The sequence below is a fragment of the Seriola aureovittata genome, chromosome 3 (assembly GCF_021018895.1).
Source record: "Seriola aureovittata isolate HTS-2021-v1 ecotype China chromosome 3, ASM2101889v1, whole genome shotgun sequence".
Taxonomy (NCBI): Eukaryota; Metazoa; Chordata; class Actinopteri; order Carangiformes; family Carangidae; genus Seriola; species Seriola aureovittata.
In genome coordinates, this window is record NC_079366.1 from 5,706,185 (window position 1) to 5,835,705 (window position 129,521).

General features: G+C 42.9%; 1 protein-coding gene across 1 annotated transcript; it reads right to left on the minus strand.

Moving 5' to 3' along the window:
* Positions 1–6,371: 6,371 nt before the first annotated feature.
* Positions 6,372–117,455, minus strand: maml3 (mastermind-like transcriptional coactivator 3). Its single transcript, XM_056371273.1, has 6 exons — positions 116,263–117,455; positions 62,946–63,686; positions 61,006–61,950; positions 13,880–14,146; positions 12,176–12,254; positions 6,372–10,665 (listed from the first exon to the last, which is right to left on the minus strand). Exons 1-6 carry the CDS (start codon positions 116,632–116,634, stop codon positions 9,563–9,565), a joined length of 3,507 nt encoding a protein of 1,168 aa, XP_056227248.1. The 5' UTR covers positions 116,635–117,455; the 3' UTR covers positions 6,372–9,562.
* Between the last annotated feature and the right edge of the window lie 12,066 nt (positions 117,456–129,521).

Sequence of the window (129,521 nt, forward strand, 5' to 3'; positions counted from 1 at the left end):
CACATGTCTAGATTGTTGTTATGAAAATCAACTTGAAACTGGCTTAAATAAACACTGAGTTGACTTCATGTATAGGTTGCATATGTATGTATGTATGTATGTATGTATGTATGTATGCTCAGTTCAGACATTTTTTAGAAAAACTTGAAGATCGCAGTAAAAAGGACAGTAGGTCACGTTCAACCTCATCCAGATCGCACAGGAGACACTTTGCTTCAGGATTGTATGTACACGTGTAATTTTTCCTGTAAGTAAGGACTGACAGAGTAACAGAAGCTTTCTATATTAGTACTTTGTCAGAGACTGAGTCTGAATGTATTCCACCACGAGACCATCCAAACAACATAAAAAAGTGGTCTGCTTCACGGCTGAATGAAAGATGTTGTTGTTTGAGGCAGACACAACCACAAATATAGTCCAGTGACATCTATTAAAGGAAAGCACATAACATAAACAGTTTCTTTATTGTGGATCTAAGACACAGATAGCGTATGGACAGCACTGTGAACAGTCCCTGAAGTGAAGGGCCCTGGTAGTTTATCTCTTTACATCTTTGTGTTCCCCGACTCGTTGTATGTCTTTACAATGTGGACCTGACACAAGATACTGACAAAGGGTCAGATCAGGAAACACTGTGTCATGTCCACTCTGTCATTATACTTTCAAGAGAAAAAAAAAAACCGCTTCATTTCTTGTCACCAGTAAAAAATATGTTGGTGTTTTCTTGTGCTCGAATTGATTAAACAAAAATATAATGTTAATATTTTCCCATAGTGCTTTCACCATAACTTCATGAATGTTCAAACTTAATCAGATGGCATTTATAAAATGCCATTAAGAGCCTTGTTAGAAGGATGGTTTAAGGATCGCAGTTTTTTGGGCCAAAATGTGCCATCTTTTTTTTTCTCAAAATGCCAAAACAGGTGAGTTTTGCTATCAGTCAACGATCAGTGGATTAAAAATAGAAAAAATAAAAATTCACATTGTAAAATAACTAACCAAGCTAAACCCTGATTGAAAACATTCAAACAAACATCATCCTTAAATTTTGACAAAATAATCTACACTAAACCAAACCTAACCCCAAACAAACTGAAAATAGATGTGGCCCAACACTTTTAATCCTCTGTGGTTTAAAAAATGTTTGGTTTTCATTGGATATCTCTGTTGATGAGTGTTTCAAGGTGTCCTGTCCTTAGACTAAAGTAGATTCAACTGTATAAAGAAGTGTACAGGTTGTGTTAAGGTGAGACTGGAGTTTTGGCCATAAACTAAAAGAATGTTTGTACTTTGTACTCAAGCTTTTGTTTTGAGGCAGTTTAATGCTGCCCTTTGTGGTCCGAAGCACTTGAGGCTGGCTGCTCTGCAGCTGCAGCACACTGACCAGCACACAGTTGCACAGAGCCTCTACACTGCAGTCCTGGAGATAAAGTCTCTAAAAGAGGTGTGGTTGTCTCTTCATTTTTCATCCAGGTTTTCTGGTGTGTATTTATTATTACAGCCTCGTGGGGCTGCTGTTGTGCCTATAGACTTGTTGTCTTTTAGTCTTGTTGAAAGAAGAAGCAAACTGTGAAAACATGAGAGGCCCGTTTGTTAGAAAATACTAAGAAAAGTGTTGTTGTTTTTACCTTAATTAATTTGTTAGATTAGGAGTCACACTCAAACACAGACACACGATTGTATCTTGCATCATAACTGCTCACATCACATGAGAAATGTGACACAACACCATCTGCTCTGTGATGTTAGAATAATAATAAATAAGAATAAAACATGAAAATTAGCAAAAAAAATAAAGTTAGAGAGAAGGCAGTGACACACATCTGTAATGCAACATGTCACACACACTACAAACTGTTGTAAAGAGTCATTACAGATCAGTCTGGTGTGTGAAGTATTGTACGTGAGTTACGTTGTAGCAGCCTCGTGTCATTTGCACTTAATTTAATAAAGGTAAACACAGTGGATAGCTGTGCATAATGGCACTTCGCTCTGACGTGGCACTGCTCCAGTCAGAAGCTGCAGATTTATCACAACATATCTGTACTGCTGCCTTCAGGTGCTGCAGGGATTTCATGAACAGAAAGAGAAACTGTTCATACAGTAAATGTGATGGTATTCTTTCTTTTTTTTTTACATAGACCATCTTTTTATTGTGGGTCATAAAAGACTGTTCCAGTTTCTAGATACTCCACTTCCATATGAGGGAGACAGGTTAAAAATGAATGGATGAGGTTTGATTTGTGACAGGTTAACACCCACATATTTCACACTCCATTCCCCCAGTTTATACTGCTGCCTTTATCTGCTAAATTTACAGACCAAAGCTGTACCCGATGACATCATCAGGGTTATTTTCAGACACTAGAAAACCTCCTCCAGAGACATGAAGGTCCTCATAGAGAGTAGGCCTCCACCTGATGAGTAAAGTTACTGAATGCCCCTTTAGATATTTTGAAGATTTCCTTCTGGTAGTAGTTACTGATAAATAAGATAAAAACACAGTGATAGAAAATTCAATATACTTGTTGGCCAAATGACTTTCATCCTGTTATTGTCATGTTTAACCCATTTGTGCTGCTGCTATACAAAACAATGAAAAGTTACTCAGTGTCAAATCGATCATTAATGTTAACGTTTCACTCTTTTAATCATCTGTAAACCCTCTTTGGGTATATTGTAGGCCAAAATAATGTCAACAAAGTCAATTGTGAACTGTGGTGTAACATTTTGATTAACATTTGAAGGCTGCTGTTTTACAGTAATGTTATAAAATGATCTGTTCGGGAGCAAGACGAAGTTTGTGTTTCAGTCAGCAGCCACTAGAGAGCGCCATATTGATAGAGAAGAGGTGAAACCACATCACTGCTCACAACCAGTCGATTTGTTGGTAATCACTTGACTTCAAGCAAACTATGAACTACTTCTAAGTTGAGAGAGTGGACCGTTCTCTGAGTGTGTGGTGTGTATACAGTACAAATACATGAGCAGGTTATCTTAAACAAGCTGTGAAAGTAAAATAACATAAAGCATCAAAGTTGATCATTTATTAGTTGACCCTGTGAATGTCTCTGCGTATGTACGCCTCTGTAACGGTGTTGTTTTAGAAATACCACATGCTGGCTGTTCAGATAGGCTCAGTGCATTTTTGAAAAGCGGCTCCTAGAAATGTGATCCTGTCCTAGTAACCTGGTATTTTAAGGTTGCCCTGAAGGGCCATGTTGACTTTGACTTCAACACTTTCTAAGGTCCAGCAGTTTGCCATTGGATGACTTCTCTTATATAAGTAACAGAGAGCCAATCATGTGTGTTTTTCTCTTTGCTGGAATAACATAAATACTGAAATATGTTGGAGGAGGCATATCTTTTTGACTTCTGACTCCTGTACGGTAACTACCTCCTATACATACAGTATATATTGCAAAATATGTATTCTATTCTTCAAACCATCAATGTTTTTTTTCTGGGGTGTTGAGTCTTTAATGAAGCAATATCCACCACACAGCATAAAGAGCACTTATCCCACAGTCTGATACTTTCCGTTTAAATAACTCAATGAAACAGAAAGATAAAGTCATCCATAGGTAATTAGAAATCTGTGTATGTGTGTGTGTGTGTGTGTGTGTTTGTATGTGTGTGTGCGTGTGAGAGAGAGACAGTGAGAGATTTTCACTGTGTTTTATTCATGGTGTGAGACAGCTCAGGCCTTGCTCTGCTGTTATCTGGTGGCCTCCTACTCCTCCACCACCACAATGGCTCCTGCAACCACATTCATCAACTTGACACCACACGCATGCACGCACACACACACACACACACACACACACACACTTTTCTTGCTCTCACTCCACACCATCCCATCCCCTGCCCCCCCCACCCCCCCTCCATATGTCTTTCCAATCCACATTTCTCCGGCTACATTTCTTCAACTTATTACTCCCAGAGAAGGAGAGAGAGTGAATGATTCTTCTAACTCATCTCCCACTCTTTGTGACACATCATTTGTTGTTCTGATTAGAGCCCATAACAGCGCCTCCGGAGTGTGTGCAGAGCTGATGGTGTGTGTCTGTGAGTGTTTGGCTACAGGAGGAAAGTGGCTGTCATTAACTTGGACTTGTGGCTGGCTCGTTGTCTGTTCTGCTGATGACCTGCTGAGGTCCAAGAAGCAAGACAGACAGTTGTGTGTGTCTGTTCATAAAATCAACACCACTGTGCAATAATAAAATTGGTTGAATTAAACTTTACACTAAAGGGGTTAATCAATGTTTTTGCTGGTAATTTCTACCTTTTTAGCCACCACTTCGGTCGAGACCAAAATATCTAAACAACCATTAGATGGACTGCCATGAAATTTGTGGACAATGCCGTTTCTTTCAGGATGAAGACCCCTGACTCTGGAGATCCCCTGACTTTTGCTCTAGTACCACCATGCTTAATACACTTATTATATATATGGCTGGAATCGATCCAAGCTGACATTGGGCAAGGGCAGGGTGCACCCTGGACAGGTCGTCAGTCTATCACAGGGCATGAATTTGAGCAATTTATCAAGTAAAAATAAAAACTTGTTAGTTTTAGCCTCTCGTATGTGAAAAAGTGCTTGACTTCTATTTTAATATAAATATAATATTATATGTGTTTCTTGGAGGACATTCCTTGAAAGCTGGTAATGTGCGATAGGCATTTGCCATTATTGTTGACATTTCATACAATAAATGATTAATTGAAAGAAGCAGCAGATTTAGTGATAAAGAAAATAGTAGTTTCTTACAGCCCTGCAGCTCTTCTCACCTGATTGGATTTGTGTAGGAAAAACCGTGTGTTTCAATCTTCCAGGTTTCCGGTACTATCAACAATTGTTCTACTTTTTCACACCAGTAATGAACACCTCAAGATCGTGTTCTCTGGAGATGGTAAGGTATGTGATCGGGGGTGGATTGTAGCAAACACCTCCAACTGCAGCCTCCCTCCTCCACCTCTTCACTCCCCATCTTCCTCCTGTCCTGTCCTTCATCCTCCCTCTTCCTATCGTTTTTCTCTGTCCTAGGTGGTGTCGCTACTGAACATGAGTAATGATGTTGTCATCTCTGTAAGTCTCCATTTATCAATGTCAGATGGGGGAGCAGTGTGCTGGATGAGTGTGTGTGTGTATGTGGTGATAGTGGGTGGGTGGGTAGAGAGATGAGGAGAAACAAGGCACCTAAGGAGAAGGGAAAGGAAAGATGTGGCAGGAGTATGAGGAAAAGCAGAGGACGGTGGGCATGACGAAGACAAGAGATGAAGAAAAGGGGCGTGGCTGACAGAGGATGAGGAGGAGTGAGTTTGAAATGGGTGGATCGTGAAAAAGATGAATTACAGCCAAAAGGTCCCGGCCCTGCGTGTGTTCTTTCTGTCTGTCTGTCTGTCTGCTGACACCAACAGGGAGCCCATGATTCATCGTAGCTATTACTGCCAGACAGAATTAAGGCTCTGCTCTTTAGCATATGCAAGTCTAATTATGCAAATCAGGTCTGTTAGACAAAACATTACTGCAGTAGTTAGTCAGTCTGGTTTTAGGCGCTACATGAATGAGTGCGCATTTGTCTCCGTCAGTCTTATGACCCTGAAATGAAATGAAATGACTGCTTGTCAGCTAACTGGGTAAGTATTGATGTTGTTGTTGTGTATGCACACACATGGTGTCGTAATGTATGGCGCCCTTAAATGGACAATAACCTACAAACTGATAAAATAAAGTGAAACTTTACTCTTTATTTTTCACTATAGCTGCAATTATTTAGCATTCACAAGTTTCATTCGTCCAGATTTTGTGTTAAACATCAGAAGAGAGTCTAGCTAGCTTAACGAAAGGCGCTGGTAGCTAAACACAGACCACCAGACTTTTCATCATTAAACATCATAAAACTACACCAGCCATGATGTTAATCTTCCATATATTGCATTCATTTTGTATAAACTCTTTTAACAGTAGCTAAAGCATTGTAGCATTTCAGTTTATAACATCATCCGTCTCTTCAAGTGCATGTTTCTAGTCTTCATCAAGAACAATTGAAATAAGTCTCTGACTTTATGTCCTCCTTCCTTGACATTTTGTAAATGTGTATAATTTAATGATTTTACTTACAATGGCAGACTAAACTAAAAGCGTTAATATAGTGATAGTTAACTAACTTTGTTGGCATTTACTTGCCAAACATATTCAGATTTTCTTTTATTAAGGGAACTGTATTTTACTATTTTGATGAATTCAGTTTTAGTCAGTTGTACGTTGTCGATGTAGGCAGTTATATTTTTGACTTCCTTGAAAACCTTTTACTACATTTTGTCGTTCTGGGCCTCCACAGTTGCGGTGTACTGACTGTAAATGAACACAATGAACAACAGAAACTTTTATTTAATATGATCAGCGAGAACATTATCTCTTTATTGTATCTTTTTGAAAAACAAACAAACAAAATGTCTTTTGTAACTCTCTTTTGTTAACATTTCAGAATTCTGTACAGGATAAAAAGAAATAAGCACTGCTTAAGAACAGAGTCAAATCTCAAACTAGAAAAAACAAATGAAAAAAATTCCAAAAAAGAGAAGAGGTTTACAATACAAATTAGTAGTAAGACATTGTCTGAAGTGCAATGGCATAGCTCAGATGGGTTAAAAGTAAAACCAAAAAACTTAAAAATAAAAATACTTCTCTATTTTTCCAACAAACAGTAAATTCTTTACAGAGTAGAGACTGTATTATCTGATGTATTTAAACCTGTAAAAACATATTTACAAATAGCCATTATCTTTTATATACTTTTTCTCATAATCACATATATGTCAGCACCAGTAAAAAAAAAGAACAAAAAACGAATAAAATAAAACAAAGAACATCAACAACAACAATTTTTGTTAAAATGTTGTCTACAGACTTGGTCCCGGTACATAATGATATATGGAGGAAGCTTCCTCTCTTCCTGAAGGGATTTCAAACCATATCATGAACCCTCACTCTGAAGAAGACAAAAGGGTCACAAAGGCTGTGACCTTAACACTGACCCAGAAGTGTTTCTCTACCGTCCTGCCTCCAGTTTGGAGTGGTTACTCTCAGGTGTCTTCCTACACACTGCCTCCATTTCACTGGTCTGACTCTCCTAATTTTCATGTGAGCCTGCCTGGAGTACTGGAGCGCTATCAAAGTTTTGGAAGTATGAGCAGGGAGGCTCAAACAGTCCATAGTTTATCTAGACACCGACACAGGGTTTCATTTTTTTTTTTAACCATTCTCTCCCCTGATAAAACTGGGGAATGCTACAACCCTTTACATTTGTCTGCCCTTGACCTTCAAACTCCACACTGTGAGACGGAGAACTTCTGCTCCACAAACATGACAGAAACCAAAGTACAGAACCTCATTCGTGGGTGCTACCAAACGCAGCAACACTTACAGGACAATGGGCGCGGTGGTTAAAGATTTGTATTTAAAGGGTTGGATTATACAACACCAACGACCATGAGAACAAATGTGTTGATGGCAAGGAGTTAGTTTACAGAGAAGAAGGCTTTTTGGTTTGTTGATTACAGCATCATCCTCTAAACTTTCACTCTGATGAGCTAAATACAAAGTAATGCACGCACAGACTCGCTTTCATTCATCTTTTAACCAAGATTACAAAACAGTTAGAGAAGTAAGGTGTTATCTTACCAACGACTACTGTATTAAAACCTATTTGACACATATTTATTACTCAACCATTAGGGCAAAAGAGTGGACAGCCTGTTGACGATGAATGAAGCCATAAGGCGTGGTGTAAAGCCTACAGTTTCCTCAGAGAAGGGGAGACACTGACTTCAGTGGAAGCACTGGTTGTTTTAATGCTAACTGGCGCTAACCGTTGCCACCCTTTAAGCCCAATCAGCGGTCTGAAGTTTCTCTGCTGTCTCTAAAACAAACTCAAGGCTTAGCAGTGGTTCATTTTCCTAGTAAAGCGCTGGAAGGGGACAACTTGTATTTCTTCACAGTAGTGTTACAGTATAGCACAGTTACGTTCTAGTTCGGAGCAAGGGCGTTTTATAGCTGCGGTACAAGAGAAGCCACGATGTAAAGCAGGGCTACGGTGATTGACAACCAGCTGTGTCACAATGGAGGAGAAGGCTGTGGTGTGACGGGAGGACAAACAGATATTCAGAAGACAACACAAACTAAAAGAAGGCTAATTTAAACTTTTTTTTTCTTTTTAATCGACAAAGACTCAACCAGCATCATTGTTAGAAATAACACAGCAACAAACAAAACAATGTAGGTGGGCTTTCAATAAGCATTTTTTTTTTCCCATAACAAGAAGAAGTCACTTGTGGTGCTTGAATACATTCAGTGCCCAGCGAATCGTTTTGCTTTGTGTCAGCCTGATGCATGTGATGTGGTTTGTGTCACACAGGCAGAGGGTTTAATGTAATATAAGCTCTTTTAGCTGCCTCTAACACATCCGCTCATCCTCCCGGGCTGATGCTTGTTTATCTGTTTGTTGGTTCGTGTATACACACACACACACACACACACACACACACACACATATATATATGTGTGTGTGTGTGTGTGTGTGTGTAAGCTTTTCCAAATGCTTGCTTTAGCTGCCTATTCTCTTTGTCTTCCTCCACATGCATACCCGTCATACACAGCCACGCACAGGAAATGAAACCCCCCCCAAAAATGCCACCCAGGTCGGTTGCCTAGCAAAAGCACTAGAGGGCAGAGTGTGCTTGTGTGGCACAATAGACGAACATCATTTGTTCTGTTGTGATGCTCACAATTTAAACAGAGAAAGGAGTGTTGAGAGTGAGGAACGAGTCTCCGGAGAGAGGGTGGGAAAGACGGAAGGAGAGATGGAAGGAGGATGAGAGAGAGAGAGAAAGAGATCAAGTGAAGAGCCCAGAGTGAGAGAGTGTGAGGGAGACAGATTTGCGTACGTGTGTGTGAGTGTGAGTGTGTGTGTATGTGTGTGTGTGTGTGTGTATATGGAGGGGCACGAATCTAAGAGAGGAAATGGGAGCGTTGAGAGTGCTTTCTACTCCCTTCAGCTCTTCGCATAGTTGAGAGATCTGAAGCACTGAGCTGGGTGGCACAAACACACAAACACAAATAAATGGCTGTCTTGAGAACAAGTCTTCCTTCCCCTTCATCAGTCTGCGGTGTTCAATCAGCCCCTGCTGAAGCTCGGGCTCAAAGCGCTGCTGTGTAAACGAGGCTCGCTTTCAAACACTGGAACATGAGAAAAATTCATTCGGTGGAGAAAAAAGGGAAACTAATGAAACACACCTCTTAATCTCTATATTGGTTTTTCATTAATATGCACGAGACATAATGATCGCTCGCTCCATCACACACTTGCACACACACACACACTCACAAACAAAACATAACACACAAACTCATTTATAACCTTGCTCATGTTTTACAAAACAAAAACATGCCAGTCCACGTCGTGTCGTCCTTTTTGTTTGTTTCTTTCTCAGGTTTTAATTTGTCCTACTTTAATGTTTAATTCATCCAGTAAAAACTCATCTCCAGTTTCCCTGTTGGCTATTGGCTCGGGAAAAACTCCTCCATCCAACCATCGCTTGAGTCCAGCTCCGCCCCTGAGCCATCGCCCAATCCGAAGGCTCCGCCACCTGAGGGCCCGCCCCCATATCCATAGGATGACATGTCCTGATTGGCTGTCCTCTGGTAGCCCTGCGGCTGACCTGCAACCCCAACTCCTCCAGGTCCGTAAGGTCCACCTCCTCCTCCCCCTGCCCCCATTCCTGGCCCCCCAGGGCCCGGCCCGAAACCCCCCATCCCAGTCATCCCCTGGCCCATCACCCCCTGGTTCATTCCCTGGTTCATGACCATGGGTCGGGGCTGGTTGGTCCTGGGCTGACCGCCCATGTGAGGGCCCATCATTGGGCCACCCATACCCGCAGCTGGGTTGCCCACCCTGGGGTCCATCCCCTGGCTCATCCCCTGTCCCGGGCCCTGAAAGTGTTGCTTGGCCATGCGAGGGGGTTGACCCGGCTGCATCCCATAACCCTGGGCCGAGCTGAACCCCACCATGTCTCCCCCCCCCCCTCCTGTAGTCCTTCCGACTGCTCCTCCCATGGCCTGCAGACTCTGTCCTTGGTGCTGCGGCCAGCCGCCCGCCCCCATTCCCCCGCCTCCTCCTCCTGCTCCCAGCATGCTTTGCAGTCTCTGTGCCTGGGCTTTGGCATTGGGAGGGCCTTTGAGGGGTTGCTGGGTCATGGAGTTCATTAACATCCCCTGTCCCCCGTACCCTCCAGCTCCACCACCTCCAGGACCTCCGGGCATACCGCCGACCACAGGACCCGCACCTGCCTGCCGGGGCGGTCCTCCAGCGGAGTTGTGCTGCGGTGGAAGACCCATGGAGGCTTGGACGCTTTGGCTCTGGTGCTGCTGCTGGTGGATCATTTGGCTCATGGAGGGGTTGAGCGCATACAGGGAACCCTGGTTAGACCCCTGGTTGCCATAGGGTAGGCCCATGTCAGTTTGGGGTCCCACAGAGCCCCCTTGGCTCTGAACAGAACTCATCTGGACCATCTGCTGCTGGTTCTGCTGTTGCTGTTGTAGGAGTCGGGCGGCCCGAATGTTCTGCAGAGCCTGGCTCCTGGATGCCAGATCCTGAGGAGGACCTGGGAAAGAAGAACGAGAGAAGTTAAAACAAGGGAGCGGAGATAAAGGAGTTGGAAAAAAATTAGAGAGACATATGGTGACGGAAATCACCAAGGAACTGGACTTTTGTAAAAGAGCTTTGGAGCCTGTGTACTAGATCCACTTAAATCACCAAATGGCACATAAGACTGATCTAATAAGTCAGTGCTGAGACAAAGATTTATGTTCTGTGACTAGCTGTTTACTCTGGAAACGAATGCTTCTCTCTCAATTTAGTTCAAATCCCACCACAGTAAAATAAAACTAAACACACTAAAGCCCCAACACCTCACTTCCCTGCTTTTTCCTATTAGAGGCTCGGTAGTAGTAGAGCTGAGGAGGTCTGCTTGTGTGGAAATGGCTCTAAATCCTCTAATAAACCCACTTCTGACATCATTCTGCTAATCCCTCACCTCACAGCTCGGAGAGAACTGTAACAGAGGAGCGAGAACGAAGAGGATCACACACTCCAGACTCGAAGTAAGTCGGGAATGAGAAGAGTTGGAGGTAACGTAACACCGCAAGACATCCATGTATGTTCAACGCATTGCTTCATTTAATATAAATGAATATTCTGAGATTGCAGGTGCTAGTGCCACACTCATTGCTTTTGAATCACTGATACACTGCAGGATCGCTGAACTAAGAGGTATATATGTAGGCCAGGGATTCATGCTGAAGCCCCCTCTTCCTCTCCACATTATCTCCCAGACACGCAGACAGTCTCTCTGATGGCTATAAATGGCTTTCGACTTGACTCCTCTCCTCCCTCTCTGCATTTTCTTCATCTCTCCATCATACTCACCCACTCGTCTCTCTCTCTCTTTCTTCCCAACCTCTCCTTCTACCTACCAGACTATCTACCTACCCCCCCCACTTCCCTCCTCTCATCCATCTCTCTGACTTCACCGGAACTCTGGGGGATCCAGGACAGACAAGTTGCCGTGGTAACAGGCAGAGCAGGAATATTCTATATTTTTTTTTCGGAGAGAGCGAGATAGAGAGAGAGAGAGAGAGAGAGAGGAGAGACAGAGAGAGAAAGGCTGAAGAGCATCTGAGCGCCAACTGATGTATCTGACAGAGAGGATGAGGTTTGGTTTCAGGGTGATGTTCAGTCAGCGCTGCTGTTTGCATACATGTTCTTATGTGTTTGTGTGTCTATCTGTCTGTGAATATGGCCGACAGTGAACTGTAAAATCTGTTAAATGTCTAAATGCCTTGGCACTCTACCATGTATACCATACTTGTTGCAGACCAAGTACGCATGTGTGATTTATTTTTTTTTAACCATCTGGATGCTCTGCAGAGAACTGGAAACTGGTTTACCAAAAATCAATTTACTAATGTGGTCGTCAATAAGACGCTGAAGAATTTAGGTCGGGTCTTGCCTTCTTTATTAGAAAATCTATTGGGGTGCTGCCATTCTTGTGTTTTTTGTATACATTTCATCGTTGCACAGATGAGATGAAGGCACGTGTTTGTGTCTCTCACCTTGGTATTGACTGACTTGGGGGTATGGATTCCTCTGGCCCTGGCCCATCTGTCTGGGGAGGTGCTGCTGCTGTTGGAGCTACAGACACAGACACAGACAAGTTGTGAAGAGTGAATAATGTAGCTCCCTCATACGTGTGTCATGTACTCAGGATTTGGTATCATCATAGGGTACACACAAGAACAGGGTCACACTTCACTGTAAAAACTGTTTGACAAACTTGATTTCATTAACAGAATTAAAAAGTGTTACAATATGCACACTGGGAAAAAGAAGTATTTAATGATAAGTTAATTAATTAATCAAAGTCATTTAGCATGAAAAACCATGCATGGGATGGTCTGCACGCTGGGACTCACACCACTGATACCTCCAACATAACAGCATCATGTGGATCGTGTTTTCTTCCACAATATTTTGTGAGCGATGAAATTATCGGTGTAATTAATGATTTCAGAGACAGAGAAATTAATGAATTCTCAGTCTGATAATTTGAGTCATTTTATTTAATACAAATGCAAACACTTCACAAAAGCTAATCAGACATATGTTGAAACTAATTTTAGATCATATTAAATAAACTATTTCAGGACATCAGATTGAAGTGGGATAATTCGTGATGGGCGGCTGTCAATGCTTTTGATATAGAAACAAAACTATTAATTACAGAGTGAAACAGTTACAATCAACAGTAGTTGTTACCATGTATTGATTAAAGTTGGTAAGGTGGAGCAGACATACTGATGTTTGTATGTTAGAGTTGATACAGATGTTGAATACAGTCACGGTGAGACAGATGTAAAGCAGAAGTGAAGCAGATGTTTTGGTATGGCAGAGGTGAGACAGATGTGCGCCAGCAGGATTAGATTAGTGTACAGTATCTGCGTGACACAAATTGCACTGTAAGTGATCAGTGTTCAAATAGGAATCTAAAAGCAGCCCTGACACTCTGTTGTAGTCAAAATTATGCTGCAGGTAGAGAAAATTAAAGGGAATTTTTAAAAAGGTTTTATAATTAATAAGGAGTCTGAGTCCGTGCAGCATGAAAAGCAGCGACTGATCATGTACCTGGACACCAGAAGGTGTTGCTCATTTAAATAGAGGTATGACATCCAGTTAACAGCATACACTAAACCCCAGCAGGATGTGTTTCCTTTCAGTCACCTATAGTTTGCGTGTCTGTGTATGTTTTTGCAGATCCAATTAAAACCAACATAGTGGGTGGTGACTTCAGAGTTCAGAACTCTTTAATACTTGATTCCCTCACAGAGAGAGAAATAAAAAGAAAACACCACATTATCACAGCAGGCAGCATGTGGCAAAAACACACACATACACACATGCACATGCACACACACACACACACACACACACACACACACACACACACACACACACACACACACACACACACACACACACACACACACACACACACACACTGCAGAGATGAAAAGGAAGTAGTGAAGAGGGGGCTGGTTGAGGGTAATTATACATGCAACCAGACAACAGTAAAGAAGAGGAGAGGATGAGCTGCTCTTGTTAGAGCTGCAGACACATACAAACAATGCCCACACACACAAATTATAATTTCATGCATGACAGATGAATCACACAGGCCTTCCTGTTTTTTTTTTTTTTTTTAATTCCCCACACAGACACTAACCTCATGGTATGAGCACATTGACTTAGAAAAACCTCACCTGTTCAGCCAGTAGTTGCTGCTGCTGCTGTTGTCTCTGTTCTCTGAAGAGCTGCTGTTTCTGCTGCTCCATCATGTGCATTTGCACCCTCTTCTCCTGCTCCATCGCCATCATCTGCTTCATCATGGCCGCCTGCTGCTGATTGCCCACATAGCCTGGAGGTGGTCCCGACCCCTGGTTGGGGCCTACTCCTGAGGCCACACCCCCACCAGGGTGAGGAGGAGGGATAGCGCCCGGCGGTCGTGACATGCCCACCACACCTTGCTCCTGCACAGAGAGAGGCGGTGGCAGTTGGTCAGTCAGTCAATCACTTATCAATCAGGCAAGTTAAGGGAATAGGTTGACAAATTTGGCATAGGCTGATTTGAGAAGATTGATACCACACATTAAATGCAAGGCTACAGCCAGCGCCTGGTTAGCTAAAAACTGGAAACAGCTATGTTGGATCTGCTCAAAGGAAACAAAAGCTTCTTTTTAGAACCTCTGAAGCATCAATGATCATGCTATATATTTTAAAAATGTCAAATCCTTTTTTGTACTCTTCAGTTTTTGTATATAACATTCTATTTAGTGAGCTTTAAGGTGTGCTGGTTTGTTATACAGAGCCAGACTTCCCGTGTTTGTGTTAAGCTAAGCTAACCGAACTAGCTGCTAGCGGTAGCCTTATTACGACTGTACAGGTATGAGAGTGGTGTTGATTTTATGGGCTGAATGTATTTACCAGTAGTGTCCAACTGTTGCTGTAAAGTCTATTTTAATCATGTTTGTGTATCTAAAATGGTAAAACTGAGCAAAAATGAGCCAAATGATCTTTTACACATCTCACAAAACCTTTTCAAATTACACAACCCTCCTTTTCACTGTCATTGTTACAGCTCTGTATCACAAGTGAAGGTAACACAACTACATCAGGTACAGGAGGAATGCATATTCAATTCGCTCCTGTAGCGTCGGGGGCATCTACAGCGACAACTTCAACACAGTCTGTTTTGCGCACGACACTGTAGTCGAGCATTGTGTTGTATAAACGTTCACAAAGACTCAGTCCAGGTGTCTGTGAATGAGAGTGAACAGCAAGATCGACGCAGGACTGCCTCAAGATTCAGCACGTCGGGCCACCCTGAGTCCTCCCAACAGGGCAGTGGTGGGTTGTCGCTGCATACATTATCTCATCATTAGCATATAAAGAGCACTTCCTCCTCCACTCAGCCATATGCTAATCTCTAATAGGATGAAATGGCCTGATCTGGCCAATGGGAGAGGAGCATTTATGAATCTATTAAAGGTTAGACAGCTGAACGAGATTGGACGTTGTTTAGCGCTGCCGGCAGTAAGAGAGAGGAAAGGCCTGAGAGGAGAAGAATGAACGATTCAGGGCAGTAAAGAGTGTTTGCACATATAAAAATACTACCACACGCAGCCACCCACAGCCAGACAGAGGAACAGACAGTGTACAACAAATCACATTTAACTGCAGGGAAAGAATGAAACAGCAAAAGCAGGATTACAGTGGTGAATTGTAGCGTTGGCCAGAATCTGTAACACACCACTATACTCAATATGTTTTGAAAGAGCCAAAGCCTCATAATCCGTATTGAGGCTCCGCTCTTCTTAGAAAGGAGTTAGGTGGAGATAAACCTCATATATTAGAGCACAAGAAGACCCTGTGGAGCAAACAGAATCGGCTGCTTAAGACTGGTTCAGCAGACAGCCAGACCAGACTGATCGATGCTCAGAGCTACGTGTCTCATCTCCGGTTGGCATGTTCCTGCTGGATGGCAGCAGAGCATTCAGACAATGCCGTGGAGGAGCTGAGAGGGGAAGGAGAGGTGTAGTGTCGCAAAATGCCCAACGGGTGGCAGTGGTGATCTTTAAGCACGCTTGTGTGTGTGTGTTTGTGTGTGTGTGTGTCTCACTGGCCTCTCTCAGCAGATGGCTCAATCATGACGGTTCTGATCTACGATCTCTCCCTCTCCCCCACTCACTCTACCTCTTTTCTTCCTTTCTCTCTAAACACCCCACCATCAAACTCCTTTCTGCACTCTTCCTCTGGTTCTCTCTCTCCCTGTGTAGACAGGGGGCCCTGAGTCATGTCCACACAATTGCCAGGGAATGAAGGAATGGAAGGAAGATGGATTACATAGGAAAGAGGAGAGGAAAAGTCTCAGAGAATTAAAGATTTTGGTGAAGGTAGTGTGTGTGTGCGTGTGTCTGTGCGTGTGTGTGTGAGTGTGTGTTGCAGGGGAGAAGCGGCAGTAATAGCACAGTATCAGCTAGCTGGAGAAATGACAGAAAAGTACAGTGTGTATACTAGTTGTTAAATAAAGATGCAAAAATGAAAAGCACATGAGGAAAAATGTGAAAAAAAGCAAGTGCATTAGCAGCAGTATCAGTATTATTTCAGTGTTATTAGTACTTCGCTGAAGCGTTGCTAATATACAATGAATTGAATGTCACGCCAATAAAGCTTATTGAATAGAAAGCAGGTATCCTCTTTAGAATGAAAAAGCAAATTAAATTAATGAAAGGGATGAGAAAAGAGCATGTGTGAGGAAATTAGGAAGCCATGAGCGCAGAGAGAGAGAACAGGAGGAAAGCAGAGCAGGTCTTCTTTTGGGAGGGAAAACAAGAGGAAGCAAGGAGGTGACAAGCCAAAAGAGGAGGAATAAAAGGTGGGACAGAGGAGAGGAGAGCAGGTACCCTGGCAACAGTTGCTGTGGCGAGGAGCAGATGGCGCTCAGAGGAGTGGTTATGGCCGCCGCGCCTGGTCACCCTTCTGCAACGCTGGGCAGACCCCAACAAGTCAGACTTACTGTACACACAAGCACACTCACAGTCATCCCACAATTTTGCTACTTTCTTCGACCTCTTCTTTCCCTATTTATCAGTCCATCTTCCATTCTCTCTGTCCTCTCTGTCCCAATTCATGAATGTTGTTGAATAATGTAACAAAGAGGATCCACAGTCAGTCCGTCTGCTTTCTCTTTCAGCCCTGTCAATCCAACTCTCTCTGTCTCTGTTTCCCTGTCCCTCCCCCGATGCTTAATTCTGGCACTTTGGACTGACTCGAGTCAGTCCCCAAACTCTGTGCTGTTCAAAAGAAATGGGTCAGCGGCTAATGAGACTCAATGGTTAGCTGCTAACTACCGGCAACTCCAGAAGCTGGAGTTTGAAACTGCAACAGCTGTTGTCGACTGCCACAAAGTCAGTTTGTAGCGGGAAAAACACGGCAGAGGAAAGGGAACAGAGGATGAAATGAAACGAGAGGTAAATGTATCACAGGTTGTTCCGGAGGATGTGTGTGTTTGTTTGTGTGTTTGTGCATGCATGTGTGTGTGTGTGTGTGTGTGCGCGTGTAGTGGAGGCTGTCAGCTTTATTGGGTTAGGAGGCATGGAGAGCCCAGGTGATTACATTACACATGAAGTGAGCGGATATGTGTGTGCGCATGTGTGTAAGTGAGGGGGGGGGGGGGGGGGGGGATTGTCCATTTCATTCCTGTCTCATGGAGCAAAATGTGTCTGTACATACATACACACACACACACACACATATATATATATATATATGTATATATTAGACACACACACTGCCATGCACCCTCACTCATAGCTACATACATGCACCCACATTCGAAATCCAAACACAGACTACTACAGCACTTTGTGATGCCTTACAGCTCCTGCATGAAGGCAATAAGTGAAACACAACTGCACATGATGCGTAAAAACATACATTCATGCACTTTCACTCACACACACACACACACACACACACACACACACACACACACACACACACACACACACACACACACAGACACACACAGACACACACACACACACACACACACACCCTATAAGAGCAGCGGCGCCTGGCAGCAAAGCGCTAGGTGTCTATGTGCTCTCCATAGTGGCTCACATCTGTCACCCACTTGTGTAAGAGGAGGGAGGGAGCGTGAAGAGGAGGAGAGCAGGAACGGTAGAAAGAGAGGGATGGATGGATGGATGGATGGATGGATGGATGACGGGATGCTTTGCAGACTATGGCTGCAATCAAACTGAGAAAGTGAACAGGAAGTGCATCTGCCTGCATTAGATTTGGATTCTGCATCCAGACAGAGGTGGATGTTGCAGCAGATGATAGTCTCTGCTGCAGATGCATGGAGCGTGTCTCTGGTTGGTGTGGCCAGCTTGAAGGTCACAGGTTTGATCCCTCTCACAGCCAGAGCTTATCAATGTCTGAATGTCCTTGAGCCTCACACTGGTCGACCTTGCACTCTGACCCCTGTGATGTCTGAGAAGTGGAGTAATATGCAAATGAAAAAGCTGAAAAAAAAAACAAAACATTGGTAGTAATAGAATTAGATGCCTCAAGAAGTGGAGGTTAGTTGCTGGAGTGGTGTGTCTACATTAGGACGAATAACTAGTGCGAAGCAAGGAAAACCCATGTACTCTTTATCTGGAGATTTTTTGCCACATTCATCCCTTTTTTCATTTTGTCCAGATGACAGTTTTCATCTGACAACACAAGTTTCCACTCCACAGTCTGAAACATGGATGTTCAACCTTCTTTACTGATTAAAGTAGTGTTCATTTTTTGACAAATCAACAAATCATTTTGTCTATAAAATGTCCAGAAATAGTGAAAGAAAACTCTGATTATATTCTGACAGAGCTTAAGGTGACATTTTCAAATGTCTTGTTTTGTCTGAAACCAACAGTCCAAAAAACAAAAACAAAAAATGTTCAATCTAGGGATTGTTTAAGAATTGAATCCTCATATTTGAAAAACAGAAGTTTGGAACTTTTACTTGAAAAATGACTGAAACGATGAATGGATTTTCTAAATAGTTGCAGATTGATCTTCCCTCAGTTGACTAATCGATTAACTGTTTAGGCCTCTAACATGTATGAGGTGATTCTGTGATGTCTCCACTAGTTTGGTAGCATATCATGTAATCAGCTTACATAAGCTTGTCAAGGCGCCAGTGGCTGGTTTCAGAACAGAAGGCACGTCATCTGTTTCAACAGCCAGTCAGCTTGTTGCATAGTCAGCTGGTCAAGTCCGTTACAAACGGTCAGCTGGTCGATATGGGAGCATTTTGGACGGGGGAAAGAGAGAATGAACTCGTCAATTTGTTTGAGGAAGAGCCGCATGACACAAGCCGTAAAATGTACTCAAACGAAATAAGAAAACAAACTGCCCTTTGTCACAATGCACGTCTGGGTGTTTGTGGTAAGTGCTTTTTTTAGGGATGACATAGCTTAGCGTTAGCAAAAGTAGTGCCCAAACCTGGCAGTAAAACGGTTCAGCTCCTTATTTTATTATTTACTTTATTACTATTATAAGATGCTACAAAGTATCAGCTACAAAAAAGTCTGAAAAGCTGTGGTTGGAACCGAAGTACAGAGAGTCGTTGCTATGGAAACCATACACGGTCTTGTCTAGTTGCAGCAGTGTAAACTGGCAGATTTCAGAACGTTGCAGACCAGCGGATTGCAAGTTTCAACTCATCTTGTTGTAAATTATTGTTCTAGACAGCAAACTTAAGTAAATCACAACACTCAATCCAGAGAAAGTGCATGATGTAAAGACAGACTATGACTCCAGCTGAGCAAAGACAACAGACAACAGGTTCCCACGGACAGTCAGCTGGATAGGTGACTGCAGTGGGCTCATCTACAGCTATAATCTGAAAGAAGCAGTCGTCCCATAGTTAGAAATCTTAGCTTGTTCCCATTATATAGCAAAGTCACCATATGGGAGAAATAGACAACCTGCTGTATGTTTAATCATATGTTTCCAATTTCTCACTGCTTAATATGGTTGACGTAAAAGTCAAGGAATAAAATATTTGTTGATAAAAAAAAAAAAACGAGTGAGCTGTGTATTAGAGCACATGGTAAAAACATAAGTATTATGCAGCACCTGCTGACTGATCCATAACGACACATGCACATACAAAAACACACATACTCACTAACCCTGAGCAGATGGTGGAGCCAGACCTCACAGTATTAAACTATCCCCACAGCACCCAAGGTAAAGAAGACATCACACACACACACACACACACGCACATGCACACACACGCACATGCACACACACACACACACACACACACACACACACACACACACACACACACACACACACACTAACAGTAAAAGGTATGAAGCTAGTGGTTTGATTCATAGCCACCAGGTTTTCATTTGTAGAACTCCCCTACCTTAACCTCACAACTCTCTCTCTCACACACACACCCTGGTACACCTATCTTTGTGGGGACCCTTACACTAACCCCCAACCCAAATCTAATTCTAATCCTCACCCTCAAAAAGCCATTCACACTTGTGGTTTTCAGCATTTTGGCCCACACAAATCTGTCGGACCCCACAAATATAGTGGGCTCTTGGACCCCATGATTTTAGTAAAACAAGCCCACACACACACTTACACAGTTTCTCCCTGAAGAGAGTTATATTTAAACTGCTGGAGAGGAGTCTTGCTCCCCACAGAGGTCTGTTTAATCTCTAACATCTCTCTGCTCTAAACCCTAACTGGCCTATTTCTGAATCTTCTCCATCTCACACACACACACACACACACACACACACACACACACAGAGACACACACATACTCGCGTATAATTTAAGGGGCAACGTCAAAATGAAATACACACAACCCTTTGCTGCAAAATTCCCCTCACAGACTCCAAAACAATAGACGGGGTTAAGAGGGTTTCTTGGGATCATCCTTTAACCATAACTGAACCAACATGATGCCATGCAGTGCTGCTGTGAAATGCATGTAGGCATACAGGAGTGGATCAATTGAAGTAAATGAATCCCTGCAGCATGAATGCTGTTTGGAGGCACTGTGCTTAACCAAGGGATTTCTCTGCATATACAGGATGCCACCCACAGACAGCACAGAGCCTGGGATGTCAGTTCATGCTTGTTAGCTGTCATGCAGCATGGAATTCTTTAAATTACAGTTTACCCAACAAACACTTTGATTTATTTATTTATTTCTATTCTTAGAGATAAGATTTATATCCTCATACTATAGACTAATGTTGTAGCATTTTAAGCTAAAGCTATATGACTTTTACTACTTTGTGCACGTCCACGTTACCATAGATAGCACAAAGAATATGCCTCTAACGTAAATTCACTGTTCCTTTCATAGGATATTATCGCTTGTTACTGCTTTCCTCTCAGCCTTTTTCTCCATCCTGACTTCACCACAGCTCCACCCAGGCCTCAACACCTACAAACAAATGTATCTTCTACAGCAGACATGGTGACAGGGTGTGGAAAACTGGCTCTCAGAAATCTACAGGTTATTTCAAAGAATCCACGCTCAGCTTTTCTGGCAGTGTGGGTCGGTCAGTCTGCTGCTAATACTTTAATGGCTGAAATATCTCAACAACTGTTGGATGGATTGCCATGAAATTTTGCACAGACATTTGTGACCTCCAAAGGATTGGGCCTACAGACTGTGGTGATCCCTAGACTTTTCCTGTAGTGACACCATGGGGTGTACCTTTGTGGTTTTGAGTAAAATGTCTGTCTGTTACAGGGTTACTTGACACACATCAATACATAATACATTAAAGCATAAAATACAAAAAAATGGCTGACACTATTCCCCAAAGCCCAAAGTGACATCTTCAAATTGCCTGATTTGTTAAAAACCAAAAAGAATTATATTTATAGTGATGAATATTATTGAAGTTATCGAAATTCATTTTATGTCAACCAACTAATTATTTTAAACGACTGTTTCAGCTCAACTATTCACTGATGTTTGATGGATCCTGCAGAGCAGTTTACAGAGTTGCTTCAGTCCTCCCCAAGTTCCCTCTTGTGAATACTATTAGTGAGGAGGATAAATGGTCGCAGACAGCAGAATATGACGAGCAGTGAGAGGACAGAAGACAGGAGTAAATCATGTTCATGACAACAAGCCAGGAGGAGGAAGAGGAGGAGGAGGGAGCGTGAGCTGAGCAAAGGGATGAGATCATTGGTGGCCGGGGAGTGATTGTGGCGAGCAGACGAGTGTACCACCCTGAGAGGGACCAGGTGCTACAGTAAATCACCCTGGAAACAGTAGCCATGGAGACCTTAAAGACACACGTGCAGACACTTGCACGCGGGAGAGAGGCTGTGTCTGGGTACGTTGTAAATGTGTGTGTTTTGAAAATGGGAGAATATATGTGTGTGTGTGTGTGTGTGTGTGTGTGTGTGAGGGAGAGGGAGAGAGATTGATGTGTTTTTTATATTATCTAATCATGGCTGCGGAGAATGGTGCGTCTGAGTGACAACTGGGAGCCACAGCAGGTGGACTGTTCCATCTCTTCTTCTTCTCTCTATTACTCTCTCTTGTGCGCTTTATATCACAACCTCCTTTATTACCACTGTGTGTATGTGCACACGTGTGTGTATTGAGGGTAATATACAAAGCTTGTAGCTAGAAGTAGCAATAAATAGAGGGAGAGAGGAAATCTAACACTATGCTGAGTGTGTCCTGTGTGTGTGTGTGTGTGTGTGTGTGTGTGTGTGTGTGTGTGTGTGTATGTCTGTGTGTGTGTGTGTGTGTCTGTGTGTGTGTGTGAGGTTATCACACTCGGGTTCTTCCCAGAGAGAATTCCCAACTAGAGGCTTTGAATTATTCACAGCTGCGATCAGTGTTATTACACGGCTGTTAACGGAGGTAAAGATATCTTCCACACATCCATCCATCCGTCCATCCTCCCATCTCTGTTTACCTCCCTCCCTCCCTCCCTCTCTCTCTCCCTCTCTCTCTCTCGTTATGGCAGTAAACTGCCTTTTTATCCATCCAGTCATCCTCCACCTCTCTGAATAACCTCTTCTTCAATTTCCCCCTTCACCGTCTCACCACTCGGTGCTCCAGTCTTTCTCTCTGTGCCCCCTTCTCCTCCTCATCTCATTCAATCTCTTTCCTTTCTCACTGTTCTCTCTCTCATCTCTATTTCTCCCCCTATCTTTTTTTTAAGACCCCCCCATCCAGCCACTCCTCCACCTCTTGCTGCCCTCCCTCCCTCCTTCTCTGTCCACCCTTCGTTCGACTCCATCCATCTTCCCCTCATTCCTTCCTTCTTTGTTCACCTCGAGGGCTCATCCTTTCTCTTCGCGCCTGCCTCATTTCGCCCAACAGCTCTTCTCTCTCCTCCTCCTCTTGACTTCACCCCTGCATTGATTTGTTTTTCTACCTGTTTCACATTTGTTTTTCTACATCCACGCTCATCCATCTTTATTCTCGCTGCTGCTCATTTAACGTCTGGATCCGTCTCTGCCTCAGCAGCCCCCACCTCAACATTTACCGTTTTCCACCCTCTCCCCGTTTTCTTTGACACCATCTTTACTGAATGGCCGTACAACCTCCACCTCTCTTTGTCTCTCCCTCCATCCACCTCTCTAAATCTATCTCTGCCTCTGTCATAGCCCCCTCATTATGCCTTCTCCTCCTCTGCACTCCCTCCCTCTCCTTCTCTCCAGAGAAGCCATTAGGTGCTGCTGTAAGGCTATCACTCTTTTGCTCTCTCCCTCTCTTTTTCTCTCTCTGCCGTAGTCTCAGGGCAATAGGCTCCCCCTTCCCTCCTTCCCTCTGCCATTCCTCCTCAGTCTCTCCATCTCTCTCTTCCTGTGTTTCTTCAGGCACTCTTCTCTCTCCTCCCCCCTCCTCGTATCTTCACATCATCTTGACTCCCTTCCTCTTCCATCCTCTTCGCCCTCCCATCTTGATTTCTCCACCCCTCTAACTACCCCCACCTTTTCCCTCTATCCTACCATATTCCAGCGAGATAGTCATGTGTATCTGTGGGCTTATAAACACTGTATACTGTAGAGTGGAGGGCTGCTACTTACAGACACAAACAGTCTAAATCTCACTGTCATTTTAACTAATATCTTAACATACAGTATGTTCCACTCAGCTACACAAACACAGAAGATGCAATATATCAGGGCTACAACCAATAATTATTGTTATGATCAATGAATTATTTTCCTACTTAACTTTTTGGTCACAATATCAGAAAAGAGTGAAATTTACCTTCAAACTGAAAGACAAAATATGACCTTGCTACAGTTAATGGAAATATACATCATCATGGTTTAGGTTAATTATGATGTGTGTTAAGACTGAGGAACGATCACAGTCATGACTCACTGTTGGTAGGAAAGCAAACATCGATTTTGTTGTTGTTCTGTGCAGACTTTACGTCTCTATAACAACGCTACACTACTTCCTCCTTTGATCCTGACGGACAAGAGTCATGATTACTACGACTGATTAAAGGCTTTTGTACTTTAATTTAAACATATGTTGTTGTTGCACATTTACCCAAGCAACTGATGCTGTCGTTTTTTCTTGGGAGGACAATCTCAAAAAATGGCATTTACTGTTTCCATGAGCTGAAGGTGACTCCTTCAAACTGTTTGTTTGATTCAATCAACAGTCCAAATATATTCAGGTTAATATCATAGAAGACAAAGGCGGAACTGCTGAATTTTTGGCATTTTTTAAGACTTATTAAAAATAGTCCAGCTTTGGTCAGTTGATTGTTTGATTTGTTGATAAACAAAAAAATGAATGAATGTGTTTTAATAATCGATCAAGTCATATTTTATTTTGCTGCTTTCTCTGTCTTACATTAAATTTAATATTCAATGTTTTTGTCTGTTGGTCAGATAAAACAATATATTTGAAGATGTCACCTGAGACTCTGGGAAACTGTAATGGACATTATTCATTATTTACTGAGTTTTATAGACTGAGTGGTTCATTCATTAATCAAAAACACAATTGGCTGATTAATTGATAATGAATATAATCATTAGTTTCAGCCCTAATCAACACTGTTACCACTTAATAATCAACTAATTGTTTTAGCCCTGTAATGGATTTCCAAGCCAATCTGTGGGTTTGAACTGGTGACTCTTTGCTCTGATCTTGATTGATTGTTTGATCTACAAAACATGATAAAGCCGAAGCAACAGGTGATGACACCACGTCTTGTTCTGTCCGGCTAATGGTCAAAAACTTAAAAATATTCAATTTACAATAAAGTAAGACAGAGACGCAGCAAAACCTTTTTTTGAAAAATTACTTAAATCAGTGATTCATTAACAAAATTATTTCTGCCAAACAATCGACTCATCCTTGCAGCTCAAAGTCACAGATGTTGTGTAGATAAGATCAACACAAGAAACAGAAATTTAACCAGAAACCTGAAGTTGTTTTTTAAACATACTGTACGCCTTCAGGAATACATCTGCTGTAGAATTCAGGCTGCTTTGTTCGCTCTGGAGAAGGGATATAATGATGAATAAATCCAATTTTCTTATCCACTTATTGTATTAGAAGCAAATATTCACAAATCAGTCTGATCGCACACACACACACACACACACACACACACACACACACAAAATCTACGGAGCACAACCTATCCTTATTTCCTTTCTCTTACAGATTTAGCTGCTTTTCTATGCGCTGCACCTTTAGCTATCTCCATCGCCCCCAACTCTGCCCATCTTTGTATGCCATTAATCTCTCTCCTCCTCCTTTACCTCCTCTGCCTTACCTCTCCCTCTCTAACGCAGGGGAGACAGAGTGAGGAATGGAGATATGGACAGACAGAGAGAGAGAGAGAGAGAGAGAGAGAGAGAGAGAGAGAGAGAGAGAGAGAGAGAGAGAGAGAGAGAGAGTGACCATTATCTAAGCCAGCATCTCCAATAATTCCACAGCAGCCTATTATCCACAATAGAGCCAAAATGGCCTTTGGTAATATGATGAAATCTGCCGTAAAAAGTAGAAATGGGACTAAAAGCGTCAGAGTGTAGAAAAACCTCCATTCCTCAGCTGCTTTATCACATTATTGCATTCTACTCATCTCTCTGTCTGCCTCCCTCCCTCCCACATTCGCTGCATTACTCTGCCTTTCTCCAAATTCTCTCTTTTTCTCTCTGTTTGTCTCTTTCTCTCTGCTTGTTTGGTGATACACCTCCCTCCATCAATCACACGCTCTGCTCCCATCCACTGCTTTCCTCATCTCTCACTCTCTCCCTCTGTCTCTTTATTGCGCTCTCTCTCCATCTCTGTGACTCTTGATGAGTGTGTGTCGATCCGTCGTCAGATAACACCATGTTCTCAAAAAGTAGAAAATGGAAATTCCATTAAACTAAGTGTTGGTCTCAGACTCTTCCTAATGCAGCTAAAACGCTAATCCAACTCACACACACACACACACACACACACACACACACACACACACACACACACACACACACACACACAGTCCTGCCTGGATGTGACTGTGCTTACACACGTGCACAAGAGAGAAACGACCTTCCAATCAGTAGTGTACCACAAATAAGCACAGGAAAACAATTTGCAGTCATTGCTAACAGCTGCTTGTTCTCGGTGTGTGTGCGCGCGTGTGAGAGAGAGAGAGAGAGAGAGAGAGAGAGAGAGAGAGAGAGAGAGAGATTGAGAGAGAGAGAGAGAGAGCACCAGGCCGACCCCCCCCCTTTCCTTTTCTCCCCTCCTCCACTGCATTGTCCCAAGGGAGGTGGAGAGGTGATGTATAGACCCTCTCGTGATCGCACGACTCAGCAGAACAGATGGACAGAGAGAAAGAGAGAAAGACAGAAAGAGAGAGAGATAAAGAGAGAGAGGTGTACAGTGGTGGACAGAACGAAAGAGCCATGTGATCATATGTGTGTGTGTGTGTGTGTGTGTGTGTAGGTGTGCCAATGCAGGTAGGTGTGTGCAGACAGAACATGCCAAGAGCTAATATATTGTTTCAATAATCTATAAAGCTGGTATCCATCGTGTTCAAACACTTCAAACACCATGCTCGCACCTTTACCGAAGCTGAGGAGGTTCTCCATAAACTGCTACTGGAAAATATTGATCGGCTTCTCAGGTCGCACCTGTCCTGGTTGACAAAACAGAGCGCTGGTTCTGTTTTTTCTTCTATGTTAGTATTTTCCTGCAGCACTGAAAGAAACAGCATAAGCCTGATGCTGTCACACTTAGATTTCTGGTATAATCTTTAACGTTCTGCAGAGGCTGGTCCAGATAAATAGCAGGCTTCCACTCAGTTGCATGAAACTATTTGCTGCAGTTTCAAAAATCATTTCAATTACTGTACCACCACTGGAAAGGGCAAATCACTATGGATTTAATATTCCTATATCTATGGCAGGATTTAAGTCAAGGCAGGGTGGATAGTAAAGGTCTTTACATGTAAAATTTTGGACCCAATCTGAGGAGAACCACATGGAAAATACTCAAACCTGATGTGAATGAATTAAGGGGGAAAAAACTAAGAGACCAGAGGAGAGCCAGAAACTGTTCCACATAGACTAGAGGATAATTAGGCCAGATCATGTAGAGGCCAACCGAAAAAATGTACAACATATCAGACACAAACATTTCTATACTGTCTTCTAACATCTATACTAATACTGCTATATCTGTGATAACCCGATATTGGCCTGGCAGATACCAAAGACATCAGCATTATCAATTACCGGTTAACTAATGGTCAAATCAGTGGCAGACATTGTGGTGGCCTGTCGTGAAAAGGCCTCTGAAACGGCTTTTAGATAATTCGACGCAAAACTCTCCTGCAATATACGATACCTATACTGATGCTAACAGAAATGCTAATCCTGATTTTAAATAACAAGTTCCTGGCTCATATCATCATCTATGTATTTTAAAGCTGCATTAATTGAGTTTTTGGCCACTTGAGGGCAGCAGAACAAACTGTAATCAACTGTCAACACTGAGATATTATCACCTTAAAAAGTTGCTATGGCAAATTTGTTAGCAACCAGCTGCCTATTTATACATCCAATATCATAATTCATTTGAATTATTGCAGTATCTGGCTCTTTAGCTACTAAATGCTTCACTAGCTAGTTGCTAACTTGGTTTGGTGCTGGAGAGGTAGCATATACTGCAGCTGGTATATCAGAGCTGTTTTTGCTGCAAACAGCTGGAGATGAAATTGATTTGAGAGTTGAGAGTGGTGAGTGTGAACCAAAACAGAAAAGTTATAATAAATAAATAATGAGCTAAAACGCTTTGTGGAGCTGAGGGGAACTGCAGTCAGGCAATGATTCTCTGCAGGTTCACCACTGTGAGCGTCACCCATCACCTCTTTACACCACACACAGACGTTTGATCCATTGTTGATGTAAAATATTGACTGACGCAGCTTCAAATAATAGTTTTACAAAATGTAAACTGTGGCATATAACACATACGGAGTGCAGTATTTATGTCTATGGAGAATTCAAAATTGTAGTAACTGTAGACGCAGAATTCATCATGAAAGTATGTCCATCTGTTGATCCCATTTTACTTCTTCTCCTTTGAAAGTCTACCTGTGTAGATAATGGCAGACCTTGACTGTGGTTCAGCTGACACGATGTCATGGGGCTCCGGTAGTGAGGCTGCTGAGCCAGACCAAACCGGAGCACTCTCCACACAAAACTGAGCTGTAAAGAGCCAATTACCTCGGTTGTGACCAGAGACCCTTCCTCCCGCCGCCTTATCATTTCTACAAAACAAGAGCAATCGAGGAGTGGTTAAGAGGGAGGGAGAGAGCCAAGTGATGGGTGGGTGGAGGAATGACACGGGGAGGGATGGAAGGAAAGCTGTACATAAAGGAAGGGAGTGAACAGTCACCCCGAGGAGATGAAGAGAAATGGCCAGAGGAGAGAGGGAGGGAGGGATATATAGAGGAAATCGTTTTTGAAGGAGTAGACTGTCGACCAACCTAAAGGGAGAGATAGGTGTGTAAACAAACACTGGCTATAGGGACAAACAACAGTGAGCCAGAGAAAGAGAGAGAGAGAGGAGAAAAGAGGGAGGGGAAGATGGAAGCAGAGTGGGAGGAAGGCACGCAGTCAGAAAACAAGCTCGACCATGTGTTTAAGTCAACAACGGCAAGAGAAACCTCAATAGAGAAAAAGGTGTGGGCGGGAAACACTCCACGGGGAGAGCGGAGACAGATGTAGAAGGGGAACAGACACTGTGAGATGTAGAAAGAGACCGAGAGGAGAGGAAGAAGAGATTCAGAGAGAGAGACGTGGAGAAGGAAATCAAGAGAGTGAGATATTTAGTGTGATAGAAGGTAAAACAATGCACAAACGGCGCCTGTAGCTCAGTGACAGTGTTGACTGTTGACAGCAGAAAAATAAGGCGAGGTGGGAGGAGAGGGATGGGGTGATGGGGGGTGGTGGGAATTAAACGACAAGAAGAAAAACTAATTATTCTGTGATTCCGCTAATTAGCTCTGGCTTTACTGACAAGCTCTGCAAGGCACCAGACGTTTACCAAAGGATTCACACTACACTGATGGCCCGAGTGGGAGGGACCGGAGGAGAGCGGGAAGGAGGGAGGGAAAAGATAGAAGGAAGGCGAGGTGGGAAGGAAAAGAGAGAGGAAGCAATGGAGGTGGATGGGGGGATGAAAGATGGATGAACGGAGACGGATGGAGGGGGAGGGGGAGGAGAGAGGGAGGGAGGGAGGGAGGGGTGAGGAGGTGGCAGTGATGTGGGTCTGAAGTTATCTGAGACCACTCCATCAAGTGAGAGAGGGAGAAGGAAAAAGAGAAGCACAAAAACCCCAGGGGACAAACTTGTGACGTGTTTACCCATGCACTGAGCAGCTTTTACATAAACTAACAATTAAAAAGCCTCATTTAGGCTCTTACCACTGCAGATAATGTACACACTGGCATGTCAATGAGGAGAAGTTATCTTTAAACACTGACTGTATTGTAATAATTAGTACTGTAGAAAAGCAGGGGGGTGGGGGGGTAAGGGTGCGTAGTAAGGATGCTACCATGATTTTTTAAATGATTACTTTTATATTTAACATTTAACGAATATTTAACACTTTTCCTGGGATTTCTTCTCACACTCTTTAGTAGCACAACAACTGACGCTTCTCTAAGCCCCATCCCCTAATCCTGCCAAGCTGTTCATGCTAGCATGGTGCATATACAGTCTACAGTGATGAACAGTGGCAGATTTACCATCAAACTTGTAGACAATTGTGGACTATGACATAAGAAGTGCTAACGCAATTTTTTTGTTGGTGTCCACAGATTTAACTAGCTAAAATGGCAGATGCTAATGTTATTAGCTGACTCTTTAATGTTTCCAGCTTACTTTTATCAAAGTCTGAACCCTTTGAAACATACCACCGTGCAGATGATTTAGAAATTTCGTTGGTTGAGTTATGGTTTAATGTTCATATTTTCAGAATGTTTACATTTTCATGAAAGGAAGATTGGAGGAAGAGGACAAGTGTTCAGACTGAAATAGTTTTCTCAGGTAAACTTAGCCAAATCTAGTATGGGGGTGGCCAGAAAAGCTAATGTTAGCCTAAACTTTGACATAATTCTCAACCTAACTCTGCTATTAGTGACATTTGGAAATGGTATGCCAACTTTTGGGTTTGCTGATAACATTAACCTAGGTTACCACTTCAGGTAACTAAATAGCCAGGCATGCTTTGCACATTTCTCTTCTTGCAACAAGCAGAGATGCAAAGCTTGACACGCCTACCTTACCTAGTTTCAGCTGCTAAGCTACGATTGGACAATCACTGTTCAGAAGAGAGTTTTATCAAACAGTCAGTTCCTCTTGGAAGTACAACATTATGGAGGTGAAATAAACCCACTGCAAACAGTATATTTTGATTCTGTTTTTCAATATCTGCCAGTTTTAAAACATTGCAACAGTCTGACCTGAGGTTATTCATTCGTGCTGTACCTTTGGATGTGTTGTTTGGTGGTGTCAGGCAAGTTAGCTTTATTATAGGACGTTTAGCTTGGGGCATTTTTCTGCACTCGGCTTCATCTTTTGAATGCTGCTCTGCACTCTAATTTGATGATGGTCGCCTACTCGTCTATTGAAAAGCCTACATTTTTGTTTACAGATAATGCGCTCGTTCATACTGTTTCTATAAACATTTGCGGCACAGTGGACTGTAAGCTGAAGACACCATTGCAGCAGAAAAGTTGGTCCTTTCACATTACTGTAATAACAGTATCAAGCTATGACAGTTGCGTAGTAATGTTAATGAGGTTTGAGGAAAGCGTCTTTGTTGCAGTACATATGCTAGTCTTCAGTATGTGAGCACGCCTAAATATCCAAGCTATGTACAGGCGCTGTTTCCAGGAAAAGGTAAGAAGATTTTGGGAAGAATTCCCAAAAAATACAGTGATTCCAATTCCTGGTATTCAGCCTCAGCATGTATGTACAGTATGGACTTGTATATATGTTGACAGATACGTATAATGTACGTACGGCTTGATGTTAATATGTGTGTGAGGGAAAGAAAAATGTTCATGAGGAAGTGTGTATGTGTGTGTGTTAGTGCTGATGCTGAAATCTCATTTGTAGTTCCCTGTGTTTTACCTTGGCAGCGAGGTACGCCACGCGCCAGGAACGTGGCACTCGACAAAGCATTAGTTTACTGATCACACACACACACACACACACACACACACACACACACACACACACACACACACACACACACACACACACACACACACACACACACACACCACACGCTGCAGCTAATGGTTACTGGTAGATCCAAGCACTAGTGAAGGGGGCGAAATGAAAGAGAGGGGTTAAGTCGCTGAGTATGGAGGGATTTAGACCTCAAACAGTTAGAGGAGAAGAGGGAAGAGAGAGAGAGGGAGAGAGAGAGAGAGAGAGAGAGAACGAGGGGGGCGGGGCTCGGGGAGGAAAAGAGTGCAGTGAATGACTCACTGAGCGTGTAAGTGTTTAACTGTGCCGTAGTGGTGTTAGTAAGTGATAGAGAAATCTACAGGGACCAACGGTGAAGGTAATGCTAGCAGTGCGCCCGTAACGTCTCTCTTTCTCTTGATTTCACTCTGTGTTTCTGCTCTTTCTGGTTCTCTCTGCGCCTCAGGAGACGGAGGAAGAAAAGAACACGTTGTGGAAGGAAGAGGGGATATCCCTGCATCTCATTCCTCCTCTCCCTTCCTCTCACTTTCTATCCTTCCTTCCATCCTGTGGAACGGATGCTTCTTTAAACAGATGAGATATCCCAGGTTATTGACCCGGTATATTGATATGTTCCACATTTCTTTGTGTGCATGCACGAGTATGTGTGTATGTGTGTGTATGTGTGTGTGTTTGTCCTGGGAGTCTAATGTTATGCCTCCAGTTTCTGCTGCAGAGAAATCAATGAAAACACAACCCTTCCACCTTAGAAAACCAATGATGGGGTGGTTAGCAACACAAGCGTGCATCAGTGTGCACAGTGTGTGTATGTAAGCTTATGAATGTTTATGGAGCTTGTTAGTGGATATTTGTGCATCTTCTCCCCGCTGCAACACACAGGGATAACAAGACGATTCATTGCTACAGCGATAAAATATGCTTACCTATCCTCTAAGCCTCACTAGCGACAATGTCTTTCAAACCTGGAGGTGTTCATTAGTGCTGGCTAATGGCGGCCGAGGTGGGCTAATGCGTCAGGTCCTCTCAGAGACCAGAGAGGGCCATTTGTGCTGTAGCTGCTGAGATTGATTGGGGGTGGGCGAGAGCGGCATATTGTAGTGTCGTTAGCCTTGCTCATTGACCATATGGAGATCAATACTTTGAGCGGCCCGAGGACAGTCAGAAACACACACGTACAGACACACACTGACATACACACAGGCATATATATCGTGTGCACGCAAACATTCCTCTATGGGCAAACACGGAGAGAGAGAGAGAAATGCACATCCTCACATCCACAAACAGCCTGTGGTCTAAATAATGTTAATGATTTGACCATTAGGAGTGAAGCATGAATCAGTGGTAATGGCTACAAGAGAGGGGCTGTATTGATAGATTGTAACACTCGTTTAAGCACACACACACACACACACACACACACACACACACACACACACACACACACACACACACACACACACACACACACACACACACACACACACACACACACACACGAGTGAGCAAAATACAATTAGAGCCAAACACCTACAAAACCCAGAACGCTAAAGCATTACGGAAGAACCAAAGAGATGTCACGTTCTGCCATCAAGCTCTTTATGATCAGGGACAGTCAGGGTACAGGGACAATAGATGGCTGATGACAGTCCAATCTTACCCCTTTCTCTTTATCTTAATAATTAGCCAAATGTTGACACCAAAATCAGCAGCTGGTTTGAAGAACAGATCAACAGGTTTGGTTTGGAAACATGTCGATTTCATGACTGTGGACAGTCATGGCGATCATTTTATCTTCTGTCATGATGGTCATAAGGTTTACCGTAAAAATACAAAGTTCACTTTTACAAAAGTAATCTACCTTGCCTATGTAGTGTGTGGCCAGAATAGGGTCACATTGTGTTGAAGGAAAATTTGAGCCAAGCTTTTGCTGAAGTGTCGGCATCTCCACTGTGCCAGTGCAATGGATGAGTAGGCTGCAATTTTTGACAGCAATCTGCAACTGAAGAGGCAATAAGTTTGATATTTACTGCACATAGCAGGACGGGACTGTGACATATTTGCAGGAGGTTGAAACTAAATTATTGCTTTCCTATAAATGGCCATAATTCAAACTCCACAAGTTCCGAAAAGTGGGGTAAAAAAGTTGAGTGATATTACAGTTCCAACATTTTCTATCATCGTATTTTAAAGGTCCAATATTGTATAAATTTGATTATCTTGATTTAATATCTTTTGATTATAAAGCAGGTCTAGATTCGATATTAATACTGTGAGAACAGAGAAAACAACAACAGAGAAATGCACACACCCTGTATTCAGAAACTGAGCCTTGAAAAGGGGCCGTCAGGACTTCTGTAACTTTGTGATGTCACAACAAAGCAGTCACTGCTCTCAGCCATACCCCAAGCCCAGCTCAGAGCCTCTCTTCTGATTGGCTAACTGACCTGTTGTAACTCTCTTTCCAGAGAGAAGCCTGAGAGACTCTTTGGTTCTTAAAACCACAAATATATCTTCTTGTGGATATCAAAACACCAAAAAAGTGTATAAACATGGGACCTTTAAATATTTGCAATGTTGTGAACTATGCTTATTTGCTTCCTCTCTAAGAAGGAGATGAAAAGATCAATATTAACCTCTTTGCGTTAAATTTGTTGAAAAGCTGTTGAAAACAATTTAGTGGTTGTTCTGGAGCTTTTGATCGTATCACACAATGCACAGAAAGTTCTCATGAAAATACAAATCTGCAATTCTATGACAATAAACAGAAAAACAAAATCGCAAACTCCGAAGTGAAGAAGACTTAGTTTTGGAAAAGAAGTCATCGTCACGTAAATATGACAGCACTGCAAAGTCAGTGTCTGCACCCAGTTCTCTGATGCAGACGTTGGCAGACTGAAGGGAGGTGGAGAACGACAGGAGCGTTTAGGGCCTGTATTCCCAGGTGAGTCTCAAGACACAACGCTGGCTATTTCGGTCTCATCTGCAAAGTGGGAGAAAAGGAGGAGCAGGAGAAGAGGAGCGGCAGGGGAGGAGAAGGAAGAACGGAAACTAAGGCTCTAAATTTAGCCCGATGCGACATTCCAGAGAAGAATAATACTGCTTCCTCCTGGTGCTACTGCTGGTGAGGGAAGACAGGGAGGGATCTGAGGTGTGGTATGTGCTGAGACGACGATGATCCCGTATGTTTTACAGGCCCTCAAACACATGCCAAACAGTACTAAACTGAAGACGATAGAGGAGCAGTGAGGGTGTAAGAAATTCTCTATGGTTGAAAGGAAACAATGTTGTGGTGTGAAAAGTTTCCACTCATTGGCTTGCTGGTGAATGTGGAAGTTTTTTAGAGCCAGAGTATTCAGGGACACTATCATGTGATTCTCTGCTTGTCCTCAAATCCCTGACCTTCTGCAGAGGGAGAGGGGGAGAGAGAGAGAGAGAGAGAGAGAGAGAGAGAGAGAGAGAGAGGAGAGAGAGAGAGTGAGAGAGAGAGAGAGGAGAGAGAGAGAGAGAGAGAGAGAAGAGAGAGAGAGAGAGAGAGAGAGAGAGAGAGAGGGAGAGAGAGAGAGGGGGTAGGGCTATTGGAAGTAAAGAGGAACAGAGAACAAGGAACAGGGAAGGAAAGATGAGAGGGAGGGAATGGAGGATAAGGATGAAAAAAATACAGGGTAACAGGAATGAAAACATACCCCCACCCCGCACTGCATGCTCACATAGGCACAAACACACAAGAAATGAGCTGATGGTGTGGCTCCCAAAGTTTTGTTGCTTTGTGTGTGTGTGTGTGTGTGTGTGTGTGTGTGTGTGTGTGCGAGTGTGTCAGAGCCTCACATGACCGCACACACAGCTTCGGGTGCGTGACCCACCAGGTAACTGTATACTCGTATCAAAACAGCTGCTGTAGGTGTGGTGAGGAGTGTTACACATGACCTTATCTGTCACTGTGAATACGTTTGCATGTTCCTGTACATATCTGTGTGTGTGCTGTCATCAAATAATCACTTATAGAGCTTCAAAACACTTAAACCACGTCCACTCTCCAAGAACTCAAACATATGCGCTGATATTAGCTGTCTACAGGCACAAATACACACATAAACACACTTCTGAGTTAAAGATAATTCCAGTTTACCACCTTTTGTATCGGTTGAAACAGTTCAGCCAGATTATCTAAACCACTTTCAACTGTGATGGGTTTTTGAAAATGATTCTTTGGCTGGTCATTTTCTGTTAATCTTTGTTTGTCTAACCTTGGGAGTTTGTGTAACGACATTGTTTGACATTTTGGGGAATAGATTGATTTGCTTTGTTCCAGAGAAAACATCATCGGCGGTTATCTTAGCTTAGCATAAAGAACTGCGAACCTAGCTATGTCCAAATTTCACAAATACATCTAAAGCTCACTTATTAACAAGTTATATCTCATTTGCTTAATCTGCACACGAACAGAAAGAAACAATTAGGAAATTCAATTATTTCTTCACAAACATTTCATCCATCCTCCCAGTATTATGTACAGCATCTCCACTTCTTAACCTGGTTCTTTCTTTTGCTGTTTTTTCGTGGATTTAACAAAAAAGATCAAATGTAGTGGGTTTTAGATTTGCCTATTTACCTGGGAGAGCTAGGCTAGCAGTTTCCAGTCTCTATGCTAAGCTAAGCTAACTATCTCCCGGCTTGAGCTACATGCTTAGCACACAGACATGAGAGTGGTATCAACCTTCTGATCTAACTGTTTGGAATAAAGCAAATATTTCAGAAAATACCAAACTATCCCTGTAAAATCTGTACGATCATTTGTGATGTTAACATGCTCCCACATCTCAGTTCACTTGTTGAGTACAGTGTTGTAATAACTGATAGAAAAGAAGGCCTAACCGATAAAAATTAGACCCAAGCTGGAATTAACTGGAACTATCCATTCTATTAAAACACCTTAACTGAGCTGGAGTGGTGGGGTGACAGAATGATAAATCAGCCTGCTTTAGTGGTAACTCAACTACTGGGCAGAGCACCAGTGTGTGAGAAGGTAAAAGGGAGGAGAGAGAGTGATAGTAAGAGGGGGGAGAGAAATGAGAGGGGGAGGGCAAGTTTGTGCAATTTCAGCAGGAACTGTTTGTGCCGTTCCAGACCGGGGTGACATGACAGTGGCAGACATTAACAAACGATCAGCAGCTCCAGAACATCACGATCAAACCGCAGCTCAATTAAAGTCGTTTCTCAGCACACTTGGAGAGTGTTGTGACTTTTATAGCCCTTTACCACTGCATGGTACCGGCTAAACTCCACTCAACTCTATCGGGCAAAAGTTGTGGAAAGCACCTGGTACTTTGTTTGGTATCACCTCCACCGAGGTTCCAAGCGAGCTGAGGCGATACCAAAAGCTGACGTGATTCTCTCTGATTGGTCAGAGAGAATTGTGTCATTATGTCATCATCTGAACGAACCCGCCATTAAAAAAAAGTTATTTAAGTAAGCCTTTATTTTGATGGGACAGTGTAGAGTGACAGGAAATGGGCCAGAGAGCAGGGGAATGACATGCAGCAAAGAGTCCAGCCGGCCCGGAGTCGAACCAGGGACTCGCTACTCACAGCGGTTGCGCCCATGTGCACCCTAACCACTCAGCTATCGGATCACCCCACACACCTGCCATTTTCAAACAGCTATACTGCTCACTGCAGTCTGTTGCATTTTCTGGCAACCTGCAAAACCACGCCTAAGTCAACTGAGGAGGTGCAGACGTTTCTGTTCGGTATCCTTATGACATCCTTCATTGTTCGTGTGTGTGTCATGTTGAAGATGACACCACAGTAGCTTAGTGCGTCGTCACTATAGTAACGACATCGCATTCGTGGGGTCTGCAGTGGAAAAAGAAGTAGAATCAATCTAAGTTGAATCAAGCTGAGTCGGTGCCTGACGCTACTAAATGTCACAGACAAGAGATGATTGACAGATGGGTGAAGGTGTAGTTGTGTGTGTGTGCATCAGTGACCTCTTGTTACATGTAGACAAACAACCCCACCCAAACTATCTCCCCTCTCTCTCCCTTGCTTTCTTTCAAACGCAGAGCGAAGGCAAGGCCCACCCACAACGAGGTCAAAGAGAGATTTACTTCCTTATCAATTGGACCAGACAGCTGCCTGTCAGAGGAAAGCGAGACAGAAAGACGGAGAGATGACAGATGGAAACATGGACGAGATGGAGGGCTGCCATGGGCAAGGTCACGTTACTATGGAGATTTTACAGCGGTATGACGTCGCAGGCGACTGTTGACTATCTGACACAGACGCACACATCAAGGTCTCCAGTCCAGAGTGCGAAAGACAGAAAGCAGGGAAAAAAGAGGGAGAGAGCGATAGATGGAAAATGAGACAGATTTGGTCTTTGCTACGACAGCGATGGAGAGAGTGGAGAGCTCAGTGTGTGTGTGTGTGTGTGTGCTGCTGCAGCCCTCCTCTGCCAGATTACAGAGTGACGTAGTGTTATCATTTCTCTGATACGAGCTCTGCCACAAGAGGAGGAAGAAGAGGAGGAGGGAGGGAGAGGACAGAAAGGGGGAGGGGTGATGAGTCTCATTGCTGGAAAAATGGTCTGATAGCCAAGAAAAAGGCAGGGAGGGAGGGAGGAAAAAAGGAAAAGTGAGGCAGAGAGAGCAGAGATAGAGACACAGTGCCACACAAAGGAACAGAGCAGACACAAAGAAAGAGAGACATGCAAAGGAAAAAGAGGGCAAGGGAAAGGGAGAGCAGTAGAAGGTGAAAGAAGAGGGGAAAAAAGGCAGGGGGCTTGAAAAGTGAGAGTTCTTTGTGTACAAGGAGGTGACGGAGAGTTGAAAAGACAACAGGAGAAAGACAGAAAGAAAGAAAGAAAGAAAGAAAGAAAGAAAGAAAGAAAGAAAGAAAGAGGGAAGACATGGTGAGGTGCCCTGAGCGACTGGTGGGTCACAGAAAGTGTGTGTGTGTGTTTGTGTGTGTGTGTGTGTGTGTGTGTGCTTGTGCATGTGCTCTGTTCATGCATCCACATGGCAGCAGCAAGCAACATTTACAAAGAGGCAGCTGTTCCATTAGCTACTGCCATTGTGTCTAATTACATCCTGGTCTCCTTAGACACACACTCATACACTCACACTCACACTCACACACTAACACACACACACACACACACACACACACACACACACACACACACACAGCATATGTGCACATAAATACACAATTGCCGTCTCTCCAGCCAACCAAGAAATCCCTACCATGCACACTAACAAGGAAAGGAACTTGGAGCAACAGAGCCACAGCGTGTGTGTGTGTGTGTTTGTGCGTGTGTTAATCACAGTGTCATGCTCACTCCCTTACAACCCCACCCCCCTCAACACACGAATATGAAACAGAGAAATGACACTTAAGATCCATGAGTGTCTGTGTGTGTGTATTAGCCAGCATCCTTCTCTTGCTCGCGCACGCACGCACGCACGCACGCACGCACGCACGCACGCACGCACGCACGCACGCACACACACACACACACACACACACACACACACACACACACACACACACACACCTCCCCCAGCCTTTGAGGAGAGGAGGATCTGAGGCTTTGTGAAATACCAAACATACCAGAGAAGCCACATGAGAGAAAAAGGCAGCTTTTGAGGAGCCTCAAAAGACACACACACACACTCACTGAGACACAGGGCGTGCAGTTGTTACAGGAACGAGGCTTTTCACACTAAAAACACACACACACACGCACACACACACCTCCCCCAGCCTTTGAGGAGAGGAGGATCTGAGGCTTTGTGAAATACCAAACATACCAGAGAAGCCACATGAGAGAAAAAGGCAGCTTTTGAGGAGCCTCAAAAGACACACACACACACTCACTGAGACACAGGGCGTGCAGTTGTTACAGGAACGAGGCTTTTCACACTAAAAACACACACACACGCTAAGCTAACATAATGTAAAAGCAGACAGACAATCACATATTCACACAAACAGCATACATACAAACATACAAATACAGACTCACTCTCTTTCTCTCTCTCTCTCTCACACACATACATACACACACACACACACACACACACACACACACACACACACAACACACACACACACATACTCACACACACACTAACATGCACATGCAGACTTCCTCCCTAATCAGCTCAGTGGTGTAGCATTTGGATAAGAAGCACTCCTAAGACTCCTTGACAATGGTGAGACAGGAGAGCTTACATTGTATTAAACCAGACAAACCGTACACAAGCATCCTTCAAGCTAAGTACTGCTGCTAACCTGCTGTCTGAAGAATACACCAGCACAGAAAGACAGAACCCAACGGACTATGGGCCAACCAAACACAAGCTTGGTTTTTCATCAAGTCAAGCCAGGTTAGGAACTGAAACATTTGTTTTCATGTGATATGCAGATGGTCCCTCTCTCTTTGCTCTTCTTGCCTACAGCTCATCAAGTTCATGTTTTGATTTTCACCAGCATTTTTGAATAGGTCTGTTGCACCCTGAACTTTGCTGTTTTTCTTTAGTTTTAGTGCTTTCTGACATTGCTGTTGTATTCCCTCGACTGTCTTATCCAGGAACATGCTCACTGCTAGCCCACAGCAACATGCTAACAGAAACCCAATTTGTGCAATAAATCACATGAACTATTTCACTTTTTGTAGTATAAACATTTAAAGGTTTTTTTTTAGTAAATAAGGGTTTAGACTGATATAAAGATGGACATAGCCTCATGACATCACCTGTAAGTTTCTGAAAAGCAGATCTGAAGCTCAGAGTGAGCTGCCCTGCTGTTGCCATCTTGGCAGGGACTGACTCCTCCCTACCTCCCGGTTAATCCAAAAACAGGCAAAGAGGTGGGGCATAAGTGGAGCTGAGACTTTGGCCAGGTAGGTTTAATAGCTGTGCTAAGCATTTGCTCCCATCAGCATGGTTAACACTGCTGGGCGTCTGGATGTCTTGCTCTAAGGCTAACCAAGGGCTAATTGATTTGCTGGCTAATTAGCTAGTTAATGAACTAAGCTAACAAGTCAGACACCAATACCTGCTCATAGTGCTAACATAAATAAAATAATACTAGAATTTCACTCACCTCAAAAAAGGGGAGCATGAACCAAATTATTTGTCTGATAATTGTGTGAAAAATCGTCCAAAAACACCACAAACATGGCTGAGAGGTCATGTTCAGTTACTTGAATTAGCAGAGGTGATGGACAGCTAGCAGCTAGCATCTGTGATGGCAGCCACCTGCCGCCACACCCTCAATTGAATTCAATTATGAATAACTAATGCATAATGAGTGAGTCATAGAAAAATTCACCCCCCGTACTATTCTCATGATGGGTTAGGGTTAAATAAGCTATAGAGATCAAAACAGTTTTTGGTACCAGTCTGCAAACATGTTTATTTCTGCTGTTAAATTGGATTATTTTAACATGGGAATGTATCTGGATTGATTCACCGTTGGAGCCAGACTGTAATGGTCATTTGAGGAACTGCAGTTTTTGGCACTTCTGTACTGGCTTAATTTTTCAGCCCTGGATGATGTTGCTTGGCGCAAGTGAACATCCTGGGCATCGTGCAAAACAGTGACGTGACATACACAAGACTGAACGTGACTGACTGACATCATGTGGATAAATGAGGTAACTAAAGTTACAGCATTACTATACTTCAACTACAAGCTATATTTGAGGCAATAGATTGCAGTTGACAGACAGGTCTGGCTATGTGACACAATAGTTTGACTATATATATATATATATATATATATACTGTATACATACACACTCACATATATATATATATATATATATATATATATATATATATATATATACACTGTATATATATGGGTTTTTATCATCACCCTGTTATCAATCTAGTCACATAGTGTCTGCTCACCCCAAATATCAAATGGCATGTTTTTATATGTGAAATACAAAGTCAACAGGACAATAGGGGGATTGAGAGAGACAGAAAGAGAGGAAAGATGAAGCAGGCAGGTCAGACTCATTGAGCGCGTTATCAAGAAAACCAGACATCGTTTGCTCTCCTTCTCACAAACACACACACTCACACACACACACATACACACACACATACACACACACACACAGACACCACAGGTTTCTTGCATCTCAGACTCAGTGGAGAAGAATGGGGAGGAGTTTGAGTGACTGCATTACCGTTACCTCTGAGGGCACAATGTCCATTACAGCTTATTAGTTTCCTAAATTGCTATTCATTTTGAATGGGGTGCCCTGTGGTCTAATCCTGCCATGAGGAGAAAATGGGAGGCCATACAGGAGGGAATGAGAGAGATCGGTCATGTCATGGACAAAGAGGTTGACACTATGTTTACGTCAAGCGATGCAAATGCAACATCTGAGGAGCTGCACACCCCCTCACTAACGACAGGTATGAGCTCGGTGAAAAGAGTCACATATTCAGACACACACACACTCACATAGTCTTCATCTCCATTTCCATCCCCCACCTTGATTTATGAGCTCAACCTGGGAGATTGCTTTCCACAAGAGAGGGAGAAACATATAGCAGCCTGCCTTTAGAAAGAGACACACACACACACACACACACACACACACACACACACACACACACACACACACACACACACACACACACACACACACACACACACACACACACACACACACACACACACACACACACACACACACACACACACACGTCATAAACCCATGCCTGCCGTCCATGTCAAGGTGAAATGGAGTAGGAAAACAAATAGATGTGCTAGTGGCAAACCACTGGTCCAGTGAGCAGTGACTGTGGAATAACTGTCTGAGAAACACACTCAGACACACAATGATTTATTTTTCCCATCTACATCCAGCAATCAACAGGACAATAGGGATATAGAGGTGTGCAGGTCTGCAGATTGTAACTGACCTAAACAAGTCATATGGTCCAAAAAGATGAACTCTTAACTGTTTCAGAATAAGACAACAAAAGTTCCCTAATTTTTGAAAAAAGTTTATTCACTCTGGGAAGGTATCCTGTGGTGGGAAAAAGCTCATTTAGATCACTGTTGCAGGCAGGTATGTCACCTAACCTGCTGCTGTTACACCCCCCACATGAAACAAGCTAATGCTCCTGGTGTGAAAATTAATAGCCCCAGTGGAATGGCTCATCCTCAGGGGTTGGCGTAGGAAACATGGATAAGGTTCCTGGGTTTTGCAATATTTTGTGGTTACTGGTCCATGCATGGTACAAGAGGCGTGAAGCTAAATGACGTGATATCAAATTTGGTGTCTACTTGTCTATTTAAGTTTTGTGTGTGTGTGTGTGTGTGTGTGTGTGTGTGTGTGTGTGTGTGTGTGTGTTGTGTGTGTGTGTGTGTGTGTGTTGACACCTGGTCAGCAGTTGCTAATGCAACATTTCTATTTCAGGTCTTTAAGGATGACATTGTGATACGTGCATGGTATTGTGTGTCTGTGTGTGTGTATGTGTGTGTGTGTCTGTGATACAAGCAGTGTCCAAAACAGGCCAAAAGAGACCCAAATGCCCTTGTGCGTGACGCAAAATAGCAGACAGCCAAGAGCCCAGGTGTCAAACGGTTACTGAAGACTGATGGTGGCTCATTCGTGTTTCTGTCTATGGGTGTGTGTGTGTGTGTGTGTGTGCACTGTCGCTCTCAGAACAGACACACGTAACCTCTAATGCCCAGAAATAGTCTTCTGTATGATGCTGTCAGCATGATCTGCAGTCTATTTCTGTCCAGCCAGCATTCTGGCAGAACCACCACTCTCTGTACAGTGGACTGTGGTGATGTGGATTAGCCTACATAAATGTACATGTATTAAAGGGTGTAATGCAGGTGTTTAGCATTTCTGGAATTAGAGCTAACGTTGCTTCTCTGCTGTCAACCAGAGGGGGAGCACATTTTCTGCTCTCAGACATCTTTTACTCTTCAAGTAGAAAAACTGAATATTGGCCTGGAGAGGAATTTCTAAACGATGGCCGGTTGGCAGCTGAAGTGAACTATATAATCTCAGAATGTCCTCCTACATTTCCCATCATGCAGCCATTAAAGTGAATCCACTTTTCCCCCTCATCCTACTTAGCACCCTTCATACCACATACACACACAGAATTTGTATTCAGGAGGACAGTGTTCGGTGTGATCATAATTGCTGTTGCGCTACCTGAGTAGGGATCCACTACATGATTATGTCGCAACACATGCCAGTAACTTTCACACCACCACCAAGCAGTCAAACAGCAAGGAATTAAGTTAATTATCATGATCAAAACAAAAGTAAACTTTGTTAAATGAAGCCGACTGAAACAAAAACACTGCTAATGAGTCGATTTCAAACTGTTTTCGAGAGCTAGGTGTATTTTTTTTTTTTAAAGATAACACAGACACATATTTTGCAGTGGCAGTTTTTTTTTCCACAGTGGTCATGGGCAGCGGCTCAGGTTAATGAGACTCTATAGCAAACTGAAAACTTTCAACAGTATCAACACATCAGCCTGTGGTCTCGATCGCCCTCCTGCTCTCCTGTTCAGCTCAGGTGGATCATTAATAACATCGTGTGTGCCACAGCTGCTGTCCGAGGTGCTGATCCCAGGACCACCGGGGATGTGGGAGCTGTCCCGGGTGCTCGCCGCCGTCGATATCCTGACAGGTAGGATTCCCAAAGCTAACAATGACAGAACACAGTCTCCACTGCTGAGGGGATTTGCTGTAGTTTGTTCTTTGTGACTTTTCTGGGCAGCGCTGTGGTGCTTACTTTTTCTATTGGTCATCTCTGAACTGATATGAGTCTTGCACTAGTTTGTTCCCTGGTGTATCAATTTGACCAAAAGACAGTGATGCATAGGAAGTGTAATGAACAACAAAATGCCAATATTGTCTCATAAAATACGCTTGCAGTGTGAGCCTTATCTACTTTTAATTTAATATTTATCATACTGGGTCTGAGGGTATTATTTTACATTACAGCTGAACATGATATCTGGACTTATTCTCTATTTATTCTTAACAATACAGACTATAAAAAGCATGTGAGCTGACTTGGCACCACTTTATGTCTAACGGCAGGTTCTTTGCTGTCTTCCAAAAGGAAATTAACTGTGCTGAACCGTCAATTAACAAATCTGATCTCGAGTAATAGGTGTTAATAGTCCATCGTCTTGTTCTGACATGAAGGTGTGTGCCCTCGAGGCAGAAGAAACCTGCCCTTGTAAACACAGAGGCAGCGCCACAAACATGTACAGGTATTGTTTACTGTACATACACGCACAGACACACACAGTCACGAGAGAATATGCACACACATTCAGTATACACACACACACTCATGCGTGCACATGCGCGTACACACACACACACACACACACACACACACACACACACACACACACACACACACACACACACACACACACACACACACACACACACACACACACACACACACACACCTATTGTAGATGGTGCAGGTAAAGCTGTGCTTTCCCAAGCAGTTTGAACTTTGTGTGAGACTGGCAAACATCCCTATGTGTAGGGTAAGCAGATTTTCTGCCTTCTTGCGCAAAAACTACAATAAGGGAGAGTGGGATGGAGGGGGGAGGGAGGGAAGGAGGAAAGGGAGGAGGACAGGGAGGAGGAAAGGCAGGGCAAAAGAGAGAAAGGGAAAGATAAGATGAATGACAAAGTGTTTTAGTGCTTACCTTCAACGAAATGATGGTAGATGAGGGAAGAAGGTCAGAAAATATATGAGGAAGGTGAGATCTCTTTCCTCAGCCTGCCTCACTGTTTTGAGGATGGCAGCAGTACAAAGCACACACAACTTTATACCAATCACAGGTAGAGCTAAATCATGTGACAGCACACCTGCCTCAAGTCAGAGCTATTCACACATCTCAACACATCAAGCCTCCACTCAGCTCCATGTTGAAGCACAAACTAAGGAAAGTAAGAAAACATAGTACTGCATAGCACTCCTTAACTGCGCAGTTTAGATTTGGAGAGGTATTGTATGTTGAGAATCTCTGAAATATTTATGGAAAGAAGAAGAGTTACAAGAATTCAGAAATAATTTGACATCTGGTATCGTTCAGCAGATTGACATTTCTGTATTTCTACAATATTAATTACAAACACATTGAAGCCTTTACCAAGTCACGGTGCTCTATCGATTTTTTAAAACTGAACACAAAAAGAGCCCAAGTCTCTAATACAAGCAGACAACTGCCTATATAATATGATCTTGTACAGGAATTGGGCCTAAATGAGCTGCTCAGTGAGCTGCAGAGGGACATCACTTCAGGACGGGACAAGTGTTTCAGCAGATAAGAAGTAATGATATTCAGGTCATCTAAAAACTGGCAAACACTGAAAATAAGATTAAACAATATCAACTTCACCCGTAGTTTCATCTGTAAAAGTGGACAGATGTGTAAATCTGTGTCTACAGAGGAGAACTGACTTCAGTGTGAAGTTTGAAGCTGCCAGTCGTGTTCAACACTATTTAGGACATGATGCTGTTACTACATGAGACATGTCAGCGTTTTCATTCAATCATATGTGTCCTCATGAGCCACTAAAGGCAACTGAAATTGTTAAGAAATGTCAGAGCTCTGGTGGAGGGTTGACCATGTGTGATTGCGCCCCGGTGCATATGAAACAAACCAGAGAAACTAAAGAGGAGCAGCTGATAAAGTTACAACCGTCCACCCGTTACCTCACCACTATCTATAGTAGACGCTTAAAAAAATTACATACAGCCAGACACTCCATACAGTCGCAAACCTGAAATGAGTACTTTAAAATATGCAGAGCTCGAGACAAAAATAGCAGCTGCAAACACATTTAACACACACACACACACACACACACACACAACACACACACACACACACACCACCAGGCAATTGGATTTTGCTGCTGCAAAGAGCAGCACAGAGTGACATGAAGCATGTGAGCCTGCCGCTCAGTACCGTCAAATTGAAACTCTGTGTCTAAAGTGAATTATCTTTGGCTCGCTGGGGCTGCTTCACTTCTTTGTGTGTGTGTGTGTGTGTGTGTGTGTGTGTGTGTGTGTGTGTGTGTGTGTGTGTGTGTGTGTGTGTGTGTGTGTGTGTGTGTGTGTGTGTGTGTGTGTGTGTGTGTGTGTGTGTGCGCGTGTCACCCCCCTAAAGTTATCATGTGTGGGTGTGTATGAATGTGTCCTGGAATTAGTGCGACAGCGCAGCTTTCCTGGTAAGGGTGTGTGTGTTTATTTGTGCAATTGTACGCAATGTTGGGAAGCTTGAGAAATAATGATATAAGAAGAAGAGGGGGTTGGGGCTAAAACAAACAGACACACTCAGTCACATAGCTCGCATGTGCACACACTACTGGTAACTCATCTGGATGTTTCTCTTACTGGGGTCTATGTTTGATGCAGTATCAACTAATTACATTATATTGTAAAGGCATTTTGTTGTCCTCATCCATATGTCCCCATTGGTCACTGCAGTTACCACTGTCACCACGGCGACAAAGCATGAAATATACTGCTGTTTTTGCATACAATGATAGGTATTCTTCTTCATCTCTTCCCTGTTCCTCTCTGGATTTGAAGTGTGTGTGTGTGTGTGTGTGTGTGTGTGTGTGTTCAGCTATGCCTTCATGTCAGACGGTCAAAAATAGTAGTCTTCACCACGGCAGCTCTCACCTTCTTCCATCTTTCAATCTTTCATCTTTCTCTCTCTCTCTCTGTGTCTTATCATGGTGTATGAGACAATAGGACCCCTGATAGGTGTCCTGTGCCATGCCTGATAACAATGCCTCCCTCTACTGCAGCTGTCACACCGGCTGATAGATTGACCTGGTACAGTCACACTAACACAAACCCACGGACAGGTACGGTAAACACAAAGACAGAAGATGTTTGCTGACCATGACATGAGTTAAAACAATGGTCCTCTTCTTTTTTGTGCCAGCACCCACTTATCCCTTAATGCCCCGATCAAATAAAATGTAGGTTAATTAAATAAAATATCCATTATCCATTATACTATATTTATTTATATTTGAATTGGCACACAGAAGGTTTTAATCTTAATAAAATATAGAAATACGGATTCAAAGAATTACATATGGCACCAATTCTATTTTTTTTTTTTTTTAAAGTGAGATTATTTTTCAGCATTTCTGCCTTTATTATTTGACAGTTGATGGTATAGATGCAGACAGGAAACATGCGGAGAGAAAGAAACAGGGGAGGGAAATGTAACAAAGGTTCCTGGAATCCAACAGAGATGTTGCAGTTATCTGATATGTGTCTTAACCACTAGACCACCAGAAAGTCCCAGAGGTCTGCCGCTTGACTGGAGCCCGTCAAAAATAGATGCTTTTTATGCTTTTTGGTATTAAAATGAAGGGTTCCATGTCAAAATGGTACAACCCTGTTTGATAAAAAATATTAGCTCAATTACCACAGTGAAAGTGTTAAACTATAAGTCAGATTTACTTTTATTCATCTGAATTGTGAATGAATATTAGTTGTTGCTATTACTGTAAATCGAAGTCCATCTCATCTCATGAACTACTCAGATAAGACAGGTGAGGTCATGCTGGGAACAGGTAAGTCTGATGTTAAAGCTGGCGATGGTGCATAAACAAGAGTCCTAGCAAACAGAAAACCAACTTTCTGTCTTCAGGTTACAGCCTAAGTAATAGATCCCAAACTTCAGCAGGCAGTCTCAGAAGAAAAAGGATCAGCCTACAGACGTGTGAACAGAGCCTAAATGTCTCATAAAGTGGCTCGCAGAGAAACACTCCAGTTGCAGAAAAAATTTTATCCATATTTAGCTGGAAGCTGCAGTGAGTCTCACATCTTTGGTATCAAGCTGCAGAAGAAAAACCTTTTCATTTTACCATTTTACCAGTTATTACTGAAAGCTTTGTTATTTAGTATTTTATTTTATGATATTTTTGTCTCCCTTGCTGATGTGTCCAGCTGGTGGTCTGATGGCTTTTGATTTTCTCATGATTATCTTTCTGTAGGTGGCGCTCTTGTTTGTTCAGTTCATCCATGCCACTCTCATGAACTGGATAAGGACTGAACGACTGCTGTGTTATGTCAGTGTTGGACAGAGAGCGGCAAAAAGATTTTATTTATGTATAAATGTTGCAGATCATTATTTTAAGCAACTAAGCCTGGTTTTTATTATCAGAAGCATCTGAAATCATTGTGCATGTTGTAGCAAAAACTCCAGTACATAAAATGACTTACATGAGCATAGCTGTATCCTGTAGACCCAAATAATTAATCAAACTGTACAAACTGTGTGTGTGTGTGCTTTTGTGTGTGTTGTGTGTGTGAATGAGAGGGAGCCACAGTGCCAGTGGGAGAGCGGAGAGGGAGGTAGGGAGTGTGGGAATAAAGACAGAGGAAAAAGGAAAGAGATGGAGAGAGGGAGCTTTGCGCAACCATCAATCACCTTCTTGGGGTTCAAGTTTATTTGGCTTCATTTTTCTTTGAAATACACAGAACACAGGAGAGGGAGAGGAGCCGGGGGATGGAGAGAAAGGGAGGAAGACAGAGGGAGAAAACAGTGTGGAGGGAGGGGGGTAGAGAGAGCGGTATATGGTGGGGGAAACTACCTAGGAGTGAGAGGATGAGGAGGGAGGCAGTGAGAGAGGGAGGTGCAAAGATATGTGCAGAGAGAGAACAAAAACTGGAGGGTTAAGGGTTAAAAATGCACACCAGAAACATCTCCTCATTCCTAACACCACAAAACAAATTTCTAGAAAGAGAGAGACACAAAAGACATAAGCCTGGTGCACATATCGAGGTGCGTTTTCTCCAAGTGTGTGTGCGTGTGTGTCCAATGTTCGTCTCACAGCTTTAATGAGAGACCTGAGCTTCCTCTTTCTCCATCTCCTCAATCACTCCTCCGTCTGTCTAGCTCTCCGTCTGTGCTTCATATCAATTTGGACAACTCGATGGTTACTCTCACTTTCTCTGTATCGCCGCCCCATCTTCCCTCTCTGTATGAGCACCGTGTGATCTTTCTCATGTTGTGATCAGTTTCCATCTCTCTGTACGCACCTTCTCTGCCCTTTAAAAGCATACAGTCCATGAGCCTGTCTTCCCCATGTCCTCATCATCCAGCGCTCTTTTTCCAGTGCAGCCCACTTCTCCATGCCATATTACCCCGCTAACATGTGACTCACTATTCCTCCTTGCCACTCAGCTCATTCATTCCTTCTGTTTTACCATTTCTCTTGAGCCCAATGTAACTGATTTACAGTCTGGTCACTGTGTGTTATAGTATGGTATAGTATGTGCACTATACTAGAGCTGCCCACTATACATTGATGATATCATTTTTCAGGCGTTTACTGCATCAGTGTAAACAGGGTTGTTGAATTCAGCTTTGGTGAAGGAACAGAGAACTGAGGAGTCTAAACTCTGGAGGTTATCGTAGCTTATTAGCTGTGCTGCACAAACCACTTTTATTTGACTTGTTCTATTGGGGTCTACTCTATTTGGGTGTCTGCTGCTCCACAACGGAGCCATGGTTCTTAGACAGTTAGGAGACTGGAGACAAATACTGTATAAACTCTTGAATAAATGCTGTGAACCTATTTCCCCATTAGCATTTGAGCTAAAAAGCTTTCTAACTGAGAGTTAGGAAGGCTCACTGGCATGCTAGCATGTTAGCCGTTAGCGTTCCAGCAGTAGTTCACCAGCTAGCCCTGCAACTGGGCTCTGCGTCACCAAGCCTCTCACATGAATCTCACTGTACCGTGTTCAGCTTTTTAATGGACATGGAGAAAGTTGATGGAGGAGTATGGGCAGTGCAACGCAGTGCTGTGCACACCCTGTTTCTCTTTCACGCTCACTGCTACAGTGCTTTCAGGTACATTATCAATAATAATGTGAGATAATGAGTAGTTCAAAAATGTTAGATGACAGTTTACAGAGCAAGGCAGTGCTACGCTTAACGGCCTTGAGACAGCGGTCTACTCGACTACTGTTGTCCGAAAGTGTTTCTAGTTGTTCTGAATGTCCTAATTCAAAAAAATGGTTTGCCTTCATACAGTGAACACTTTCAGACAGTTTTACCTGGAGGAAAGTCACAGTGTTACCTTTGTCTTAACATATAAAAAGTGACTAATAGTTGTGTGAAGATTGAAAAAACAATCTGAAATCAGTTTTCATGAGGCCACTTCACAGGATAGTGGTTATCAAGGTAGTACTAATACTTGTCCTAATGTTGCTCTTTATTGGATCAAAACCACCAATGCTCTAAACTTGCAAGACCTTCAGAAAAAAAAGGAGTAAGACACAGTGTCAGTGCACAGTACACTAGGACAGAACAGCATACTTAAAAACTAAAAGGATCATGAAGGTTGACAGTGTTCGTGCCTGCACTGCAGTGAGCAAATGCCAGTACACTCACTGTAACCTGAAGTCTGTTTAATGGTGTTCATGCCAGACAGTCACTTTCAGGGGCAGATGTGACTTGCAATCTCCTCAAACCAAGAAACCAACGAGTAAATCAGAATCCATCAAAAGCCATCTTGTCCACTGTGTGAATTTCAACAGGAACTGATTACTCATCACAAATTAACCGTTTTTTCCTGTTTGAACACGGATAATTTGATTTTGTCTTGAGTATACAGACAGTCTAACACACATCTCTCTCTCTCTCCCTGTACTTATGTCTCCTCCACACCCTCCCTCCTCCACACCCTCCCTCCTTCTCCTCTCAGTTTTCCCGTCTTCCTTCTGCCACTCTCCTTTCTCTCTTTTCTCAGTATCAGGTACAAGACTGTTGGATTAGGCTCTTTTAAGAGCGGATTAGCTGTGTCGGAGCCGTTTGAGGTAAATTGCACCAAGGAGTCGATCTACCCCCTCCACCACAACCAACACCACCTCCTTCCTCCTCTGTAAGACAGAGTCAAAATTCTCAACCTAATCCTCAAAGAGCCTTAACGCACCTCCCCCTGTCCTGCACCCCCTACGTCTGCCTTCTCCTTCCTGTTTCGGCATTCTCTCCCTCCTTCCTTCTCTCAGCCCACACAGAGGAGAGCTGAGGAGTGGAAGAGTGACAGACATGTGGGATGGGTGGGGTGGAGTGAGGTGGGGTGGGGGGGTCGAGAGGAAGGGATGGCATGCGAATGCAGATACTCCAACAGACACATGTGGGTGAAGCGTATGACTTTACAAGACTGGCTGCGTTTGTGTGTGTGTACCTGCTGGAGCGTGTCACTAAACAGTGGTGAGTGGTGTTAATGGTAAGTGGCGACGTGTGTGTGTGTGTTAGCATCTGACTGAGCAGATGGGGAGGATGGGGTGCATTTTGGGGACAAGGGCGGGGTCACATCTGTGTCTTCCCTTGCGTTTGTCTTTGTGTGTGTGTGTGTGTGTGTGTGTGTGTGACACTTGGCTTGGTGGCCACATTTAGAGCCAACAACACAAACAAGGTGATTAGCAAGTGGGTACAAACACATTATTACTCTAAATTAATGGACTGACCTCATACTCTTCCTAATAGCCAACTGTTTCCCTCCCCTCTCTCTCAACATGTGCAAAAAATGTTTTCAGTTAATTCTAGGCTTAAATCCAATTTGTACAACATTGATAGTGCGCTGTTAATACAATCTGCAGCTGAGCCGTCTGCCATATTTATCACCATACAATACACAAGTACAACCTGCTTATAGCCTGTAACGTTGGGACAGAGACAGGCTGTCGCGTGTATGTGCGCACACACACGCACACACGCGCACACACACAGGCACACACACACAGGCACACACACACAGGCACACACACACAGGCACACACACACACACAAGCTACCCCTGTCTACCCTAGTCTTGGAGCTGCCATTGATTTGGGCTGCAAGGTGCTGTGGGCAATGGTTGCCATGGCAACCGGCAGCCGAGCAAGGCAGCCAAAGTTTAAGCTAGCATGAGGACAGTATGTGTGTGTGTGTGTGTGTGTGTGTGTGTGCGTGCATGCATCACGTCTCTCTGTGTATGTGGACTGTTTGTGAGTGTGTTTATAAGAGGTAGAGCAACCAAGCATCCCTTTATATTTCTGTGTGTGTGTGTGTGTGTGTGTGTGTGTGTGTGTGTGTGTGTGTGTGTGTGTGTGTGTGTGTGAGGTGCTGGCGGGGTGACAGCAGTCTGTTTAGTATGCAGCCTTCTGACTACATCTCCCTTCCTCCCTCCCTTTGGCCAACAGACACAGCATAAGAATGATCTACCCCCCCCCCCCCCACGAACTCACACACACACGCGCACTTGGCTGTGGCTGCGGCTGCTCTTCTACATATGCACATACTTACAGTCACATACACATACACTCAGACACCATGTGCCTGCAGACACACTGTGTCAGGACTGGTTTCCGACACAGTGAGGCCTGCAGGTCAGTGTTCAGATGAGGTTAATATTATAGAGGGCTTGATTACAGCCATACAGCCATACGCACAAACACATACACATACACACTTACACTAAAAACTCCAAAAACACCATACAGTGACATTGCTCAGAAAAACAGCCTGTTGGTGGAGGTGAGTATTGATATTTCCTCTCCAACCCTGTATTCACACCCCCAGGGTGTGTCGAATGGGTGGAGATGGTCTGTCTCACTGTGTTTTCTCTGGCGCTGTCAGAGCGAACCCAACAGCTTTGGTAGGGTCTGTGTGTGTTATGTTGTAGGGTGGAGGCGGGGGGTCGGGGGGGTCGGGGGATCCTGGGAATCGTTTTTCCCTCCTGCTGCTGCCAGTGCTGCTCAGACACACACACACACACACACACACACACACACACACACATATTGATACATAAACACACACGTGCCCACTCTCATCCCTACGCATTAGCATAATAAACTCACTATTACGCATGTTTACTGTGTTTTATACACACACATATAATCTTACATGACTCACATTCACACACTGAATCTCATACACACACATAAAAACTGTTGTATCAGATACATGCACACAGTACTGCATTTAACTACACACACACACACACACACACTTATATATCGTCACCTTCCTAAAATAATGGCCTAAGTCATGTTTTGACAAAAATGTTTTTTTTGCCTAAATCACCCCCTCATGATGATGGCCACCTCTGGTAAAATCGCCTGAATCCTCAGTTGAGGGGAACATGCAATTCTACCCCCGGTTGTATAATGGCCTATGTCAAAAGTGTGACTCTTTTGTTGAGTTTTTTGTGTTTCCTGAAAAACCTGAAAAAATGACTTAGGCCATTATTTTAAGAGGGTGTCGATATATTAAGAATATACCCAAGCAATGACACACACAAACACACAGTCATGCCAGCACACACACACATTATTGATCGAGAGTAGTGAAGTGGAGCTCGGCACTAACAGCTCCCTCTAAGCACAGGAGAGGCAGAGTGGTTAAGGAGGCAGGGAGGGGGCAGAAGGAGGGAGAATGGATGAGAGAGGAGAGGGAAGAAGGGGAAAGGAAAGAACAGATATGAGGGGAAAAATGGACAGCGGGGGGACAGAGAGAGCTGTTTGTCTTGTGTTTGTCGTAACAGGAAGCATCTCAGAGTCAGAGAACAAATACACACCAGAACACAGCAGTCTCCCCACCTCTCCGCTCCACCCGAACACCTCTTCACAACCTGACTCCCCCCCACCCTCTCTCAATTTTTAGAGGCTCTCTACAGGATCTGAGAGCAGCTCAGCTCAAGCCCTGACACGTGTGCTGGAGAGAGAGAGAGAAAGAGAGAGAGAGAGAGAGAGAGAGAGAGAGAGAGAGAGCAGTGTTCACTTGTGTGTGTGTTTGTGTGTGTGTGTGTGTGTGGGGGGGTGACAGAGTGAGCAGGAGATAAAATGTGTGTATGTGAGAGAAGGAGGGAGGGAGGGAAGGTAATATCTTCTGCTCATGGGGACAAATGGAGGGAAGAGAGAGCGAGAAATAACTTGGTCTGGGGCTGTGCTGTCCCAAGTTCTTCTTCACTCTCTTTCTCTCTTCTCACTTGCCTTTTTGTCCTTTCCCTCCATCCTTCACTATGTGGTTTGTAACAGAGCCTGAGTGATACTGAATTTTTGTGGCCATTACTGGTATTGTTATTTAGGAGTAAAAAATATCTATGTATCGTCCGATATTCAAAATAACCCACAACATAACATCTGTTCATTTTCCATTAAAGACCCCCTTCAATGAAAATCAAGTTGTTAACCTTGTTAACATCCATATGATGTTTTCTATATAATATAAGACATATCATGAGCGAAATAAGCAGTCGACGCCATGACTGAGTGTTTCCACCTTGAAGCAGTGAGCCAATGACAGTCTCATAGAAACAGATTCACACAGTCAGGGTTTCATACGTCATACAAACCTAAGGAACCAATCCTGCCAACTTGTGGGGACAGGGAGCGGGCTAAATAAACCTGAAACATTTCAGTACAGAGAGTTTAACCTAGCACAACCACTAACGCTGTGTCAGCTACTGCCAGTTACAAGCTAACAGAACAACATAAACAAATAAAAGATGCTAACTACGCTAACCGCTCTGATACGTCTGATAGTCTTTGATTCTGGTCTCAACAGACTCCTCATCCTCATCTGAGTCTGACTGAGGCCCAAACATGTGGCTGAGTCTCTCTGATGTTTCCTCCTCGAACCATCTTGATGCTCTCTGCTCTTTCACCTGTCAACCTGGAGCAAGCAGGTCTGGGCCTGATCCAGAATTCTTCACCAGGAAGAGTAGACATGCTTCCAGCTCCAGTTTTCCATTATTTTTCACTTTTTATGTTGGAAAACAATGTTGAACAAAATGTTAATAATAGCAGAGTATGGCAAGTATAACAGCAATTTGCATAAATAACACTACTACTGTATAAACATTAGTTGTATTTTATTTGTATTTATCCTTTATTTATCCAGGAAGGTCCTAATGAGATACAAGATCTCTTCTTCAAGGAAGTTGTGATCAAGAGGCAGCACAGGGGTTGCAAAAAAAAAAAACAATTTCACTAAATAAAACACATCAAAGCTAAAACAAGAAAGAGGGTGAAGGAAAGTGAGGCACCAACAGTAAATGAATGAAAGATGAGAAATATAAAAGGCCAACCACTGATATCCGTATCCCAGTCCATTTCATATGTGGTTACTCATTTAAAACAGTTGTTTAGTTGTATAAGATATCTTAAATATTGTTGAATATATTTAACAAACTAATTGTATTTTGCAACTCTTCCAGGCCCAAGGTTCATAAAAGAAGAACGCCGTTTGGCCGAGCTCTGAGTGCACCTCGGGGACATTTAAAAGAATCCGATTAGCGCATCTAGTGCTAGTAACTGTTTGAAAGGACAACAGGCTGGAGATATAGGTTGGTAGTTTACCTAACAATATCTTGTAAATAAACATCAGCATATGTTTTTTTCTCCTCTGGTACAGGCAAAGTCATCCTAGTGATTCATATGAAATACAATGGTGAGTCCATTGCCCCAGTATTTGTTTTGAAACGTAAAGCAGCATGATGAGCAGAGTCTAGTTTTCTAAGTGGTTATGAAGTTGCATGCATGCAGATTATATCACCATAATCTAATACTGATGTGAATGAGCTTCGTACAGTTTTCTCTCTCGCTGTGATGAATGTCATCAAGCAATATGTTGTAGCTTGCTAATACTGCCCCCAGCAAATTTGCAATTGTTTGCATCCACTCTCGCCTTTGCAGACACTTTACATGCAGTCACCTCCCCTCGAAAATTTGCTTGACGTTCTGTTTAAACACAGTTTAAAATGATCCGCTATACACAATTTTTCCATTTAATCCAAAACACTTCCTCATATTCACATCTGAGAGGGTTTGATGTCCCAACACAAGACTCGGCCTGTTGCAATTATGCTGTGAATTTTGAAATCAAACCAATTATTACAGGTTGACTATTAAAGTTATATTCCCACATTTAAGTAGCCACCCAAATAAAAATTAAAAAACAGCAATTATTATTAATTTAAACAGACGCTTTTCAAAACAAATGTTGGGCGTTGCTGTAGTGCAATTTGCTATACTTATTGGCTGTTTTATATATGATGGGTATACAATGTATTTTTGTTACAAGTTAAATTGGCCGATAATATCAGCTCAGCTGTTGGATTTGGTGTCCTTAAGTTAGTGAAGACAGCGGTAGGTGTGCGTGCGTGTGTGTGTGTGTGTATGTGTGTGTCTTCCACCCCTGAGACCTTGTGGAGGTCAGGGTTCTCAGGACAGAGAGGATGATGAGAGAGACTCTGGAAAGAGAAGGGTGGGGAATGTAAAAAGCAGGAAAGGCTTTAGCAGAGAGCGTGCATGCCTGTGGGTGTTTTTCAAAGCCTTTTTATTTGTTTAGTGTTAGTGTGTTTGTGTATGTGTGTGAGTGTGTGTGTGAATTTGTGTGTTTGTGTGAGGGGGCTGGTGTCGTGACTCACAGGGCTATTAGCACCGGTGTCGGCTCCTTTGTGCACTGCAGTCGGTGTGCAACACCATAATCTCCTACAGTACATGCAAAAGCACACACACACGTACTAACCTCCAAACACGTATCCATTCACACATACACACAGCCAAACCTACAGCTCCAATTCATCGGGATAATACAAGACTAGACTCTCCTCTGAGGCCAACGCTTGTCAATCCATTCTCATCCAATCATCACTCAGATAAGCCCAAAGACCCGCCCCCACGCTGCTAGCTCCACACAGCTGCATGCGCGCTTGTGCAAAAAGCCACATCCGTCTCACAATCATTCTGTCTCTCTGCCTCACACACACACACACACACACATACACAGACAATCACACACACACAGAGACAGTCACACACACACACACACACACACACACACACACACACACACACACACACACACACACACACACACACAAACACACAAACACACAAACACACAGGCCACCGCATCATCCGTCACACACAGACAATCACACAAACATCTTCCACAGACTCATGCACACGCCTTTGCTCCCCCACTTGCTGCTTCCACTGAGACATCCACCACTGTGGCGACGGTAACCGCGACAACGGGCATAAATTAGCGTCATGGCGATATGCAAAGCAAGGCAACAATTAAAGCTTGACTAACGAGCTTTTGAGGAGTGAGGCTGAAGTTTCCCCGAGCAGCTGCTAACTGGATTAGCCTACACACACACACAAACACACACTGACAGAGAAACTGAGGGAGAGGACACAGCAGAGACAGTGATGTTAAAACACCACCTGTGACACTGCAACACACACACACACACACACACACACACACACACACACACACACACACACACAAAGGCTAATGTACGCATACACTAATGCCGACAAAGAAGACACAGCTAGTATCACTTCACCCAAGCACAAACACCATGACCAAGCTTGAACCTGAGAACTACAACTGCAGACCATCAATGGATCACACCAGCAGTCATTACTACATTATAACATGACTACTCAGTACTCATGGGTCAGACCACACCCATCTTTGAACTCAGTCTTCATTTTGATCTCAACTACACACCTGTAAAGTTTTGTGAGTGTATATTGCACAGTTGTGACACTATAGCCGTGAAAAGATCTGTCTGTGACATATAAACACCTACCAAAGTACTAAAAACTGCCTCTGTGGTAGTTCCCCCTACAGTGGGTGTCTCCAGATACATCTTGCCATTATGATACGCACACACAGAGTCACAAAGTGAAAGAAAATACCAGCTGCCATGGCTGGTTAACATTAAAACAAGTGGGTTTAAACCTTTACTTTCTGAGCCGATCCTCGGCAGTTGCAAAAAGATGAAGCAGAGATTGATGAAAAAGTCCAATCAAGTCTCTGGAAACTGAACATCTAAAATATAATTATTGTTTGAAATCATTAAGTGTGAAATGATAGAAGGTGTAAACACAGTGCACACTCTAATGATACAAGGAAACTAACAGGCTAACAGGTTTTGTAGGGCAGAAGGGAAATGTTATTGAACCATGATGTCTCCATGTGTGAGCTCCTGTGACAGGACACATAAACAGTAAGCAGTGATGAAGGTGTTACTGGTTACTCGGGCAATATACGAGTTTTGCAATGGGTTCACTGTTGTTGAATGTGTCAAAAGCCATAATTAATAAAAAAAAATGTTGTTAATTACATTTGGCATATGTTGTCACTATTTTCATGATTTCTCACCTTAACACACCGAAGAATTTAGCAGATTTGTGTCCAATGCGCGTACAATTAAGGCGCAGATGGTTTGAAAACTCTAATATTAGAAATCCGATTTGCCCAGACCTCTTTTACAGCTGACATGTATTGCCAATTGGCATTCAATTCATTATGACCCACCTAAGTAGCAGCGCTTGCAGTTAGGTTACTTCAGTGTTAAAATTCTTTTCCATTAATAGAGCACTCTAGGGATTTTGTATAGCACTTCAGAAAAGTTGGAGGATTTAGGGGAGATACATTTAAAAATATATTGCCAATATTAAAGCAGCAGAAGCTGAGAAATCCTGACTTCTAATCTGCAGTGTGACCAAGCTCCGAAAGCACTACACTTCCCACAATGCCATATGATGATGTGATTTTTTTAAGACTCTCCCTGTCTGGTAAATGTCTGTGTTTACCGCTGTATTTCTGATTGTAGTCTCCAAGCCAAGAGAACCATGATGACATCACAATGACATCATATTTTCTCCAGTGCCGCAGGAGACACTGAGGGGTACTGCACATGACCTGTAACCGATCTTGATGTGGAAAATCAGTGGAGTGCCCCTTTACTCCGAGTCGTCGTTATCCTGTAAATACTGATGTAAACATCATCTGAACCCACTTACACACTAATAAATGCTCACTATAACAGTGCACAGTGATTTCTGTTGTATGTTGCTAAAATGTCCTTCAGTTGATTTGCTAATGTTACTTGAGTTCTGTGTGGCTATACACTGAAAATAAACTTACTTACTAATTACAGTCATTATAATTGTGCTAAATGCATATAGAACGGTGAGTATTTTGCATTTCTGACACTCCATTCTCTATTGCTCACTTATTTCTCTCTCACCAGGCCCTTGACTTTCTTTTTAATATGCTCCATCCTCACTCTACAATAAATCTCTTTCTGCATTTGCCTTTCTCCTTTAAGTCGTTCCTTTTCTACTGTGCACATCCCTCTCCTCTCTCCTCCCGGTCTCCAATTCTCCTCTGCTCACTCAAATAAATCTCTCCACCCCCCCCCCCCCCCCCCACCCCAACCCCTCCCCTTACACCCACCGCCCCTTAAATCTATGAAACCCACACAAACATATATGTGCACGGACTCGCACTCCCTCTCTCGCACACACAAACACACAGCCCTCCAGGCAGGAGCCACAAAGGCCCCATATTAATAAATCTGCTCCTTTATTGGTGCTGAGTGTCTCTGGCAGAGGGAGAAAGAGAGAGAGACGGAGGGAGCAGAGGGGGGAGGAAGGAGGAGGAGCAGGACAGGAGATGCAGAGATCAACCAGAGGGGAGGAGGAGGAGGTGACTGACTCTAGCCATATCATAAACACAAGGGAGGAAGAGTGAGAGAGATAGAAAGATAAAGAGAGAAGGAGACAACACTGACAAGTGCATCGTCAACACATATGCACAAACCAGCAACACAGACTTTCTATTGACGATAATACAATGGCCCTGAGATAATGAGCAAGGAGAAGATGCACAAAAGTGTGAATTTCACTTGTGTGGGTTATTATTGGTTAAGGTATAGTCCATCCACACCTCCTTAACGTCCTCTGTCCACTGGATTATTAAAGACACCTGACACCTGGCTAAACCACTGGAGCGTTCACAGTGGGCTGCGCCGCTCGCTGGGCTCGGGAAACAAACTGCCCGGGGTGGGCTTTCGGTAATGACAGCAGCTAGCTTGGCTTAGCAGTCCAATCTCAGCCATCAGTCAGCTGTGACAGATTGGGGATATGAGCAAAGGAGCCGTTTAGCTTTGGTGTTAGTCGTGGTGTGTGAGTGCATGCGCTTGTGTGTCTGGGGGAGGAGGAGTGGGGGGTGTGGGGGCTATCAGTGCTGCTAGTGTTGCAGAGGCATCAATACACTCTCGACAGGCCATTTTCCTATGTCTATTCCCAGCCCTGGTTTGTTGCTGGGGCAACTACCGCCATTTTACCTTCCCTGGCTGCACCTCTGGAAGATTTTATAAAACGGCAATCTGCGTTCTGTAATCTCTCCCAGTCAGCTGTTAAAATAAACTTAGCTCCTGTTATTATTTCTGAACCATTATAGCGAACCTCCAGTGGACAGCCTGTGTTTCCCCAAGGACTGACAAGCAAAAACTACAGGGTGTCTCGTTCTCCTCCCAAGGTCATAGGCTGAGTGCTCTATAACACCACCACCCTTACACATGGCGCTCATCTCCACAGAACCTGTTCTCTGAAGAATGACCCTGCAATCATAGTTCAAGCTACACAGCTTGATTAAAAAATGGCAACAGAGGGCATCAAACAGTTCCCTTACCTGTCCATGAGGCTGCATGGTGCTGTAGGGCATGTTCTGGTTCAACACTTTCTGCTTCATCAGCAACATCCTCTTCTGCTCCTCACTCAGGTGGGCTGTCTGTCCTGGGATCGGCCCCTGGGTCTGCCCTGGCCCCGCTCCCTGGCCCCCGCCTCCTCCACCACCCATGTAGGGAGGCATCATGGGGTTCTTGACCTGACTGTTCCCTCCCATGGGTGGAGTCATCCTCTGGCCTATGTGATCCACCCCACTGCCACTGAAGTGACTCAGTGGTTTGGTGTTGTTGTAGGACAACATGGCTGCCGTTTGCTGCTGCTGCTGCTGCTGTTGTTTGGTCAGGGTGTTCTGGTTGATGCTGTTTGGCTGCTGCTGACCCATCATGCTCATATGGTTGTGAGGGAGGTAGTTACTCATGGGGGCTTTGGGCCCATTGTTGGGGGCCATCCCAGCCACTAGAGGGCCCTGTGGTGTGTTAAAGGCTTGCGGTGGGTACATCATGGGGCTGTTGGGTTTGTCCTGGTTAAAGGGACCGGAGTTATAGGGACTGGTTGGAGCGCCTGCAGGGGACCAGTTAGCTGCTTGTTGCTGCTGCTGCTTCTGCTGCAGCAGTTTAGCACGTTGCTGAGCCATTGCTTTCAGCTGCTCTGCTGGAGAAAGTTCAGGCGTCACTGGCCCCACAGACTGACCTCCAGGGGCAACCCCAGCTGCTCCAGTTCCTGTTCCTGCCTGACTGACCCCTGGGCCCGGGTTCATCATGTATCCATTCCCAGGCCTAGAGACTGCTTGTGTCTGAGCCTGGGTTGGGGTTTGAGGGGAACGGGCCACGCAGTTGTGCAATGGTGAACCTGATGCCATGGCAACGGCTGGAGACTGCTGCAGTGGTTGCTGCGGAGGTGTTCCATTGGCAGTGGTGGCAAACTGAGGGCCTGATGATGATGGTCGGACCTGAGGAGAAGAGTCCACACACAAATCCCATGAGAGTTATGTACCATCAATACTTATATGAACAGTTCAACACAATGCTGGGAGGTGATTAGCTTAGCTCTGCATAACGACTGGAAACATGAGGAACAGCTAGCCAGGATATCTTCGAAGGTCAAGAATACACCAATCAACACCTCAAAAGATTTCTAAATTAACCATCCTGTTACAGGATGGATACCATGTCTGTACAGAGACCTATAGCTCAGCTGGAGACACCACACAGAATCACTGAGGGGAGGGTTAAACTAATGTTTGTCAAGAAACAGTCATAAGACACAACTGCCCCTACTCTCATAACTAATAAAGTAACTAACTTACATATTAAAAATAGATACAACTTACTTATTCAGATTGCTTTGAAAATTATGGTATGTGTATTATTTAACTTTGGAGAGAGCCAGGCTGGCAGTTAGCCCCTGCTTTACATGTTTAAGCTAAAGTAAGATAATCACCTCTGGGCTTCAGCTGCATACTCACAGCACAGACATGAGAGCTGATCATCTCAACTCATCTCTCAAGAAAACAAAAACACAAAAAGGGTATTTCCATAGAATTCAGTCTTACTCATTGTCAGTCTTAAATTAAATTACAAATCCATATTCATTTCCTAAATGAAACCATTTATATTTTAATAATCCTTTAGATATTATTCCTGTTCAGTTGCCTGGCTGAACTATCTAGGAATTCTCTAGTGATATTTTGTCATTTGTACTGTGCAGTTAATACATGGTTTATGAATTGTTGCTGTTCTGATAGACTAACATGTTGACAGACAGATCTGTTGTCTGTTACAACTAAAAGCTGACAGTCACTTAAATTAGTGCTCGCAAGTGAGTTACAAGCTTTAGAGCAAATATCAGACAAACATCATTACATGACTGAATCACCTAAGGTGGTTACAATTTAGTGCAGGGATCGGGGTTAATAGGCATCATGTTGACCCTCTTAACACTGACCTGTGGTGAGCCTATAGGAACCTGCGGACCTCCCTGTGGAGGCTGTGGAGGCGGAGGCAGGGCTGCTGCTGGCGCCGCCCCCCCTCCAGGTGCAGTCGTGTTCCCAGCTGCTTCCTGCGGGCCTGGAGTCTGATTGTTTGCCGGCCTGCCAAACTCCGCCTCTTTCTTGTCCTCAAAGTCCTCATTGAAGAGGTCGTGCATATCGTCCTCTGGCACGGTGTTGGCCAGCTCATCGATCAGCTCCTGCCACTCCTGGTCATTGAGGTTGATGTCAGAGAACAGTTTGTTCTGATTGGACAGAGACTGGGGATCAGAGGACTCCATCCCACCTCCGTCATCCAGCGGCTCCTGTTTCAGGTCTTTGAGGAGGCCGAAACTGTCCTCGAGGTCCAGTGAGCCGTTCAGCTTCACGTCTGGGAGATGGCTGCCACCATTCTTCCCCAGCTCATCGGACGCCCGGCCTACATGGTTGCCATTGCTGTTTGTAGTGTTGTTTCCGGCGGAAGTGTTGGGCCCGCCGAGTAAAGGCTTAATGTCCATTTGGTGATGCAGAGGAGAGATGGGTGGTACACTGTTATTGTTGTTGTTAGGGAGACCTGTTAGTGCGTCCAAACCACCAGAGCCCTCCTTTCGTACCCGTTTGGTGGTCGGTGAGTAGCTGCCTCCATCACAGATGCCGTTCTGGTCTCCATTGAGGGGCGATCGTGCACTGTCCAGTTTCCTCTTTACAGTCTCCTGGAGCTGGACCAAAGAAGAAAAAGAAAATAAATAAGGGCTGAATATGAAAACTTTTCTGTGATCTTCAGGGCGCTAACAATGGAAACAACATGAGATACCAAATCAATAAGGCAACAGGCTGCTTCCTCTCTACACACATCAAGAACTGTCGTGAGAAGGCGAGAGGTGTGCTGAAAATCAAAATATCACCGAGACAAATCAATTGTTCTTTCAGCAGAGACTCAACCTGGCTGAAATAATGATCACACCATTGAGTTCTCACATGGAGCATATCCTGCACATTATACACACACATTTTCTTTAACATGGAGTAAAAGACGGGTCAAAGCAACGAGAAGACTGGCAGCCCTCTCAATGAGCAATCTCAGCAGGCTGGACTCCAGGTTTTGTGAGGAGGGAAGGAAAGATCAAAAGAACAGCTTGTATAGTATCCTCTCCATCATTAGCATCAGCCAATGGGCGACTGAGTTGCCCCATCTAAATCCACACCCCATTCTTAGCCTAAACCCAACTGCCTCTGCCATGGCACAGACGAGATAACAACAGGGTGCTAACGAACACCGGCTGGCAGTTAAGGTAATCACTATCATAGACCTGGGTGGGAGAGGAGAGGAGGTACGGAGGGACGGAGGGACAGCAAACAGGAAACCGAGGCATGGCAGGAGAGAAGGGAGGCAAAGTTAAGGGCAGAAACTGGGGAAAGGAACAAAGCAAGACCGTGCCCACATGAGAACTCTAAAATTCTCACCACTTTGTCCTCTTACCCTCACCAAGCAAGTATTTCCAATCACCAAAAAGTTTGCTTTATAAAAACGTCTAAGTGGCAGTAATGATAGTATAATGATAGTAATAATGCTTGGCCGAAAGTATGAAGTATGTCAGTTAGTTAGTTATTAAGTTAGTAAGGAAAATGGCAGCTGTGAAGACTCAGGTTAACAATGGGAATTGGCAATAACTAAACTGTGATGAAAAAAGCAGTAAAGTGCATAAAAATTGAGGCTTCTGTGCAATTTAATAATCTCAATTTCACTCCTAACTCCTGTTAATTTTAAACCCTAATGAAGTTGGCAGAGAAATAGTAGATGCTATTAAAATGAAGGATGGGAAGCAGGGACCTCATTTGTGAAAGGTTCCCAGGGTACAGATTTTGTGCTTCGACCCAAATCTGAGCCCGTATTTAAGATTCATACCAAAATTTTGGTGTCAAAATCAGAAATAAAGGCTCACATTAAATTCATTGTAAGAGGGACAGAAGTTATGGATACATTATTATTTCATTCTATTTATATTCTTATGAGGACCCTGAGAATGAATATGTGAAGGCAGATTAGAGATACTCAATCACAGATATATTTGTTAATTTAACAAAAACATTAATGGTCTTACGAATTCCAACTAATGAAGATGCACAATGTATATTTACAGAGAAAGAGGGAAAAAAAACGATAACAGACTGAAAAAATCAATTTTACTGGAACTATTTGACTGAACCTTTGAAATCTCCTTTCTATCTCATCCCCTCAGTTAATTTACACACACACACACACATTTGCACAAAGAATCCCAATGCATAGACACACAAATGCACTTTTGTAGGAGCAGTTTGCAAGTTACATATACAGATCTACATTTCAAATAGCCTTGTGCGTGAAAAAAAAAGAGCTGAGATGCAGAAGAATATTTAAATATTCTGTTAAATCCACACTCTCAGCTTTCACATGTGAAAGAGTCAAACACACACACACACAAAGGCGGCACCACTGATACATGTATGTGTGCAAACGCACACTTAGCTCTTTGTTATTCAGATGGAACAACAGACAAAATATATTCAGATTGTATTCTGACCCTGAGGTGGACCCACTCAAGCTGGTAGACGCACACACACATACAATGTCACAAAAACACACACACCACAACAAAGAGCACACAAATCATCCTTTTTTTACTTTCTTGGTTTACTGGTGTATGAGAGTATGTGCGTGTGTGTGAGTGTGTGTGTGTGTGTGTGTGTGTGTGTGTGTGTGTGTGTGGGGGGGGGGGGGGGGGGGCTGTCAGACTGGCTTTCCACTCTGTTCTCAACTATGACTGACAGTCAGCCTAATTATCTTTATGGCATGATAAACATTATTATTATTATTGACAGCCAAAACTACAGTGTGTGTGTGTGTGTGTGTGTGTGTGTGTGTGCGTGTGTGTGTGTGGCCTGAACTCTCAGGCTGGTGTAGCCATTACAGAAACAACAGAGAAAAACACAGGAAAACACACATCTCCACTGTCACGACATGGCTTCATCAACTCTGTGTGTTTGTGTGTGTGGTCCTGCAATCAATGGGTTTAAATAATTCAGGTCTCCTGGATGCAGGCTTGGGTTTGTGTGTGTGTGTGTGTGTGTGTGTGTGTGTGTGTGTGTGTGTGTGTGTGTGTGTGTGTGTGTGCGTGTGTGTGTTACAGGTTTTCCCTAAATGCCAGTGACTCATGTTGATAATAACAGACTCGCCTTTCAAGGCCCACCTATAAAAACTCCCATAATTATCCAGGTGGTGTGAACTATAGCACCATCCCACACTGATGCATGCATGTGCACATGCAAACAGAGGTTTTTCCACCTATTAAAAAAAAGCATTACCAGTTTAACCTTCTTGATACGTGCTGAATATAGAGGCAGAAACAAAAAAATAGAAAAATATGTTAAGGCAGAAAAAAAAAAAGAGATGGACTGTGGTTCTGTCGGCTCAGTACCGTATGAGTCAGCACGCCACAGCCTGAGGGAACGTGACAGAATGAATGACAAAACTGTGAGCCAGTACAAAATACTTTATATTAACTGTAGTTAATTAATCATTTTTTCTTTTAGCACAATTAGCAACTAATTACACCTCTGAATTACAGTAATATACCTGTCAGGCACTGCAAACAGAACCTGACAATATTTTTATTCATTTGACAATCACAGCAATAAAATACCTTTGAAGAGAACTGAAGTGAGAGGAATGGAGTGTTTGCATGTGTGAGAGAAAGAATCTGAGCCGGGAGAAGACATGGAGAGGCAGAGACAAAGAAATATGAAGTAGTTTAATCAAGCCAGAGTGCTCGAGAACAGAGGGAAAAAGAGCATCAGAGTAAAAAGGACGAGAGGATGCAAAAGAGCAAAGACAGGAGGGAGAGGAAAAGGAAGAGAGCGCTGCTTGTTTCCCCTCCTGCGTCTCTCTCTGTACTCTTTGACATAAACACCTGCTGACTGCTCCTCTGTCTGCTCCCACAACAGACAGAGAGAAAGAGAGAGAATGACAAAAGTACAGAGAGACAAAGGTAAGAGAGACGCACACACACAAGGAGGAAGAAGGGATTTATTTGTCAGGCAGATGGTCTTTTTCCTTTGAGTGGAAGAGCTACCAGAACATGAAGATGAAGAGGAGGAGAGAGGGTGAAGGAGAGAAGAGGTGGTGGTGGTGGTGGTGGGGAGGGAGGGAGGGAGGGAGGAAGGATGGGATAGGTGGCTTGATGGAAAGGCACAGCGCGCCAAATGACAGCGGGGAGCAAACGATGAGAGGGTGATCAGAGAGGGAGAGGGAGGGAGAGAAGAGAGACAGAGATGGAACCACTAAGGTGCTGTTGTTATAGCAACCTGCTGCTCTGGTGCTTTGTGCACTGCATCCTCCTTCTTCCTCCTCCTCCTCTCACTCACTTACTCACTCTCCACCACCCTGCCTGCTCTCCTTCCTTTTCCTCCCTCTCTTTAAAGGTTGAGCATCACATCGAATTCAAACCAAAGTCTCAACATTAAAAGAACATGTCCGTGTCCAGACGGCTGCACAACATGGGGATTTTCTTGTTTTTATGTTACGAACTAAACGTGGAGGCATCTAGAAGACATGCCTCTCAATGTGAGGACAATGGTCAACAATGGAAACCTTTTGTCTATAGGATTACACTTGACAGTGGAGAATCTAATCTAAAGCAACATAATAGTTGCATTTATTGTAAGAATAACTGCAACATATTTCATGCATGCCGTGCAGCCATTCCTCTCACCCTCCTTCCCTATTCTGGTTTACCTCTACCTCCTTTATATTGCTTCACTCCTGACTCTCTCACCGCCACATCATCACTCACTCTTCTCTGTTCTGACTGCAGAGGACAGTCCTGCCAATAATAGGCAGGATATAGCCACACACACACACACACACACACACACACACACACATACAAGTGATGACCATTGTCCAAGAGATAGCATAACCAGATACACGAACATAGCATGCATATACATCATTTTTTCAGTATTCTTAAAGAGAACATGGAACTGGTTTGGTTTGACACTGGTAGTACACAAATATATTAGAAAAAACACCAACAAATATGTAAAATTATTTTCAGAATTCCTAGCTACCTATCGAGCTAGCAAGCCACCATTTTGGAAGCTAACTCAGTGAGCCAGCTAGTGGCCACACCCACTGAGGAAGTGAACAAAAATGGCTATTGGAAGATTAGGAAATCATAGTTCAAATCAAATCAAAGTGTCATCACAATAGTGAACAGTGTTATCGCACACCGCAAACTTTCCTCATATCGTGCAGCCTACTATTTACCAGAAATCAATTCTTCTTCTTCTGCTCTATAGCAGTACTTACCAGTGTTTGAGTGCGGCAAAGAGGAACTGATTTCCAGGAAAACTGTCATTTTATCTGGGTGTGTAACTATAAAGTTTATCAATACATAACTTGGTATTGGTTCGTAGACTCGCAGTTTTTAGCCAAATAACATCACATTTACTTGGGGAAAGAGCCTAAATCCCATCAACCAAACACCAGAAAATGCATTTTTTTTGGGGATCCTGGTTAGACTTGTGAAGTGAAGTTAGATGTGGAGTGACTACAATGAGGTGGTCACATGGTCAGTCAAAAATCCTGCACCATTCCAATTCAGCACACACTCTCATCTACATATATCTGTCGTAATTGGCCAAATTTCATTTGGTTTACCTGGTGCAGGCCAGTATGGACCTTGGTTGTGTGTGTGTTTTTGTGTGTGTGTGTTGTGTGTGTGTGTGTGTGTGTCCATTCCTGGTCTGGCCCACTAGACTGTGAAATGAGTCAATTAAATTAAACAGGTCTTTAATAAGTAAATGTGTTAGCGTGTGTGTGTAGTGGTGATGGAGGTATAGCAAAAAGCCCTGGCATGTATCCACCTATTTTGAACCATAACCTGCCTGCAACTCTGCTGTTCAGCTGTAAGATGTCTTACACATGACAACAACAACAACAACAACAACAACAACAACAACTGTAGCTCTACAACAACAACGATTTAGATTCATGTGAAATGTATTTGAATGTATTTGTTTTGAAGGGTTATAATGTCAAGGAGAGAGGTAATAGGGACAGAATAAGAAGGAAGCACCAGTGTCATCCTTTAACATTACATCACCTGCTTGTTGGCTGTTGTAGCATCCAAACAAGCTGCAGCATGACTACATGTTCTATGAATCTCACTTCTCTATAAACAAGTCACAGTGTAGCGTCGATGACTGACTGGCTGATGTTAAAAGAAAGAGGAGCAGTCTCACAATTCCTTTATACATCTTCTATATGTGACCAGAGGTGAAGTGAAGAAGGGGTTTTGGTCTTGGTTTGCTGTGACACAGAGTTTGACATCAACTTTAAAATATCTATCTATGTGGAATGTCAATTAGCTTTGATGATACTCATTTGTTTAAACTTCATTACTATTTATGACAGTGAAAAGAAGCAGGATGTACAAGGGTAAATTGCAAAGGAAAACAGGCAAGGAGTCAGAATGTCTGTCCTTCATTTCAAGGACACACAAGGACACAGCTGAAGTGTCCTTGAGCAAGATACTGAAACAGGAGGGTTGTTCTGTAAATAATTCAGACACCAAAGGTCCGTAACTTGGCGCAACACTTAAAGCTAAACTGGTTGGTAGAGAAAGATTTGGGCCTGGTTCTGGGACACGTCGGTCAGCAGACTGAAGGTTTGGACCTTAAAGGAAGAGTGTGCATATTTGCTTTCTTGCAAAGGGTTTTATACCACTTTACATGTCTGTAAATATGTAGTTGAAGCCAGCTTAGCTTAGCATAGAGCCAGGAAACAGAGGGAAATTGCTAGCCTGTCTCTTTGTCTCACATCAAGGCAAAGAGGTCCGTTTTGAATATAACACACTGGATTTGGGCGTCTGACAAGGCCTATAGTTTCTACCCTGTGCAGCGATCTAATCTCACACCTTCACATTAGCGTAAGATATTTTAGTGTAAGTGCAACCTTTTCAGACACACGATGTTTAGGTTTACTGACCAGATCCCTGAACGTTGAGAAATAGATGGACGCAACACAAAAAGAGTCTGTGGGAGTGAAGGACAGAAAACTCCAAGTGACAAGAGGAAGGTACAAACAAAAGAACCATTTGGCCGCCATCCCAGAGAAGGGTGTGTGTGTGTGTGTGTGTGTGTGTGTGTGTGTGTGTGTGTGTGTGTGTGTGGTGTGAGAGCGAGCAAGAGAGCGCGAGAGAGAGAGAGAGAGAGAGAGAGAGAGAGAGAGAGAGAGAGAAAGCGCCTGCCAGTCTGCCTCCTGTACACAGGGGGCCTATACACCGGTGATTTGAATACACACACACTTCTAATCTTCTAAACAATAAATGCCTTAAATTTTTTTTTTTACCTTTTTCCAATTCTGAAAATGAATGGAGTTTCTGAGCACTGGCAGATGTAAGGAGGGCTTGTTAGACATACTGATATTCTTATGCCATTGTTCTGTGTTGGGATATTCAGTGTATGGCAAATACTTCTGACTTAATATAAATCAATGTACATTTACATGAAAAAACTAAGATGAGAAATGCATTTTAACAATTGGGAGTTGTCAGGGAGTGTAGCTGTGCCACCTTACAGAGACAGGTAGAAGACTAACACACACACACTATTGTGATGTGTTTTATTGCAGCTCTTTCTCATATATGTTATGTTATGTGTGAGTATGTGCAGTAACAAAGGGTGTGAGCATGAACATGTTCGTGTGTCATCAGCACTTTCAAACCTGCTGACCTGACATAAAAACCTAGTGGCCACAGAAAACCATCTCTTTTCCCCTCCCCATCTACTCTCTCCATCCCCAACCCCACAACTCAATAACAGAGACCTTAGTGTGTGTGTGTGTGTGTGTGTGTGTGTGTGTGTGTGTGTGTGTGTGTGTGAGAGAGAGAGAGAGAGACTGAAAGACCGAAAAAAGAAAAAAAGGAGGGGGATAAGGAGCAGTGTGTGTCAACAGACACATTTATAAACCATTAGCACTGAACTAATTATCATCCGAGTCAAGGACTATGTTTGAGTGTGTGCGTGTTTGTGTCCATCTCTGCATGTGTGTGTGCGTGACTGTGTCTAAGTGTTTACATTTTAGAGATAAAGTGTAAGTAAGAAAGAAGGCTAGCAGAGAGAGCCAAGAAGCAACAGAGAGAGAGAGAGAGAGAGAGAGAGAGAGAGAGAGAGAGAGAGAGAGAGAGAGAGAGAGAGAGAATGAGGGGACAAGAGAGGGGAAACTGTGTACTGTGTGTGTGTGTGTGTGTGTGGTTCCTGGCTGAGCAGCTCCTCTCTATTTATAGAGCTGCGGCTCCTTCCTGTTTCTGGAGCTGTACCATCACGCCAGGAGGGGGTGGGGGGATAGAGAGAGAGAGAGAGAGAGAGAGAGAGAGAGAGAGAGAGAGGAAAAGGGAGAGATGAGGAGAGGGAGGAAGTGTGAGTGGGTGTGTGGGAGGGGAGACTGGTCGTGTTTGAGTCTTTAGTAAATCAACAGATCCACCCTCCCTCTCTCTTGCGCTCTCTCTCTTTCTCACTCTCTCTCTTTCTCCCCCTCCCACCCTATCCCTTCTTCCTCCCCCTCCCTCTCTTACTCAACAACATGGGCTCAGCTAGCAGCTACGAACAAAACTACACAGCAGAGACGGAGAGGGAGAAACAGGAACAGAATAGACAAAATGAAACGGCGCTAAAGGATGATTAGTGGGATATTTTTGCATCAGATGGTGAAATTACAGAGTTCTCTTGCTAAATGGGACTGAAGAGACATGAAATCACAGGACGGACAGCAACAACTGTTGACTTATTAGCTTTTCAAAATCATATGGTATCTGTGCAAATGAAACCCCTCTACTGTTCTTCCTGATTTGATACTAGCCAGACAAACTGGGATTAGAGTTTGTATATCTGGTAATCACAAGAAAAATCAATCTAACTAATTTATATAGTCTGTGAGACTGGCAAGCTTTATAATCCGTAGCCACCCTATATTGACCTTGAAGGAAGACAATGTCATATGACCAAAGTTTGTCATACGAATATAATGTTACATTTATCAGATAAAAGCATTTAATCTTTCCTTAATCACAACAAAAGATGTCAATGTAATATAAATTTGCGATGTAAAACAAACCCACGAGAAACAATTTGCCATGCCATGATATCTGAGTCTGACATGAGTTTGACAGTATGTGGAAGGGCTGTGAGAAATGTACAGAGCTACAGATTAGCTTACCATGCTTTGACTACACTATTTATGTTGTATATTTGTGCTAAAAGCCAAAACATATATCCCCACAAGTTCCTGTGGTGTACCAGCTCAGCAAACTAAAGTTTAATGGATCATGTAAAAGGACATGATTCAATCAGTTGATAGACAATGTCCAAAAAAGAAGCCTTGGACCAAATTAAATTTAGACTAGCTATTTCTGGGCTATTTAAAAAGTATAATTACAAGGCTAGCAGTAGAAGCATAAACAAACTGGAATAATGGGAGGTTTTCCTGTTCTTCCCAGTCTCCACACACTGCTGTAAAGTAGCATTAGCGAGAGGTGCTACTGTGTCCCAACAAACACAAAAGGATGACAACTGAGCCAACATCATCACAACTGAAAAAGCTTCATCAGCTGATGAAGACCATGGGATATGGTTGAAAACCCACTTAAGTGGGTGAGTTAGGTTCATATTGTTTGTTTGTGGGAAGCCAGTGTGGGATCATGTCCTTGATACAGCACTAGTAACTCTGCCTGTTTGTTGTGGCAGCTGCACAGATGGAAATACGATGTAGGTGGGAGACTGAAAGCCTCGTAGGTGTTACACCCTCCAGGTGACAGGTGAAAGGAAGATGCTGGTAGCACCATGTGTGATGGAGGTAGTAGTGCACGTCTACCTACACTCTACCAAGGTCAACAGTGGTTTTATCATTGACAGGATGCCAGTAAAAAGAGAAGCAGACATTCACAATACAGAAAAAATATCCAAAAAACACTGAACAAAACCTTATGCATTGTAGGGATACCGTTGTTAATGTTTGAATGGAACATTTATTATATTACTTACTAACTGAACCCATTCATGCAACCTATTACTTTTAGCCTACAGTATTTTGCCATACAAATCCTGTCCAAACTTTCTTGGTACAACAGACACAGAAGGACTCTCCTCTCTCCCTTGCTATCATTCTAACCACTATAGGATAGGGCTGAACGATTTGGGAAAATAATCTAATTGTGACTTTTTTTTTTTCTTTTTTTTTTTTTTACAATACTGTGATTCAATATGCAACTATTTTTCATAGCTCCTTATCTTCTGTATTATTCAACAAGCGCAAGCAACAAATCATTCTATATTATGACTGACACAGTATTAGATAGATTAAACATAAACTGTTCATTCCTGGAGGGAATATAGCTCCGGCATGGCAACCTGGCTAAAATATGTGCGGCTGGGCACGCTGTACCGCTTGTCCACTGTATTTATCAAAGCCGAAAACCCAGACTTGGTCACTGCGCTGAGAGGCATCGTATCTTTCCTTATGAACTCTGTTATTTACTGAGTAATTTCCCCCGTGCCGTTTTGAATTACGTTCATATGGAGTTATGCTTTCAAACATTTCGGTCAGTGATCCTTGTCGGGTGGTATTTGGCTTACCTGACACACTGGTGGTCGGCATTTTAGCCATGCAACTATAGTACATGGCTTTGTGGTGCTGATACAGGTTAGTAGTGTCGCCCCGTGACGTAGCAACGGTAGCAAGGCAGGTTCTGCACAATACCTGACGCTGCGCAGCATCTTCTTTTTTTAAAGTCAAAACAGTTCCACACAACCGACGCACTGCTCCTCTATGACACTAAAGTTTCCACAGTGCCAGGTTCTGTCGAGCCTGAGGCCATTATACCACAGGTCAAACTGTAGCGTGCCAAGTTGTTGCTCCCTCTTTTAGCCGACTGCTCTACTCTCGCTCGCTTGCATGTCATGTGACCAGCCTTTGCGGTTAGAAAATCGCGTTTTATCATATTGCGATATTATCGCAAAAGCAATTAATCGTTCAGCCCTAAGTCATTAAAGGAAAACTGTGCAGGCCAACTGTTCTTGATTCAAAACTAAACCAATACCCAATAGTATATATAAATTCACTTGAGTTCAAAATGTAACTAGCTAGGTTTACTCCAGTCCAGCTGTGTATGGTTCAGCTGTATTATGTAGGAACATCAGATGAGGACTCCATATCAGCAGCCATTCAATATTAAATGACTCAGAATGGTAAATGGGCTGCATTTATATAGTGCTTTTCTAGTATATTGACCACTCAAAGCGCTTTACAATGTACGTCTCATTCATCCACTCTCTCACTCACACACACACACACACACACACACACGGCGCAGCATCAGGAGCAGTTAGGGGTTCAGTTTTTTAATCAAAGACACTTCGACGCGCTCTCAAGCCGATGCATTTTGCTGTTGGCTGCTAGTCGTCTGATGTGTTGGTCACTTTGGAGGGTGGCCAGTCACTGTCTGGAAGGTCTATCACACTACTGTCCATATCATGCTGCATGGGAAAGCAATCAAAAACGCAGTTTATAAGCTACTGCTCCTGAGTCCTGACTGCAGATATGAAGAAAAAAAGATTAGCACAACAAGAGAGGAAAAGAGCGGCGAGAAAGGAAGAATGAAGGGGGGGACTCCTGGCTTCATGGCCAGATGGTCACCAGGAGGGGCCTGACAGCTGTGTGTGTGTAGGGTTCTGCGTGTGTGTGTGTAGGTTTCTGCGTGTGTGTGTGTGTGTGTGTGTGTGTGTAGGAGAGAAAGAGAGAGAGAGATAGAGACAGATTGTGTCCAACACCTGTCCTCCCTGGACACAACAACAAAAGAGGAAAAAACTCAACGTGGGCAACATCAAACGCAGAGCGAGAAACAGAAAGAAGGTGAGAGGAGGACAGAATAAAAGAGAGACAGCATGAAAAAGATGAGAGACAGGTGGAAAATTTGTGGGGGGATTTTCACCTCTGTTTCCTCTCCATTATCACATGCTGAGAATGCCATCTGCAGCCAAAAACAAAGTATGTTAGTGTGTAATGTTATTATTAGTATGTAGTATGAGTGTACAGTATGTGTGTATCTGTGTGTGTTTCATAGGGGTTCCTCTGATTGGCTCGGTCGGGCAATGTGCCACTGAAGGCGAGCGTACGATTGGCTGCGTCGAAATCCAGTCGGCTTCTGCCTCTGCCAGAGCCTGTCGTGAGGGCAGACTGGTGCACGTATGCGCACACACTCTCACTCACTCTCTCACGCACACACACTCTCACTCACCCGCTCTCTCTCACACACACACACATACACACACGCACGCACGCACGCACAGATTTATGGATGCTCTAGTAACAGGAATGGCAGTTTTTTCCCTCTGTTTCACCAGTTTTCCCTCTCTACGCTGTTGCCTCTGAGCTGAGGGGGGAAGAGAAGGATCGAGAGAGCAAAAGCTACAGTGAGGGAGGGCGGCTGCTATGGTAACAGATCACTGTGGCAGCCAGTGGAGGGGCCCTGATGGCTACTTGGCAGCAATGCCAGAATCTCACTGGCTGTGCACACGCATCAGTGTGAATGAGTGTGTGTTGACCAGAAAACATGCTGAATGGGGAGGTGTGTGTGTGTGTGTGTGTGTGTGTGTGTGTGTGTGTGTGTGTGTGCTTTTCTGGGAGGAATGAAACCATTGAGCTGGTGTGTTTGTGGGTGTGTGTGTGTGTGTGTGTGTGTGTGTGTGTGTGTGTGTGTGTGTGTGTTCTGTGCTCCAGATGTCCTTAGTCTTGCAGATCGATGGCCACATGAGAGCACATCCCACTAACTTGAGTCACAACACCCGTCTCCTTCCTTTCTCTGTCTCTTGTATATCCAGGCTGCAGCACTCACTTCTTGTTTCAAAATAAAATACTTTCCTGTGAATTGACCAATCAGCTGATCAACTAGCCTCATCACTTCAGCCATGATAAATCACCTGATGAGACCCCGGGAAGATGTTGTTCCAGTCCACTCGTCCTGGCCGTCTCCACTCTCACTCTAATTTTTCTGTGTGCATAACTAGGTCATGCAGTAGTAGACTGCTGTTGCCTTGCCTTTGTGTGATTCTGTGAATGTGTGTGTATGTGTGTGTTTACATAGCCTAAACACACATTTCAACTAGACCTGGAAAGAACAAAGTCCAACTCAGTATGTGTGCATTCATGAAACAAATGCAAGATCCAAGTATGTACACACACACACACACAAACACAAACACACACTGATAATTTATGTTCTTTATAACCATGTGGGGGAGGTAGAATACCTGTAAACCTGCATGAGTCTGTGCTGCACTTTTGTGTGTGTGTGTGTGTGTGTTTGTCACTGTACTCATGAAGAGGACAGTGGCAAAGCACATTTGTGGTAAAGGACTTTAATCTAGAGTTTGCATTACTTTTAAGATAGAACAGTGTACTCATTCCTTTTGTCAACTTTTGTATGTGAAGCGCCAGTAGTTAGAGTGAGTATTCAAAACCATGTAAAACATCAAACTTTTTTTTACAGGTTGATGCATTCATATTCTGAAGCCCCTACACACCCTCAGTACACCCACACAAGTGTTTTCACTGACTGTTTGTAGCCTGATAAGACCTCCTCTAGGACTGTATGGTTCTGTACTGACCTTGCTTGACTCCTAAATTACTGTAGTCACCTGTCACCTGTTGAACGGGACAACTTCCACTTTTATCCCGGCTCGATTAGAGCAGCATTAATGGCAGCTAGAGTTTAGAATGAAGTTCACTCGTTTTGGTAAAATTGCAACTAATAGATGATCTGATCTCAGATAAATGTTAATTTATTAGCAGTTGTACTTGTTAACTTAGAACTGGTTAGCATCAGAGAATGCATGCTTGCTAACTTGCAGTTCCCAAAACAGCTACCTTTGCAGGCTACAGCTGTTAGCTCGCCAGCTAACTTACAGCAGCTAGCCGACTAGTATCACAAGTAATTAAGGACATCAATAGCTGTGTCCAAAATAACTCATTCACTCATTTTCTCCATATATAATAGATGCTTGACAGTTCACAGCGAGCCCAAAACATATACATCCTCATAGCGTAGTGTTGCACCACTGCAATTTTCTTTACAAGGCAGCACTCTGAATTTTGATTGTTGGCAGAACAGAGCTACGAACTTCATGCATAATTTCCGCTTTTATGGTATTGCTGCTTTTACTCAAGACAGATAATTGTCGTACCACTGTACAGTATGAATGGGTCTCTGTGCTCATGCCCGGCATGTGTGTGAGTGTGTGTTTGTTCACCACTCCGCCTCAGGGTAGAAATCATGAGGGAGCGAACAGATAGAAAGACTAATCTATCAAGACCTCTCTATCTATCTCTGCCTCTCCTTCTCTCTCACTCTCTCATCCCATTGATCCCATCTCATGGCAGAGTGATCTTCATTTAATGCAAAACAACCATGAGCTGTGTTTTTTTGTTCCCGTGCCTCTTTGCTGAGTTTATATGTGTGTGGTCACTCTAACTCTCTTCATGTAAAATGCACTTTTTTTATACCAAACTCATCAGACTTCGTCCCGCCCACTAAAACTCCATCCTTATCCCTCTTCACTCATTTTTCTTCACCCTCCACCCAACTCTTTCTTTACCGTATATATCCCCTGCTCTCTCTTTCTTTCCCTCCATCTATCCCATCCCGCGTTATGCATCATCTCTCTCATCTGTGCAGAGCGGGCAGACCCATCATTACCCCAGCATGCAAGTATTGATCCACTGCCCCAGTGTGTATGTGTTATTTTAAGATGCTCAGACCTGTAATCAGCGTGTTAATGATAGTTATCGCCAAAGTGACAAAGCTCTCTGTGGTTATTCCAGGCCTGTTGATACCAGCACGAGGCTTGCAACCCAGACGCACACACACAAACACAAGTATGAATGAGGGTGAATGGTGGCTTGTTGCTGCTCTAATGAGGGCGAGTGCTGTTCTGGGGCTCGTTGGGTCAAATTTGTGATGAGGAATGCTTCCTGTGTCCATCAAAAAAAAAAAACGAGAGCTCATAGCTCACATACATCTTCCTTATCTCCCCAGGATACAGTAGCTAAATGAGTTTGCCTGCGTATGTGTAGATGTATGTGGTGGTTGCCATATCTGAGAAAGGTGACATCATCTGTGCCATGAGCACTGTGCTTATAAGGATATTAAACACCGGCCTCAGAGTCTGGGATCGCATTTTGTGTGTGTGTGTGTGTGTGTGTGTGTGTTGTGTGTGTGTGTGTGTGTGTGTGAGTGTGTGTGTGTGTGTGTGTGTGTGTGTGTGTGTGTGATGGCTAAGCAAGTGTGCACAAATCACTGTCCATCAGCAAAAGGGAAGTGAGGCTGTGTAGCTGCAGGCTTTGACTCACTTTGGACAAATGACTTCTGCATTCCCCCAAAACATGGCAATTTCACATTCCTATCAACATAAGGCAACCTAAACACTGTGCCCACACACACATACACATACATACATACATACACACACACACACACACACAAACACACACACATGCAGATGCAATTCATCTTGATATATTACAGGATACAGGTGTTGCACCCCCACACCATCCTTCCAAAAGCAAATCCATATTCACACGCACACACATACACAGCTTTGCCAGTATGGATAAGCCCTATTTGGCAGTGTTGAGGAAGATGCATTTCAGAGGTAAATGACATCATTACCATATAAATGACTTCCAGCCAAACACATCTGCTAATGTAGCTACACACACACACACACACACACACACACACACACACACGCATACATACATAAACACACACCAACAAATATGATATGGGTTACACATACTTTTAGTGCAGCAGACTTTCACAACACAAAAACCTCACACATCACACACAACCGTACAATTTAAAAATAGACACACACTGTAGGCTCTGATGGGGCTTAATGCGGCAGGATGGGAAGGCCAACCTTGAGCTATGGAAATAACGCCTACAAACACCACAGAGCAAACGGAACACAACACAATGGTAGTGGAATTGACAGGTGAGTCGAAAAGTACGAATCAAGTTACACTTGAGATAATTGTTGTTGCTTGTTCTAATGCTTACTGATGTGGAGAAACCTTCACTTAGGAAGAGAAGGTTGAGTCAAGATATGTGCTTTTTAACCGCGCTGCCTGCTTCACAGCCGTATGTTTACTGTAAACACATTCACACCTTTGAGCTGCTCAGAATAACAGAGATGTGTCTACTAATGACCACACTAGGAGACAAATGTCCTTCGTCTTTTGTATTGTTTGTCTATACACTTCTTACTCACAGTGCTTATACATGTCGCTGATCACTGTATGAATGATAGGATGGCTCAAACCTGGCAGCTGATTTTCTGTTAAATTCTCTGGTAATTTGGTAAAGTCAGCACAGTCGTACACTTCAATACAATAAACCATCAAAGCATTTCATTTCCTGACAGGTTACATATGAACCACCAGTTACACCACAGGAACAAGACAGGGTTTATTAAGATTAAATAGGGTTAACTGAGTTAGCTAAACACATTGAATTCTATTGTTTTTAGTGAACTGGTATCAAAAGTCAGAAAGTGGCAGCAGGAATGTCTATCAGGAGCATGCAACTGCACAATATGAACAAAATGGCGACACACTCGCAAACACGCTGCTCTACAGTGCTACTAGTGGTCAAAGACTCCACAGAGCATCTTTAAAGTCGTGCACGAAACAGACTGGGGATGTATATTTTTAGATTACTTGTGCTAACATAAATGGGATGCAATAAACGGGAGAGCACGTTTACTCTCTCAACATGAAGTGAGGCACTTAGAGAAACCTGACTGCTAACATTTCACTTCTGTAAGTTGGAAGATTTTTGTTCATTTTTGTCTCATAAATTTATTTAACTCGATTATTGGTTTGCGGATCATAACAATTCACAAGTCATTTTTCCAGGTCTGAACCTGCTACAGGGGGATTTAAGGCTAAAGGGGAAGTTTAGGTTCAAGAGAAACATTAACTTAACTCATACTGTGTTATATATTGATATTTAATGACAGGAAAAAAAATACTGCAATGTAATGTTGTTGTGATACTCATCATTTCACTGTATAGTGACACCTTACTTGAGACAGTGTTAAGCATTTAGTCTTGGACACCATATGTGAGGTTTGATAACCATCTTTCTTCTGTGGTATCCTTATTTTTCCAGCTTGCTGCTGTTCTCCAGCTGTGCTGCCCCATGGCGAACAGAGAAATTCCTCTTTTGTTCAGAACAGCTCTGTAAAGTAGGAACAGACTGAACACAGAATTTCTTTCCATGCAAAGGATCTGCAGAGGGGTGACGAATTAAAGGAAAAACCTGAATGAGTGGAGAAACATAACGAATGCAGATGCTTCCACACAGGTGCACCGTATGGTACAATTAAGCAATTAACAGTCAATCATGCTCAGTGGCAGGAATAAAAATGCAGAACAGTCCCAGATGATTGTTATTTTGTATAAAGACGGCAAGAGGAAAAGATATAAGTGACTTTGAAAGAGGGTTAATTGTTGGAGCTACAGTTACAAAGATGCTGAACTGGTCAGTGACTAAAGTGACACTTGCATCAGGGAATAGATGATTATGATGCTCATGCATTTGTGTGACATGTAGGAATGTCAATTCAATCAGAAAGTCAATGCAGGGTGTGATGAGCAAGAACAGTCCGTCCACAGTTAGTAGTATAGTATATAGCTTTAGTGCATAAACCCCTCATTACAAAGATGAATGTACACATGAGAGTTCAATGGTGCAAAAGCAAAGCAAACACTGGTCTACAGAGGTGTGGAAAAAGTGATGAGGTCAGATGAGTCATCCTTCACCATGTTCTCAACAAGTGGGGGAGTGCATGTGTGGTGTACACCAAGAGAACAGGTACAGGCCTGAATTCTTGACACCTACAGCGAGGGGATCCGGTGGCTCTGTTATGTCCCTATAATCAATACAAAGTTGTTCTGAGTGATCACTTTTATCCTATAATGAAAAAAGTCTATCCTGATGGGATTGGTCTCTTCCATGGTGACGACGCCCCCATCCATAGGCGTCACTAAATGCTTTGATGAGCATTAAAATGATGTGAATCATATACTATGGCCTTCACAGTCACCAGGTCCTAACCCAAGACCTAAAGGAACCGACATGTTAGAGAACACTCTCTACCACCATCGTCAAAACCCCAAGTGACTGAATATATTTTGGTTTTCATCCCCCGTAGAGTTCAGAGACGTGTAGAATCAATGCCAAGGCACATTGAAGCTGTTCTTGTGGCACGATGTGACCCAACACCTTTCTGAGACAATATATGTTGGTTTTTCCTTTTTATTTGTCACCCATCTGTAACATATGTGAGAACAAAGAAAAGTGCTACGATGAGATGCTGAACCCAGCAATATTGCAGCTGCATATGTGAGAGGAGGTTATGTGCAAAGTACAAAGCTAAGCTTAGATGGAAGCTAAACAGCACCTACACAGACAGTCACTGGCTGTGTGCAGCAGGTGATAACATATAGCTGGCACTGGAGACACTTTCTCATGCTATAAAGACAAGAAGAGGCAGGTAGGCCACACTGACTGCAGCAAAGCTGTGATGGCCGTTATTGTCCTCAAGACTAGGACAGCTTTTATCTGCTCTCCAGGCTCACAAAGAGGAACGAGAGAAAAAGAGAGGGGTGGGGGGTGGGGGGGTAAAGAGAGAGAGCACACAGACTGCTTGCGGCTCGCTTTCAACATCTCAATGACTACATACACTCATCTCTCTCTCTCTCTCTCTCTCTCTCTCTCTCTCTTTTTCACCCTGTTCTCCTCACTGGTCCTCCGCTCCCTCCCTATTTGTAGTTCTGCCTTTTTCTCCTCCTACTCGCTCTCTCCCCTCGTGCCCCCGGGCCATAAACATCCACATGTCACACACATGCCATGAAACACAATGAACACACACACACACACACACACACACACACACACACACACACACACACACACACACACACACAGAGACACCACTGACACTGAGTAACACCAGCAGTAGGCTTTGTTCCAGAGCGCTGGTTCTGGGATCCTGAGGAACCGTTCATGCAAAAAATAAGTGTGTGTGTATATGTGTGCGTCTGTTCTCTCTCTCTCTCTCACACACACACACACACACACACACACACACACACACACACACACACACACACACACACACACACACACACACACACACACACACACACACACACACACACACACACACACACACACACACACACACACACACACACACACACACACACACACACACACACACACACACACACACCCTTAACCCCCACCCCACTTCCCGACCACCCTCCCACCCAGAATGTCGCTTCTTAACACCATCACTTATTCATGTGAGTGAACATTAGAACAGGACTCTCCCTCTCTGTATCTGTCTCCTCATCTCACTAGTGTGTGTGTGTGTTTCAGAGGAGGGGGTTTGTCAGTTGTGCATGATTACATAGGAGCCATAGCCGTAGGTGTGTGATGTGACTTTAGGAGGTTTATATTCACAGAGTGCGTCAGAACCGGCCAGACAACCAGGTTGCTCTTTACTTGTCGTTTACTCACCAGTGTGTGTGTGTGTGTGTGTGTGTGTGTGTGTAATTATCGGCAGTGTCTGAATGGGTTCCTGTATGTCAAGAGAGTCTGTGTTTGTGTGTGTGTGTGTGTGTTTGTGTGTGTGTGTGTGTGTGTGTGTGTGTGTGTGTGAGAGAGAGAAAGAGAGGGAGAGAGAGAAAGAAAGCTACATAGGAAGTTATTAATTATTTTAGCTCCTATTAGGAGGAACACGTCGAGTCAACACCCCTGGAGACGTGTCATGAACGCCTCTTATTGTTCTCTAGCTGACATACGCCGCTCTTTTCCTCCTCCCCCCTCGTCTACTCTTCTCTCCCTGTCACATGTACCTTTCCTCTCCTCCCTCCTCTCTTCGTCCTCCCTCTCGTTCAATCCGGCTGTGACATGCACATCTCTCCTCCTCCTACTTCCCTCATTTTCTTAGTGTTTCTTTCACATTTCCGCCAGCGCCACATATCCTCCGTCTCAACCTTTTCACTCTCATTTCCCATCTCTGCTGCGCTCCTTCACATCTCCGACCCCCCCCCCCGTCTTGTTCTCATCTCTCATCATTTTTGCCTCCTCCTCTTCTCCTATGATATCTCCATCCTACCTTGAGCTCTTCATCGGAGCTAGCTATCCCGCCCCTCCCTTCATTTCTATTCCACATTCACTTAATCTCTGTTGACTTTCCTCCCGTTCACCCACACAAACGCAGCTCACTCATCTCTGTTAAAAACTGTCACACTGTTTTTCTTGTGTGTGAATGTGTGTGTGTGTGTGTCTATGTGTCTGCCGTTGGGAGATCATCAGGAAACTCGCAGCCTGCCTCAGCTCAGAAGCCGCCGCAGCTTTTATCCCCGACTCAGTCACAATGACTATAACCCACCCACAGCCCACTAAAGCAGCCAATGAGAAGATGGCAGGCCACTTCCTTATTTCAAACGCCATGCGGTTTAAAGAGGCATTGGACACAGAGAGAGAGGAAAACAGACAGCGAGAGACAGAGACAAAGAAGGAGGAATTCCTAGTTTATGCACACAGCTTTCACTACAAAGCAGCTCTCAGGAAAATGATGTCTGCTGATGCTATGAATGGGTCAACATGGGTTAATCCAACCTGGCTCTGCAGCCCTGCTTATGACCAAGGCATGAGTCTGATAAAGTGAACACAGGTTACTACAGGAAAACTATACTATTCTACAGCCCACAACTATCCACACTACAGTAACTTTATAGTATATTAACAACAATGTCTGGTAGCCTACTAGAAATTACTCAGAAAGAAAATAACAACTGTCATTTTGTTGTCACCATAAGAGCTATACTTAAATATAGATAAAGCTGCACTAATCAATATTTTTGTATGGTCAGTGGATGTGTGTGAAGGGGGTCAGGTTAGGTGATGAACCTACAGAATACTATCATCCAACTTTACACTACCTCTCAGCTCTATGAGGAGTTTTAGCACCTTTCAGCTCATTGTTGTGGTTATATGGCCGACAACTCAACTGTCTGACTTAATCTCACGGCTTTCGCCGACCTTGTTTTGAGTCGCAGCGGGAAGCTGTTCTAAGCTGAAACCCTAGAAAGGTTACCTGTCCGGCACCAAATAGCTAACAAGCAACTAGCTTAAGAGCCAGATATTTCCCTCAGTAGATAAGACATAGATAGAGGGAAAGATAGAGCTAAATCTAACATGAAAATTGGATGTAATTTCACCAGGTGGCCAGAAACAGGACTCCAAATCAAAGCTAATGTTGCTCTGTATCTGCTAGATGTGTAAATAGGCAACTCTATGCTAACATGTTAGCCATAACAACTTTATAAGGTGATAATATGCCAATTTTATGTTTTTAGCATGGCCAAGAAAAAACATTTCAGCTGTTTTGATAAATGTAATGGCACTTCTTAATATTGTCTTTCTCATGCTAGCTTACTTTTTACTTTTTCTCAGCATCAATAGTATGACAAAATTAATATTTTGGGCTTTAGATCTGAACTCAGTGTTGATTGGTTGGTTGACCATCTGGTTCAATCTCATTGGTTGTTGTAACTACTTTCACAGTCCAAAACAAACAATGCTTCAGTCCATTTCTCAATGCTTTTCAACTTCTCTGACTAGTCTCAGCCCCAACCCCATTTGATCCTACTGCAAACCTATATCTTTAATAACACATGTATGATGATTTTTTTTAAAAGACTCAGTCATTTCCTGTAACCGCAGGGCTCTGTGGTTTTTAGTAAATGTTACTCAGATTAAACAGCATTGGTTAGGGACTATTTTCAGCCATGGATTAATACACATCTGGTGAACTGGTGAGTAAGATGGTGTACATGGGACTGACTCAAAATAAATTACAGTGCCCTTGTTCATGGTAATGAAGGAACATGTCACCGACTGCAGCAGACTGGCTCACTGATATGTTTCTAATTCTCTGCATAAAACAGTGGAGGTCTTTAGCACAGAGAACAATTTGTCAGGCTTTGGATACTTAGGATCAATTCATGGTCGGTTTTGGTCTCAGCATTAGCTTGTCCTGCTCTATATTCAGACCAGATTCAGACAATTAATTTGTGAGTATAAATAAAGATCCGACAGTCACAATGTTGTGGATTTGATAAGATTCGTTTGTTTTCCAATCCTAACCTCCAGTGTAAAAACAAGTTTCCAACGACCACTTCCAAACAACCTTTAGTGCACAGAATTACATGAGTTTTGTTAGCATCGAGCTAACAAATAAGCTACTCTCTAATAAGCAGTCAGCAGGACTCAAGTCAACACAGGAAGATCTTTGACCTTGAAATCTGTTAGGAGTCACCAGTCTAATACACAAATGAGACACTAATTATCTGTGTGCACACATGCACGCACTCATCATTTGTATATACACAAGCACGCACGCAAACACGCACACACACACACACACAGTCACACACGCTGAGGCATGCAAACAGAGATCGAACCCATCCACACATGATGTCTATGAACACGCACGTACACCCACACAGCACACACACAGCTTTCTATTGTCCCCAGACAAAGATGGGAGTGCATCCCTGTGCAAGTGCCCCTGGGGGAGACCTGATTCTGCACCCACCCCTTAACCCCCACATGAATGTACACACACACACACACACACACACTGATATCAACCCACCCCCATGCTTGATGGCCTGTTTTGAAGAGTAACAAACAGGCTAGCAGACAGAAGTGGGGGGTGGGGCAAAAGGGTCCCTCTATGGTAACAAGGGCATTATAAGCCAATTAGGAGTGCCGCCTGAGTGACTGACAGACAGGGTGGAGAGCATGACACGGCTCGCTGTCTGATGTGGAGAAGGTATGTGTGTGTGTCTTTGTATCAAATTGCATTCCCCTCTCCTTTTGGGCTAAAGGGCTCTAATATGTGCACATAAACAGAGGCTAACACACACACACATGCACACAGGGCAAACATCCACACGATCCCCTCCCTTGAGGTCCACCTCCTACACGCGAAGGCATTCAAAAGATCTCTTTGTCTCTCTATCGTGCCAGAAAAATAGAGGAGAAAGACGAGAGAAAGGGAGAAGGAAAAGTGAGGAAGACTGGAGAGGGAGAAAAAAAAAGAAAGACCAGAAAGAAGAAAAAGAGCAGTGAAAGGGAAAGGATTTGCAGGAAAGCAAGGAGGAAAGAGGGAGACCTGAAGGGGGGGGGGGGGGGGGGACAGAGAGAAAACATGGAACAGGAGACAGAGGAACGGGAGGGGGAGTGCAGAGGAAGACGAGGAGAGAGCGGGCGAGGAGATGGAGGCTGGGAGAGAGCAAGAGACAGCCGGGCTCCAGCGCTGCTCTGAACTCGTTTGATCCAGTTCGTCTCGCCAGGCGTTCCTCGAGATACATTCCTGTGGCTGGCTGGGCGCAGAGCGCGAGAGAGAGAGAGAGAGAGAGAGCGAGATAGTGAGAGAGAGAGAGAGAGAGAGAGAGAGAGAGAGAGAGAGAGAGAGAGAGAGAGGGAGAGCGAGAGAGGGAGAGAAGCTGGTAGGTAATTTGCGAGAACAGTGGACGAAATTAAAAGACAAGGAAAGCAAAGGATCAGCTAGTGATACAAAGAGAGGAGACGTATTCAAGAGAGAGCAGCAGCAACAAAAGTTCCCTAAGAGCCATAATGTTACCTGCTACTAAAGTTCAACCCTCCAACCCACCCTCTCTCTCTTTTTATTTTTTTGTCTTCTCACTGCTGGAAACCTGAGTCCTACAGTCAGGGAGCCAAGAAATGAAAAGAAAAAACTAAGTCCTGGAGGAGAGGAGAGGAGCACATTGGCACAGAGAAACATTTTGTCATGTTTAAAGTCACTGAAATAAATCCATAATATAAGCAACAAGCAGCTGAGAGCAGATGTGAGAGAAAAACAATGTTGCACAGACTGAAAACAGGACTCTATGATGAGGAATGTAAACCCAGAGTGGAAAGATTTATGAATTCTGTTAATACAGCCAATTAAGAGAAGAACAAACTGGAGTTTGGTTTCTTCTGTTTTAGTTTCATGTATCAAACGATGGCCCTTTCTACCATACGTTGAGAGCAGTAACATCCTGACATAGACAATGAAAGTCGTGTATGACATTGAATCCTTTAAAGCGCTGTATTACCTAATTGACTTTATTGATGAAAATGTGTTGTATTTGCTAATCACAGGGCCATGTCACCACAAAGGTGTTGCCTCCCACCTGTAGGAGGTGCCAAAGTTTCAGTGTTTCTACATCAACAGGAAATATTAAACTTAAAAGGCTGAAGAAATACTACAAATGATGTTCCCAGTGGCTCTAAACATATGTGCAACTAATTAATGTGCCCACTGTCTTCATGTGTTGGTTGGATGTGAACATTTCGCTCCCTGTTTGTGCCAACAGCAGTTCGGCCAGAAGAATGCCAAACAGGCCTTGTAATTCTACTGCTGCTGAGTCTTTACAACGTTTTCAGTGGCAGAGGGCTGTATTTCAAATCATGAAATGTACAGTTTTATTTGTATGTGTACCAAATTGCATTTGTTCCTTCTATAACAGTAAGGATGAGCTGTTTCCAAACTTTCCAAACTGGAAATATTCAAATTCTTTTTCCAAAAGATTGTCCAAACTTTCCTGCCACTTTCAGGTTTACTCAGCTGTGTTTTCCCTGCACTGAACAAACTAAAATCCAGTTGTCATAGAGAGTTAGTCACTGACTATTGCCCATAATATTTGCAGTGTGTCCCACAATATTGGTTCAAGTTGGCCTTTATAAGAGGCCATTCAGCGGATTCACTAAGCTGAACTGTAGGGGTGTAATGACTGAAGGGCGGAGGTCAACCAAAATGTTGCCACACTGCTGACTTTAAGTCTGAAATCTCAGGGTTATTATCAGTTGATTATGATTGGACCAAAATGGTCACATGAGGCACACAGTTTGAAGACAATAAAAAATAGGTGTAATGTGTACAATTCATGATTTGTTATAATGATATTTGTGGTTCCAGTATCATGGGCGTTTGTAACCCCGTTTCGGTCTCAGTTTCAGAATCATTACTGAACCCAAACTGAACTGGCATCAAACTCAGTTGTGAGAAAAAGCTTCCTGATTGGCTGTTCCAGTTCATTTAAGGTTAATTCCAGGTTATTACAACCTAGATTTTATTTGCATAGATTTGGCCATAATTTATGATGACGTTCTCAGGTAATTGCTGAGTTCACGGTAGCGTCTTCACAACGAAGTCCAGTCAGGCAATAACACAGGTTGTGAACAGGCCAACAGGTTAGCAACATTATCTCAGCTGAGCGTGTTGGTAAGAATCCCTCATTGTACAGGACAACTGGAGGCTTTGAAACAGTGAGGCAATGTGACTAGAGGCTTGGATCATACAAACTGGTGTGTCAGAGCCCATACAGCACTGTGGCTGACTGGATGAGCAGCCTGCAGGTCACCAAGAGCAATTGTATGTCACAGTATACAGTTGTATACAGTCATGGGCCATAGGCCTATCAGAAAGACTGACAACAGGTGTCATCGCTGACATAAATGTGACTACACACATTTTTAGGTGAAAATATCATCATGTCATGATTCCATTGATAGTCTGAATGCTATAAGCCACAAATCTCGTTTTATAGCACACAGCGTTAGCGCTCCTGTTTAATATCTATCAAATTAATAAAAAGTAAAAGAGGGATTTGACAAGGGCATCAGTGACAAGACATGTAGGCAATGGTGTGATTGGCTACATCAACTCTGTCAGTATAGGAGAAGATGCACAGTTTTCATTAACCCTTATTATAACTGAGCCAAGCTCCTTAGCAGATGGTGGCAGCAATGCACCACTTTGCAGTTTTCCAGCTGTTTAGGTGGGTTTTTTTATGCTAAACGTCATGTATGCATGTTTGTCAACTTTCCAATCATGTGAGGTTCCTAACAGACTCATCTCGCCCGTAGATTTTACACGTCTAAATTGACTGCTCCCTCCAATAACATACATCTGCTCCTCAAGTCCTCCCTCCTCCCACTCATCTTCACTCATACCCTTCCCCACTCACTCACTCTCTCTCCTGCTCACAACTGATGACAGGTCACAGAATGGTCATCAATTGTGGTGTGTGTGTGTGTGTGTGTGTGTGTGTGTGTTAGTTGAAATGGTTTAACTGACGGGATAAAGAAGAGAAGAAAGAGATGGGTCAATTACTGCAGGAAATGGAGTGCAAGTGTGTGTGTGTGTGTGTGTGTGTGTGTGTGTGTGTGTGTGTGTGTGTGTGGTGTGTGTGTGTGTGTGTGTGTGTGCATGCAGAGAGGTGGGGGAGGGGCAGGTCTGTCATTACTTCCTTCCTTCAGGGTCCCTTTTTACGCATCTATAAAATGCCTGAGCTGCTCCAAGGCCCCCCTCCCTGTTACCTCTGTCTTTCTTCCACACTCAGCCATTCTCTGTCCCAACCCCATGCCACCTTCCTCGACCGCCCCAACCATGTAAACAAACACACACACACACACACGAGACATGACACCACTTTCCACCACTTTCCCATTCAATGGGAAAGTGGTGTCAGACTTTTGAACCCCACTGTATGTGAGGTCCTCTTGGTGTACTCCATGCACCGCTCCCTGCTAAGCCACCCACGCCCACACACTCTCATAGAGCCTGTGACAAACCAACTTTCAGTTCCTCACTAGCAAAAGCCGACAAACTGAAGTGCTGGAGTTGGAAAACATGTAAACAAGACTAGGTCAAAACCAGGTATATGGCTGGACTGCATCACAGGCTATTTGCATTAGTGTCAGAGCTGGTTTCAGCCCTTTATCTGTTTGCTTCCCTCCTCCTCTCTGTGCTCACATATGCAGTATTTTAATACAGCTGAATTCACAGCTTTCTGTTTCTGTTGTCAGACAACAAAACAAGTTTAAAATTATGACTGAAACACGGCCCATTAAGAATACATGTTAACTTCCAAGCCATTTCCAAGCTGCTGCAAAAATCCTGACTTTATAACTGTAATGTCTGACAAAATCACCATAAACATAATTAAAGACAACGGCTGTGCTATGATTTTGGCTATAGTCACTTCTAAAATGATCACTCAGAGAGTAAGTTAAGAGGCTGATTCACGTCTAGGTCAGCTGCCTGTGGAGGGAAAGCCCGACCTTGCACTCGTGGGGCAATACTGGCAACTCTCTTCTATGGAAAGTAGCTAACGTGTGTCCATAAAGTTGCTAGATTTGTCGCTAGGTGCTTTTAAGAGAAAAAGTGACTGCAGGGGTCTGAAAAGTCTAACGACAAAGCGACAAGGGCGCTGATTTGGCAACTCTGCTTGTTTGTTCCAAATTATTTTTGAAATAGCACCAACCAGTAATGAAACCAACCGTGCAACCTTATCACTGAGTCAAGTTGGATTCGGGTGGCCAATGGTGTAACTTTATCTCTCAGTCAGTCAGTCAGTCAGCAACATTCACATTAAAGGGCTGGACCTGCAGTTGTGGTCCACCCAAAAACAGCTGTAAAACCTGATTAAAAAACTGAAGTCAATAATCAATAGTATCTATTGATTCCAATGACGATGAGTAAAGGGCCAGTGAATGCGAACCAACACACACACACACACACACACACGCTGTATGTTCGCTCATAACTAGATTGGACACTAGACCTGTTGGTAAAGCTGCTATATTTACAGCTGATAGACACATACATACAGACGTGGGGAAGGGGGAGTTAAACAAGTTGGGAGGTCTAGTAGCCATGGTGACAACGATGACAGCAGTGGTGACAAATACAGTATTCCGTCAACATGCATGTATACATACACATACAGTATACAGTATATTTGAGTAAACATGTCGATGTGCTCAGACAAAAGGCAAATATCAAAGCAAATTAGCATGATCACATGTTTTGACGAGCGGATCCACTACACCAGACCACATGTGAGGACAACATGATAGCTATTTGTGTCAACTGCAGAGGGCGGTAACAGCAGTGGTGATGCAGCAGTAGAGAAGAGGAAGGCCACAACAGGCCTGATTCATGTTATTTAAGAAGGGAAATTACAAATGTCTTATGAAGTAGGAAATGCAAGTCAGACTGAAACTAGAGTTTTTGCTTTGTTTTGCCACCAAATTAGAATATATATTCGTTCTTTGACTTATATACTCATTTGGTCATAACTGTACTTAAAAAAAATAAATAAAAAGGGAAAATGTATGTTTTATTTATTTTTCTGTAGTGCTTGGTGCATTGTTGGTGTGGACAGGCACTAAAAAGAGTTCATAATATCACTTTATAATGGCAACGCTGTGATCTGAGAACCCTCACATTTTCTCTGCGACTCCATACGTTACCCGGTGCTGTGACTGAGTCAGTGGGTAACGTTCAGAGCCCTGAGATTACATGTCAACATGTAGTCGTAGTTATCTGACATCACCGTAACTGAACTCATTAAAAGAGACAGCCAACACCGAGTGTGTTGAAATAACAGTAAAAGTGGAAATCAGTGCTCCTCCCAATATTACACCGTCACAGGCCGAGTAAATTACTAACAGTTGATAACCAACATCTGCTTGTTGAAAAAGGAGAAAACTTCTTTCTGTCTGCATTTGTTGGCTATAGAGTTGTGACAGCATGTCTCCTAGCAACGCTCACCCTAAAATGTCGATCAAAGACTGCCACAGGAAACGCCCATTTAGGGGCTTAAAGCTTGGACTGTGTTTTCATCTTCTATGTTTCATCCACAAAAATGTAAAACTACATTCAACAGCTACACTAACATTGTATTTTGTATTTCCTCATGCATAGGCGTTTTGGTGAGGAGGATTGTGGGATGTAAACAAAACCACATGTTTATAATGAAAACCACACCAGGTGACTTCTAGATGTTAGCAGTCGTGGCATGGTAGTCAGCTTTCAGTGAGGCTGTGAAGTCTTGTCTGTTTCGGGTAAACTACCTCAGATGTAGATGGCAAAATCGTGGATTGTAGTTCCTTGTGTTTTCTGAAAACCTTCGGTCATGGCGGATATGGTGGATACAAACCGAAGTTTGTTGCCTTCTGAAGAACAGATGAGTGAGATGAGAAGCCCACTATTACATAACACCAGTCAGAGGTATTCTGTGTGTGTCAGTCTCTGTCTGTATCTGTGGAGTTAGACTGTGTATACCCAAACAAATCACTCAGGTTGTGTAAAAGAAATCAGACTGTGTGCGTGTGTGTGTGAGAGGGAGAGAGTGTTTGTGCACTTTGCATGCAGGTGAACGCTATAGTTTAGTGTACAATTACTCACCGTAACACTGTGTGTCTGTGTGTGTGCAAGTGTGTCTGTGGACCAGTGTCTTTAGTAGACTTGTGGTAATCCTCTTAGCGTATGCTGCTTGAAGCTCAGAGCGCATTATGTAACCCCTCTAATCCAGCACCACATCAAGGCAGACAGCAAAAGACCACAACCCGTGCTCCCTCTCTCTCTCTCACACACACACACACACACACACACACACACACACACACACACACACACACACACACACACACACACACACACACACACACACACACACACACACACACACACTTGTGTCTTTGCTCCTAGAGTCCCAAAGACACACAATGTCACTGTATTGGTAAACACACCATTCTCACTCTAAATAACAAGATGTGAGATGTCCATTGTATAAAATAAAAACAAAATACACACCACAAGTTATTGATTATCAAAAGTCATTTGAGTTTTTCCTGCCGACGTCCAGACTGAGGCTGCAGAGAAACTGCAGGGCCGACACTTCCTCTCTGTGTGTCCCTGCTGCCCTCTTCACATATTCTCTGCATCTTCCCGATAACCTGAACATCCAACCAAAAAGAAAAAAAAAAAATCTCTCTCTCCTCCTGCTCTCCATTCTGTTGCCAGGGCAACAGCGGCCATCTTGCCGTGCCCCTTCGGTCTTGGGTACACATCACAGGCTGGTCATAAATGTGGAATGACAGTCGGAGAGGGAAAGCAGAGAGAGTGAGAGAAGACGAGAGAGTGAAACAGAAGGATGGAGGAGGACGCTGACCAGGACAACAAAGACGCACAGGTCATCGTCTCTCCTGTTTAAATCACAAAATAAAAAGCAGGACTGGCCATCTTGGCAGAACCTCGTTTTTATCCTTCACCTCTCTGATATGCTTATACAATACTAATCAACCTGATCTACTCTGATAAGGGCCGTATATATCGTCTAAAATATTCTATATCTAGAAGACATCAGAAAATCCTTCTTCAACACCTTCATTTGAGAATTTATTTTATTTTTATTTTACAGTAGAAGAGTTGCAGACCTTAAGTGTTACTCAACACAAGAACCTTGCCTAAATATAATACAGTTTAAATCAGGAACTACCAGATCAAAATAAACTAATAATAATTTCAGTATAACAGACACATTTAGGTCAGGACTTGGGACCTTAAAGGTTTTGAGACTTGGCACCCATCCACACCTCTGACTCCCAAAATATTTGCTAAAATATCACGATCACAATAACATGATTATCTACACCATTAAGAGTCACTGAGAACAAGCTCTGGGTATCGTTCAAAAGTGTTCAATAGCGGCATTGATTCCGATTTCGAGTCTTAACAATACTTTTTTCCACACCAGTTTTATCAAAAAGAAAATTACAATTATTTTTAAGCTCGGTGTCTTCACACACTCAAATGTGTTAGTGTAAATACACAGCCAATCACCAGCATTATTAGATCTTGGTCTAAGCATGCTGCGTTATTGGCTCGTTAACGCTGCTGAGATTTACTCAATTACTCCTTACGTATCAAGATTTGGTATCGACCAACCCTAACACCAACCCTTTGATCCTTGATAGTATCAAACCAAATTGATCGGTCCATAAAAGTATCAAAGTTCGATGCGCAGCCCGACCGAAAAAACAGACACTTGCTCATTAAAAGTACAAACTTAACAGTGATTTGCAAATTCATTATTTAATCAATGGAAAGCCAGAGTAAATAATGAATGTAAAAAAAATGACAAGACTGACAAACATTCATACCTTTGACTCAAACTCTTCCAGTGTGGTGAGTGTGGTTTAATTTTCAGATTTGTTTCTATTTCTACGATGCTTTCTTGATCCTTTGCTCGTTTTGGAGCAACAACAGAAAATGAGTAAATGATCAATCACAACACTTTCAGCCTTCTCTTCTTACATGGAAATAACACTTGGATGGCAGATCTCACTTCTCATAGTGTATCAGACCAACATTGACCACATACAGTCCAGTGGTTTAGTAAAGAACAGGCACAGAGGTTAGTGCAGCAGTCTCTGCTATTGAAGCAACTTTGACACAGTTCAGTAGCCACTCACTCTACTCTTTTCTCTGAGAGACAAAAACACAGCTGGACTTCAACTGTATGTTTTCTTCCATTCAAACTGTTCAGAAGTCACTACTCTACAATAATGTGAAGGAAGGTAGCAAGCAGAATAAGACAAGAGTAACGTAGCCGACTCCGAGCTGGTTCACAAGAGTCCTCATCCTGGGACTTCTTAGTCTCCAGTGAGTCATTTTTGTTGAGAAATGTTTTCTTTTTTCCTGCTTTGTTTTCTGCACTCAAATCAAATCAATTTGATTCACTGTAATGAATGCTGATGCTTTTTTTTTTTTTTTAATCTCTTGCTTGAGAGTAATGAAATCCACCTGTTTACAAAAAGATCACTCAAAACAACCTAAAATCCAAATGTGCGAAAAATCAAAACCAGAACGTAATAAACTTAACACACAGGCCACAGCTGCAGACTGTGTGTGGACAACAAGCTCACATCCAGTGCAACTACACAGAGTGCTGGAGCCACAATGGAAGCTGCGGTGACCTCACACAACCTGGAGCTCAGGGGGAAGTGACAGAGTGGTTTCACTCCACCAGTGACTAAACTGAGACAAAATCCTCTCGGTGTTAAGAGCATATGAGGCGATACACAGACAGGCTGAAAGAAACAAATCAAGAAAGTATGCAAGAAATTGAAGTGGGGATGACAGAGAAAACATAAGACAGGAAGTTAGCAAAACAGACAGGAAAGAAGAAGATAAAAAGACAAGAAAACAAAACAGAAACAGCAAAACAAGACATGAACATTCATAAGCAAGAAATAGACATGGCAGCCCCAGTGAGATGTAGAGACAATAATGAGTGTTACTCTGGTCCTTCACTGGGTTGGGTGTTGAGTTATTGTACACACACAAATACAAATGATGAGTCACTTTCTAAAACAAAGACACAGACACACACATACAAAACTTTAAATATAGACTCATTACCCTCAGATTCACTGGAAGGCTGTCGCTCTCTGCAACTTACCAGCCGCCCCCTTTTTTTTTTAATGTGATGACCAACACATACATATATATTCATTCATGACATATTATTACCTTTTTTCCACCAATGCAACATTTCAGTGACCTTTCTCCCACAGCTCTGAGAGCAAAGAAAAACATTACTTTTTTTAAAGAAGACTGTAGTACAGTTCGTTTGGCTTTTCTCCGCTGGCTCCATGAGCACACTCACGCTCACGCCTAGGCCTGCTCTTTTTAACATTTTCTCTGAAATTTTTGTCATCTTAAAGAGCACTAATTACAGGCTTAAACATGCGGGCATGTGTGTGTGTGAGTATACACACGCACTCCCACCCTCCCAATTCACTCGGCAAGTGAACATAATTAGAGACTTGAGAGGGCTATGAATGAGCGGGGAAAGAGGGGGCTGGAGGAGAGGAGATTAGAAGACATGAAAAAGTTTATCTTAAGAGTTGAAGATCGAGAGGGAACTTCAACACTGAGTTCCTGCACAGTTTTCACGTCTAGACCAGCTCTTCCTCGCTAGATTTGACGCTTTAACTCAACATTAGCAACCATTGTAAACCTCGTAGCAGCCACTGCTTTCAGTTTGTGTCAGTAGGACGTGACCTGAAGAGACATGAATCTTGCTCGAGACAGTTAATCCATCACAATACACATTTAATAGCCCTTAGTGTTGTCAGACATGTGATATCAAGCGTTATGATCTTTAAAAACTCTTCCTTGTGTGACAGCAACCTTTTAATGCAAGTAATCCCTACACAATGTATCTGTTTTACAACATCCATGCTTCTTTATTGAGGATAGAAAATACTCAATAAAGTCAATAAATGTATTCCTATTTATATTTGCTGTTTCTTTCTGTGTTGAAAGCAGGTAAAAGAAAGCTTAAAGTGCAGGGCTCAAACAACACATTCACTTCCTTTATTTATGAGCACACACACACACACACACACACACACACACACACACACACACACACACGGAAAGACAGTTTAAAAAAAACGGGGAGGGTGATTGTGATACACCAGAGATTCAACTTCAGGCTGCACCGAAGTTAAAGTCATTGATTTCACTGATACAAAAACATAAACCAAGGTTTGTAGACTACAGCTGTGCAAAGGAGCATATGGAGGTAAAAGAAAAAATACACAACAGACAAACAAATCTCTGCTCACACCATATGGAGACAAATGCCGAGGAAGAAGAAAGATACTTTACTTGTCAACAATCTTGAGAACAAGTCTGTTCAGAAGCCCTAGCAAAACTTTGAAGACAAACATCCCTTTTCATTAACATCTTACTAGTAAGATATCACATCAATCAAATAATGCAACATACACTCAAGGGGCCGGTTTATTAGACACATCAGTCAAAAAGTAATGCAGTCTAAATACCACCTCCATGAAGTTTAGAATTAGAAATTGATGAGTCAACTGTACGGCAATGTTGGAAGTCTGTGGTGCTGCTGAATTGTATTACATTGTACTGGCAGGAGTATTTATTATTTTGTCCACCCCACTTATAAGAATCAGGGTAGGCTATTGTACCATGAGGTCTTTAATGTTTCTCATCATTAATAACAAAATACCGAATCAATATAACGCATTTTATTGGTGTGAAATTGATGTGATTTGAAGGCATATCAATTCAAACACTATTCCTCTGGAACCATAAAGGACGTTATGAAACTTTATTCTTTAATAGAAGTCAAGAATAAAACACAATAAAACTAAATGGCAATCATCTGAAGGTAAATCTGAACTAACTGGTGCTTCAGCATAAGGTTTATGTTTATGTTTATGTGTTTAATTATGTTGACTGAAATTGATTAGTTGCTTATTGGAAATTGCTTGATGTAGAACTGTAATCTTTCATAGAAGGAGCAAGTCCAATCAAACTGCAAACTACAATCTTTTTTTATGTGCTGAAAAATCTGAAATCAAACTCAATAATTTGCTGGATTAAACTGTAAACCCCCCTAACAATTACAATGCAGCAGCTGACTCTCGATCGGATATCAGAGCCTCCTGGAATGCACCACCAAGAAAGTCTCTGTTTGGCACTGCATTATAACATCACAATAATATAACTTTAACCAAAAATAAACTAAGAAAACTAAACCCTCACATGATGAATTCACTGACGTGTGTGAACATGTTGATTTTGGCATAAAATGAAAGATATGGGATGTTTTCACTCTGGCAGTTAGTCAGGTGTTTACTTTGTGGCAAACGTATTAAAACTTGCAAAACCACTGGTGAAGTCACTTCAAGCGACAGTTGGACTAATATTAAAGGTGTGACTCAGGTGTGAATAACACTTTTTGTTTTTCAAACTAATTATTTGGTCTTGATACACTTTGTATTCCAAGGCCTTGAATATGAAACCTCCATTTTTTTTAATTTTTTTTTTTACATTTTGGCACTTTTCAAAACTTTCTTGCTGTCCTTACAACTCTGTATCATCACACTCCCAATCAATATGTCTCTCTGTCTCTCTCTCTCTGTTTGCGTCTCTCTATTTTTAGCTCTCTCTTTCGTAGATTAGGGGCCTATTTATAGACCCCCCCTTATGTTGTCCAATAAGAGGGCTCTCTGCGAGAGAATGGCAGCGTCACAAGGATTCACACACCTCCCACTTGGCACCGAGCCCAACCTCCCTCCCCTCTCTCTTTCTATCGAGTTCATCCCACCTTCTCCCTCTACTCTCTTTTGCTTTCTCCTCCCATCCCTGTGCTCTCCTCCTCCTTACTGCCCCCTTTCCCCTCCCTCATCTTGCCCCCCCCCCCCATCTATACCGGGTGGCTACTGGCACGGAGCCCACTGCCTCAGTGGAAACTTTACACACAGGAAAAAGCCTTGCGTCAACCCCCCACAGCCTGACTGCGTGTGCGTGTTTAAAAAACTGCATCCTACCTACAAAAAGAGACAGTAAAGACAAAATATTCTACACTGAGCTACCTTGACATACTAAAATATTCAGGCCTCAAAGTGCATGGCACTCTTAAACAACACACATCCCTGATATACTGTGAAATATGCCGACAGATAAACATGCAGATGGACAGATAGGATTTTTTTCTTCTCCTTCTTCTTGACTTTTCCCCACTTTAAAAAAGAGGACATTACATAATTCTCCAAACACTTCCTCTCAAAGCCAAGAGCACTCTGCCGTTTTATCAGAGACACACACACACACACACACACACACACACACACACACACACACACACACACACACACACACACACACACTTGACATATCCAAGCAGACAGGCAGCCTGTTCGGGCTGTCTGCATCACAGTCGCTATGACAACGGTGGGAGAACAATCCACAAAAACAGCCACTCGGGAGGGGGGGGCAGAGGAGGAGAGAGACAGACAGACAGACAAAGAGAGAGAGAGAGAGAGAGAGAGAGAGAGAGAGAGAGAGAGAGAGAGAAAGGGCTAATGGTAAGCTCATGTGTACGTGCAGCTGTACCAGCTCGGGCTCCGTGCCATTTCTTTGCAGGATTCCCGACTCCGTTTCCTTTACCTGCCCTCTGCAGGAAAGAAAAAAGTCTCACAAACACGGGAGTCACATTTCGTTTTCCAGAACATTTCCTTTCTCTTTGTGGCTTTTCCATGACTTTGCCTTGGTCAGAGTCATAGATAAACATGGTCAGTGAAAAAAAAAATAATCACAAAATCTAAAAATTCCGACTGATTCGACACTATCACCCTTGAGGCTGCAAGATTAGGTCACAGTCTATACTATTTTTCTACAGTACAAACCTCAACTGGATCATTTTGATACTCGGGGCATTCAAGTCTGATAATCAGTGCAGATTATGTTGCAGAATGAAAAGGCTCAAGACCAGAGACTGTGGCTGTATTGACCACCTGGGTCCAGAGCAGTCAAAGCCCACTGGCACACGTTTTGAAATGTGCATGTCGTCACTGGGCCTATTCTGGTTGGCCTTTAGGCTTAAGAGATAAAGCTGATTTATCTGTGTCACAATACAGTTCGTCCACCACAGGGTCTCTGGTGTTTCTGTGGGTATATGAAGGGCTACAGTGTAGTTAACTGTCTTTGTAGATGTATCTACACATGTTGAATGACCTCAGTGACCTTCTATTACAGCCCTCACTGCTGTCATCGTTACTCCACATCATATACACCTATATGTCAAACAGGTGACGCTACCACAGACAACAGGTAAAAGCTACACACAACTCTAAATCAGCTGCAGTAACACCTCAGCGGTGATGTATAATTCAAGCATTGTCCAAAGTGAAACCTGATCATGATGCAGGCGGGAGTCAAAAGGAACAAGATGATAAAGAACCAGAGCTCACTGTCAACCTTCTATAACAAAGAAATCTGTCCACATTTATGAGCGGGTAATATCGACCACAGTGGACATATGTTGTAATACAGTGAATTTTCTGGGTATGGATAAAACAGGACTAAGATTCTACAGCTGTGCAGCTCTGTGAGGCTGCACTAAGGTACAGCAGTGCTGTTTAAGCACAGTGACAATGCTAGCATGCTAAGTGAAGACTTTGACCTGCTGGTGGCACTGGAGAAGAGGACTGGGGATTACCACCGTCAGAAGGATTTATCTCCTCGGCACCAGAAATGACTAAAACAATGCATCCGATAGCTGTTGAGTTATTTCAGTCTTGGCCAAAGTGGTGGACCGACAAACTGGGCGATTGACAGAAGATTACCATCCATGTTGCTAGTGGCTAATAACAAGACAGGAATGGTGGTTTTCAGCTAATCACAAGCAGAGGGATGGTTTGATTAAAAGGAGATAATGGTAGTAGTAAATACTTGTAGTAAAACATGAAATCTCTATCACACGCCATGTAATTATCAATCTATTCTCTGTATCTGCTGCTGAATCACCATTGTTATCAAAGTATAGCAGTGGCTGCCCAAGTGTGATTTGACTCATGGGGGCAAGGTTTTATTAAGTCAGTTTGACTCAATGTACCCAGACCAGTCCACAGAAAGAGTCCAGGTATATAGCAATACCCACTAAAGCCCCATGTTGATACTGGTGTTTCTTGACTGTGCTCAAGTAAACAGACCTGCAGAGAGTGAAAAACCAGCCTGAACAGCTGACAGTCAACTAAACAGGTGGCTGTGCTGTCAACAGGCCACGACTGTTGGTACCAGAACTTGTCTGGTGGTAGTACAAGTTGTCTATCTAATGTTAGCAAATGTCAGTCAAGACTTATCTTAAATTTAGCCTGAAATGTTCAGAATCTTCCCCCTCAGCTTTCTCCCAATTCAATCCTGTTTTGTTATTGTGATGTGAACAGGACAGTAGATGGAGGAAGCAACTAACATGACCAGAACAACTTTAGCTAGTTCTAATGTGCCCAATATCATGCTATTTGCTATCAGAAATTAGCATGCTGATATATTTTAGCACCAGGACATTACCATTAGTCACTTTTAAATGCTCAGAACAAGACACAAACCCTCCTCTTCATCAGGTCTTTTCCAGAGTATATTTCTGAACACTGCTTTACATTTATGGGTTTTATTTACCATGTCTGAAACCACAGCAGGTATTTAGTCTGAACTGCCTGGGTAGGTGTTGAACAGTCCTGTCATCTATGCAGTGCTTCCCCTATTGCCTTGAGAGGCCATACGTGTATATATGTATATATATACTATGTGCACTTCATTTCAGCTCAGTGTGAGAGTCTCTACTGTGTTTTTCTGTCATTCACGGTGGTTTTTCTCTCCTCTCTCCTTTCTGTTTCATTGTGTGTCAAGCCCCCCCACACACACACACACACAGAGGAGAGACAGGTTGACAATAGCAGTAAAGGCTTTCCAGCAAGTGTTATAAATCCCTCTAAAAACCAAAGATGGACTGACGTCGAGCCCAAACATCTGAAAGTCAGGCTTCTTCTTTTTTTGTTAAATGCACGCAACCTGTCGACCATGGTGAGGATGCGAGCTCTGCTGCTGGTGGCAGGGAAGCTAGTCCTGAGAGCACTAGCAACTCTCCTGCTACAGAGAGCCGACACCCCTACAACCCACAGGGTCACTTCCCAGAGCGCGATTCCACCACAACATAAGACGTTTAAAATAAGAGAATATCTCATTCTGTAACACTGAAAGGAGCTTACGTTTGCAAAGAAAAAAATTTTGTTTTTTTTTTCCATACCCATTTGCTTAGCACACAGGTGTAATGAACTGGAAAAGCAATGGTGTGGAAAATATACTGTTAATGCTCAAAAATATTTAGTGTATGTGCATAACAAAAATTAGGACTTTTCCGTCTCTCCAGGGGCCTCCGTTGGCTGACAGTTAGGATCCTCGAGGGGCTCTCTTTGTTATGTTTTTGTGCAGCAGTCATTAAGTATCCATTAAAAAACTCAATGGCTCCTTAACTGTCAACACGCCAAAAATAAAACAAGAATCCCAGACTGGCTGTTTTCATGAACAAGGAAAAGTGACAATTACAAAGACTGAAAAGAGCATAATCACTGCTCTTCCCTGCCTGCAGTGGAAGTGCCAAAATTTAAAACTGTTACAACTTTTCACAGATGAAAGCCTTTTAGGACATTATCACTAAAGAGTTTCAGGCGAGCTTTAAGCCGCTAACTCCACAAAGCTTGCCTGACAAAAATCATACCCTGCCTGACCCAAATCTGCTCAAAATCTTCAGGGAAATGTAGTTTTTCTTGGCTATTTTTACTACGCTGCACTCATCCTATGACTTCCAGTGCATGGCATGATAAACTGAAGTGAACAGTTTGTGACAGCAGAGAGTCGGGAACACATCTGCTGATCTTGTCTCCTCAGTGCAGTCCACAGTCTCTGCGATTGGAGACTGAAAGGCAGACAGAGACAGAGAAGTTGAAAGAGGGGTACAGAGATCAGGTGACGGAGAAGACAGTGGGATGTGCCGAGGTTGACAGGGAAAAGAGAGTGAGCTGGGGGGGTGAGCCTGAAAAGTTTAAAAAAAAAAAAAAAAAAAAAACAGGGGAAGAAGAAGCACTCAGTGTCAAGAAGAAAGAACAAGAAGCAGTGTAAAGTCAGAGCAAGAGAAAGTGTAGGAGATGACAGAGACGGAGTCTCAGTCACACACATAACAGTTTTTAATGGGTCCGAACTGAAATAAAACTTTTTAGGGTGGTTATCGTACCACAGCCAGCTCGTGTGTCTCATATTCAGTGTTAATAAACCACACAATAACATCTTAGGCATCTCCACTACAGTCCAGCATGGTCACTATTTCTAGCTGGAATGCAGCGAGGCAACAGTCATCGCTGTGTTTACATTCCCTGCATCACAATCATGTCAGCGCAGCGAAAGCATTTAAAGGTCCGATCAAACTTTATTAAAAACAGATGATGCCGGAAAAAGGCCTACATCTGACAGCCATTTAGCTTAGCTTTGCATAAAGACTGGAAAAAAACTGGCTCTGTCCAAAGCTAACATGATCCACCTAGCAGCACCTCTACAGCTCACCAATTAATATTTAGCTTTTTACACTTAGTAAACAGAGAAGACACTTTGGAAAGAGTCTGGCTTCTAGTATTTATTCTAAGCTAAGCTAAGCTAAGATAAAAGGCTAACAACTGTACGCTTCATATTAACCACACAAACATGAAATTGGTATCAATCTTCTTATCTAACTCTAATAAAACAGCAAGATGACTTTTTACCAACCTGTAATTTCTGATACTTTTCTGATACATCTGCCTCCAATATGATTCAACACATCATTTTCCAGTGTTTTTATTAATTTGAGACATTGTTTTTTCACAGCCTGTCTAAAGATAATAAGCCACTGACAGCAAACAAAAGGGTGTTTTTTTTTCCAGGTAGCTTTATATACTACAGCTGATTTGTGTGTGACGTCAAAGGGTCATGTTTAACAGAGCATAGGTCTCAACAGGAGCAGTTCTATATTATTTAGGTGCAAAAGTTACCACTTTTATAGTAAAGTATAAAGCACACTGTCTGGAACCTACTTATTATACTTTTAAATTTTAAAAATAGGCCAAATATTTTACCAATTTTCACCAAAATGTTTAAATAAATAATTTTCAGTACTGTCTGAAAGAGTATAATACTAGCATAGGTATTAATGAAATCCAATTAATAATATCTAGCCAAAGGAGAGAGGGCAGAAAGCGAGTGTGTTTTTGAAAAGAGCAGCTGGCAGGGTTCCTTGGTTGTGATCGTTGTTGCTGCTATTTTAGGAACCATTCAGGAAGTGATCTAGAGAGAGGGTAGTGTCGGAGTATTCAACTCAACTCTTCACACACCAAAACAAGTGCAACCGAATGTAACAAGAAGACAGAAGAACCACGAGGAAGTGGTACATGTGTATGGACATTATATGTCTTTTTGTTCTACTTGGTTTACTTCTATGCAGATAGTTGAGCATTGTAGCACTAGTTTGTTATTATAAGACGTTTACTATAATAACGGTAAGATTCAAGTTCTCCAGGATTACAACTGATCACTCTCACAGCACTGTGCAGCATGTTTCAGACCTTGGACACTGATTACTGAAAGCACCCTGTTAGTTGACAGTACATTCTCAGCATTGGAGGGAAATTAGGGAATGCATGAAGTTCAACAATGAGATGACTTGAAGGAGCCACAATCTACATGATTACAACACATTTAACCTAGATCCCCGACACTCTTACAGTTTGACCAAAAATATCTTGGCTCAAGGTTGATGTTTCGACAGATTGAGATAAGTGTATTGATTACAAGATTACTGGAGCTGATGATCACGAGTGACTCGCCGGAAACAAAATTTTGGTTTGTTTACATCCGGCTGGTGGTGGAGCTGATGAGGGTCAGAAGCAAGCTGCACTTGTTCTGTATGAACCATGTGTCATGTGCTCTGCTCAATACTGCTCAATACTGCGCTGCTGTCCATCTCAGACTAGAGATGGACACCGAACCCCGGTATTAAATGGGCCCAGTGCTAAATTATTAAAGACCGTAGTATTGATAAGCTCAGACACTTTTGGTTATATTCTCAGTGCTGGAGAAAGGAAGAAAATAGATATCTTATTTATTATTGCCACATAAAAAGTTCTCTCGCACTTTTTTATCTCACCAACTCTGATAAAGACAATCGTCTATGATGCATTTTTTCCCAATCCAGAAGAGATTTCTCTCTGAGCTTGTGTGTGCGGGGGGCATCTCTCTCTCACACCCTACAGCACCACACACGCACGCACGCACGCACGCACGCACGCACGCACGCACGCACGCACGCACGCACACACACACACACACACACACACGCACACACACACACACACACACACACACACACACACACACACACACACACACACGCGCGCAGTGACCATGCTATTAGTGACAATGGCAGAGAGAACTCAACGTTCAAAGTGTTAAAAAGTACGCTCATCTCCACAAGTGCAACAAGTACTTTGCACATAGACGCGGAACAATCTGTCGAAAATATCTAGTGAAAGTCCCTCACATACTTACAGAGAAATGCAGAGTTTTCAGTTTGTTCACCTGTCAATGCCCCAGGTTTCTTATATATGTGAGCAGCCTGGAGCCCACACACAGAGTTAACTAAATTATACTAACATGGGTTATCAGTTACAAGTAGACATTAGTGATGTCAGTGTAAAAAAATAAAGCAATGTTAATTCTTCTCTTAATTCTTCCTCTTAATAATAACAAAATGAACCAATGAGAGTACTGTTAAAGCACCAGATGGATAAGAATTAGCGGTAAGAGCAGTAGTACAGTTAAAATCTTAGCGACACTCTTCCCTAATCTCAGACTCATCTGCAAAGGGGCCACAATTACAAGCGCATCTTGTTTCCGGGTCCAATGGAAACTGACATGGTGCCTGACACACCGTGGTCTCAACCGGTCTCGAACTGCTTGAAACTCAAGATCCGGGCACGAGAATGGATTTCATAGCAATTTAAGGGTTTTTGTCTCAGATCTAAGAAATTTGTCTGGGACAAGTAAATCATGGCAAAAAATCTAATTTCAACACATGGGTAAGTGGACCTTTTGTCAAACTACTGTATACAAGGCCGAGAATAAATATTCAAGCACGACATTCTCAAAGCAACTGAAGGGGGGCAGGTTTTGAAAGCAGCAGTTCAGTGGTCGTTAATTCATTTAGGTCTAGTAGTGTGAGGCAAAATAAATCCGCCGACACTGACAACACAGCCTTTGTTACAGCCAGATGTGTTGGCGTCTTGTATCTCCAGGCAACATAACAGTCATCAGACAATCGCTGTGATATTTGCAGGTCCCACTGCTGCACTACCACAGGACTTCCTGCCTGCAATCACCTGGTATAAATCAGTTATCAGACAGTAGCATAGCAACAATGTCGCTAAGTGTCTGACCACACGGTTAATATCCTCTCTCACGCTGTCCTGCTCGGTCCCACTGAGTCCTCGCTCCATCTTTTCCTCCCTATTGCCCTCTGCAGTATTATCAGATAATGTGTTTTTTTTCCCTCCTGCACTGCAGCCACTGTGGCACAATTACCCCGGCTGCTGCACTAATGGCTATTGATGCAGCTGAGGGCCCCACACACACACTTGCACACGCAAACATTCATAAAAAATTCATGATGCTGGCTCAATAGGAAGGTGCGGGGGGTCTGGCCAGCCCTAGAAAGAACAACAAATGTCATTTAACAAAGGAGGGAAGAGGCAGATGATACAAGCCTCGACATTATCGCACGATAAGATACAGAAAAACAATGACACATATGAAAACACATAGATCTGTGGATACTAATTGTATGAAGAAGTTCAAATAGACCTGTTACATGCAACTGAACACATATTTGTGTCTGGTATACCGTATCTGTGTATGCTGATCTGTGGGTATACAGTAACAGCCTGTTTATATGAGTCTCTATGTGCTGCAGGAGTCTGCGTGGTAGGTAATTCCCTCTTAGCGCGGGATTTCTCCCTGCCACCGACCTGTGCTGAGAGAGCTTTAGAGCACTAAGCCTGCTAGCTGAGACTGAACCAGGGATCACCGGAGACAAGGAGTAAAGAAATGGAGGAAGGGATGGAGAGGGAGAGGGAAAAGAAAAGCACGGGTGGGTCTGAATCATTGAAAGGAAAGAAGGGAGGGCAGATTAGGCGGAGGAAAAAATGAAAGGTCAAATGGAGGTAGGAATGGAAGGGTGAGGGGAGAGAGAAGATGAAGGAGAGAGAGGGGAAAGAAAGAGAAGGATCCCAGCTTGGAGAAAGTAGAAACCCCTGTGTGATGGGTGGATGTAAAAATAAAGTGGAAAAGGAGGAAGGATGGAGGAGGGACAGACCACAATTTAGTGCTGGAAAACGATTTTTCAGGGGGACGGTTTTCAACTGATCCTGATTGACCCTGAGTTTAAACAGACAAACAGGAAGGTCACCAGCTGGTTGCCTGGCACCAACAGGAAGCTGAAAACTGGCCGTTAAAGAGGAGGTGACATTTCATCTGTGTTCATGTAATGTTTTACTATATCTGCATTAAAAAAACATAGAAAGTCATGATGGCAAAAAGTGTTTTGCTAATTCTTACTTAATGAGCTTTAGTGTCAAACAGATCATACCAGTGTTAACATATTATGTTGTCACCATTAAACCACAACACAACCATCACTATAACCAGCGGTGGAAAGTAACATGCAATCTCTCAAGTACTTGTTGGTATCTACAAGGATTGAGATTTTAAATGCAATAGTTGGGAACCCTTGTCACGTTTCCAATGTCCACGAGTTGTTAGCAATTGCACCAAAGAGACACTTCCAAGACAGTTTAAATAACTGTGACCCACAGAGGTGAAACTATACGATATTGCACAAAGAGGCAAAGATCGGAGGAAACTCAAAAGAGGAAATAGAAAAAACCTTGTTGTATGTAGTAATCATCTCATCACCTCTCAGATTTACATTGTGACCCATTACCTGTATATGAACTGGCTTCACCCAAAGCAGCTAAAACAGTAAATGCTACTTACATACTGGTGCCTCAGTATTAACAATCTCATAGTGAACTAACATGTCACTGAGAGATCTTTTTCTACAGAACAAGTATTTTTACTTTTGACACTTTGTGTAGTTTTTGCAGATAATACTTCTGGACTTTTACTGAAGTAGAATTTTGAATGCAGAAATGGAGTAATGGAGTATTTTTAAATTTCATGTATTGGTAGTTTTACTTAAGTTAAGGATGTGCGTGCTTCTTCCACCACTGTCTACAACTTAACATTAAAGAATGAGATACTAAAAAATTTGCTAATGATGTGATTGTCTGGTAGCAAATATCTGGCAAACGACAAATCACATGAGAGTGAGAAGAGGAGGGAGAGAAGTGTTGGACTCATAGTACAACTCACAGAGAGCAAGTAGCAGATAAGGGAATAGTGAGACTAAAAGATAAAGGACCAAAATTGGCAACATTTGGTCGAGGGACATTTAAGTGAAAACAATGTTGGAGGAAATACTTACAAACAAGGACCCTATTTTTTTGTCCAGTAGCAACATTTAGTGTTAAATTCCCAACACTCGTTCCTTAAATTTCTTATTAATTGCAAAATGGAGTTTTTAAATAGAAAAGAAGCCCGACATGAGTCTCTAAATGATGGCTGCCTGTTGACCAGTGGAAGCTGAACAGCTAATCTGCCAAAACTTCTGATGTCTCACAGTGGATGGTGATAAGAGACAGTGTTGGCCAACTACTTCTTGCTGCCACTTGACAGCAACCTTGAGCAAACGCTCTTACATTCAACCACACATACGGTGTTCACATCTGCTGTGGACACATGTTCACGCCAGACTTCACCTTCGAACAGTGTAGTCGCCATTTTTCCTTTAGAAACAACCCAAGTCTTCTTTCTGCATTCTCCTCCTTATGTTACACAGTATGGATCTACTCTGTGTGTGTGTGTGTGTGTGTGTGTGTGTGTGTGTGTGTGTGCGCATCCATTAAGACATATGCTACAAGTGATACACACTAGGGCTGTGTTAAATTTTCCAACCAGACGCCGTCAATCCAACAACCAAGTCAACAAGTCACTTATTTGGGATTATTTTGTCTTTAAATCTGGGCACAACCGGCAAGCTGGAGAACCTAAATGAAGCAATTTGCTGGCAAACAATTATAACACTATCCTGCTGAGCTTCACCGGTTCAAAATCTAACCACAAAGACCAGCCGGAGAATAGCCGATATATTTGTCCAGTCGCGCAGTCCTAATAAAGACAATGGTTACGTTGGGAATTAAGGTTTCTTGACAGTGGGTGGTCGATTTCAGGACTCATGTACCATGGTCATTATTATAGAAACCCTGCTTAGCTGGTCACTTACCTCACAAAGTGCTGGTAGTTTAGAAAAAAAAAAACCCTCAGCCAAAAATATAGTTTTTATTTTAGCTGTGTGTGGTATGTAGAGTTGAAATTAACATGTCAGATGCTACACGTTTGGGTTGTGACTGTAGCGCGTGCATTCACATATCTACATGCACAACAGATCCACTCTACTCTCGCATTCATGAGAAATGTGGTGCACATATGCACATTCACTCACACACTCACACACACACGGACACACACTTGTGGTGTATCACAGTGGACCCAGGCATCTCTGATAACAACCTCATTCATATTTTACGGTTTGTGTGTGTGTGAGTACATGAGGGGGTGAAAGGAACAAAGATGAGTTCCCTCCATTGTACTATCAATAATGTAAAGTCTAAACTGCCCTTCAGATGCTTCTTTAAGGCTAAGCTACCTATTGTATGCAGAAGAGCAAGCTAGCAGCCTTCAAACAAAATCCAAACAAAAAGGAAGCACCAGCCACAGATAAGACAATCACACTGAAGATAAAAGAGACCTTCCACCGGTTCTCTGTTTACTGAAGAAAATTTTTACAGGCAGTTAAATCTCTCCGTATATCGGTGGCTTTGTGTTGTAGCTACTGGGCTACATTTCACACCACTTCTTCTAGTGCTAGGCCGATGATTTGGCCGGGTCGATATACTGGCCAATATTAGCCTATTGCAGACATACTGGCAACAATTCTCCAAATCCATGGTTCAGTTGAGACCTGGATTTTAAACCATGGTCTTCTGGTATCGCAACACGAGATAATGGATAACAATAATTTGTATTGAGGTTACTACTGTTTCTTACACTGATGATGCCTTATAGCTGAAACGCGTTCGTCGACTGTCCCATAATAAATAATAAGACAATTTTTTCTCCAATTGGTTTACGTTGCTATGTTACTTGTTTAAGTAAAGAAATCAAACAATCGAAATATGATTTTTCTAACCTTTCAAATATTGATATCGGTGTCAGCCTCGCAAATCCAGTATCAGCTGGGCTATAATCGCTTCATTTTTTGATTACTCCATTAACCATTTGGTATGAAATGTCAAACACTTTCTGTCATAACTTCCCAGAGCCCAGAGTGAAGTCTCCAAATGTTTTCATGTTGTTGTACCAAAAGCCCAAATCTCAGAGATATTCAGTTTACTGTTTATGTGACAAAGAGAAGCAGGAAATCCCGCCATCTGAGAAACTTGAGGCTTTTCCTGTCCATCGACTGATCATTAAATCAACAAATCGGTTCGGCTCTAAACATAAATGCAGTAGATTATTGGCGATTATAGCTAATTCATATCATATCAGTAGGCAGTCTGTATAAGTCTAAAAATTAAAAAAAAAAAAAAAAAACACACAGCAGAACCACTCATCATCATCACTGATTATAGTGAAATGAACAGGGAGACACAGATTTGAAGAAAGTGGACTGATTATTAGAGACAACTATAGATTCAGACTCTCTTACAATCACAGACTAGAGTTTTCACAATAAAGTGTTACCAGGCAATTCAATGCAAAGGTGTCAAGTGAAGATATGACTAAAAAAACCTTAGGCTAGTTGAGCAAATATTTGAGGACTAAAACATGAACAAGAGCTTCTGCCATACCCTGTTGTAAGTACAAGCTTCTTAAAAAGGTAGAGTAAGATTGTAAGTGTGTGTGTGTGTGTGTGTGTGTGTGTGTGTGGCGAATTATTTGAGCTCTGTTTTAAAAAATCTGCAAGTAAATAACCCAAACTTTCTGAACTGTGCAGGACGGAGGGGAAACTGTTTCCTCACTTTATTCAAGGGTCTGTGCTGAACGTGTGTGTGTTCCTGTAGAACATGTGAACAAGCGTGGGTGGAAGGGAATGTGGTCACAGCCGCCCCAAATCAAAAACATCCAGAGTGTGTGTGTGCGCGAACTGAGGGACAAGAGTGAGAAGAAGCATAAAAACAAAGAAAAGATGACAAAAATTTGAATAAAGTGCACAGGCGAGCAGAGGAGATAAAGGGGAGAGTTTAAAAGACAGTCAATAACAACCAGAGGGAGTCATAGCAGAATTAGTGTGTAATGAGTCAAAAACAGCATGCCTGTGATGTCATGAGTGTTTGTCGACGTCACACTCTGCATGTGTGCGTGTACGTACTGGTGAGTGTCAGCTCCATGCCAGTTCACTGGTTTAAATATAGTGCTTGGGCAACAGTCCCAGCTGACATTAACAATGCTATAGCCACTAAGACCCATCTACACTACATTAGCGCTGTGCTAACGCTGAAACCAGAGAAGTGGTGAACAGAGGGAGGGAGGAGAGGGAAGGAGAGGAAGGGAGGGAAGAGGGAAGGCCTCGGATTCATGAAAACTCAGCCGCCCACACTCCGGCCTCTGCTGCCAAGAGTTGAGCAGGACAACTGTGTGTGTGTGTGTGTGTGTGTGTGTGTGTGTGTGTGTGTGTGTGTGTGTGTGTGTGTGTGTGTGTGTGTGTGTGTGTATATGAGACATTCCACGGTGAGGTGGATGCCAAGGAGCGAGCACAGCCGAAGACAGACTGTCCTGAGCTACTGTGTTTTAGTGGAACTAACGAGCCCCTCGCTGTGCACCTTGGCCTCGCAGCTGTAAACTTGTTAGCGATTAGGTAATCAGATCTGACTGGATGTTTGGTCAAAAAATGTTCGGGTCACGATTCTGCTTTTAAGCAACATCATGGCCCTGTTGGTTTGGAGACACGTGCCTGTAACTGAAAGGTCACGGGTTTGATCCTCGCAATAGAACCATGTGCTCCCATCAGGATCTCAACAAAGAAACGCTGCCTGCTCACACAAACTTGACAGCCACTGGTGAACGCGTTTTGTTTTTCTCCGTGCCCTTAGATAACTAGCCAAGAGTAGACAACGTCACATCATGTTAAGATATTGAGTTTGACAGCCAAACTCTTCAGCAAAAAAAAGCTTTTAAAAAAGTCAAATGTTGGTGTCACTCACACAGGATCAACGTGCAATTTTCATTTTCAGACTCACGATTCTGCGCTGAACATACAGTGGGTTCAGCAGGCTGGCATGCAACACAGCCAGAGGACGTGTTGTTGTTTTGTGGCACGGCGATGTTGTTGTGGCCATCAGTAACAGTTTCTCCACCAACACATGGAATCAACAAGCTCACACCTGCTCCCTGTGGGCTGTCAAATGTCATTCTGGAGAGATGGAGGTACTAACAATGTCAATACCAAAATAACCTGTAATGCACAGACATCAAGCACTGATGATATCTAATAGTGTAGGATTATTGAAGGATGATTTTCCTGTTTCTTTCCGATTGGTTTTCAATTATTGGTGGTCAAACTTTAAACGAAGGAGGAGCAGAACTGTCTTAACCTTCGTATGACGCCATTACCGATGTCCCCTACTGAAATATGACCCAACAAAACTATCTCTACACATGTATTGACCTTCCATTTAACACTGTAATGCATTCACGTTTAAAACAAGAACCGCTTTCATGCTGGATTATGAATATAATCAATTCATCATCATCATCATCATCATCATCATCATCATCATCATCATCTGAACACCAGTCTTGTGTTTCCCTCTACTGATCCCTATATATAGCCTTTATTTAATCAGGTATTCTCATTCAGATCAAGATCTCGTTGGCAAAATAGATGCAAGTGCAGCGGAGGAAATACAAATAGAACAGAGATAAGACAGACAACAAAGCAGAGCCAGTCACACACCAGCAAACAGCATCAGATACAATCGGAAACATCCCAAAAAAAAAAGGTCCCACGAAAAAAAAAAAGTTTAAATTCATCCAAAGGGACGAGACTAATGGTCTCAGCCTAAAAATGCTGATCTGGTTAAACTGCATTAATACTTGATGTAAGGGGTAATCGACAGTCCTGCTGTAGAAGGATTTCACTCACTGATAGCACCACTGCAACACCAGATGGCTGTATTGCATATTACTGAAGAGATTACTGGGCCTTTCTTCAACATGCTTCATCCTGTCTTCACTATCAACAATCACTACCGGCCTTGGAAAAAGACAAACAGCCTGGACTGACCGATCCCATTTCTTGTGGTCTCAACAAGTTTCAAATTGTTTCGGAGGTGTACATCAGCTCCAGTGTAGCTTACAGTAGCTACGTCCTGTTACCGCTATTAAACCAGCTTTACACTCTAGACCTCAAATTTTACCTTCTGTGTCCAAGCAGCCGTGAAGGTCTGTGTTCATGATTTGTCCACGTCTGAGAGAGACTGCGTGGATCTCTGTCCGTGTGAAGTGTGAACAAATCTACGCAGACAAAACTGTTGCCTATTAATTTTCTTCTGATGAACTAATAAATTAACCTATAAATTGTTGCAACTCTGGTTTTGTTGTCGATCCACTGAGGAGTTAATAAATATGAAACAATGATCTGGAAAACTGAGCGTATGTGGTTTCTGTGCATGCGTGTGTGTTACTGTACACAATGGTCAGGGAGCAAACAAACAACCTCTCAATACGTCACGGAACTATAATTATTGGCTTTCACAATGTGCCTGTAAGTTGGACGCCGTCTGTTTGCTTCTGAACCATTATATCATCTGTCTTGACCTGTCGTTACGACAACATAGAGTATTTGTTTTGACTATTCATCCATAGTTTATACAGTTTATAAATCGTGCAGAGATTTTACCTAACCCCTAACTATCCCAGTGTTAGTGCAACATGATACCTGGCTGGTGACAGAAAGCAGAAAGGCTGGCTCAGTGTTTAGTTAAGAAACCCCACCATTATTCTTCTCATTTTCTGACCTGGAGAGAGTTTACATGTATGTACTAATTGCACACACAAAGTAACAAATTCTTATAATCAAGCTGGAAGTGGTGACAGTGGGAAAATCATATTGCGGGTCCCCCTTTACCTGCACCTACTGCTTTTCATGAGAATACTGTCAAAGAAATGGTGGGAAAAGTTAGAACGGGCTCCCAGTGTCTTCTTCTCCGTTCTCACTAATAGTTAGCCTATAAACACAAACACACACTTTCCATAATTATAGGCTTGCTCCTGCCCCGACGTGGGTGTGTCTGAGAAGCATTAGACCAGAGCACGGTGCTGAGGTGCTCATGACAATACAAAACGCTGAAAAATATTACACTTAAACAGCTTGAACCGTGGATTTGCATGTTTAATATTTACAATTTACAGCCATAATCTGCCATAACTGGTTCAACAATTTCTTACCACTTTATCAATCACCATCTTGCTGCATCTGTCACTTAGAAACACTGCGTTTTCTGTACATATTTCATCTATTTAAAAAGTAAGTTGCAGGCATTCCTCAAAACTGACAGTTACTATATTGACACTGCAAACCAACTAGCCCTACAGCACACACATTTCACAGCCAAAGAGTAATTTGTGTCATTCACCCCCTTGTTGTCAAGTTGCCGTATCCAGCTAAACCATGACATGAGCATATTTGCAACTGTACTCATCCTATAGATGAAACTGTATTGAAACACACCCTCTCCACACAGCATAGGTCCAACAACAGTCTGGAACAAACCCCTACAGATTAAGGCCCTCTGGGTATTTGTGTATGCATGCGTGCATGTGTGCATGTGACGTGTGTAGTCACATCAACAGCATACTTGGCTTTCCTAGAATGCCTGCTTCTGTAGTGACTACATACAGCCATCTAGCTGCAGCTCTTCTGAGAAAAAAATGGAAGAGGGAGGCAGATTTTTCTCTCATTTCCTTTCATCTGCTTTAAAATCCAATGCCTAAACAATACCGAGAACTTACAATGTAGCATAAAAAGGGGGTACCAACACCCAGATCTCATGTGATTTAGCTATTGAATGCTGTGTTTGCATACAATGTGTCACCATCAGTGACTGAGAGAGGAGCAGAGAGGGACAGAGCAGAGGGATGCCACTGTGTCTTTAAGCAGTAATCCCTCCGTTCTAGGAGCATTTGTTGCCGGCCATGGGCCATGGGCGGTTCGGTTTAATGTCCACAAGGGCCGCTGGGAGGTCCCGCACTATTAAAATCACTGCTGCTCGCTCAAGCTGTAGCCGGTCAGGCTTGTGCGGCTCTTAAATGATGACTGAGGCTGCCTCCGAAATTAAAGACGTTCTGATTTTGCATTTCAAAAGGGGAGGAACTTGGCTCATCGCAGCAACAAAAGGGGTAACAATGCTGACATTCCCGACATGTATCTTTTCTAAAGGAAACCAGAGCTTGCCCACAGGACATATTGTGTGAACGGGGGACATTGCACAGTTTGCCGGTGTCTGTCTCCATCTCTTTCATGCAAACAGCAACAACAGCCAAGCATCAGGACATTTTCTTTGCAAATGACAAAATCTGATCATTTAAAAGATCTCATCTGCAGAGCTGCTCATCGGTGAAAGAAAAAAAAAAAAAAGACTACAAACCAAGATCCTCATAGGACAGCCATAAGATATTCAACAATCCTCCATATGTTACCACTGCCCCCTACCAACAGGAAATCACTGTAGCATTCCTAAAAAAAAAATCTACTGTGACTTTATATTGACTTGAATTTCCTAAAGCAGTAATAGAGTCTTCTTGTAAGTGTTATCATGTGACCACTGCATTATTTTGTGTGAAGGTCTGTGGTTTACTATGAAGCTTCAAAAGTTACTTACAAAACCAAAAACTACTGTGGCAGCCATTTAAAGTTATTGTCCAGGCTAATGGCAGGTTACTTTCAGTGAGGAGATGGTAGTGATAAGGTGTGTAACTGTGAGAGTATGTTACATAGGCTACAGAGCAGGCTGGAGCATAAACTGCTGCTGCTGCTGCTGCTGCTGAGACCGAGAGAGCTATGTTGCAACATTAATGCTTGTCTGTCTTGCAGAACGATTTGAACCCAAAAACAAAGAACAAGAAAGAAGAAGTTGTTTTCATGTTAAAAAAAAAGAAAGAAAAAAAGCTGCCATCCCCCAGAAGTTGGTTAGAAGTTTGTGAGCTAGAAATCATAACTTGACAATTAGCAGTGCCTTCCAAACTTTCAGCCTTCCTTTGAGCACAAAGCTGCACTGATCTTGCAAGAGATCAAATATCAGTTGTCAGGCTTGTCATTTCCAAATCTTGCTGCATTCAAGCCCTAACAGCCTGTTTTCTCCAACAAGGGGCTGGATTTCTTTGTAAACAAAAGCAGCAGTTGGCCCTCTGGTTTGAAAAAGTGAAGTGTGTGTTTCCAGAGCAATTGCCAGCGCTCAATGAAAGTGTTTTCAACAAGTTTTCTCAGTAGTGAACAAGTAGTAGGCTAGTAGTAGTGCAGCTTGCAGCATGATGGGGGTCCAAGAATTTGGGGGACATTGATGGAGGGGAAATGAAAGAGAGGGAGGGTGTACTGAAGTGTGTGCTGTGTGCGTGTGAGCGGGTGTTATGGGGAAGTCTTGGCCGTGATTGAGTGCTCGTTCTTACCGCTATTAGCGTGTTATTCCTCTGTTCCGTGGAGGAGGCAGAGTCCGGGTCCGGCTGCTTGCTCTGCGGCTGCTTGCTGCTCCCGCCGGCGGACTTCTTGGCCCTCTGCTCCAGGCTCCGCTGGTACAGGCTGACCGTCTCCCTCCGCTCTATCTCCAGCTGCTCGGCGTGGGCTTGCTGGTACCTGTTCTCGCAGTTTACGTGGTGTCTCCGGCAGCCCTCTATCCGCTGCCTCAGCCTCTCCACCACGGTGCTGTGCTTAGGCATGCCCACCGATCCGGCGGGCACCACGCTCCCGGCGGCCGGGTTCATGCTGTTGTTGATGCAGATACTGCCGTTGGGTCCGGCAGCGGGGGAGGCGAAGTCCCCCATCACTGGGCCGAGTGGCTGCTATTTTGGAAGAACTTTTCTCCCCGTCAAGCTCGCCGCCACCGCCGCCACCTCCTCCTCCTCCGACCACCTCTTCCTCCACCTCCACCACCTAGTGTCCTCTCCCTCTCTGTCCTCCCCGGTGAAGGGTCCCAAGCAACCGGGCAGCGGAAGAAAGAAACGACCGACAACAGCCGCCGAAGCGAGCAACAACCGGGAAGGTTTAAAGGGCTTTGAGCCTAGTAGTCATACGGTTCAGGGATCGCGAATGACCGTTTCTTCTTCCCTCCTCGGTACTGTTTCCAAACAAACCGCTCCCGACAACACAAATAACACCCAGCGTGAGTGAGACCCGGGCAAGCCCCAAACTGAATTCAACAATAAAACCGCTGCCACGCTGCTCACAACAACTAAGCAGGAAAAAAACAACAAAACGGTGAAGGTATGGAGGTTAGCAGGCACTCAGTGGTCATATACACACAAACCGTCCCGCGGAGGAGCAGCAGCGGCAGCAACAGTAACAGTCCAGTCGCCGTTTTACGGCGTTGTCCTTTGAGAAAAAGTTTTGCTGCCTGAACCGAACGGGCTCCGGAGTTTCCCAGTGAACTTGCATCTCATATGGTTTTGGTTTGAAAGAAATCCCGGTGAAGATGTTGTTGAGTTGGGGGGAAGCGCACAAGCGCCCTCGGTAGTCCGGCTGTGAGGCAACTAGAGTAGCCTAGACGGTGCAAAACGCGGATATGGGAAGCAGTGGCGGAAGTCTGTAGTCACTGGCTGCCGCCTGCCACCATCACAATAATCATGTCCGCTTCTCCACCATGCCAGCGGAGTGATATCAGGACAGGAGTTGAGTAAAAACCAGCTAGAGGCTGTGAGGAGCCCGCTGATGGACACGCGGAAAACACGGAGTGGAATACAGAGTGTATTCCGGAGAGGACCGGCTGGTCCCACCTATGACCTCTCCTGTGATGCATTCACGGATTACACCACTTTTTAAACAAAGTTTTCTACGCAGGCTAAAAAAAAATTCTGGCTTTGCCATTGATTTAAATGACAGCATGAGTTAGGTCCACTACCAGGTGCTAATAAGCCTACCCCATTACCACGTTTCTCACAGGCGTCACGCTGCAGCACCAGTATTAAAGGGCACACATTTTCTTTTTTTTTAATTCTTATTTTATTTATTTATTTATTTATATTTTTAACATTTTTGAAATTTAATTTAACATGAACTGTCATATACAAAGATAGGCTACATGGCCTGCATGGGCTCCCATACACAATTCAGACAAGAAAGAAAAAATAGAACAAAAAATAATAACAGAAATATGCACAACCCCAATAATAGAAAATTATTAATTATACAAATTAAACAGTGGGTAGCATCTTACATCACCACCACAGAGGTCAGACTAGAACATTTTACAGAACAACATTACAGAACCACATGATAAAATTTGTTCTGAACAATAGAATATATATTACATGAACTGATTATATAGTAAACGTTTCATTAGCTGAGTGACAGACATGACGTGATGTGCACTACTGCTATCACAAATGACCATATAAGGTCAAATTTATTGAGATAATTTCTCTAAATTTAGATAATATACTCAGATTTGTGAAACAACTGTCACAAAAAGTTACAAGGAAGGACGACAAGATCGTTAATGTGTGAAATGAAAATACATTTCTGTGGTTGATGAATCATTGCTTAAATGATATAGGCAGGAAATGATAATAATGACAAATCAAATTTATTAAGAGCTATATGATAGCCTTCCTATGATGTGAACTACTAGTTGGCCTACTCGTGATGCACTGTGTAGAAGGGTAATACATCATCTCCTGAGTGTACAGCATATACAAAGTACTGAATAATATACAGTATGTACAGTAGCAAGAAACCCTTGTGTGGTTTTCTGCACTGATTGGTCAAAAGTGTGATCTGATCTTCATCTACATCAGAAATGTGAGCAAACATTATGTGTTAAGATAATAGCACATAAACAATTATATTGTTATCTTTATTGAACACATCCATTAAACATTCACAGCGCTGGTGGAAAGAGTAAGTGAACCTATGGTCAAACCTCCTTTGGCACTGATAAACTGAAACCAGCTCTTTCAGTAGCTGCTGATCAGACCTGCACAATATTGGACCATTCTTCCTACAGAGCTGCTTCAGTTCAGACATATTCTCAGGATGTCTGGTGTGAACGGCTCTCTGGGTCATTCCACAGCATCTCTGGTCTGGGCTCTGACTGGTTCTTTGTTTGAAGTTGTTTTGTAGTAGATTGACTTTGATGTTTAGGGCCATTGTCCCGCTGCATCACGCACCTTCTACTGAGCTTCAGCAGGTGGACAGACACCCTGACATTATCCTGTAAGACACCATGATAAACTTGCCCAGAGGCAGCAAAGCAGTCCCAAATCACGATGCTCCCTCTACCATACCTCACTGCTGGGATAGGGATTTCATGTGGGTACGAAGTGTCCTTGTTACCATATGTAGTGCCGATAGTTCTTCCCAAACAATTCAACCTTGGTTCCTTCAGTCCACCAAACTAGACTCATGAACAGAGATGCTCACCAGCTCCAGTGACTCCTTAAAGCCTTTAGTTTTTATAATCTGGGATTCTTTTAGGGTCATTTTAGCAAGCGCACACCACTAGGAGAGAGAGAGAGAGTAGGGTTAGGACCACAGTACACACACATTCCTTGGAGTCTTGGTTCTTGGTTCACATCAACAGATTTAAATTCAAAATGTCTAAATGGTTTTTATGAGTCAAAGTCGCTCTAAACTAGACCTTCGTTCATGTTGTTTCATTGATTGGACTTCAAGTTTGATAACCCCATTTAGCTTTTGTTGATGTCATTTTGGGCCTAAACATTAGAGAAGTGAGCTTGTGAGCAGAAGGTTGCTAGTTCAATCCCTGGATGGGCAGAATTTAATCTGGGTGGGAAAAGTGAAAAAATGCGCATGTTTCTTTCATCTTCACCACTGTGGTGCTCTTGAGCAAGGCCCTTAACCCCAGCCGCTTATAATGCTGCGCTCTCAGGTGTGAGTGTGTTTAACTGTGTGAATGTGATCAAGGTGTTCCCGCCTACCGTGAATAAATAAAGGTTGAGCTTAGGGGTTCACATACTTTTTCCAACCTAAACTGTGAATGCTGAAGGATGTAATCAATATAGAACAATACAATACAATGATTTGTGTGTCAGCTGTTGAAATAGATCGTGTTTGTTCATAAAGATCTGACCATATTTTAACATAATATTATACATAAATGCACACCACTCCAAAGGGTTCCCTCACTGTACTGTCTTAGTATCCAAGTTCTTAACACTTGAGCAGTTGAGGGCTACAGTTTCGCTACAGCTCAAAGCTCCTGTGCTTCAACAATCCATCCCTTAAGTTTCACATTTTATTAATCAGAGGAAAACTACACAGACTATAACTTTTATCTTGAGACGTCATCTTTGAAAATTAAAATAAGAAGGAAAAATCTGCAAATAGTAATGAGCAAGCTCCGGTGGTACAACTTGTGAAACTTTTGCTACGTATAGCCTAAAATATAATGGTGAACTGGTCTCAGGGAAAAAAAGAAGCAGAGGTTCAGAGGAAAATCTGTTTCTGAAAAGAAAATGTATAAGTTTTATTTTGAAACAATTTGTCGACAGACTGTATGGCGCCATTTTACATTTTAGGGCATTCAGGTGATTTTTCTTTGTCATGACTGACAGAAGGTTCAGGAGTAGAATAAGTTTCATTTCCATTTACAAACCCCAATAAGAAGAAGTACAGAACCACTGTACTTTAATAATAGCTGTTAAAAATACTCTTGTCATAGAAAGGTGTGACAGAGAAAAGGAAATAAGAGATGAGAAGATTTATTTGTAATCTTTCAAATGAAAACACTTGCAAGCTTATGTTTTTTTTATGATAACCATGAGATTCACATCTTCCCATCAACTTTCAACAGCTAATATTTTAATAATATTTCCACATGAAATATGACCTCAGTGCAATCAGTGTGGCTGGTGATTGTAACCTTATGAATCACTGGTGTTTTTACATTGCATGGTGATAACAAACTGTCCCATTCACACACAATCACAGGTGTGCATGCACCTTCACGAGACAAAAACTGTGAATCATATCCTCACAAATGCAAGAGGTTTATGTCAATGTTGTGTCAAAGCAAAGGCCAACTCTCTCTCTTGCTCCTTCTTTCCTTGTGTGTGTGTCTCTCTCCCATTTTTATTTTTATCTGCCATGTCATGTGGGAGTTCTGACTTCCATCCCTGACTGTTCAGGCCATATGTGCTCCCTTGTCTCTTAGCCATCCCACCAACACACACATACACATGTACTCGCACATACAGTCATTCACCCCCCATACATACTATACACCAACACAGGCACGGACCTGTGCACTCACTCACACACACACACACACACACACACACACACACACACACACACACACACACACACACACACACATGCGCACACACGTACACGCACACTCACACAATCTGTGTGGCAATTAAAACATGGCCAGCATGTGTCTGTGCTTACACTCCATTGGGTGTTATTCATTCTTGTTTCCTGCTTCAGTGTTAAAAGGTTTCTAAGGAGGTGATTCTTGCATGAGCACCAGCGAAGAAGATTACTTTGCTCACTTTTTCTTCCTTGTGTTTTAGAACAACTACAGGCAATTTGTTACATTTGGTGGTTTGGATGATCTGCAAATGTTCAGTCTGCATTCAATAACATTTCATATCGCTCCTGTAGTGTTTCCAAGCCAGACACTCATTACGCCAAGAGTCTCCAGTGAGGAATTTCCCACTTTAATAGGAAAACAGGAAAGAAGCAAAAATGGGAGAAAAGTCAAAATAAGTCAAATAAACATAATCTTATTAATCAGAAAACAGTAGTTACCAGCCCTGACGGCTTAGCAAAATGTGGTCATGGAGACACGTACTGTACCGGGAACAACCACAGAGGTGGTTTTGAGAACTTTGGCTGGAGTTTGTATATCTGTGGATATCTGTGGACAGTTATTGTCCCATTGATAGAGTTACAGCCGTGTGAGATACAGTCACAAAACTTTACAGGTGTGTTGCTGAGATCAAAATGAAGGCAGAGTTTGAAGATGGGTGTGATCGGACCCATGAGTACTCACCTGATAATGTAGTAATGACTACTGAGTACTCCTGAGTCAGAACGTCTAAATGCTGGTGTGCTCCCGTCACAAGATGGTCTCTAGTTTTTCTTATTTCCAACCTGGTAATCATCTCTTGACCCATTAGATTCATGTCGTGACGCTTTGTAGGTGGCTCATACCACAGGTTTGAAATCAATGTCATAGACAACCAATTAAAAGTAAAAGTATGTTCCACAGGAAAATGGTCCCTGTGACTGATGTTTTATTATATGTGACATTATTAGATTTTTAATAGTGATACATCAGTGAGTACGCAGCATTTCACTGTAGCTGGTTGGCATGTATAGCAACTTTAACTTATTTACATACAGTTAGTGCAGCCCAGTGGTTCTCATAAGAGAGAGTCGAGAGATGATTAATAATGTACGAAAGGAGGAAAAACTAAGTTCAGCAGCACAAATTTGTGTTTATTTTTATGGGCTTTTTCTCCAATCTTTGTTTCTTCTGTGAAAAAAAAAAAAGTTACTTATGAGAAGTTTAAAGGGCGACGTCTCTTTGCTGGAACATCTAAAATATGACCAGGAGCTCCACTAGACTGTGCTTTTATAAGGGCTCACAAGCCTAAAAGATTGGGAGGCACTGGTTTAATGTTTAGCAGGGATTGTGATTTACAAGACAATCATTTGTTTTTTAATGCAACTTTTTAATCTCAAAAGTAAAGTAACTTGTGACTATGTCTGTCAAATAAATGTTGTGGAATAAAAAGTACAACATTTCTCTCTATGTAGTGGAGTATAAAGTAGAATTACATGCAAATACTCAAATGCAAGTACCTCAAAATTGTACAGTACTAACAACTGATGTCCAACATCCAACTTTTTTTTAAAACAAATTTAATTAAAAAAAAAAAATCTTGTTTGTCGCTGATTGGTACAACACATTCGTCAGTCAGTGGCTGAGCACTGCAGCTCTTTCCAGGGAAAAATCTCTCAGAGCACAGGAAGAGCACAGCATCAACCACGGCTCGTCTGGAGTAAATAGAGGCAGAATTAAGTCGTTACCAAGAGCAGTTATAGCTGGATGGATGAGGGAAAAAAATCACACAGAAAAACAAACTTCACCAACTGATTATTGCAGGAAAAATTATTCATAGTACTGAAGTCATTGTTTAATCACCAACTGTAACCACAACAGCAAAAACATACACCAACCAGGGACATCCTTTTCGATTGTGACATGAAAATATCATAGGAAAAATAACAGTGGCAGAAGCAAATTATTACTACATTGTTTCTGACTATTTCATCAGCCCCCATCTCCCAGACCTGAAGCCATGAGGATTTTCTTAGAACATCTCGGCTTTCTTGCTGCTTTGTAGACGGAGGAAAGGCTTTGGTTCACTTGTTGTTGTCCTAGATCGAGCAAGGAGATGTCTCCACCAGCTCTGGGCTAAATATTGGCTCAAATACTCTTGCTGGTGCTTCTTTTTACAGGATTATAGTGTATTACACCAAGAGAGAGCTCCTTTCAGCCTGTGTCTGTGGAAATGAAATTTGGCAGTTGAATTTTCCACCTCGGACCAGTGATTGTTATGCTTGGCTCATAACAAACACACTGTATCACTTGACTATCCATTCAGCCATCCTCACCAATAAATGAGATGAACTAGATTGACATTTCCTCCAGACCTACATCATGTCTATAAACCTATAAACTGTCAATAAATTGGTGTGGCAACCCTTCAAATTATTGTTAACAACTACATAGTTGTCCACTGCTGGTTGTCTGAAAACAATATTTTGTATCTGGCTTACGACCCTATAGCGCTGCACTGTAGCAGATGAAGATGGCTTCACGAATTGACAGGATGAGCTTTGAAATTTTTGCAAATTTATTAAAAATAAAAAACTGAAATCGCTCAAAAGTATTCAGACCCATAATTCAGTACTTTGCAGAAGTCCCTTTCAGTGTTTCTGGGTTAAGTCTCTACAAGCTTTGCACGCCTGGATTTGTGCAAAGGAAATTAAATCAAACAGGATGAACCTGAGCAGCGCCGCAGCAAAGGGTCTGAATACTTTCGTAAATGAGAGATTTCAGTTTTTGATTTGTAATATATTTGCACAAATCTACAACACAATAAAGTGTGTATAAAGTGAGGGGGTGAATACTTTCTGAAATGGTGCTCTGAGCTGCCTAACATCACCATATTAAAGAAGCCATTTGTAAGTTTTCTCTGCAGCCGAACGTTGTTTCTTGCCAGGAATAGGTGGTGGTGATTGTCACTTACAAGAGCTTCAGCCATTTTTGTGTTCACAAGACAAGAGGTTATAATATGTCTTCTGAGCAGCGCTAGGTCTTCAGGGCAGATTGGAGGCTACAGTGAGCCGCTATCGGGCAGTGACAAGACTGGCCGGGGCTAAGTAGTTAGCCGTGCTAACTTCAGTAGAAGAATAGACATAATAGAGATATGACTTAACATTGTCGTTGCTTTCTACCACTGCAGACAGCTCTTGGTGAGTAAAGGAATGAAGTTTGATGGTGAATTTGCAACATTTCTTCTAGACTAGTAAATAAGCAGCTGTTAATACTAATGTCGGCTATGAAGCAAATGCAAAACCTAGCTTAGCTCCTTTAACATGCTTACAGCGACAATGCTAACATGCTCATTTTAAGAATGTAATGTTCAGTAGTTCAGCATACTAGCATGCTAACATTTGCTAATTAGTACTAAACTGATGGCTGATGGAATGTGAATAGTTTTGCAGGTATTTGATCATAAGTCAAAGTATTGAACAAATACAATTTTTGACCTGATGGTGGCGCTACATTAAAAGTTAAGCAATCACCAAAAATATTATGCCAAACTATTCAATAGTTGTTGAGGCTGTTGTTGAGGCCACAAACGCCAACCTTGTGGTACATGAAAAGTCAAGTGATCACCACAGTCAGTGGCTTCATCCCTGGGGACCATGAATGTCTGTACCTAGATTCAGGGCAATCCAATCAATAGTTGATGAGAAATTTCAGTCTGGAGAAAAACAGGGGACTGATCTCCCAGTGAACCGACAGACCAACATTGACATCCCAGGAGCCACGTCAGTGCTAAAAATGATCATTACAGCCTTTGGGTATTTTAAGTGGGTTGCATTTTTGTTGATTTTTTTTGTTCTAGCAGCATTATTCTGAGGTCTTCATTTGATTAATTAAGCTTGAGGCATATCCGTCATGAAAATGATGCCATTGCTTAAGTTTTTCAGCGGAAAACATCACGTTTTCCAAAGAAGCTTGATTTGATTCCCGCAACTCCCATAATGAGAAAAATGTGTGAGTCATGCTCCAGTGGTTCGGACAATGAAGGATAAATACTTTGAAGTCAGTGTTACAACGTATTAGACATTATTCAGTTCAGATTGAAGACAAAATCATGTGTGTGTGGTTGTGAACATGTGTTTTTGTATGTGTGTGGCTGTAACTGGTGCTCTGGTGCTGCTGCCCAGTCTGGCAGGCTTAGCGCCTGAGGAATGAATGGAATGTTGTTTTACACACACACACACACACACACACACACACACACACACACACACACATACACACATACACACACACACACATACACACATACACACACACACACACACACATACACACATACACACACACACATACACACATACACACACACACACACACACACACACACACACACACACACACACACACACATACACACATACACACACACACACACACACACACACACACACACACACATACACACACACACACATACACACATACACACGGTACAAATGAACCACATTCTCAATTACTTGCTTTCACCTATTTTTACTCAGTCCTCTCTGTTGCTTTTCCTTCTCTGCTTGCAGAAAACTGACTGATTTTCTTTGTTTTATTTTGTCTTATTTGTTTAAAAGTGAAGTGGATATGTTTTCCATTAATCTCCGTTTGTTCCCACTGACACTGTGGGAGTGGATGCTTGTGGATGCTTGCAGGATTTTGGAGCAGGGGAGTGATCAAGTTAAAATATGGGGGTTCCCATCATAAAAAAAAAAAAGAAGCTACAGCTTGAGCTCTCTGTGATGCATTAGGACTGTGTATGCTTCAGTATCCATGAACACATAGTTGATATACTGTATACTACACAGTGCAAAGGTATAATAGTTCTGCATGTGGCTTTTAACACTTGCAGTTGTCCCTATTAAAGAAGAGAGTTGTTTCTGAGGAGTTAAGTGATTATTAAGGGATGTTAATGGCTGTTTTCACTGGATCTCCCTGTGTGTTGTTCATTTACACAAAGGCACAAAAGATCACTTGTTCGCTCTCAAACAAGGGAGAGACGTCTTTCTTTTCTTTTCTCACTGTCATGCCGGTTTGTCTGCTCACGACTTCAAGTGTGGGAGGTAAAGAATGAGTTTACACAAAAGGTACAGACACACACACACACACACACACACACACACACACACACATGAAGCGCCACACACACAGAGAACTGAGAGCTGGGAGGAAGTACTGAGTGTTGTAAAAATCAACAGGGCAAACGGTGATGTCTGTGTATCTGTCTGGCTGCGTGTTGCTCTGTTTGTTACATCATAAACAAGTCAACCAGATTCAGACCAAACACAGAAGGAAAGAGAAATGTGTTTCAACCTAATTTGAGGATTTCCTCCCACACTGACACCACATATCTCCTCCTCCACTTGTTTTTCCATTTGGCCTTTCCTGTCTCCCTCCTCACTCACCACACTGACTTCCACAGCGTTTTGACATTCAGACCGCACTGCTCACCCTGTGATGACCCCCCCAACACATGCTCAGTGATACCCAGGGGGAGAGTGGGGCTCTCCTACCCTTTGGGCTCTTCCGGAGACTCCCCCACCCCTGGAGTGGCAGAGAGAGAGAGAGAGAGAGGGAGGAAGGACCCTGCTCGCTCGGCCTGTCTCTCTCGCTCTACCTCATTGGAGGTTGCTGGGCTGTTGCACTCAACTGTCTGTCTCTAAATATTTAATGTACGCGGCACACTGCCTCCGAGACTGAGATAAAGAGAGAATCAGGGTGGTTGATATATTGATGAGCCACGGGGAGAGCTGAGGATTGAATGGAAGGTAGGAGGAGGGGTGAGAAAGGGAGGAATGAAGGGAAGAGGGGGAGGACAGAAGGATGGGAGAAACAACCTTGCTCAAGGGCGCACCGTTAGTAGTTAGAAAGGAAGTGGAGAGAATTGCTTGTTTGCTGTCTATACCCAGACGTTGCAAACATGTTTCAACTGAACTGTCTCATGCATGAACTCCACATTGTTTTCTAAACCTCAACCATCAATTTTAACCTCGTAGGAAAGTGAGAAGATCAAAGTTATTACAAACTATGCTTTGTTTGTATTACATTTATTACCAGTCCAATCAATAGTTGTCTAGTCATTTCCCTTCAAACCAAAAATGAACGGGCCGTGAAAGTTTGTACAAAACTTATTTTAAGTCTTGAATAAAATGGTCGACCAGCCGACCAATACGGCCATCCCTCAGCCCGCTCCTCAGCTCTGCTGCAGGCCAACAGCTTCAGGTACATCAGACTCTCCAACGGAACAGTTGAGTTGCATTGTGGGTAACGTAGGCTCCAGGTTTTGACAAGGAAAAAGAATGCGTGGAATAAAGCAGACGATATTTCTGATTCTGCAGCGCTGGTTGAAAAACTGTCCATTATGAGTTCAGTTAGCAGTTATGAGATGAAGTTGTATTTTCCAAAGATATAATATGCGGATGATACCTACTTGATTTGGTTGACCGTTGAAGCCTCATATTAGCTTTGCCTTAAAGTGATAGTTCGGGTTTTTTGACGTGGGGTTGCATGATGTATTAACCATACTCAGTGTATTACCTGCGGTAGATTTGGGTCGGCGCGCTCCCAGTCTGGCAGGACTAGGAGTAAAGGCATGGAAGCTAGGCGATGTGCTGCTGTGGACAGGGACAGCAGAAAAAAACAGCATAAAAAACCAATACGAGTTTAAATGTACGCTATATTTTAGATATTTTCACCACCTTGTCTTGCTGTCAAACAGCCCTTTATGACTCAAGATCTGTGGCGCAATACAGTGCATGGTATGTGTGCTTATGCATATAGGAATACTGAAATTCAACTGTTGGACGGCAAGATGAATCTGTAAAAATATTCCAAATATATATATTGATATATTGATTTTTAAGTGACTAAAGCATGTTTTTTCTGCTGTCCACATCCACAGCAGCACATCGCTCAGCTTCTGTGCTGGTGCTCCCGGCTGCTTCTCCAGACTGGGAGTGCGCCAACCCGAATCCACAGCACGTATTAGACAGACTCTGGATAAGAACCTCATTCAAGCCCATATCCAATTACCCAACTTATCACCTTAAATTGTGAATGCATTGTCAAACGAGCACTGTGGCTTTTGTCCCTATCACTTATACTTATTTGCCAGGACAGTGTTAACTTGGGAAGCCACTGCAAAGACACTGCTGAATGATTATAGTGACTAACATATCTACATGTGGCATGTGACTAATAAAATAGACTTGAAAAATCCAAACCTGTTTTTTTCTTTAAGCTCAGTGTTGATATCGGTGAGTCTCAGCTGGTCGTCCTACTTTAGGTACCGGAACAAGACATGATGTTTTCCACAGGACCGTGACCCTCCCTGTTTGAAAGCTCATTGGCCTTGTCCACATCACCTGATGTTGCCTGGCTGTTCTTGTCCTTATAGCCAGTGATGGTCCTCATCCCCTTCCCCACCTCTCTGGTGTTGTTGTGCTGTAGCTTCCTCTCTACTGTCTTTCTGTAGTCCTCCTTCGCTTGCTTTAATCTCCTCTTCAGCTCATGTTGCTCACACCTGAGCTTCTCCCTGTCTCCATCCCTGAAGGCCTCCTTTTTCTGCTTGAGGAGGGTCTTGATGTTACTGGAGATTCTGGGTTTGTTGTTTGGAAAGCAGTGTACAGTCCTTGCTGGTATTACAGTGTCCATACAGAAGTTAATGTAGTCCGTGGTACCTTCAACCATTCCATCGAGGTCAGGGTCCTTGCTGTTATCATTTTCCTGTGACTCCAACAGGACGTTCCAATCCGTGCACTCAAAACAGTCTTTTAGAGACTCACTGGCCTCCGGGGTCCAGAGAACCATTACACATGTAACACGTAACACAACACAACACAACACAGAGTAAGGAGGTCATTCTCACAATTATGTTTCACCTTTTTCAAAGAGATTTGTCCTTTCCAGTGTGATATGTCAAATGTGATAATTAGACAGCACCAGCAGGAAATGATGAGATCTTTTTCCCTGTGAGGGAATAAAAACCGAGCTGTTGAACATGTAACTGAACTGATAAATTAGCTCTTACATCTTATCTTAATTTTTTAGAGACATGAGTGATTAATGAAAACATTATCTCAACTCTTCATAGCATTTATCACTCACTGTTTGCAGTGGAATGAGCACTTGAATATAATAATCCTGCATGTTCTGAGTGACTGTGAAGACAATCTGCGACATGTGATAAGTTTTTCGGGAATAAATTTGCTTATTTCTCTCAGCCACAACGTAGCATTGAAAACTAAGTTTGATTTTCACAATCCATCCACCAAACTAGACTATTCTTTGTCTGTACATACCACCATTTTCAGTTTGATATCTTCACATCTTCACGTTGCTCGTGGTCTCATGGGA

Bases quoted from the DNA above. Each gene is read 5' to 3' on its own strand.
- maml3 (XM_056371273.1), bottom strand. From the start codon at position 116,634: ATGGGGGACTTCGCCTCCCCCGCTGCCGGACCCAACGGCAGTATCTGC. The intron at 61,951-62,945 runs GTCAGTGTTAAG...TCTTCTCCTCAG, and splicing joins TTCCTATAGGCTCACCACAG to GTCCGACCATCATCATCAGG. The intron at 10,666-12,175 runs GTGAGAGACACA...CTTCTTTCCCAG, and splicing joins CCAAGTCAGTCAATACCAAG to GTCCTCCTCAGGATCTGGCA.